Consider the following 144,179-nt stretch of genomic DNA (forward strand, 5'->3'; position numbering starts at 1 on the left):
TTCTGAAATTATTTTGAATTATTAAAGGTACAAGCAATTAGACACACCATGTAATTGGCTAAGAAGATTTAGCACCCAAAAGCAAACAGTGTAAAAACTGGTTTTATCACAGTAGAGACTTGAGTCTAGTGGGAGCTATCACAGCTGGTTGTGAAGTAGTCAGCTTGAGGAGAAAGAGAAAGGGCTGAGAGGAGTATGTTTTTTTCCATTTATACAGACTCATAGGTGCTACATTGACTGAAATAATACTCCTTTTACTCAGCCTATTGCCTCTTTCTTCCAGTGCAGTGTGAGCAAAAAAGGACGATATTTCAGAAAACCATTCCCAATAAAGAATGAGAAATTTTTTTAGCATTGTTTTGTACAGGTGCTATCAAAGCTCAAATAGTCATTCCAGAAGTATAAATACTTCCTTATGCCAAAATCAGGAAATAAGTATGTTTCTTCTTTATAATGTTGGTCTGTACAAAATATGCTTTCCTCAGAGGAAAACATAGGCTTTTAAATCTCAATCCATTGACACATAAGTGTCGAGAGAAGACAAAAAAAGACCTCCTGTTTAGAGGAGTTTTGAAGTTTTTGTTTGTTTGTTTGTTTGTTTCATACACACAAATTAGAACAATATTTTTCCCACAAAATCTGGATTTGGAAAATGCAAATTAGTCGAAAACCTAGCCAGTTCAATATCTGTAGATATTCACACAGCCTTTTCCTTCATTACACACTGAAGTATTACATTTGTGCCTTTTCAAAAACTGCAAAAAGTCTGTGTTTAATATCACAACAGGACTACAAACAAAGATTCAAAAGATACTGAAAATCAGAATCTTACTTTCACCACTAGAGTCTTTTCAAAAAAATCTCCAGGGTAGCAATGATTTATCTTTATTCTTGTTTAATTGAAATTATCATGTTCTACACTGCCATTAATTTGTAAGTCAGAAGCTGAAGAAATTAGTACCCTTGTGATTTACATGTCCCTATTTTCTCATCACATGCATCAAGACTAAATAAATCTCTACAGAATTTCTCTGTAGTTTTCGTCACTATTAGCCAAATATCTTCTCATATTCATGAAAGGAATAGAATTCACTTAATTTGCTCATATGGGTATTTGCAGAAAAATATGACATTTTTGGAGGAAAAAGTACTTTTTACATCCATACAAAAGAAAAATTGGCACTCTTTCTGCAGAATGTATTTGATGGGGAGTGATCACCAAGCTAATGCTGTTTAGAAAAAAAAAAAAAAAAAAAAAAAAAAAAAAAAAAAAAGTAGAAACAAGATGAATTCCTGATAATAAATACCTACATATTATATATATTGTTTACATGTTCTAAATACCAAAATAATAGATGCCTTTAAATTACATCCATAAGCTATTGAGATATTAAGGCTTGGTTTGTACATCAGGAAGAGTCCAGATCTTTCAGCATGGAAGTATGCTGCGCCTATTTGTCTGCATTGACAATGTTAATGGATTTATATCAGTTCTAACATTCTCCTCTTAAATCCATAACTGACAAATAAAAACACTGTATCTGTTCCCAAGGGCTAATGTGATTTCTAGCCAGCTTATTTTGGTGTTAATGAAATAGTTTTTTGCACCAACGGCACATGACCTATTGGTGAACATGTGCTTTATAATGTTAGAAACAGAGCAATAGATAAATAAAGTCTTGAATTATCTTTAACCCTAGAGAAGATTGGGAATGTTTGACAGGAGCATAACAAAGGTTAAAATATACATAGTAGTGCAATCTATTTTGTTTCATTTTTTTTAAAGAAATAAAGCAGTTTGAAATTCATAATCAAATAATAGACAAATGACAGAGCCAAATTGTTTGATACGTTTGTTTAAAGAAGATGGGATACTGGTATGGGTTTGTATAATAATATATATTTTAGCCTACAGAAACTTTTGGTATTCATCCACATGAAATATACTTAGAGTGAGATATCGTGGTCTTTTGGATGTTTATCACAAAAGTATCTATCAGAAATAGAATCTAGTGTTCCCTTTAAAATCAGTGGAAAGAAATAAAAAGAACAAATATGTATCTCAGGGTGAGATGAATCATGTCTTACAACTAATGCTAGTCACTGCAATTTGATGAGATAAATCACAATCCGGATTAGTTCTCAGTGTAAATGACACAAAATAAATTCTTTAGAACACTGTATGGGCCTATTGTTCATACAAGTCTGGAACTCCACAGCTACAGTGATGAAATTTATGTGAGGTTATTCAAGCACTGGCAAACTTAGACATCTAGTACCTACTTTCTTAAAGCATTTGAAAAAAAATTTGATTGGTATTTTCTCCACAGAAAATAGAACATATAAATTTACTCACTCCAATCCTAGAGCAGAACATGAAAGAACATAATAATCCATTTCAGATTAATATCATTACACTCATTCATTATAGCTACATGTTTATAAGGGCAAATGAACTTGCAGCAAGAACCAAGTTTATAAAATAAAGCTTAATTAAGCTTAAAATTAAGCTATTAACTTATGATTTAAATATAGATATTACTACAGGCAGTGTTATTGAGGATAATTACATCATAGCAAATTTGACCTCTGTTTGCACTTCATGGTAATAATTGAGACATAGCTTTGGATAATGTTGGTTGGACACCAGAAGATCCATAGTACCCAACAACATTTGAGTTTTACCTTGGGTAAAAAGCAGCCTGGAAATGTAAATCCAGAATGTTAGTGGGATAGCAGGCTGACATGTCTGTACTGCTTTTTCACCTAAACTTGTTGTTTCAGATGTAGCTCCACATTTTGCTGTATCTCCTAAAGAAGCTTGTGAATAACTGGGTTGATTTGTTTTTTTGTTGAAAGCAAGAGGAATATTGTCATAAACTCTTGCAGAAAGATGTGTGGAATTGTCCATAAGTATACAATGCACATTCAAGTTAGCAAAATATATAGCTTTGCATAGCATCTTAGCCAAAACAAATACATCATACCATGATTAATAATGAAAGTATATAGAAAGAAGATATATATGTGTAGAAGACAGTCACTAGAGATAGCGTAGTTTCCTTTGAAATTTAGAACCAGCAGTTCCTGTCAAAAATACACATTTATCTAATTATTTAAAAGGTCTGCATTCTACATTGTTGTAGACATTGCCAAAACAAGATAAGCTTATGACAGGCATATTGCAGCCATTATGTAGGGTATTGTTGAAAATATGACAGGCCATAAGTCTTGTGAAACTCCCCCTGCATATTAATACTGAATTCAGGAGAGGGTTTTGATGAAGTTAAATGCTTTGACAGAATAAATTTGGCCTTTGAGACAAACCAAAACAAGGTTTTCAAAGCTTCCTGCTCTCTCTGGTAGAAAAAAAACATTAAATTATAGCACACCAATATTTGTTTCCTCTGACAGAAGATGCAGCTTATGTAATGCATTGCAAATGCCTAGCTAGATATCTCTCTTTATTAAAAAATATTGAAGTTTTTTTGTTTGGTAATTTCACATAGAAAATCTTAAGCAGCTATTTGTAAATGTTTAGAATAGCCATGCAAAATTTTGGTCGACTAGTCAGGTAACACACTCACTTTACTCAACCTCAGTATATATGATTACAATCAAATTACATTTCTTAATGTTTAAATCAGTGTCAGTCACACAAAGTGTCTGTATACTCCAGTAGATATAAGTTGGTATTCTACCTGTGTGTAAATCTTATGCCATTTGCAGAGAAACTGAATTTGTATAGAATCAATCATGAAAGTGAAGGAATATTTTCTATTTTGATAGTGTTGTGTAATAGAAAACCTGAAAAATTACTCTGAATTTAGGATTTGAGTAATCTTAGAGCATAGAAGTAGTATGTCATCTAGATCCAAATAAAAGAACGTGATCAATTTCACATGTTAGAATTGCACATTGAAGCCTCTTTGTTTACATGGAAAGTTGTTGAATATGTAACTCCTCAGATTTGGTAAATTTCATTACAAAAGAAATCTAAAATGATTTAGCATAATTAGGACCTTCTAATTCATTTTTTTTTTATGCAAAACCAACACTGTGTAAAAATGGTACTTAAACAGAAAAAGAAACAGTGAAGCAATAGATTGATTGCAATTTTGCTGATGACACCAAGCTGTGGGGTGTAGTCAACATGTCTGAGGGACAGGATGCTGTCCAAGTGGACCCAGACAAGCTTGAGCAATGGGCCCAGGTGAACCTCATGAGTTTCAACAAAGCCAAGTACAAGGTCTTGCAGTTAGGCTGAGACAACCTCCACTACCAACACAAGCTGGAGAATGAAAGGACTGAGCACAGCCCTGCTGAAAAAGACCTGGGTGTACTGGTAGGTGGGAAGCTAGACAGGAGCCAGAAATATGCCCTTGCAGCCCTGAAAGCCAACTCTACCCTAGGTTGCATCAAAAGAAGCGTGGCCTGCAGGCTGAGGGAGGTGATCTCGCACTGGTGAGGCCTCGCCTGGAGTACTGTGTCAAGATGTAGAATTCTCCACATCTTGGAGGACAGAAATAGACCTGTTGGACTGCATCCAGAGGAGGACCACAAAAAATGATCCAAGGGAGATAGAGCACTTCTCTCGTGAGGACAGACTGAACAAGTCTATTCAGTCTGGAGAAGAAAAGCTTGCGAGGTGACCTGGTAGCAGCCTTCCAGTGTCTAAAGGAGAGCTACGGGAAATAAGGGGACAGACTTTTTAGCAGGATCTACTGTAATAGAACAAAGGAAAATGATTTCAAGTTTGAAGAGAGTAGATTTAGGTTGGATATGAGGAAAAAGTCTTTTACAATGAGTGTGGTGAAGCAGTGGAACAGGTTGCCCAGAGATGTGGTTGATGCCCCATCCCTGGAGACTTTCAAGGAAAAGCTGGATCAGACCCTGGGGAACCTGACCTGGCTGTGCATGTCCCTGTTCGTTGCAGGGGAGCTGGAGTAGGTAACCTTCAAAGGACCCTTCCAAATCTAAGGATCCTGTGATTCTATTCTATGAAGTTAGCACCATCGGGGTGGGGGAAAAAAAAAAAAAGTCTGAAAGAAGGGTTTATTGAGTACACAGGTAGGTTAATCTCCAGATACTGGTTTGACATTACTAAACAATTTCACCAGCACCAGTATCAAGGGGCTTATAGATATAACATCTTTCAACTGCTTCTCAGGCCAACTGTCATGAACAGTCTCATTTGTTATTAATTCTTGAATTATTTCAAGCAGAGTATTTTATTTAAAAAATCTATTTTAACTGAGTATCATTTAGAAAAAAAATACTTACTCTTGACATTTCTCTATTACATGTGGTTTGATGAATAGGACTAAAGATCTATATTTTATTGTGCCAGGCATCAAACACAAATTTTAGCTGGCAGCCTTACACACAGAGTATTGCTTTAGTAAGCAATTGTGAATGTTGTGGTTTTATTTATACCTAAGCCTCTATCTCTAGAAACGATTAGTAGTAATGTGAAGAAAAGCTCTCTCTTCAATCAACACAACATTATGTGACTAAACAGAAACAGAGCAGAAGTTGAGATCAAAGATAATAGCGTAGGGGAACCACAGGAACCAAACCCATTAAGTATCATAACAACACCTTTCAATATGTTTTTGGTGGTTTTCTTTTTGTTATTATTGTTTTGTTGTTGAAGATGGTGGTGGTAGTGGAGATTTTGTTGGATTTGGGGTTTTTCTTGTTTGTTTTATTTGCAAGAACATGAGAAATGATTTCTAATATCTCTGTCACAGCATTGCATTATTGAGTTGATTCCCCTAATATTTCTGTCTAATGGAAGTTGTATTCCTTTACATACCTTAGAATATTTCTCCACTTTGTGAGGTGGTATGCATTATGAAAGCCACTGAAGCATAAGGAGCAATGTTTTGTGATGTTTAGCTTACACTGTACACTGCTTTTGTGTTCCCAGAGACTGGAAAATGTACATGACTTTATGGGAAATGTAAGGTCATGGTCTGAACCAGTGATTGAGCACCTGGTGAAGAGACATTTCTAGCCCTGGGAGTACAGATGCAAGCAATTAAGGGCTGGTAGCTGAAAGGGGAACATTTTTATTTGGAGATTGCTTCCTTCTGGGAGTTCTCAGTGAGCCTTTGCCTTTGGAATAGGATAAGCTATTCTTTTCTTATTACTGGCTTATGACTAATATCTTTCATGTATCATCCTAAAACTATTCAGAAACAATTTTATACCTCTCTTCATAGAATCATAGAATGGCTTGGGTTGGAAGGGACCTTTAAAATCATCTATTTCCATCCCCCCTGCTATAGGCAGGGGCACCTCCCATTAGACCAGGTTCTTCTGTTGGGGGCTCCTCACTCAACACAATAACCAATGACTTTTGTTCTTTGGAAGAATGGTTTGCTATGGTTTGCTTTTTGCTGTTGTTGGTTTTTTTTTTTGCTGTTGTTTTTGTTTTGTTTTTGTTTGTTTTGGTTTTTTTTTTCATAGCTTAGGAAACAAACTTCTGTAGTGAAGACTGTTGATGTGTAGTTAGGCTGCAGCTGGAGGATTGGTCCAATTGACTTCTGGAGGCCTGTTCCAACCTCAACCATCCTGTGATTCAGTAATTATTTCCATTAAACATTTTTAAATATTTTGTGTTGTTTTGAATTGAATTTAGAACAGGCAAATTTCCAGGTCTTACTTTGTTAAAATTAATTACTGACCGTGTAATAACTACATTTCTACAAAGAAAAGAACTGGAGAGGGAAAAAAATAAAAAAGGCAAGAACAAACACCTACTCTAGTACACAGAGATGGAGCTCATCTTTTGGCACTTCAGCTCTTCCTTTCAAATCTAGTTCACAGTTATCTGAGTTCTCTTTTGTTGATGGCTCTAAAAATGCTATGTCATATATCTCAATTGTCTTTCCTTTATTAATTTTCTACATGTATTCTTTTTTTGGTAAAAAGTGTTTACAGCTGAAAAATAGCCTTCTCATCAAATACAGCTCAAGCAACTTGGCTTTCTTTTTCCAGATTTTTGGAATCTTTTGTCTCTTTTCAGTTCTCTTTCCCCTTACTCTTGTCTAACCCAACTGAATTCTCTTTCCGACTTAATTAATAATCTGTTATAGTTTACAATATTTCTTGAAATAAAATGTGGGGACCATGACTACTCATTTTCAATAACATTTCTTGGCAATTCTCACTTCATGTTTTTAAAATCCATGTATGGCTCACATTTAGCATTTCATAGAGGTCACTCAAATTGTATTATTAACACAGCTGACTGATGTAGACAACACTTCCAATTTTTCTAACTTTATTTCCACAACTTTGCTTTGGCATTCTGTCAACACAATTAATGTAAAATCTTTAGAATAAAATTATATTGCACATTAGAAATGAAAGACTATTTCCAGATTTCAATGTTCAAGATAAAAATAATGTTTTACTACAGCAAAGAAATTATTGCAAAATACTACATGCACTGAGAATATGTACCATCACTTCTCTCCAACATAAACTGGAATTTTATGTTGAGCTGAGAAAAAATATAATTTTATTTTTATTAAATTACTTATATTTAAATATTGTCATCACTTTGCATAAAGAAATCTTCACTAGTTGGCTCCTTAACTGCGTTTTGGTTTGTTGGTTTCTTTCAATGATTATTTTTTTCTTCTTCCTAATGATTGCAAAGGCAAACTGTTGAAGAAATAAAGAGCTATCTTCTAAAGAACCAATCATCTAAAAGATATCCAGTGATAAGCACAGGTGCAATAAGCACAGATTTTGCTTGTGAAAACATTCTTATTTCATAATTTGCAATGTCTTGATAAAGGTATGAAGATTCAATTGCACATGTATTTGGAGCTGTGGCGTAACACTTGAAAGTATCAAATTTTCTGACAATAAAATTGAAATTACCACTTTTTGTCATTAACAAATACAAGTAACTTTTGGCTGTAAGTCAGTTTTACAAGGGAGTTCTGCACACATCCCAATTGCTAATAAAGTTACCCTAACACAAGCACAGAAAGAATAGTGTTTTACTTTATATTTGATAACAGATCTTCTATAACAGATTGGTAAATCTGGCATTGGTAACTGTTTTGGATAGAGAAAATAACGTTTTCCTGATGCTACAACATGCATCATATTTGAAATGTCTTGGCTGTCAGGTGAGATCCTGGGTGACTGAAAAAAAGGTCACATCGCTTCCATTTATAAGAAATGGAGCAAGGAGGACCCAGGAAACTACAGGCTGGTGAGTCTCACCTCTGTACCTGGGAAGAGCATGGAGCAGATGCTTCCGGATGATCTGCTAGATCACATGAGGAATGAGCATGTGATGTGAGACAGACAGCACAGCTTCACCAGGGGACAGTCATGCCTAATCAATCTGTTGGCCATCTATGATGGGGTGACAGCACTGGTGGACAAAGGGAAGGTGACCAATATCATCAACGTGGACTTCTGCAAGCTCTTCAACATGATCACCCACTACATCCTTGTCTACAAATTGGAGAGATGTGGATTTGATGGATGGACTACCTGGTGGATAAGGAATTAACTGAAAGGCTGCAGACAAAGGGTGGTGATCAATGGTTCTATGTCCAGGTGAAGATCGGTAATGAGCAGTGTCACCCAGGGGACTATCTGGGTACCAGTGCTCTTTAACGTCTTTATCAATGTCATTGATGATGGAATTGGGTGCACCCTCAGCAAGTTTGCTGATGACACCAAGCTGAGTGGTGCAGTTGACACAGTGGAAGGAAGGGATGCTATTCAGAGGGACCTCTACAGACTTGAAAGGTGGACTTGGGTGAATCTAATGAGGTTCAACACAGTAAAGTGCAAGGCTTTGCACTTGGGCCTGAGGAATCCTAGGCATATATACAGAGTGTGAGGAGCAATCCTTGAAAGTAGCCCTGCAGAGAGGACCTGGGGGTCCAGGTGGTTGAAAAATTTAACATAAGCTAGAAGTGTGCTCTTGCAGCTTGGAAAGAAAATAGTATCCTGGGTTCCATCAGAAGAAGGGTGACCAGCATGGAGAAGGAGGTGATTGTCCCTCTCTATTTGCTCTTGTGAGGCCCCATCTGGAGTACTGTGTCCAGGTCTGGGGCCCCCAATACATGAAAGTCAGTGAGCTGTTGGGAAGGTTCAGAGGAGAGCCATAAAGATGATCAGAGGGCTGGAGCAGTTCCCGTAAGAAGACAGCCTGAGGGAGATGGGCTTGTTCAGCCTGGAGAAGTGAAGGCTGTAGAGTGACCTCATTGCAGCCTTCCAGTACCTAAAAGCAGCCTACAAACAGGAGAGAAGTCAACTCTTTACAAGGGTGGATAATGGCCATACAAGGGAAAATGATTTTAAGTTGAAGGAGAGAAGTTGAATGTTGGGGAAGTTCTGTACAGAGAGTGGTGAGGTTCTGGAACAGGCTGCCCAGAGAGGTTGTGGAAAAAAGAAATGCTGGATGGCATGAATGGTATTGTTTATAAGAGTATTGCTGTGTGGCTTATGAAAAAATACTATCTCTGCTTCGCTTCCTTTTATGCTGCTGCTCGTAACATACTATCGAAGTTTGAAAGCAAGTCACTGTAGTAAAACAAAACTTAACTTTCTTTCCAAGCAGTTCTATGATTCTGTGATCTGGCCTGATCATGGGTAAAAATAAGTAGTAGCCTATTCATTTATCAAGATAAGAAAAGCTGATGAATGGACTTTCCACATTACGGTGAATTGTATTTCAACAGAAAGTTACTCCAAGTGTAACACCAATGGACTTCTCATGGAGCCTAAGAGGTTTTGAACCTCTTGAAAACGAAGAGATTTTCCGGACGTCTGTCTTTACATTACTTCTGTTGGACATTATTCTAAATCACTGGTAAGGAAGAAAGGCTTCCCCTTGGATAAAGCCACCTGAGCCACTGTGTGAATTCAAAGTAACTGTAGAAAAGAACTTGTAAGCGAAACACAGCTTTGTTGTCTTGGTGTTCTGTCACTAAGCTTGTGACAAGAGCTGCTTTGGGACAGAATACAATAGATCTGGTTATTCTCCTAGAATGAGCTGCAGCTTCATAACTATAGCAAGAAGCAAGGCTGATACAAGACTCATGCTGAGTCTCAAAAGTTAGAAAATGTAACTTGCTTTCTTTTTTTTCCTTTCATATTTATAATTAGATATAATGAAGTATAGAATCTGTATGCTATTTTTGCCTCACAAGTGTAAGTGACTTTATATAATAAATGCTTGCATTATCATTATTACTCTGATCTGATATATTTAGACATCTGATCTCTGTGTAGGTGCTGATCTTCGCATCAGAAGTCAGATTTTTCTTTTTAAATTAGATAATGAAGGAGTATCTGATGGGAGATACTCTTTACTAGTACAGCTTTCATGTCAGTATCTGATTTCAATCATTCATGTTATCAAACACATTCCTGAAGGTATTCAACAATGAAGTAAGAATGAGCGGCATCAGAAACTACGAAGAACATAACCATAATATTGTGAGATGATACTTTTGCATATTTTTTGGTTAAAAGACAATATTTTTAATCATTGAGTACTGGTGTTATTATGTCCTGCTCGTTATCCCTGCTTTGTATGGTGAACAAAAACAGAATCTTTGAATGAAGCTTCTAAAGTCTTGCTGAAGCCTCATCACTTCAGCTCTAAATAATAATAATAATAGTAATAATAATAATAATAATAACAAATGAGCATACATAAATATCAAATGTAATGTAAGAGCCCCTTAATTTCTGTAGATGCAATTGTGACACTGCAGAGTAACTGCATTAGAATCATAGAATGGCATGGGTTGAAAAGGAGCATAATGATCATCTAGTTTCAATCCCCCTGCTATGCGCAGAGTCATCAGCAACTAGACCAGGCTGCCTGGAAATTTCTCCCATATTTCTACATTAATTCCATAAAGAGAATATCTTCACACCTAGAAATCTTCTTTTGCTTACTCCGTGACCTGCTGTCATAGTTAGATATCTAAAAGGTTTTATACACTGTTTTCTTTATCCTCTAACATTTACAGGTTTTCAGATTTGTATTTTGCTGTGTCTCCTGACTGTAAAAATCAGTGGTTAAAAGTGCTCCTATTATGCTATACAAGACTGAATCATTTCCCAACCAGTTTATTTCTAAATATCCTTCTAGTACTCCTGTATATGTATGTACTTTATCCTGAACTGCATAGTATATTTGTTGCAAAATACATCTGTGTCCTTAATTGAAAATTAGCAAGAACAGCCCAGGTGTACTAAAGCATATTACCCTACTAATAATAAGTTTGTTTATGTGTAATTTCAAAACATACATTAGCCATTGTTTTTTTACCTTGTTGATTCATGAATAGAAAAAGATCTGAAGAGTTGCATGCTTAATACAATCTAGTCTTTCACACAATGTATCTATAGATATCTCCACAGTGAAGGCAATGATATCCTTTGGTGATGAATCTGTCCCCCTCTGATTAAAATAATAACACTGCCTTACTTAACTTTTTTGAATCATGTAGATGGTAATCACTTCAATAACAGAGTTTTAGAATTTCCTACCTCTGTGAAGTAATTGTTGTTATCTTTGAGAAAAATGAACAGTAAAATCTACAGCCTGTATTCCTCAAGCATGTATGACTTTTGCAACAGTAAGACTCCATTCTATGTGGCTGTCACGGATTTGACCAGATCAATCTATGTCCGTGACAGGGGCGACAGGCCTCTGCCCTCCCCCCCCACCCCAATCCCACAAAAATGGGAAGGAAGGAAGGGAGGAAAAGAACAGCGGCAACAATCTATGGAGGAAAACTTATTTTACTATAATATTGGAATACAAGGTAACACAATAGATACAATTTAATTGCAATTGAGATTAATAAATCAGATTAATAAATCAGACAAGATGAGAGAGAGAGAGTTCCCGGGACCGATTCAAACCTGAAAAGCTTGGAACGGCTAGGAAAGCACCTCCAGCACCCACAGCAAGGCAGCAAGAGAGCGCCCCCCCCACCCGGAAGGGCCAGATCCCGTGACTGCTGTAATGTACAGGGATAGGTACTTGGAATTGGGGCAGTGACACTTTAATGCCCCGTACACTACATGATGTTTTGATGTGGAATACTGAAATCCAAAAACAAAAACAAAAAAACATAAAACCATGACAGTGGCACATTGCAAAGATATGTTCTGTATTATGAAAGCTATTCATTCATTTTGACTGATTGATAGGAAAGAAAATATGATATTCTTTTGCTGAAAAGATGAACATCTGCTCCACTGGAATCAAAAGGAGTTTGAAATTTGATTGAATTTTACTCACGTGGAATAGATGTTTGATTTAGATTGAGGCTGATGTAAGTAATTCTATAAGTCATTTTTGCATACGTTCACGCAGAAAGAGATAGGAAAAAGTTAGGTGGAAAAATATTCATAAAGGAGACTGAATAGGACAGTTGGTACATAAAATTTATCTTTTATTGCTGTGAGGAGAGAGCAAAATATAGCAGAGCCAAGGAATATACATTTATACAGGGTATCAGTGTATGCTTCAAAGCAGCAAATATGCAAGGGTATCTCCATGCACAGTTATGCCTTTTACCTCTTTGTAAAACCCAAACAGAATAAACAAAACCCAAACAGAATAAAAAATTTTGACATGAAGTCATGCAAGCATCTAAAAATAACTCCTTTTTCTTGCATTGTAATTTTAAGGTTGTCTACACACAGTCTTAAACGTGCAGGATTATCTTTCAGTAAATGTCCATACTGTAGCATTTTCTTCCTTTCTCCTTGATGGTGCAGACCAGGTTTACTGCCTGTTCACATACCACAGTTCCTCTCTGAATTGGAAGCAAGATTCCTCTTAGTTCTCTTTCATTTCTGAGCTTCTTTTCCACACTGTGGAACTGCAGAAATTGTCTTCCTTCTTAAGAATGTTCATGCGGTAAGACACAAATCAAATGCATTTGTTCAGAATATGTATAGGCTGTTGTCAAAACATTCATGCACTAATTGTGTGCATATATGTATATATGCATAAAATACTTTGTAGACAAAGCAAATCCACCAGATGTGTCTTGGCCCAACATTTAAACAATTTATTCGACTGAAGTTAAAAAGCATTAATGACATCTATCTTCCCAGAAGAACTAAATGCACCCTGTTCTCTAGAAGAAACAATAGTAGTATTTGCATTTTCACAATATTTTTGTACTTTCTATAGTATATCAATACCAACAAAGTTTTGGGTGTTGTTTTTTTTTGTTTTGTTTTGTTTTGTTGGTTTTTTTTTTAATGTAAGATGTGTGTATGGATACATTTTTACAGAGCTTTATACAGAAGTATGGCCTCTTGCCAAAAGACTGAGTATAGCTATCAGCCTTACAGTTTTTTGAGTTACAGTAACTTACCAATTTTAATGTTTAGAATTCTTGACCATGATATGTTAACGTGGACTGTAGTACAAACTGTACTCAGCTCTCCTCTTTTCTCATTATGCCTCTCCAAAAAAACATATCCAAATGTCTCAGATCTGTGCAACCGTACTTCACAACCAAATATATTACAATACATGACGGATGCTCCAGAAACAATGCCTCCTATTTTATGACATTGGCCCATGACATCAGAGGTGGATGGTGGTAAAGTTTGAAACTCCCCACCAATATTCTGTTACATTTTTTTTCCATGTGACAGATGGCAGCAGAGGAGCAGTTTGACAAAATGTCTGACATAGAAGCGCACATGAAGCAAAAGTGTGGAACTGAATTACTCCATATGGAAAAAATGCCACCCACTGACATTCACTGACACTTGAAAATGTTTATGGAGAGCAAACAGTAGATGTGAGCATGGTGAAGCAGTGAATGGTATGTTTCAGCAATGGTGACAGCAACAGAAGATCTCTGGTGCAGATTTTTACAAGACCAGCATGCCAGTTCTTGTACATTGCTGGTGAAAATGCATAGCTAATGGTGGTGACTATGTTGAAAGAGTGTTTTGTGGCAGATAAAAGCTATGACGTCTATAAGGGTTAGGATCAGCAAGCTACCAAGCTGTGTATAGAGACATGATCCCCAAGATACTGAGGATCTTTCCTGGCCAGACATTTGCAGATGGGGAGTGAAAGAGCCAGCCTCCTGTGCTCCATAACACAGGCAGATCCCGAATGATCCCCACTTACAATATGCTGAATCTTCTCTGTTTTTCATTAAGGTTCTATACGTTTTCATGTCAGACAAGTTAAACTTTTATCACTAAAAAATCCAGACATACTGTCCATTCCACTGTTTTGGATGTATTTAGTTTAAAAGTCAAAAACACACATGAACACACGGAAAGCAGGAATTTGCCAGCTGCAGCAACTAAATGAAAGTTTTTCTTTCTGTGTTTCTTCAGGAAAACGTGAATATTAGATACTATAACAAAAAAAAATACTATCTCGCTACTGTTGTCTTTATCAATTCAGTAAATAAAACAGACATTTCTGTTTCTTAACATTTATGAACATTTTCATGTAGATTATTTTTGTTATTTGTCCTTCAAATCTACTGATGATTCATGTACTCATTATATTTACAAAACAAGCTGGAAATGTGCAACAGAAATACATGATTAGCTGAAGATGAGATGTGTGCCTCAAATAATTGACAAGAAATTTACGTTTTCCATTCTAGATCCAATTTAGATGCTTTGATATAAGGGATCAGATAAGAAACTAAATTCTGAATTTATTTACATAAGTCATTATAGATTGTAGGGACCAGGAAAAACTGAAAAACTATGTTGTAGATTTATGGCTGCAGTCCTAGAAAACAGAGATCAGAAACCTTTAGAATTATACATCTGATTTCTACCTATATTACTCACAGGTCAAAACTCCTGATTTGAGTATATTTAAACCTGGGATCATTTGAAATGAGAGTGATTATGAGTCTTATGATGTAAGTGTGTGTTAATGGCGAATTAATCAGAAAAAAAACGTCTGGACAACGAGAACAGAGTTTCTAATAATTCAGAACTACTGCTTCCCATTTCAGTAGGATTCAGAACATGTGAAGAAGTATAGAAAATTAGCCTGACCTATGGTCTTCAAGAAAGTACATGAAAGAAAAGGGCAATGCTTCTGTTAGGTCTTACTTCTCCTTGAATTATAATAAATACCTTAACATTAATCTATAATTAGAGCCAAGCAATATAAAGAACAGGATGTACTTGGAAGATTAAGAGAGATTCCATACATGTCTCTTGTAGTTCTGCTCAAATAAAGCATAGGGTTCTATTCTGTTAAGCATTACGAAAAATTAAAGCTAAACAAGTGACTTGTGTCATGAAGGTCCTGCAGTCTATAAAAGAATTTTTTAAGAGAACTGCCAGTAGAATAAAACATAACTTAAGTATCCTCATTAAATTCTGTTCATTTATCTCTACATTAAAGAGAAAGGCATGAATCCTTTATCTTTTAGGAAACTATTTCATCATCAACAATAAATGCCACTAAGTATTGTAAAAATCATTATTTGGAAAGGAAGAGTTTAAACTGTATGTTTGAAATATCACACCTCTTTGTAGCTCCTTCTTTATGATTGTACAGATCTAACAACTTCTTAAAAATAAAAAATAAAAAAATAAAAAAACACAAAAACAAACAGTGAATATCCAAGCATATGTGAGTGTGCTATAGCCACCACTTCAATTCACTGGACACAAAGAAAATAAAATGTATTATTATATATTCTTATTAGAATTAATTAGGATTAGAAATTTAACCTCACTTTACTTTTGCTACTATGCAAATATGCATTTAATTTTCCCTTTGAAAGGAGTTATTCACCAGTGAATGCTAAACTCTTTTTTATGTGTCTCACTAACCACCTTGAAAAAACATTACTAAAAAAACCCAAACTTTTTTCCACTACCTTTGGTGATTAACTCAATATTTTGCAGAGGAGAATGCCCTATCTGTGTTTCCAGGTTACATTCACAACTTGAAAAAGGGAGAAGGTTTATAAAAGCTGCACTGTAGTTTGTATTCCTACAGCTAACAATGCAAATATTTGCAAGAAATCAGACTCCTACTGTTCCAATTTTCTCAATATTCAGGCTCCTTCAATTTCTCTTTTGTTTTATCCAGATGAATCTGCAAATTTATCTCCATCCAAATAATACTCAATGCCACATTCCTGATCTTCTCATTCATTCTAACCTTTGATTTCCTTGGGATTTACAGATTTGTAAGGACTGCATAGGATCTACAATGGGCACACTACTAAAATTGGATGTGCATATTGTACTCATCAAAGCATATACAGTGTGTTTTCTCCTTCCCATTGTCATATAGTCCCACAAACAAAATGGTTACAAACCTATTTAAACTGTTTATCTGCTGTTCCCTTCACTCACATAGCTCTTCAGTGCTGGTTATATCCCTGACTTTCACTTATAAGAAATAAACCCATGTATGACTAGCAGTAAGCAGGTCCTGATAATAACAATGTGGAGACAAGATCAACCTGGAAATAAAATTTGAGATATTATTAATCTAAGAGATAGGAAATAATCTTTCTTCTTTTTGTATTAATGAATGATATGAAACTCAGTAGCTGAATCCTGTCTGGATGGGCTGTGAAAGAGACAACAGTTCAGTTTGGGTGGGTTTTTTTTTGCTTGCTTGTTTGTTTTTCATACTGAAGTGATTGCTGGCAGCAAAGAGAAAAAACTGAACAACCCTGAGGCCATTTACTGTTGTCATGGTTTTATGATATTTGATTATCAGTATTCCACATCATAACATCATATAGTGTACTGAGAGTTAAAGAGTTAATGCCCCAGTTCTGGGTACCTGTCGCAGAAGAGAAAAACCTCCCAGAAATCAGTGTTTTCAGTGACAGTCAAAAAAGAGCCTTTTCACATGATCTCACAGAAGAAGTCAGAATGTAAGTCAGAACACCAGGCACCGACTTCTTTAGGGCTGTGATGGAGCTAAAGCACAACTTATTTTTCCGCCAGACTTCATTTCTGACCATACCTGCAGCTATTTTCTGAGCTAGAAACAAAACATACCTGCTCAAGCCAAAAAATTAGGTCTTTAGATTTCAGGAAAATAAAATGCATACAGAAAATATGAAAAGTCACTGGGTTTAGTGAAGCAGTAAGAACATTTCTGTGTGCACTAAAGATCAAGAGAAAGCAAAATCTCTGCCTTATTCCTGCCCTGTACGTATTTTTGGCACTGGTAGGTTCTCTGTACTGCTGAACTCTTTATATTCAGGTTATGGACAAAGAGAGTAACAGAGAATCAGGGAAACAGGAGCACTGCAACCACTCAAATGTTAATAAAAAGAAATCTGTAGGAAAGAAGAGAAAAAAAAAAGTAATGGCAAAGAAAAAAAAAAAAGGACCTTTTTTTTTTTTTTAAAAAAAAAAAAATAGTGAAACTATATGTTAAAAATTGAAGGAATAAGTTAGATCACCAGAAATATTTCATTTGAAGAGGTGTGGAAGATGAAATAATAATTGTTTTCCTTAATAGAGTTAGTGAATAACATGTAATTGATTTAATTTACTGAAGTCATAATGGATGTCTCAGTGCAGAACTGTCCCTACAGTTTTCTGAAGAATGCTGCTGCTGAAATTCAAGACTTTTGATCATTCTTCACCACTGTTTTCTCTAGGTAAACACTCCATGTGCTGCTAATGTTGTTCTTCAATGATAGAAATAGAGACAACTGCATTTAAAATGAAGATTTTAAGCATTTCTTTTAAAATAAAAATATAGCAGTGTCTGGTAATTATTTTGTGGGTTTTTTGCTCCTTTCCTCTGCTCTGGTTTCTGTTTCTTTCTTTCTTGATTAGGTTTGTTTATTGTTATGCTTATTTTTGCTGCTTTTGTTGGATTCTGTGTCCTCTAATTTTAATTTCTTGTCATCTCCCTTCCCATCTTCAGGAGTTTTCAACCTCTACTTTTGGACCACTGGTCATAATTGCTGTACATTTTAAGCCTATTTTTACCTTATAATACCCATAACTCATAGGAAATCTTAGAATTTACGTATATGTAGCATCAAATTTTATATGCGCGCTTTTTTATGTTAACCTAATAGTGCTGTCTGCAATTCTGGCTTAAAGATTCAGTTGTATAATTCCTTATCTGCACACCTTTCAGTTAAGATTGTATCATGAAAATACTTGTAACTGAATAAACTCAGATGAGTAACTTCTTCAAGTTCATTAATATTCTTCCTAAAAATCATATGATCACAAGCTACTTATTCTTCACAAAATATCAGTACAATTCTCATACACCAGACATTTCTTAGTTTCACATAATAGAGCAGAAGTTGCAGATCCTTTGTGAGGAATTCTCTTTCTACTTGAGCTGATAATACGAAATTAAAATACGAAGGCTGCTCTGAAAGTAGCGCCTCCTATTTTATTACGTTGACCCAGAACCTCAGAGGCAGATGTTGGTAGTATGGCAGTTGAGATTTAACCTTTCCACCAGTATTCCATTGCATTTTGTTGCTGAATGACAAAAGACAATATAGGGGCAGTCTGACAAAATGGTGTCTGATCAAGCTGAGCAATGCAGTTGATACAGCAGAAGGAAAGGATATCATCCAGAGGGACCTTGATAAACACGAAAGGTGGACCCTTGTGAGCATAATGAGGTTCAACGAAGCAAAGTGCAAGGTAATTGGGTTGAGTTAATCCCAGTTATGTATACAAGCTGTGAGAAAAACTCCTTGAAAGTTGCTCTTCTGGGACGGTCTTAAGCGTTGTGGCTGATGAAAAACTTGAGCCAGCAGTGTGCACTTGCAGACTGGAAGGCCAGTGAATAACATGGTGTCTCGCTCCAATTTATAGGAGGGAGAGGAGGTTCTTTTATTATCTATATACCCGGCGTGAGATTAAGAAGCAACGGTTCAAATGTTGGTCCGACCAGTTTATTACAAATCTTAATTAGGGAAATGGGGAAGGGGAGGACGGACACTATTATGAATTAGGGTAATGGGGGAAGGGAAGGAGGGCGATAGAAAAGATAGAAAAGAAGAAGCAAGGAGTCTTTATAGGCAGCAAGAGGGAGATAGTCACCACCATGGATCCAGCGAAGTTCGTAGTTCCGTCTTTGATCCTCAGTAGCGGTGGGTCGTCAGGCAGAGTTGTCCTGTTGCCAATGACGACGACGACCATGGTGATGATGGCCCTTTTTCAATGCTTCAAAGTGGTTGAGTCAGCTCTTTTTGGAGTGACAGCTCAAATCCAAGGTGGTTGAGTCAGTTCTCCTTGCGGTGGCAGCTTCTGGCTCTGGGATCTCAGCAGGAACCTCCTTTGTTCTTATCTTTCTGGCCTTGCCAGCAGATAAGAGGAAGCAGGGAGGCACCAACTTGCATCTTGCCTTCGCAAGATACAATGGTATCATCCCCCAGCCTTCCATACTTAGCTGGAACGGTTTGGCCACAAGCCAGATCTTCCGCTCTTCTACAGAACAAGCAGCTCTGGGGGAAGGGGCTTGCAAATGTTCCCAAAGCGATATCGATTGTCACACAGTTAGCACCCATCAGCTGCCTCCTTGACAAGTCACTCAGAGTCTTATCACAAGAAAAACCTCAGGAAGCAAGCTTTGAGCCAAAAAAAAACTAAGAAGGATTCTCACACATGGGTTCCATAAGAAGAAGAAGAGTGGCTGGCAGAGCAAGAAAGTTGATTGTCCCCCTCTATTACACCATTGTGAGGCCACAGCTGGAGTGCTGCATCCAAGTCTGGGGCCCCAAAAAAGAATGGTGTGGAGCTTTAGGAGAAGGTCCTAGGGGAGGGCCACAAGGATGTTCCAAGGGCTGGAGAACCTCTTCTGTGAAGGCAGGCTGAAGAAACTGGTTTTGTTCAGCCTGGAAAAGTGAAGGTGGCAAGGACATCTCATTATGTTCTTCCAATATTTAAAGACAGTTTATAAATATGCAGGAAATCAACTTTTTACACAGGTAGACAGTGATGGGATGGGGGGAAATGGATTTAAAATAAAAGAGGGAAGATTTAGATTAGATGTCGGGGGAAGTTCTTTACTGAGAGTGAGGTGACAGAACAGGTTGCACTGAAAGGCTATGGATACCCTATTGCTGGAGGTGTTCAAGGCCAGGTTGGACAGGGCTCTGAGTAATAAGATATAGTACTTGATCTAGCAGCTGTCAGCCCTGCCTGTGGCAGGGGAGTTGGAACTTTATGCTTCTTGAGGTCCCTTCTAACCCAAGCCTTTCTATGGTTTCTATGATTTTATGACATGGGCATGTCTAAGAAGAAAAGGTGTGGAATTGAGTTCCTCCATGAAGAAAAAATGACATTCACTGACAATAATTTATGATTGCTGAACATTCATGGAGACTAAGCAGTGGATGTGAGCACAGTGAGTTGGTGGGTGGTGAATTTCCACAGAAGTGACAGAGACAGAAAACCATCTCTGCTGGTGCACTGTTATAAATAAGCACAGTCTTCAGGTTCTTCTTTATTGCTAGCAGACTAAATGTCTTATAGCTGCCCAAGTCATCCTTTCAGCCCTTCCACCATTCAACCAAAACTAATGTCTTTGTCTTGTGCAACATTCAGTATCCTAATGTCTATGCTCTCACAATTTAAATCTCTTAGCCCTTTTCTCCCCACAGATCATGGCAGAAATTTTAACACAGGACACAATGGAACAATGATATTACAAATTTAGACTAAGTTGCTTAGCTCTAATGAGACAAAAAATTCATCATCTCACTTTTATTTCCTGGAATCATAAATAAATATTTATTGTGTTTGTACTTTATTATTCATTTAAAACTCCAAATGCAAATTGGGTATGGTTTTCTATTAATATACACAGTTACTTCACAGTGAAAAGTCTGTGTGAATGAATGAAACTCTTCATAAAACAATACTGGATATTTGATTTCAAAATCTTTATGTTAGATTTTAATTTGATTCCAGGGAAATCTCTCAGCCACATTATCAAATAGTCTTGATATTTTTTATTCTTTAACTGAACCTCCAAATAAACTATACTATGCTATTTGGAATCTTCATTAGTACTTCCTACAGGCAGTCACATATCTAGCAGCTACTATATGATAAGGTAGTAGATATTTCCATTTATTCTTAGCCTAATATTCCTTCGGCTTTTCTGTAATAGAAATGGCTTCCTTTCTCACCAGTACCAAGAGTCATTTTACACTTTAAGAATCAATTTTTATTTATTTCAGTTCAATATAATTAAAACTATTTAGCTGTCTTTCAGATTCAGCGTCTGTCTGAGAAATCATTAAAAATAAAATATAAAATGACTAAAATAGTTAATTATTGCTAGACATACAGTAGCAAAAGTGTAAATTTATCTTCCAATACAAAGTTCCAGCAAGCTTATTTTTGACAACATTTGGTGCCTCGATTTTTTCAAGGCAGGAACTAGATTTGAACATGAGTTCCTTTTTGTCAGTGACTTCTTACAGCTCCAGTGTGTTTCACCAAACTGCACTGGGCTTCCACAAGCACAAGTATAGCAGTAACTTATAAATTGAAAGGTGGGATAAAGTACTTCATTTGGATTGTTCATTAGCAATTGTCCACATGGAGTATTAATAAAAGATTATGTGCTTTACAATTCATGCCAGAAATCCCTGAAGAACGGCTTCGTCCTGCAGTTATGTTCCGAGTAAAGCAACAGGAGGCTGTTTGGGAGAGGGTCTGTACAGAATGTCCTGAAGATTAATTAAATGATTGCTTGTTATTTTCCATGGAGGTCTAGTTTAGATCACCTCATAATTAAAAAGGGATATTATGCATTATGCTGTAAAAAGAAACAAATAAAAACAAAAAGGTTTGTCAGAATGTTAGCTTGTATATTTTCAGAGTCTAATAGCCAAGCAGTGAATATAACAAAATTTGCCCTATCCAATAGGGCTATCTTGCTCTTTGGTTCTGTTGTTGTGTCCATAGAAATAAATAGGACTACTACTGGAACAAAGAAAGTACATTTAGGAGACCATTCACTTAAACAGTCAGGGGCTGCCTTTTCCAAGACAACAACTTTGCCTTTGTGTAGCCATCACAGAGATAGCTGTCCCCAACGGATATCATACTATTCTAAGACGCATGCCTAATGTATATGTTCATCTCTCTATTTACTCTGCAGAAACCATAAGTGATTAAATATTTAGGCAGTTTATCTTCAGATTATTAAATTGATGGTGGGAGAACTTGTACGGAGTTTATTTCTGTTCTCAACATTCAATGCCTTTCCAGATATAATAGTGAAATACCACATTTTATGCTATTGCATATTAGCTATACTTCCGTTTTTTACTGGAGCATTGGAAGTATCTCTTTAAAAGTCACCAAAAAAAAAAAAAAAAAAAGAGAGAAAAAAGAAAAAGAGAGAGAGACAGATAGCATTTTAAATATCACAGCATTGAAAATTAATAGTCTGGAGATGGAGTCTGTATTGATGTCATACTGATATTGTTCATTATCATATTATAAACAAGTGCAATTTGAATCTCTTCCTTTTAACACTTTATATATCAAAAATAAATCATGTCTTACTAACAAGTAAACTGATTAAAAAGGAACAAAAAATGAAAAATAGCTTAGTATAAATTACTTTTGAGATAGAAAGATTTTCCTCCCTGGTGTGGTTTAACCTGGCAAGCAGTTACACACACCTGTTTGTTCACTTCTACCCTCCTCATTTCTTCGCAGTGGATGAGGGTGAGAACTCAAAAAAAATTTGAACCTGTATGTTGAGATAATGCTATTTACTAAGGCAGAAAAGAAGAAAAGAGAAACAGTCTCTATCTCTATCTCTATCTCTATCTCTATCCCTATCTCTATCTACCTCTATCTCTATCTCTATCTATCTATACACATCCACAACATAACTGCTTGCCGCCTGCTGACCAATGCCCAGCTAAATATACAGTGCTCAGTGACCAACTCCCAGCCAATCCCTGAGCAGTGGCCAGTCCCTTGTCAACCATCCACAGCATTATAGATTTCCACATGATGTCACATTTATGGAATAGCATCTTGACTAATTCAGGGCAACTATCTTTAATCCAGCACACCCCCTGTTGCAGCACCATGTTGGTAGCAGCTCTTCTCCACTCCTGGCCTGCCATGAGTGTGCACTCCCATCACTCAACAACAACAAAAATCAGAGTTCTGTCAACATTGTCTCAGCTGAAACGAGACTAACACTCTGTCTTATTTCTTCTCCCTAGTTTTGAAAATCCTATCTGAAAACATCAGGAATACTGCAGGCAAAGTTATTTGCTATGAAGTAACTCAAATCCACATTCAGGAGTGTGTTTATTCTAAACACTAGAAAAGACAGAGAAATTAAAATAGGGAGTACCAACAGTGTTCTTTCACTGTTGTTATATGCAAAATCTTATGCAGCATTTGTCAGCACTACATTCAGTCTTGTACTAATTGGGGGAAACACAAACTACAGCACAGATTTTGGAAAGACGGAGATAAACTAATTGCACAAACTCCTACAACAGGTCTGTAGGATAGCCATACATCCCAATCAAATTTGCCATTGTTAATGGCAAACCACTAAACGTCTCCGTCACAGTGATTCAAATGCCCAAGTCATAACAGACAAAAAGCATGGCAGCACCAAAAATAGAAGAGTTCTTTTAGGTTTATTTTCATCTCTATCTTCAGTGTTTGTAATCTGTTCTGGATTCATAATGGTAGATGTGGTAGCGTATCCTAAGAGAGAAGATTTCAGTAAGCAGCGCATGTCAGGCTGTGCTTTTTTTGTCACTGTTCAAGTACTCTTGATTTAGGGTTCATACAGGCAAATCTCTACAAAGCACATATCAGAAATATTATCTATGACTTGGAAGAGATTATGATTCCACATATATCTATATATTTTTTTTAATATAGGAATTCTTTATACTCAAGCCAAGCTCCAGAAAGAAAATCCTTCCTAGCAGTTAGAAATTTAAACACACGATATGACATCAGTCTGAATTGTGCCCACAGAGCTGCAAGGTAATATTATTTGGTATGTGCTGCTTTACAAGATCTTTTATTTAATATAAATAATGCTAATTTTCTTTACTTGTATAATCGAGGAAGAAATGCAAATACTCTCCACCATTATTCTCTCTCCCCCTCTTAAAAATAATATAACATGATGGCTGTTTGGTAGCCCAAAGCAGAAACTCTTTATTAATTATGGTTTAGGATAGAAATTATCATCAGTTTGTAGCCCGTACTGCTATATCTGTTATTAGCAAAAATAATAGTAGAGTAGATAACCTGCATAAAATGTAATGATAACCTGGCTAAAAGTAAGTTTTTTGCTGTGGATGATATGATGGTAGTTTAAGTTTGCTTTTAGTTCTCACTGCCCTAGTCTGCTAGTAATAGGCAATATGTTATACTAATGTTCCTACGTTGAGTTTATTTCGCCCGTAATGGTAATTGATGAGTAAACTCGTTGCACTTTCTCAAACCATGAGCCCCTTTCCACCGTATTGACTCCTCTTTTCAGGAGGGAGAGAAAAGTGGGTGCAGTTTAGCTTCCCACTGGCATGAAAAAAGTGTATGGGGATGGTAGGATCCATCTTAGAGCAGGCAGAAAAAGAACTTCTGCAAAAAATTTCAACTGTGTATGCATTTATAAGCAGATCTATCTAATTTTGTACGTGTCCTGAACAGAAATAGATGCAATGTAAAAAATGTTTTAAGTCCACCTTAAATTCATTAAATATTAACAATTTTAGTTGTCCTTATGGCCTTGTACAGGCTTTGGACATCTGTGATACAGCAATGAGATACAAAGAACAAAATGAACATTGTAAAGTGTACGGTACATTGCTAAGTGAATCTTAACTCTTGCAGAGATGGAGATATGCTAAAATCTTGTAGAATAAATACCTTAATTATTTTCTTAGTTTTACTGCAGAGTAGTTTTAACAAGAATAAATCCATTGGATCTACTCTTAGTCAAACTATAGTTGAAATCAGATACCTAAGAGAGATTTAGGAATATCACCATACATCTCTGATTTTGTTGATCTCAGACTGATTTAAAACCTGGAATATACAGTATTCTAGTGACTTCTTTTTTCCCTTATGAGTAACTTTTTAAAACAACATGTTTTTATCTGCAGGGGTTTCTGACTCCTTATTTAAATAACACTAAACACTTTGTCAGCACTGAGTCTCAAATCTAGCCACATATCAAATTAAAAAAAAAAAAATCTCTTTGCCATTGTGAGAAAATCCACTTGGCGAAACTAGGACAATGAAGAGTCATTTTGTCTCAATGAGAATTACATTTTTCTCTCTCCTCTCTCTTCAAATGCCTGGCACTACTAAAATGGTTTTCTTGTTTACGATATTCTACACAGACTCAAATTTGCTGACTACAGATATCTTTTCAGGACCATCTGTCATATTTAAAAAAGCAACCTTTCAGAAAATGATATTTTTTTTCTTTTTCTTGCTGATACATTTTGTTATTGAGAGTGCTTAAAGGTTAATGGAATTATTCGTGTAAGTATTGTAGAATTTTTTCAGTCTGAAATTAGTTATCTATTTAATGAATATTTTGGAATATCACAATCACTAATCAAAGGTTTTCAAATATCAGAATGGATTTTTTTTGTTCCCATAAGAAAAGGAAAAGGAGAGGAGAAGTAATACCTAGAATGACTGATAGGATAGTATTTTCTTTTTTCATTATGGGGGAACAAAAGTGTTGAAATAATTTTTATTTTATTTCAATTAGAAGACTTTAAAATACATTTATATTTCATTGCAAGATATTTCCTTCTTTTCACACAATCAATGCAGCATCATTATACTTTGGACAGAGGAAGAAACAACCTTATCATGAAAACAATATGGAATTCCTGTTGCAGAAGTCAAGAACATCTGGAAAAAAATAAACATGGATCTAATTTGGAAAAATCAGTTGACAGCACATTTTTTGAACATGTTATCATAGATCAGGAGTATGTTTAATGTTCAGAATTTCTTACAGGAGAAAAGTTCCTACCAAAAACCTGAAATACAAGATTATAGATCAAAATGAAAATTTACAGGCAAATAAGAGTGGAAGAAAGAAAAATACATATATTTGGTACAAAAAGAAAGATTGGGATCTAATTAGTGGAATTAAAAATCATTTTTAGTGGGGCTAAAGGATCTATTTAGTAGTTTAAATGACTTTTCACTTAATGTAAAAAAAGATCAAAGTGTATTTTTCATCTCTGAAGTGCATAAAATTTGCATACCAACTCCAGAGTTCATTTTCTTTTATTACTAATCTTTTTTTTCCCCACATCTGGCTGGAGTTCATCTGCTTTCAAAGCATATATAAGCTGTCATGTGTTTTCTATAGCTGCAGCTCTATCTTTCATTTTCCTATTCATTTCATCCAGTAGGTAGACTGATTATGTTAACGTTTCTCATATTGCTTGCATGCACTGCCTATGTTTGGTAGATAAAGGTCTTGACTCATGGTCATGCCATTGTAGTGTACAATATAAATCAGCTCAATATAAACATGGTAAAACTAATCAATGCATTTTACATACATATCCAAAAGAAAAAACAAAATCTTGTTTGTCTTAACTTTCTTAACTTTCTCTTCACAGTGTATCTGATCATTTGCACCTATAAATAGTTCAAGGGCATCTTAATAATACAGGAAAAGACCAGTGGAAAAAATAAATAATTCTAATTGGATACAATAAGTACAGACTTATAAAAATTCCACCAGCAGTTCAGAACAATGCAATAATATTTGAGGTATTCACCTCTGGGATTGGAATTTAAAACATTGCTCTCCCACAGATTTCGTTATTACTTGACAAAGCAAACTGCCTCAGAAATGAGTACTCATAGAAAATTTGTTTGTGTTATTCCCAGAATGACCAAGTAACCTTGCCATGGGGTAATTCAGTGTAGTTTCACAAGGGTTGGAGTTAGTAGTCATCTACATGCTGCAAACAAAGAACAATTATACTCTGCAAGCTAAAAAAAAAAGTATACTCCAGCTACCTAAAACATGTTTCCGTTATTGTGATCTATTTGAGTGCTAGTGCTGTTAATGGCAGAAAAAGAATAAAACCTTACAGTTTGACAGTGTGAGTCAACAACCAAATGATCTAATTCCAGAAATTCATGTAGTTGATTTAAATTTTTCTTTTTGTCATTTTTGGTGTTTGTCTTGCTTATAGAAGGGAGAGGACATCCTTTTATAGATATATATATATATATATTCCCGATGTGAGATTAAGAAACAACAGTTCAAATGTTGGTTCGACCAGTTTATTACAAATCTTAATCAGGGAGATTGGGATGGGAAGGAGGGCTATAGAAAAGATAGGAAATAGAAGCAAGGAGTCTTTATAGGAAGCAAGAGGGACATAGTCACTACCATGGATCCAGCATAGTTCAGTCACTGATCTTCAGTAGTGGTGGGTCATCAGCATTGTTCTGTTGATAACGACAATGACCATGACAATGATGGCAATTGATTTCCAATGGCAGTACAAACTTATTTATAAGTTCAGAGTGGTCTAGTCACCTCTCTTTGGAGTGACAGCTCAAATCCAAAGTGGTTGAGTCAGATCTCCTTGGAGTGGCAGCTTCTGGCTCTGGGATCTCAGCAGAAACTCCTTTGTTCCCATCTTCCAGGCCTTGCCAGCAGATGAGAGGGTTTATCACAGTACATGATCGTACAATTCCACAGTTTTCCCACACCAAGCTGGAGCTATTTAGTCACAGGCCAGCTCTTCCACCACTAAACACTCCTGAGCACTCTCTTCCCGAGGCTAGCAGCTCTGGAAGAAGGTGCTTTCAAATGTCCATAAAGTGGTGTTGATTGTCACACAGTAGCACCCTTCACTTGCTTTTACAATAAATCAGTTAGAGTCTTATCATAATAAATACCTCAGGAAGCAAGCTTTGAGCCAGAAAACAAACAAGTGTTCTCACAGTGTTGCAAAAGAAGAAAGCCAAATTCATGCAGAAGTTTGGAGTTAGGAGAAGTCCATGAGTTTTAAGCACTCCTATCCAGAAATGAAATAGCTATGATTGTTTATTGAGCATTGTTTGTTTATTTTCTTCACAAGGTGAAAAATTCAACCCGGTTACTTAAGTAATAAAAGTTTCTTGATATCAGTAATGTCTTTAATTAGAGAAGCTAATATATGTGGAAAAAATGGAATTACAAAAAAACAGCTAAGTGCTGTGGGTTTCAATTGTCAGGCACTGGGATGGCTGCCCAGAGAGGTGGTGGAGTCATCTGGCAATGTTCAAGAGGTGTCTGGATGACATGCTGTTTGATATGGTTTAGTAGCTTATGGTGGCAATGGTGATGAGGAAATGGTTGGACTAGACTTATAGGTCGTTTCCAACCTTGTGATTCTATGATTCTATGATTCTATGAATTGTCCTCATAGTCTTCCAAATGAGAGCTGGGAATTATTTTGTTTCCTTTCCCAACATTTTTCTTGAACAAATAAACTCTAAGCTACATGAACCATATGAACGGATAGAAAATTAGGCCAAACCTGATCAAAATGACTTTTCATGAGTACAGAATTGGTCTCTGTGTGCTAACAAACCTAGCACTATGGGTGTTTTAAGCATAAACTGAATTTATGGTATTCCTGAGCAAGTCAAGAGCATCAAGTAATGAAGGCTGAAGACTCCCAGTAAACCATTTTTTTTCTTTTCTTTTTTTTTTTTTTTTACAATTGCTAAATGTCACTAAGACATTTCCAAGAGGTCTTATAAAAATATTGCTCCATTTTATACCATTCATGGTTCCTTCCTTCATCTGGTAAATGTTATAACAAACTAAAACAGTTTAACACTAATAATTGTCTAAGCTGTAACTAACAGGCTTTTTCATTTCTACTATGTAAGACAAAATTATAGAAACATAGGATCGTTAGAGTTGGAAGGGATTGTTAAAGGTCATCAAGTCCAGCTCCCCTTCAATGAATAGGGACATGCACAGCTAGATAAGATTATTCAGTACGTGATCCAGATTTAGCTTGAAAGTCTTCAGGAATGGGGCATCAACCACAACTCAGGGTGCCTCACCATCCTCACTGTAAAAGACTTTTTCCTTACATCCAACCTAAATCTAATCTCTTTAAGCTTGAAACCATTTCCCCTTGTCCTATCACTCCAGATCCTACTAAAGAGTCTGTGCCTTGCTTTCCTGTATGTCTCCTTTAGATATTGAAAGGCCACAGTCAGATCACCTCAGAGACTTCGCTTCTCTGGGCTGAAAAGCCCCAGGTCTTTCAACCTGTCTTCATAAGAGAAGTGTTCTATCTCTCTTGGATCATGTTTGCAGTCCTCCTCTGGACTCACCCCAACAGGTCTATGTCTCTCTTTTACTGAGAACTCCACATCTGGATGCAGCACTCCAGGCGAAACCTCACCAGCACAGAATAGAGGATCACCTCACTCAACATGCTGAAAACACTTCTTTTGATGCAGCCCAGGATAGAGTTGGCTTTCAGGGCTACAAGAGCACACCGCTGGCTCCTGTCCAGTTTTCCAGCTTCCCACCTACCAGTACCCCACAGGTCCTTGTTGGCAGGATTGTACTCAGTCTTTTCATCCCCCAGCTTGTATTAGTAGTAGAGGTTGCTTCAATCCAGGTGCACTTGGATTTACTGAACTTTGTGAGCTTCTCCTGGGCCCATGCTCAAGCCTGTCTGTGTTCCTCTGGATGGCATTCCATCCCTTGTGTGTGTTGACTGCATCCACAGCTTGGTGTCATCAGCAAACTTGCTGAGGATGCATTTGACCCCACTGTTGATGTCACTGATGAAGACAGTAAAGACTATCAATCCCAGCACTGACCCGTGGGGGACAAAAACTCTTCACTGATCTCCATGCAGACATGGAGATATTGACTACCACTTCCGAATTCAATCCTGTAGCCATTTCTTAATCCATTGAACAGGCCACTCCTCAAATCCGTATCTTTCCAATTTGGAGAAAATGATGGGGTGTACTGTGTAAAAGGCTTTACTGAAGTCCAGATAGATGACATCAGTGGCTCCTCCCTTATCCATCCATCATAGAAGTATACTAGGTCTAGCAGGCTGCTCTACTTGGTCAAGCAAAATTGGCCCTAGGTGAAGCCATGCACTGCACTCTCTTCTAAAATTATGAAGTGCATGAATTTCTCAGAATGAGTTCTGCTGATCAAAGAATAAAATAATGATAATAAATTTCTGTAGGAATAACGAAGTAAAGAAAGGAAATAAAATGGGGGACATGTATAAAAGATCATGAAAACTTTAAAAAAATTTAAAAAAGAATGACAGAATAGTCTTCTCAACATCAAAATGACCGAACACAACTTTTGGCAAAGCATTGCTCAGTTAGAATACTAGAAGCAGAAATTTAAAGCATGAGGTTTTTGGTTTTTTAACTTGTGGAGATCTTTGGCTGTTTAACAGTAAAAGAAAGTAAGTTGTAAGAAAGACTGAGTATGCCTTTTATTATGTCACGTTGGAGCTGCCTCCCTTTAACTTTAAATCCATACACTATATTTGTATGACATACTTTTTTAAAAAATATATACAAAACTGTAGTTTAAAATGAATCTTTAAAGGATGAGTCAGTTTTTAAAGGCACGCTTAGGGATGTGCAAAAACTCCTTGTTTAGATGTCCATTGATTGATTGGCATAACTGGTAGCAATAGTATTTATTGCAATGGTAGCCATTATTGGTTTACTGGTAGGTTTGTTCCTGTTGTTTTTTTGATTGTTGATTGGTTTGATTGTTTTTGGTGGTTTTGTTTTTTAAAGATTGCAAGCAAATCTACAACTTCAGATCTTCAGCATAATAATTAAGCAAATGGTATCCTGGGCTCCATCAGAAGAGACAGAACAGGGAGGTGATTGACCTCTCTTCTCTTGTGATGCCCCATCTGGAGTACTGTGTCCAGGTATGGAGCCCCCAGTACAAGAAAGACAGAGACCTGTTGGAGAGGGTCCAGAGGAGGGCCACGAAGATGATCAGGGGGCTGGAGCATCTTCCCTACGAAGACAGGCTGAGGAAGCTGGCTTGTTTAGCCTGGAGAAAAAAAGAAGGCTGTGGGGTGACCTCATTGCAGCCTTTCAGTACCTGAAGCTTACAAACAGGAGGGGAATCAACTCTTTGAAAGGGTAGATAAAGGCAGTACAAGGGGAAATGGGAAATTGTTGAGGGAGGGAAGATTTACGTTGGATGTCAGAGGGAAGTTCCGTACACAGAGAGTGGTGAGGTGCTGGAACACACTGCTTAGAGAAGTCGTGGATCCCCGTCCCTAGAGGTGTTCAAGGCCAGACTGGATGGGGCCTTGGGCAGCCTGATCTAGTATTAAATGGGGAGACTGATGGCCCTGCCTGTGGCAGGGCGGTGACTCATGATTCTTGGGCATGGAGACTCATGATCCTTAAAGTCCTTTCTAACCTTGGCCATTCTGTGATTCTGTAGTTAAGATGCATTTTACTCCTAAATAAATGTCACAGATAAAATTAATAACTTCTGATGTTATAGTCAGTATTGGACTAAGTTTTAAGATTCTGTCCAAAGTTTACCTAAAGAGAGGTACTTTCTCTGGTCTAACAAATGTTTAAATATTTTACTGAAAGTGTCAGTTCCTTAAGGAAGAAATGAGGGCAGCTAAACCACACAATTTCCTGTTGTTTTCCTGGACAGTAGTTGCAAATCTGAATCCATGCAGCCATGAATCTTGGCTGTACCCTTGGTGGATATTAAGACTCAAAGAGCCACAGGCTAAGAGCATGAATCTCCTGCTATTGTCATGAAATAAAATGATTTGGAAGCATTCAAGAAAGGGTTATGATTGAAAATATAAATCCCAGTAATGTTAAATAAGTCAATAAACAGTGTTTTCCTTAAACAACCATCTGGTCATAGCAACAGTTTTATTTCTACAGCTGTATGCATAGAATTTTTAACTTTTCTCAACCAGTGAAAATCAAGTACTTTTCTTCAGGATCTTGTCTCCTAAATAGTTTGGTGATGGTCCTGAAAGTACACATGAACTTTCCACCAAAACGGCATAAAGAGGAGCAGAACCTTTCCTTTAAATCTCTTAGCTTACCTGTCTAGTTTACTGAAATGAAACGTTTACGACTTTAGAATAGAGTCTGAGAAAAGAACAATTAACAGCTGTTTAATTATCCTTGAACAATGAACAAAATTCTTTTCAAAAGTAAACAAAATTTCAATTCATAGAAGTTCACTAGGTATCATTATGAGCCTTTTAAGCTTTAAAGGCATAGACACTATGAGAAATAAGCTTTTATGATCTGTGATGCAACTGGTAGAAAATACTTTTCATCTCTTTCACATCTTCCCTTCTTCTTCTCCTTCCCTTATGCTGTTTAATTAGGTCTTACATGTATGCATCTCTCTTTCATTATATTCCCAAAAAACAGTGATAATGGAAGAACGTAAAAAAATCAGCAAATAAAAGAAGTGTGCCATGATAAAATTATATGCCACATATAGAAAAAAGTACATTAGTGATTTGAGAAAATGTCAGTGCTGAACACATAACATTGGGTTTAGACACAGAAGATGAACAATTAACATTTTTTTTTTTCTGTTCTGTAGCACATCTATAAGAAGAGAACCCAAATGAGAATTGTAGTTTCACTGAGAATGTATTCTATCAAAAATACATACTTATAAAATTCATTGCATTAGAATCTCATTGACCCAACTTCATTATTTAGATGTCAAATCAAGAATTTTTCTTCTTCATCTGCTGCTCATGCAGTACTAATTGTTGGACGAACTCATTCTTCTTGCTCATTTCCATGCACCTGAGCCAGTGTGACTGATAAGGTGCTATAAAGGTGTGAATATGCTCTTCATTGGAACCTACACCATGAACTCTCAAAAAATTTCAGTATACTTCTATCACCATGCCCTGAACTTTCCCTTAACTTAGCACATAGTAAATTTAGAGCATTTACTTCCCTGACTTCTGCATTAGAAAATAGATGTAAGAATTACCTCAGTCCTGCAGAGACTTCTCTGCAAGCCACTACATGAATCTCCTCGCTGTCTCTCTGCAGACATCATGACTTTGTGAGCCAGCACGAAGTGTTTCCAGGATCCCATCCACTAATGACCTAGAAAAGCAGTTTGCCAGTCTTTGTTTAAACTTGTGACAAGATGTTTTCAAATACACTTGTCCTTGCTTCAGCTAAAAAAAGAACAAAGTTGCTCATCACAGTAGGTGGAGGTCCATTAGGTAGCTGAGCCACAGCTCTGTACTGCCAGCAGCTTCATTCAAGGGTGAGCAAGAACTCCTCAGGACTGTGCCAGAGACCCATGCAGATAAATCACCTTTGCTGCTCATCTGGAATAACACTGACACACTTCAAATAGGACAGGAAAACAGCTTATTAGAAATAAAGAGGTAAAAAAAAAATCAGGTCCTTTCTACCTGACACTGCACCACAGTGAGCCTGAGAGGAAGAGGCCCAGAACATCATACAAGACTATTGACGTCTGTTGCATCATAGCTCTTCTTAAGACCAAGCATTAAACTACAGATCACTCCCCAGCTGTACCAATGCTGAAGTTCTAACTTGGGTTGAAGAGTCAGATTAGTGAATAAATAGATGCTGTTGTCAGGATTAGCCCCTCACCAGAGCTGGTATGTAGCATTATTCATCAGCCTAGCACACCATAATAAGATCACCTGCATTTTGTGAAACATTTTCTTAAAACATCAATTTGCTATAGCTTACAAAAGTTTTCACTGCACCTTCCTTGTTTATACTTAAGCAGCCTGGACTAAGCATGTGTATGTTTCTTGTCAAATCTTAGGGAATCTTTAATTTGTAGTAAATGCTTTGAGAAAGAGATTTTTTTTTTTTTTTTCCTCTTTATAATGCATATTCAGACAAAGTGGGAAAGATGGGGACATTTTTTCCTCATCTACATAAAAAGAAAAATAATAACCTGTTAAATTATTGTGTAGATAAGACTAGACTATATTTAGGAAATTAAATAATACCTTCACATCTTTTAACTTTTTCTGAATGCTTTTATTGGTACTCTCTTTCCTAATAAATATTTTGATGGTGATTTTGTTTTCTGAGTTAATATTTGGAAGCCAAATAAAGCGGCACCTTCCTTCTTCTTGTAACAGAGATACCACCAAACAACAACAGAAAAGAAAAAATAATAGACACTGAAGTAGAGCACAAATTTTTATCCACAGAAGTTTGCTGTTCTGAAGACACGTTCATTTTTTATTTGTAAGATAGTTAGATTGAACACAAGTGAGCACTCATGCAATCTTATGAGAGTACATACATGTATGAAGACTTAGAGGAATTTGTATATGAATGAAATAATCTGAACTATTACCATAACAATTCTGAAATTTGCTTCATTCACTTCTTGCAGTCATTTACTTTACTGAAATCCCAGCAATTTACAAGAAGCTGGAAATTATAGGGAAATCATGCATGTTTTCAGAAAATGTATACAGTCATTTCATTCTAAATTAATTTGAAGAGAAACGATTTCTGTATTAAAGATATAATTAAGGACAGATTACTTTGAAGGGTTTGCTTACAATAAAGCTAACCTACTGTTATGAGGAATACAGTAAGCTGACTTTTATGCAGCATCTATCTTTCATCAAAACGTTAGAACCAGAATAGAGGTAAAACAGCTTGGGTATGAAGACAAAGAGAACAAAGTCTGCCTTTGGAGGAGTTTGCTTTGAAGAAGTGAAAAGCAGTAACCCAGTGATAACCAGAATTGTGTCAGTGCACTGAAGAACCTGGAGTAGCAAAAATTTGTCACATTCATCAATGAAAAAAATTAAATCACTTTTTGACCCTCTAAATAAGGATGACACAGAGATGAACAGTTAGATTATTTTCCAAATGCACTTAGTATTGAAAAGAAAAAAAAAAACAAAAGGAGAAGGAACAAAAGAAAGAGACTCCATTTCTGCATTTGTATCTGACTTTCTTAAAAAGAAAGGCTAAAAATAAAATCTAATGCTATTACAAAATCTTCCTAAATAAAACAGAAACTGTTGTAAAACTAATTTGAATACTGCTTCTTGAAGTCTGAAGGAACTTTTGCATTTACTGCAATGGCTTATATTTAAAATTGAGGGATGTGATGTTAGATATTGTTCTTGTTAGATATTATTATATGTGAGGAAAAATGGCAACTAATAGGAGATCAAAAGTTCTTTGTCCTATAAAGCTCCATGAAGAAGTCTTTCCAAAACCACCAGTTGGCTGTTGATAATCTGAGCAAAGCTATATTTTATGCAAAGTCTCTCTGTTGAATAGTCAGCAAGACAGTCCTCCTCAAATTCAGAAATGATTCATGTAACCATTCTGCTCACATGAAAAATAAATAAATCTGCTTACAAGAAAATGCCAGCTCACATTAAAAACTGTATTGTGTAAATCCGTGTTTATACAGAAAAGAAATACACCATTTAATAATTCTGTTTAATCTAAACCCCTAGGAAGCTACCATCATTTTCTGTAAAATTACATAGAAACTGGAAAAAAGCACTCTTAAGTAACAGGTGAGCTTTAACAACTGAAGAAGTATTCTAAAAGCACTCTACTTTTATCTCTCATCCTAGTAAGATTTAATATAAGTTGATTTGCAAATTAATGGGCACATTAGCAAGTGTCCACATTAATCTCTGAAAGGTGTCACTTGATTTCCTCTTTCCTGAGGCTTTATGTTTAACATATATTGATTTGTGGAGTTGATGGCCAGAGTATGGTTTTTGTTTCTTGTTTTATATATCCTTATTTACCAATAGCAAAAATAAAGCTATGAAGTGTTCTGTTGAGATCAGTCAGGAAAACATGTTTAATATTCTTGACCAATTCTTTTACCTTATTTAATTAAAACTCCTTTTTTCTTTAAAAAAAAAAGTTAATCAGTAGTTGATGACTCAACTATTGAAATATGGAACTCTGAGAAATGTCTATAACATCTGCAATGTCATATTTATTTTAAATAGGTGTTTCACTGAAGTAAGAATCAGTAAATTGAGAAGTAAATATTTAAAAGCCAGTCCTAGGCATATTAGAAGACACAGAGTTATCCCTCAGGAAATTGGCTTTAAAATAACCTTCCAAGAAAGAAAAATCCCTACCAATCACTTCTTTTTTTCTCCTTTAAGACAGTAAGCAAAGTAATACCCTGAAAATGAGTTGATCATATGATTCTTTTTGTAGGCAGATTTCAAATGAGGAAGGCAAACTTACACCTCTTTCCTTGAAAAGTAAATATATATATCAGTTAATTTAAATGGTTTGATCTTATATTCTGATTTTATTCTACCACCAGTAGAAAAGGAGTAGCAACATCTCTAGAAGGAAGTACACTCAAATACACGTGTTCCATTGAGGTATGAGTTTCTGTATTCCAGGATAGCTGTTGCACAAATGATTGATAGCTTTGCACTGTGCAGTGACTCTGTGGTTACAAGTGCATAAGATCATCATAAGTCACTGTACCAAATACTCCCTATAATGTCAAACAGGATTCTGGTTCTCCTGTGAATACATTGTAAATAAGCCAAGGGAGCTTTGATAGTTCTAAGCACCCATCAGGGGAAAAAACATTTCTTAAGTTTCAATACTAAAATGTACATTGTTCACTAGTTCCTCATAAATATTTTGGTAATGTAAATGTTCACAATTAATGTACATATATTTCTACATGCAAATAGGTGTAAAAAGAAATGCACAATCATGTTATATGTTTGATTTACTATTTCACATGTATTTAATTTTAGATATAAAAATGATCTCTAGACAGTAAGTCATTTTTACTCGTTCTTATGGGAAAATAGAAATATTGCTTTCTTCTCTATTTGACTCTAGTTACAGTTTGCTAAACGCTATTAGATAGAACTCAAAATTACACAAGATAGCTTTTACTTTACAACTCCAATGATCTCCGACTTCTAAATGAAGGAATAGCTCCTTTTTAATTTTTTCTTTCCAGAACGAGAATCACTGTGAGTTTAATACAATCTTAGTAAAAACTAAACCCTGTGGATTTCTGATCTCTTTCCCCTTTAGCTCCATTGTGTAAAATTACTGTATACTGTGATTGTTCTAAGACATCCCAAGTTTTCTTGTATCTTATCAATCTAATGTCACTAGAGGCAATGTCTCCTACAAAATGGGAAACGCTATCACTCAGTTGTAGTATATTTCTTAGAATTTACTGGGCAATTGTAAATACATTTAATAAGAGTTTGACAAATAAGCAAATCTTACTTGACATTTTTACTATCTATTTAAACTCATGAATCCATTCAATAGGGTACATTATATTGCATTGATTTTAGCAAAAATTTACTGTTTCAAGTCAGATAGCTTACTGGAATTAATAAACCAACAAACGTGGTTTTTAATAGTGGACTTTAACAAAATAGATTCTTTTTCAGGTCCAAGTCATAAATCCCTTTATTTTCAATATATTAGTTTCTTATACTGAGTCCTCAGTGTGTAGTATTTACCACACACATCTGAAATAGTAATATGGCAGTGTTGGTCTCTGGAATGAATGATCTGGATAGCACTGTTGGTGCAGAAAGTAACACCCAGCTCCCAACAAATCTAAGATGAAGGTAAATTGGACTGAAAACCTGGAACATTAAGCCTCTAAGAACACTAGCACTCCAATAGGATATGACTAAATTGTATTTTCTCATTTGTTTATTAAAAGAGTTGTTTCTGTCATGTCTGTTTTCTTAGACTGATTTGACAACTCCTTTTTACATTGTTCTTTAAAGCTTCATGTGGCCCTCATCCCCGACACACTTGTAGAAAAGTAAATGTTTCCATAAAGCAGCAGAAATTCTGTCAGAATTCTAGAAAGCTTCATCAAAGTTTCTCATTTCCACCAACTGAGAGAAGAAATGTAAATAAGAATAAGCCATTAATCTAAACACTCTTCATGATTCCATTAAAAAAATAGATTAGTCAGGCGGTCATTAAGAAAACACGATTTTTCACCGAAGGTATGTAAAAAAGTAAACAGCTTCTAGTTGAAAAAAAATAAAGGTCCATTTTCACTAGCATGAGCTTAATCTACTTTATCTTAAAATAAATCTACAATGTTGATATCGTAAGGATATACTTCATGAAGTGATTTCTGCGGTTTTCTCTTCAGGATCAAAGTCTATACAAAGAAAGAGAGGTAAAAAATGATAAGAAACTAATGCTATGTTTTACCTGCTGATCTTGAGGCAGGAAAAAGGAAACAAAAATATGTTTTTTAGGATGATCCAGATGTTGGTCTCAGATGAGAAAAAGGGAGAGAAGTGGAGGAGAGGAATTTGTTTTAGAAGTGTAGGCCAACAAAAATTAGTAATGTGTCTTAGTAGTATGGCTTTGTCTGACAGTACTGAGAATGCTATTACTATAAACAGGTCCTTGTATAGGTGGATCAAGTCAGAACCCATCATGAAATCCAGCTCGTACTGCAGCTCATCTTTTCACATTTAGAGAAAGAATAGAAAAATCCAAGATAATCCTGATAATCCTGATAATTACTGATCATTAGTAACCAGCCTATGGAAACAGGAGATCCTTCTTCATTTCTTGCGTACAGCTTTCATATTTGTGAAAATGGGGTTGCTCTTCCTGCAGCCTGAGAAATATCAAATGATGATACTGTAATTTAACTTGTCATGGTTTAAATCCTGAGAGATCATACAGTTTCATGACAATAGCTCTGGTAATAAGTAAAGCAGGAAGCATTTTTAGAGTTTTCTGACCTAATTTTAGAGTCAAATGTTTTCTGCTAGAATTTTCAGAAGAGAACAATATCTTTTCCAAAGTGATGAACATCTTTAATTCTTCAAACAGAACTCAGCTATCTTCAGAGTAAAAACAACCACTTGCAAATGCTTTAATATTTTTTTGTAACATAGTCATCATCTTTTGTCAAAATTCCTAACAGAGACTTACTGGTATCTGTATCTTTCTTAATATCTTGAACATCTTATGTTCTGTTTTTATCTTGCCTTTAAGTATTTTAGTTTTCATTTTCACCCTATTTATGCAGAGGACAATGGTCATGACCTCTAATTTTACCTGCAAGATATTAATCTCTTAAATCAGAATTACATGACACAAATAGATACGAAAAAAAAAAAAAAAATAAAGATGTCACACTTATGGGAATCTAGTTCTGTATTTGGAACTGAGAAGTTTGTATATATCATCAGACAACAGGCTCTGTAAATCATATAACTTGCTTAAAGCTGAGTCCATCATTACATTTTCTCAAAGCAATATATTTTCTCTGCTGCATCTCAGAAATGAATGCATTCAAGTATAACAATAATAAAGAATAAAGACACATGGGGGAGAAAATCCTTCTAAAGTCTTATAGCACAAGACTTGTTTTTAGTTACCTATGTAATAAATTTGTATAGTAATCTAATTACAATATCTGATAGGATGACCTCATTTTATAATAAGTTTCACAGAGGTGACTAGTTGTTGCCATAGGATTTTATGTAACTGTATTTTTTTCCAATAATACTAAACCTGAGTGTCTAGCAGTCTTTTCTAATAATAGACTATGAGAAATGCACAGAATCAATAATTTCTAGTTAGGGAAAGATCTTCATGAAGCAGCAAATGTATTAATTATTGCAATAATGGGTGCATACCCCCTTATGGCAAGGAAGAAAGATGACACTAAGCTGGGAGATACTGTCAATCTGACTGAGGATAGGAAAGCCTTTCAGAGGGATCTAGATAAACTGGATCACTGGGCTGAGGTGAATGGGATGAGGTTCAACAAGGCCAAGTGCCAGGTCCTTCACTTTAGCCACAATAACCCCATGCAGTACTATGGGCTTGGGGATGAGTGGTGGGATGACTGTGAAGAGGAAAGGGACCTGAGGGTACTAATTGATGCTTGGCTGAACATGAGCCGACAGTGTGCCCAGGTGGCCAAGAGGTCCAACGGCATCCTGGCCTGCATTAGAAATAGTGTGTCCAGCAGGAGCAGGGAGGTGATCATCCCCCTGTACTCAGCACAGGTGAGACTGCACCTTGAGTGCTCTGTTCAGTTTTGAGCCCGTCACTACAAGAAAGACACTGAGGCCCTGGAATGTATCCAGAGAAGGGCAACGAAACTGGTGAGGGGCCTGGAGCACAAGTCTTATGAAAAGCGACTGAAGGAGCTGAGATTGTTTAGTCTGGAGAAGAAGAGGCACAGGGGAGACCTCATTGCACTCTGCAACTTTCTGAAGGGAGGTTGTGATGAGGAGGGGTTTGGCCTCTTCTCCAAGCAACAAACAGGACCTGAGGAAATGGCCACAAGTTGTGTCAGAAGAGATTTAGATTAGACATAAGGAAAAATTTTTTCTCTCAGAGTGGTCAGGCATTGGCACAGCCTGCCCAGTGGCAGTGTTCAGGAGGTGTCTGGATGAGAAGCTACAAGATATGGTTCAGTAGCTTGTGATAGCAATGGTAATGGAAGGACGATTGAACTAGATGATCTTGTAAGTCCTTTCCAACCCTGTGATTGCGATCGTGAAATTATGCAACTTTTCAATGAAATCCACTCCATTAAATATCCTCACTCCAATGCAGGTGATACCTCTATTATCATTCACTGGTTGAGTGCATCAAGATCATTATCCTCTCAACATGTTTGCTAAAATATTTTTTCATATCAGTTTATACCCTACTTGTTTTTATTTCTTTCAATGGGGAATAAGTGAAAAATGCATACAGGCCCCTTTGTTTTTCAAGGGGGACAGGACTAAAATGCACACTGGATCCACCTGCAGTTCCCCATTCATCAAGGGGACAGGAGGGTGATACATGCTGGACTCTCTCCCACTGTTGCTTTGACCTGGTCTAGGTATTCTGACAACCAAGCTACTTGGAAAACTTACTCTACCCTGTACTAAGCTATGCCTCAATGATTCATTTTGAACAACAATCCTTGCAGCTATTTTGTAAGAAACTTTAGCAGAAGTCTACACCTTAGTGTTAAAATTGTTCTACTGCAAAAGCACAATCTACTTCTCACATTACTATAATGTGATGGACTGCCAGCCAGATGAGTTTATACCATGGAAATGTTATCTGTTGAGTTTAATTTGCTCCTGCCATAACTATGTCTTTCTTTGCTGTTTTCTGTCTTAAAATCTGCTAGACTTCAGTCTGAACTAACCTCATTAGTTTTGATTTCCTGTACAGAAATAAAACTAGAAGTGTTATTTCTGATGCTAGAAAAGCTAGAAAAAGGAAAAGGAAAAGGAAAAGGAAAAGAAAAATGAGAAGGAATAGAAAAAGGAAAAGGAAAACGAAAAAAAAAAAAAAAAGACAAACAAGAGCTCCCTCCCGAATGTCTTCTTTCTGTAATCTGTTTCTTCAGTAACTGTACAATAAGGTTTTGTGAAAACTGTCCCATGTTTTCTCTGACTAGGAAAGCCTGTAAAGATTTGCTTTCTTTTCACACTGACATTGTTATTATTGTCTGCAAGAGTTAATAAATTGTGTTCAGGTCACATACTCTTATTCAATACTTGTGAAAATATTTCAAGTACCTTAGAAGGACATGATTTGTTAACAAGGACATTTTTTCCTTACCCAGATTGCTGCAGTGCAGGTAAGGAAGAAACTTCAGTGAGCAGAGAAATATTCATGTTCACTAATTTGGTGAACACACCAATGTAGAAGAGACACTGAGAGTCACAGTCAACCCACCAAACTGGTGTGAAGTTTTCTGAAGCCTGGGATGCAAATATGTAGCAGGAAAGGGAAGGAACTGTTTTTAAGCTACCTTGTTTCTATTCTTTCTCATCTCCAGTTCATTTTATTTGAAATAGATTTTTGTTTCAATTCCTATTCTAATAGCAAGATGGCTTTATGCTGTCAAAGACCTCTGATGTGAAAATTTAAGAGTATAGTGGAAGCAGAGCTATCTAAGGGTTAAGGGATCATGTTACCATCCCTGAAGAGGAAGATGAGCTCTTGTCTTTCCTTTACTACATTCTTCCCTGCCTGACTCACAGAAAAATAACTAAATAATTCTACTTTTCATGTTGGGAGGGTTGGTCTGTTTGGTTTTTTTTTTGTTTTTTGTTGTTGTTGTTCTTGTTGTTGTTGTTGTTGTTTTGGAGCCCATCCCCTAAATTCCAGCTCGCTTTGTCCTTCTACCTCTCTACCTGACAACCTTCTAGTCAAGAACTTTTTTTCTGCTTCTTAAGCTCAGAAAGAAAGGTTCCTTTCTGTGGTAGTTTGACCTCTGCGTTCAACTACTTCCAGGAAAGCAGGGACAAACAAATGTAACAGTTACTTGGGAAGACAAATGCCATAACTCAAGCTGTCACACCTTCCTCAGATTCTATTGCTGAATATGTTGTTTACTTTGGGATATGACTTTGGTCAGTTCAGGTCAGCAATTCTGGCTGTGCCCCATCCCAGCTTCTTGTGCACCTGCTGACTATCAATTGGCAGAGCAGCATGAGAAACAAAGATGATGCTGATGCTGTGGAAACACTTCTCAGAAGCAACTACAACCATGTGCTATCAGCCTAAAGCATAGCACTGTACAGATTGATATGAAGAAAATTAACTTCTCTTCAGGCAGACCCTGTACATCACCTAAAACAAAATAAAAGAAAAAAATCACACCTCTTATCTTCTTAGTGAAAAAAAAAATCCCATTATTGTATTTTATCTATTCATATGTATCTTATTTTCAGGTATTTAGAAAAAGTCCACAGGAAGACTGCTTGATATTATGTTATAAAAGTGCTAAAAATAAATTTACATGTATAGATGAGTCTCTCTGAACATAACGCCTACAGTTTATTACAAAGAAAACTACAACAGATGCAAGTTGCACAAGAACACTTTTTGATAGAGCAAATTCTCAGCTACAAAACACTCTTTTTTTCAACATAATCACCACCATTAGCACTGCATTTTTGCCAGTGATGGATAGGAGCCTCCATGTGATGCTTGTAAAAATCTGCACTTATGGAGGTGATCCACTGTCACTGTTGCCACTGCTGATATGCACTGCCAGCTACCTCAAACAAATGCTCAGCAAGTATCTCTGAAAGTCTGTGAGTGCGTTTGTTTTTTTTTTTCCACAGGAAGGAATTCAATTACACACCTTTACTTCATATACAAAGAAGAAAAAAAGAAGAAAGAGAGAGAAAAGTTGGTAGCATCAAGATTTGGAAAAAAAAAAAGAAGAAATTAACATGTGCATGCATTCTTTTTTGTTGTTGTTGGGTTTTTGTTTTTGTATTTTGTTTATTTTCATCCTCTACTAGAAGGGTATGCCACATGATCTATGCCCAAATACTCAAATGCATCTGATTTGAAACCTGGAATATCTTGTCAGTCTTGGTCTGAAACCAATGAATCTGTTTTCCTGTTCTATTTTTTTTTTTCCTAAAAACAGCAATAATATATTTTTTGTTTGTTCCTTTTTTACTCACAAGGTAAAGGATTTTTTTTCACTTCCAACATGAAAACACTTTATACTTTTCATATGTTCTTAACTAGTTTCAGGATCACATTATTTAATATCATGATTCTTGACAGCTCTTCACTGAGGTACATCTTGTTACCTCCAGCAGTGCTTTCAACTAGATCCAGTTGTAAAAGTGGTTGATTTTTATTATTAATGTTTGAGCTTCTGAAATAGCAGTGCCTCTTCCTGTTGAGATCCCTGATATTGCTTTCGATGATTTCTACAGCTTCTCTTCATTAGGGACATCTTTCTTGTCACACTAATCCACTTAGTCAGCATTAAATCCACAACACAAATTCCTCTTCCACTTGTCAGTTGAACACATGTGAGGAGAGGATCATTTCCACAATTTTCTTTCTATAAAGTTTGGAGCATTCAGCTGGCAAATTGCTTGCTATTCAGCCACCTAAGCAAGCTGCTCACACCCTCGATTTCCACTGCCCTTTTATTATGTTTCTTTATATATTCCTTGAATATACTCCTTTGTTTGTTTATCTGTTTTAATCTTGCAGAATGTTAGGAGTGATGTTGAGTTGTGATGTGCTTGTGTAGAAGACTGGAAAATAGAAGATTTTTCTGTGGGAACTTGAGTGTCAATATAACTTCTTAATTGTCAGTAGATTTCTGCTTGCAGATCATTTATCATGGTGTTCTCTTGCTGCATGAACCTAGTGACAGAAGCCCTACCTGCACAGCACATCACTGAAGAATAACACCGCTTCTGAAGGAGTATCACCATTTTGTAACCATATAGGCTTACAGAGAAGACATTTCTCATTTAGCACCCCACTCCAATTGGTCCACACAAATGATGTGTGACAATAAATACAATCCAAAGATTTACAAGTATATTTTGGTAACTATTGCAAGATCCACAGTGAAAGAAATAAGACTGCATAGACATATGATATTTTCTGTCATTTCTGATATTAGGCTGTCCAGCTTTGCTGAACTTTTTTGTTAGTGGTTTTCATTTTTTTCTTGTTTCTGTTCTTTCCCCTTCTTGTATTATGTAGACATGAAGTGATATATACAACTAGCTGCTTCCCTGAGTATCAGTCCTATTGATATGAGATAACTGGGCGACAGAGAATAAATTCATGGGCAGTATAGTTTGTTGTCAGTTGCTCAGGAAATAAGATCATTTTTTCCTGAATTTTTGCTCTCACTCTGAATTTTGCCAGTTGCATTGGTTAGTACTCACTTCTGATTTACTTAAAATGAAAAGAACCTTGACCTGGAGAAAAATAAATGTTTCCCCTTAAAAAATCAATCTGTACAAGTTCTGTTATGAGAATTTCTTACCCAAATCTAATGATGGTCTGTTAGACTAACTTGAAAATGCATTAGAAAAGCATATCTGCAAGGTGGAGGTTAGTAGAGAATCTAACTTAGTCATTAGTTTTGTGGTACAGAAAAAAAATACGGCAGAGTTTATATATCTTATATCTGTTTACTTCAATTTCATTTGTGAAGAACAGCAGAAACAATCAGGATTTAATCTTTATTTTTGTTCCCTTGTGATATTTTTCTCTTTTTCCTGTTGCCATTTATCTCCGTAAGAGTAAATCATCAAATACAGACATGGGTTGGAAAATTGGTCTTTAATAATGTAAACTCTTACATATATGTTAGATTTAAATACAAGTTATTTTAAGAGTGACATCTAATAACTTTTACATGTTAACATAAAGCTATGTTACTACCACTTTACCCATCTACTTTGTAGTATTATATCTAAATTAGGGAATAATTAAAAACAAAAAACAACAACAAAAAAAGTTCTCATTAGGACGGTGTCATGGAGTTAACTAGATCAATCTATGCTTGTGACAGGATGGCAATAGGCCCCTGGGCTCCCTCTAGCCCCACAAAAAGGAAGGGAAAGGGAAAAGGGATGAGGAAATGGGAGCTGGGCTCAAGGAAGGAAAAAAAAAAAAAAAAGCGGTAATGATCTATGGAGGAAAACTTATTTTACTAACTACGATATCAGAATGCAAGATAATATGATACCATCTCATTGAAATTGAGACTAATAAATCAAATATGATCAGAGAGAGAGAGTTCCTGAGACTGAGTCAAACCTGGAGAGCTGGGAATGGCTAGGAAAACACCCTCCAGCACCCACTGCAAGGCAGTAAGAGACCGCTCCACTTGGAAGGGCCAGATCCCATCACTTTTGTGACGTATAGGAATAGGCACCTGGAATTTGAGCATTAACACTTTAACTCCCAGTGTACTAAATGATATTATGATGTGGAATACTGAAAACTAAAAAAATACAAAACCATGACAAGTGGCTAGGGACAGAGTAGGCAAAAACACTGAAGTTTTGTACAGCATTTCTGAAAGCAAATCTTCTTGCTGGTATTCCACGGACACAGGCAGATAACATCATCTAAAGTTTGAAATTTTAATTGATTTAGAAAAAGGCACACAAATTCTCTTTTCTCATTGATTTCTCTACTTATATCCAATAGCACAAAGAGAGAATGGTTACATAAACAACAGCTTTAAGTTCTCAGTTAGAATGCTTTTTGAAATACCTAAGTATTTGGGCAGAGCAAAAATGACAGATAGGTCATTAAAGCTTCACTATGCTAAATCATTCTGTACAAGCTAGATGAGAAAGTAAATTATTTTTATAGAATTTTTCAGGATTTTTCAGAGAAACTGTTTTTACTTTGCAGTTGAAAAACATTTTAGAATCATTTTATACTGTCTTGTTGGCAGACTTGAGAGTCTTTTTGATTTATTTATAAAAGAAATTTATTTTGTGCTTCAGAGAGATGAGAGCCTATTCTGAAATGCAACATCCTCTAATGTGGTAAATAAAAATGAGATGAGATATTGTTCCAATCAGCACATAAACTTGTTGTGGGGTTGTACACAGTGTGGTTATTGTCAGCTTGACCTGGAATTGGTACTCTAGAAAATTTAAAAAAAGTGCAATTCTTAAACCCATATGTTGTATCAGGCATTGGTTGCAGCCAGACTCAAGGAGGGTCCTTTCAAACAGCCCTATATGGTGAGAACAAACCTGCCTTTGCTCTCTTATGTATCAGTGAGTATCTGAACCATCACAGCTGGAATCATGGAGGTTATAATGGGGTGAATTCAGACATAAAGACTAGGTTATATAACAAGGGAGACAATTTTTGTAGCTACCATTTTTCTTCTGATTAGCAGTTTTACATTTTGATCCTGTAAAGCAGTGATTTCACAAAAATCACTTTCTGCTTCTCACCTCTGCATGACTGCCAGGTATATCTTCTCAGAAAAAAATATGTCTGTATCAAGATCACTTATCCTTCTCACTGTTCACTTTCTGGTATGAAGGTGGTAGTGCAGAAAGATCACCAAATATTATGTATAAAGTTTGTAATATTTAATGTTTTTCTAAAGCCACAGGAATTTAGGTATAGTATTAGAATCTCTTGTAAAGAAATCTGTTGAAGACTGTGTTTGCTGAGCAGCAGAGATTGAGAGAAAGGCTCCCATACTTTCATATTGAAAAAAAGTTTTTTAATGATAGCTGTCAGATGACTCAAGACATCTGGGAAAAGCACAGTGCTGTCAGTCTGCCTAGGGGTTTGAAGACCACTTATATGAGAGATGGGGTTATTTGCTCTCTAAGCTGAAGACTACAGGGAGAAGGAGATTTGGGGTGGAACGAAAGGAAGAGAAAAATCAAGGTGCAAACAGTTAAATAACTGAACAGAATTTCCTCTGAGTTGGTGGAGAAATGAGGGAGAGGGCACCTTAGTTTAACAGCAGGGATGTCTGCATCTTTCCTTGCTGAAGTTACTGACAGATTTGAGCCTAGACCCTTGAATGTGCCTTTCTTAGGGGCTTAGAACTGCAAATACTACCAACTAAAATAAAAACAAACACCACGCAAGGCAAAAAGAGCAAAGAGCCTAAAGAAAACAGATTAAAATGCAAAAAAACACAACATGTCTGTAATGCAAGATGCTGAAGGCACCCATGTGCTTTCTCAGAGTCCGTCTCTTAGATCACAGTCTGGTGATTCAAGGCACCCAAACAGAAACAAATCATGGCCATGGCACAGCTGGCTTGTGACAAACCAAAATGTTAGCCAGTCATAGTCAACTCTTCTAATTCATTGTCTATATGCTGTCACTAGAGATATGCATAGCAGAATAATAAAAAAAAAAAAAACCTGAAGAAAATTGTCAATTCAGCCAACAGAGAATTTCTTTTGTGATGTTTGTTTTTTTTTTTTTTGGTGTTACGGTATGACATACGTGCAATCAAAAATGCCTATGAAATTAGTTAATCCCACAGATAATGTCACCTGGACATACCTCACAAAAATACTAAGCTAACTAAAAACACGAGAATTCCTTTTTGCCCTCTGACAAATCCATGTCTTATGACTTTCTATTGACAGTGTCTTACATTCCAGTCAGAGAAGTACAGTTTTGTCAACTTGTTTGTCCAAGGACAGAGATTTTAGAAAATTTGATTATTCACTTTTGTTCAGTCATGAAAGGGCAAAAAAAAGATATTTAGCAATAACTTTCTTTCTTCATAAAGTTGGTAGTGCTGTTCTTATGTGAGCACCACAGTGGTTCTCAGTCTTCTGGTTTGTGTGACAGCTGTTTTCACTAACAAGTTTACCATCTGTATAGCTGGTTTAATGAGAGAAGTATATACCCAGTTACATTCACAAAGTTTCTCTCAAAATTCCACACTCAATGGAAAATAAAAAAAAATAACAAAAGGAAGCTCCTAATATGAATTTGGAATTCAAAAACTATTATAAAATAAGAAATTCTGCCAGGAATTTTTGTGGCTATGAGGTTTTTTGTTGAGTCTCGGACTCTATGGAGAGAATAAGATCATAGAGTCAAAGTGTAATAGAAATTACTTGCAAATTTGAATTACTCAGCTGATTCAATGTATATGTCAAGAAAAACAAAGTAGTACCAAAGGATCTCCTTCATATCTATCTGATAAGATTTCCAAAATACTACTTGAAAAGAAAAAGCACATGTTTTTTGGTTACACAGGAAAGTAGATCCATTTATTGTACCAACTATATCAGTTGTCTAAATAAATGTTTTACCTATCTTTATAATTTTCGTTCCACGTGTTCTTAAAAACAAGATGTCTACACAGTGAGAAACAAAAATACTGCTTTTATTCTCCAGAAGAAATAAAAAAAAAGAAAATAAAACACTTTTTTACATTATCTTTCAAAAAGAGACATTATGTAGGGTACATTATATATACAAATATACAAGGGTACATTATATATACAAATATACAAATATATACAAATATAAAGTATATTGAAAGTGAGGTGAATTGTAATATGGTTGGGTTGAATAAAATAGTACTTAGAATTGCAAGTCAGTGCTATCTGCAATGTATCTGTGATAGTGTTAAAATACTTGAAAACAGTACAACTAAATAAAATGCACTGATTTTGAATTAATTGATTTATAAACAGATTTGAATATATTTGAAATAGCTATTTTGAAAACTGTATTACCAATGACATGTATCAATCTGGCATTTTACTTTAAAATGGTTAAGCGTTGCTTTTCAGGCTTTGAATGAATTGGTCTTTGTGGATCGATTAGTTAGAAACTAATCTTTTTGATAACAAAGTGAAATCAGAAAATAGGCAATCACTTTAGTGTTCAAGTAAATTAAAAAAAAGTTCTCTAACTACAGACACTTGCAAAATTGCACCTATCCAGCAGAATAATATTTAATTTAACACAGTTACTAAAGATAAATGATTTTTCCTGATCAAATTATATCAGGATGAATGGTTTTATACTATACAATTGGTGAGCTGGATAATTCAATAAGCCCATTTGCTATGGTTGACTTCCTTTCACAAGTAGAAATCCTGTAATGAGGAAGGCAGTTTTGTCAAAACAGCTGCCAAATGGCAGTAGTGTAATAAAAAAAGCCCATTAATCAGAAAATTAATTAAACATTCTGTGTATGTAAAACCTGCTGCATACTGAGAAAATGTGAATGGCCTGACAACAGCATTTGTAACAATTTATTCACTGGAGAATTATAGGAAATACCAAAGCAATACAACAATTTACAAATACAGCTATTTTACAGGTAGAAAAGTGTTCTGTTTCTAAGGTTATTCAGCTAGGGAAATAACGGCCAAAGATCACACATTTCCATTCCTTTCCTTTCTAATTTCTATGTGAATACTATAGGATACTATTCCTCTTTTTTAAAGTAAAGAGTGCACCTATGAAGAAAGACAGAATGCAATTATAGCATGGATGGTGATAATCAGACCATTAACATCTCTCAAAATTGATCAGTACTGCTGGATGAACTAGGACATTCTTTATCACTTGATATTGAATGATCTGGAGTAGCACCCAAGACTTCTGGATATTTCTGAAAATAGTTTCCAAAGATTCCTCATAATTACTGAAACAGTTAATCTTACAGAAGGCAGAAAAATACAATATTCATAGAATCATAGAATCAAAAATGAGTCAGGAAAGACCACTAAGGTCATTAAGTCCAACCACCAATGCATCCCAACCATCAACTCATTGTCTTAACCTGAAAGTTACTGAATTTGCAATCACTTTTCACTGTCACCAAGATATTCTCCTGATCATTCTCATGATGGAGAGCAGTCCAAAGTCCCAGGGGTACAGTTTCTTCTTCTTCTAAGATGTCTCATAGTGCTTTCTAGTATTTCTTAGCAGTCAGATTTATTATGAAAGCATGTAGCACGACGGTCTGCTACATTATTAAGTATATGGATAAAGTGACTTCTGAATGCGATGGTAGGTACCAAAATATGGGTCTTCGTAGACTAATCTGGAAAATTTTATTGTAATTGTTTAAAATCTAATATAGATCTGAAGCTGAAATGAGCACGCAACCAGTGCCTAATGGATTTATTTCAAATAACTTACTGTTGAATAGTAGAATTTTATCCCCAAAACTTCATATTATTTTGAAAATTAAAGGCAATTTTGAGATATTTGTTAATCTTCAGTGGATGTAATCTGCACCCATTTTTCATCGTAAAAAATGTGTCCTATTTTTCTGGGCTGTATAACCACAGAAGATTACAAACTGGAGTTCCAAAAGCTTCTAATGAATTCAGATCCCTCTCTCCTTTGAAAATCAATGTGAGTAAAACAGGCAATGGCCTTAAGCACTTTCTTTATATTTGAATAATTAAGTTTGAAATAAGTGAAGAAGCAACATTCGTGGCCTCCTGTGCAATGCCTGATACTTTTCAGTAACACCTAGAATAATTACTTTGTTTTATATTACATTCCTTGATTCCTTTTTGAGAAAGCACTGAAAAAGTAAAAATTCAGATGGTTGAGAAGAACCCCAGGCCCTGAGCTCCATACCAGATGGAAATGTACTTTGTCTTTAAGAAAGCATGGAATTGTATCTGAGAGAGTATATTTGAAATGTCCTTTCCTTTCAACATCAGATATTCTTTTCCATCCCACGTTTTCTGCATAGTGAAGTAAAGTGATCCAATGATTTCTGCAGTACCATCTACAGAAAATATTAATTCAGTGTTATATGGAGTAGGTTAAATTTTATATCATAATGATTTTTTTTCTCCACATTTTGCTAAGGGAAATGGTTTATTCATAGGTAGTTAGTGCTTGAAGAGCCCATGTTGAAGAGCCCCTCCTCTCCATGGAGGTCCAGATGGAAGTCACCTCCTAGTTTCTATAGAACATTTTATTATTACAATAGAAACTCAATAATGGGAAATTGAAAATGGATAGAGTATTTATTTATTTGTTTCTTTGTTCATTCATTTATTTATTTATTTACTAAAGCTACTGTGGAGAAAACATAGCAAACAAATAGTATTAATGAGCAATAGCACTTGTGAATACGTTCCACTTGCAATATTTCAAAACGGTGTCTCCAGCTGCAGAAATAGAGTGTTGAACTGAAGCCATGAAAGCCACTGAATCATTCATTATCTTGCCGGAGATAGAAGGTGGTTAGATGGCACAGTGGGTTAATGCACATTCTTTTCATTCTGGCAGTGAATTATGTCTAGATTTAGGTCACATGTGAGACACATTCTATGGTATCAGCTTCCTCTCTGTGGATAATTTGTCGCCTGCACAGAGATATTTTATGAATGGAAATCAGTTCCAACGTTTAAAAAAAAAAGAAGGCAGACATAGGAAGAGTATTGCTGCCAAGATTAAGAGGCTGTGTATTTTTAGTTCCATTTAGACTATCAAAAAATGACAATAAAATACTGTCCTTCTCACAAAATAAATACAGAAACTCTTAAATGTTTGTTTTTAAAATGATGTGAAGTTCAAAGAAAAATCACATAAACCATTTCATAGAAATACAGATTCACTTGGAGCAAGTAAATGAACCCAAATCTTATATTATGGAGGGTAGTCAAAATAGGAGGGATTTAGTCTCAGAAGTACTAATGACCCTTAACTGAATACATGAGTACACTGAATAATAAATGACCTATATAGATTAAGTTATGAGTAAGAAACTTCTGCTGTCATCATCTAGAAAATGAAGGCACTGGATAAATGGAGACTTGTTACTACACAGTTATCCTTTGCTTCAAGGCTAAAATAAAAATTTGGGCTGCTGACAAACCAGTGAAGTGAAACGCTACTTTCAGTTCCTATAAGGTAGAAGGTGAATGGGTTGCAACTATGTGCACTAAAGGTGCTCATGGTGTAGTACAAATGCACAGGAAAAGGAAGAGAGCAGATGGAGATGAGACAGAAAATTAATGGCAACCAAGAATGTACTATGCCTCTATAAGCATTTTATCTTTACCATATCCTCATTCCTCATGGATGCCAAGATGCAGCAGTGAGAATAATAGCTTTGATGTGTCATCTGTAGACTAGAGCATAAGTTATGATTTCATAACATTCAGCTTTAGAGAAAGAGTCTCAAGTTGCAGTTTTAGGTTAGGTGAATCATTTGCTTCTAGGACACTAAACAAATACATAAGTGTGATACCTTGCTCTAGCAAGCCTACACTGCGAAAGCAGAAGAAGCAGAATCAACATGAAACAGTCTGCAAGCTGCATCAGAATGTATTGGAAAAATTTTGTTATGATGGTTCTTTTATATAAGCTTTCATTTTTGTTGGCTTTCTCAGGATAACACTTGAACATGCTAAGTTGTCATATTCTACTGTACCTTTTATTCACACCATTTCAATATACATATGTATATTTATTAATTCTATATTCAGATGCAAAACGTATCCTGTTTTGCACCCTGCTACTCAGCTCTCATCATTTAACAGTCTTCTTGGAAGCTTTGAATGGCATCTAAATTAACATCAACTTTTACATGTTAGAAGTAAAAAAACAATTAAATCCATAACTACAAGTTTATGAGCCCAGAGCAAGTGCTTGATTAATTTATTTGGGAAACTTGCAATTGAATTAAAGTATTGGTAGCAAGTTAGTGAAAGAAACATCCTTCTAGGTGGTACGTTTTACTTTTGGATTTCTGGCACAAAGTAGATATACAGAGGAAATATGTTGGTTTCCTATTCTTTTCTTCTTTTTTCTTAGGAAGAATTTTATTTTTTTAGTTCACTTGCAAACTGTGACAGCAATGTAATATCTTTCTAAGAAAAAATCAATACAGACACCAAAAGTAAAGAATCCATGGGATAGCTCTTTTATGCCTCTCTCTGTCATGTTTGAAGCACCAATTTGGAGAATAAAATGAGCTCTCAGGGTTCTTAGCAAATTCAAAGAGAAGGATAAATACATTTCCCTTTTTAAATACACCACTATGAACATTATTTATTTATTTCCATGTCTATTCCATGTCCATCTATTTATTTGCATAGTTATTCATAACCAGAAGTAAGTGTCGGCTTTGGTTTAGGACATCCCAGTGATCACTAACAAGAAGTATATGCTTTATCCACAAATTCTGAATTGCTTTCTGAACAACTGTTTGACAGTGTTGGAAATTCAAAATTTTATTTATTAAATGAATCAGGCGCTTTAAATAACATAGATGAACATCATAACAGAGAATATATGGATGCTAACAGATAAGCCATATGTGCACTTCCACCTATAAGTTGCAATGCTATCTGACAAATAATTGAAAGGAGAGAGAAAATACAACTCTGTTTTCAATTTCAAGACATCACTTTCTAGATAGAGGGCTTATCAAAGGTGCCACAATGATTTAACAAAACTTAAATACCATTTACATTTTTCTTACATACCAGTATTTATATTCCTTTATGGTCCTATGAGTACTGAGCTGTTAATTAGATGCATAGCTAAAATACTCTTTTGGAGTTTAATAAATGTTATCTGCCAAACTGTCATGTGTAGTGTGCAATAGCACTGTTCTATTGAAATTACTACAGGGTTTTGAAACACCTGGAGGAAATAAATGCTCCTGAAAGGAATCAGCTTTTCCTGTTATTAAAGAGTTAGCAAGACACAATGAAATATCATGTAAATAAAAAGTAACCCAATGAGTATGGAAATATAATGAATTAAACTTGCCTTGACAATCTTAATTTTGGAACTCCTTAACTTCTGATCATTTATCTTGGCAACCTTAATGTTTCTGTAGCAAACAGATGATGCATAGATTTCTTCAGTGCAGTCTAAAATGATTGTTAATTAAGTAGAAAAGCTTGATATGGATTTTTTACATTAATTTCTACTTATGATACTATTATGAAAAAGATTCTCAGTATATCATGCTTGTCTTCATGACACTTTCCACTTTGTCCCTGATTGCATCTATGACTGTATTTCAAAATGCAATACACTTTGTGCTAATCTAGAATGAGCATTAACTGAAAAAAAATGAGCTCTCTCTCTGAGATGCTTGGTGAGATGCCACTGGGGCAGAACATCCTCACTGTGGAGTAAGCTGAATACGATGTATCAACTATTGTTCTGCTTTTGGCCCAATTTGACATCAAGGCTGCCTGTAGTCAGCTCTGGGAAGGCATGAGGAACTCCCCTTCTGATGCACCAAGGAACACTGTCCTTTTTATTTGCTGCAACTCAGTCTGCCCAAATTATATATGCTCCTACACGCACAGTGGACTACCTCTGCTCCTTCTCCTCAGACTCCAAACTGGGTAGCATCCAGAAAAAGCAAATTCCTGCACTTTGCAGCTCTTCCACCTCAGGTTTCCAATGGCAACAATCAAAATTTATGCCACTGGGGAAGGGTGACAATGCAAGGTTGTTGATGGCAAAGTCACTGTTCACACAGCAACCTAGTTAGCCAGTATTTATGATAGAACATTAGAACAGGTAGCCCAGGGAGGTTACGGATTCTCCTGCCCATTCAAGACCCATCTGGATGCTTATTTGTGCAGCTTGCTGCAGGGGGGCCAGACTCAATGATCTCTAGAGGTCCCATCTGCCAAACCGACACATGGTAAGTTTGTTGCTTGTCTAGAGCCAAGCCGGCATGTCATGGAGGGACTGCCAAGATTCCTTAAGCCCAGAGGAACCTACCCTTCCTCACACCTCCTGAGTGCCAAACATATTACAAAGAGTGAGCCACAAAAGAGCAGTTAGAACTACTGAGTTCCAAGGGCTTAAAGCGAAGGGGGCAGGAGCTCAAGCTGTTTTCTATTAGTTCTTCTAGTGCACAACCAGGGTGAAGGCAGAAGGAGTATCAAACAATCAGTACTTGGCTACGTGGATGATACTGCAGGACAGTTTTCAGCCCCTGTGATCATGAGATGCTCTTTGAAGACAATTCAGAGATTCCTATCAAGACATTTTTCCTTATGGACTCGGTAACTTAGCAAGTTAGGTATAGAACTTGGTTTCATAAGGAGTGCTCTCAGAAGATAGGATGCCAGAGAGTACAGGTGAAAGCATATTTGAATCAGAACCCTGGGGAGGGGATTCCATGCTTCACTTAACGTCCAGCCAGGTAACACATCATCTCAAATGTATACAGCAATACTCATGCTCAGAACAGAATAGATGAAATGCAATATCATGCAATCCACAGTTGCAGTGCGTTTGAAACTGCAGAAATTCATTGGATTAACATACATGAGATTCCCACTATGAACATGTACAGGCCACATCAGAAAGACAGAGAAAACAGGAGTATGGGCTCTCTGTAAAGGAGTTTGAGTGTGTTAGGTGTGCTCTGTAGAGTGTTTTTGCATCCAAATGAAAGCAACTGCCATCTTATAAGACTTTGTGGTAGGTGTCTTCTACAGGCTACTTGATCAGGAAGAGGTGAATGAAGCCTTCTTCAAGCACTTCCAAATAGGCCTCAGAACTGCTGTCTAGGGCAGGGACTTCAACAACCTAGATCAACCGTGTAAAAATAAGGAAGACTTGTTTAGAGACTGGAGCATAAATGCTGACTTTAATGATATGGTAAAGTGTAAGATTCTAAGGATGAGGAAGACAAGGAAAAAAGACCTTGAGAGGAACAGACCTCAGCTTGCTCCGAGAATAGTGAGGAGGGTTCTCCTCAGCAAGGGGTCAAGGGATCAAATCTATATTCGTAACTCTTCAAATCAAAGTAACTAAATATCTTTTGTGATTTAATATAGGCACAGAACTGAATAGAATTCTGAGCATGTTTCAAATTGTCTGAGCAGCACTTTAGACATGAATGTGGAGTCTTAGGAGAAAGATAACTTTATGTGAAATGAAGCTGTACAGAAATCTTAATCGAAGATTAATCCTTACAGTTGTTTGTTTTTGTTTTTGTTTTTGTTTTTGTTTTTTTGGTTGTTGTTGTTGTTTTTTAATCCCATTTCCTTCACTTGTCTTTGGAACTCTCTGTTTGGATAGAGAAGAAAAAAAACGTATTTTACTACTTAAATGATATCATCTGGTTCCCTTGACAAGCAGGAGCCATGACTTCAATATTTGTGTAATGTTACTTTCACCCATTTAGTTTCTTTTCTGAGCCACCACTTAGACCCTGTCACACCACCCAAGGCAGATGAAAAAGCCAGAGGAACTTTGGTAGCCTGAGAGACCGTAAACTTCTGACTATGTGGAGGTGGAAGTCTTTCGTTTGTGTTGTTGTGCAGTCTGCTTTCTGGAGATGTCCTCTCCAATTCACTACTGCTCAGTCACACTCCCATCAGCGACTCATGCATAAGTCCCAAGTCCCTAAGGCAGATGTACATCAACTGTTTTTCACCAGTGGAAATGACATCAATTCCCTGTTGGAAACTGATGAGAGATGCAAAGGGACAGAGAGACCAAGTTGTGATCTGAAAGGAGATGGTATGTGTATCCTTGTCAAGAATGTGCTTTTGGATTTTTTTTAGACCTCTGCTGTCACAGTGAATGGAGTGACTAGTCACACTGAATCACAGACTAATGTTGAAGATGTCCTTATTGTAGGGAAAGGATGAGTGAAAAGATTAAGAGAGAATATGATGAAAAGTATGTAGAAATAACTGGACAATGAAGGAAATAATATCAATTTATTGTTTATATGCAGTCTTACACTGATGGTTTTTAACCAGTCTCTTCCATTGCTGTGCCTAATTATTGACACCAGAAGGAAACTGAGAACAAATATTTGATGGCTATTTGAGAGAATGGAATGTAGTCACACTGTTGTTGTCTTGTTTTTTTTTTAATAATAAATCACTTAAAGATTTAAAAAAATAAAACTAATTCCCTGAAGAAGCAGAAATTAAAGTTAGGTTTTAAGCCTTGGGAAAGTTATAAGCTAAAATATATCAGCATTTAAAAAGCTCTTGTATTCCCAAAGATTTTAATCTTATTCTAAGCTTCCTAGGAGAAAAAAAAAAAAAAAAAGGAGGAAAACAATGAGCCAGTCAAGTCATCTTTATATAGAAAAATATCTTTTTATATAGAAAATGTTCAATTTCAATTGATTCTCCTTCTAATATCTCTGGAATGCTGAACAATCAAGCTCTCTAATGGGAAAGGAAAAGGGTTAAAACATTTTAAAACATCTAGGTGGAAAAGTAGAAAACAAGAATTTTGAGAAATTATTTTCAACTAGCAAACAAAAAAGATGAGGGTGGAAAGAATAAAGCTCACAAAATCTTGTACACTGGAAGCATATGCAGTTGCATATTAATGATGGCATCTGCTATGTACTGCCTCAAGTTCCCTTAACCACAGAATGCTACATAACCACTGTCAGGAGATTTAAAAGTTTTCCATTAATTTGTGATGGCAGCAATTAGCAAGGAGGGTGTTAATACTTACTGGTGCTCAAGCTGTCAATTTCTGGCTATTTTTCATTTGAATCCTTTGAAAACTCTTACTGTTGTTTACACAAGGAGATCACTGCATGTAGCTAGAAAACTTTGTCTTACTGAGTGTGAGATACTCATTAGCAGAATTTTGAATTATGGGCAGCTAAAGATGCTCACTATCTTCAGTACTGCATATAAATCACTTCATACAGAAAAACTGGAAGACTATTTTTGATGAAGTGCATTTCTGTATGAACTGACCACACTTTTTGTAAGTGCTATCCTGACATATGTGCTCTCTCTAATTTAGCAATGTGAATAATATGAACTCTTTCTGCTTAGTGAAAATATATTTGCTCAAATGTCATTTCCAGAATTGTAATTGTTATTTTTGACAAATATAAATTTTTTGAAGTTTTCTGATTTCCTGATCAAGGAAATGCAGCAGCTTGAGACTATGGGACTTGAAGCATCAGAACTAGAATCTTTTTTTTTTTTTTTTTTTTTTCATGTGAGAAAAGCTGTAGCTGATTTGACAACATTTGTGTCCTGCTTTACAGTTAGGTGTTCTTCACATTCTAAAGTATATGGTACAGATGAGAAACAGAAGTACAGAAGGATATTGTTTCATTGCTACCTCGTATAATGGCACTCTTTTTAATTTCTATTAAGGTGATCCTGGAGAGAACATACCATAGGCCTCAGTCTCCTTTCTCCCTTGAAGATACTCTCAAAGACTAGGCAGTCCATCTAATTTACAGAATTTAGTCATTCTGTTATGAAATGTTAGATTACACTACAGTTCTTTAACAATTACGCATTTGACAGAATTATAGTATGGTTCAGAATTCTGAATCACTACTGATGTTTATATCAGGTAGATATTCTATTCAGATCATAATCATATCTGATTATTATAAATATTTTCAGATATTTATAACCTTTTTGTGTCACATCTCTTATGTACTGTAAACATATGGCACTGAAACAGTATATCCCCTTCTGGAATTAGAGAACAGCAGCTGAGCTGTGTGAAGTGTGTTGCATAATACTAAAATGAGAAAATTTAGCCAAGGAAAACTGAGTCAATTCAGTTAGCTACAAAGAACAGCTGTGGGATCTTTTTTATGGTCACATAAAATAAGAAATAGTTGAGGTCTTATTTGATAGACCCATAACACAGTAAGCTGCATGCTCTTAAATGTAAAATGTATTTCAAGCTTAGCATAAAAAATGAAGTGATCAATCCCAGTTATATCTGCAGGCTGTACAACTTGTAACATTAGTTAAACAATACATGCTGAATTAAAGAGTCTACATGACATGCAATGGTTTCCTCAATCTGTATTTTTACTGTTCTGTGCCAATGATATTCTAATATAAGCAGATAGAATACTTCTTTGCTTTTGCTGTTTCCCTCTTCCAACCACCAGCCCCCAGTAAAATGCAGTATTCTCCAACATTCAGTTTTAACTACTACTAAAAATGCCTTTTACTTTTCTTCTGTGATCATCAGTTGTATAGCTAATGTCAGCAGGAATTTCCGAGAAACTGTAGAGTGGGAGTACACCTGGGGCCGGGCAGTTAAATCAAACAAAACTGTGAAGCTCTTTGTCAATGGCTGCTGTGGAAAACAGATTTTTTTAAATTATTTAAGCTTAGAACTTAATTGTTTTAAGATTGTTTAAAAGACATTAAACAAATGGAGGATGGTACATCAGTGAGTATTAGACATGATGATCTAGATTTATTTTACACTGCATTAAATTCCTGAAGTGTTATTTGCTGCCCTGCAATAATAGAGGAAGATTTTTATACACTATTCTCTTTCTTATGTTGGGGTATTCTATCCTGTTCATATGATCATATTAATGAAGACATGTCTTCAGTCTTAAACTGATGCCAGGCAGTCATTCAAAATTATTCTGTAACTTAAAATACAGCACACAGACTTTTTTTTTTTACCTTACTTTTCTGGGTGTGGGTGCACTGAGAGTCAGTGTGGTAAGAATATGTCCTTTATACAGCTGGAGTACATTTTGCAGTACCAAGGCGGCTTTTTAGGTGAATTAATATTAATTTGAGCATATGTATCTGCAAGGATATGATACCTTAGATTGCAATAGAGATCTACCCACAAACAGCTGGAGGACCACGGAAGGCAAAAGCTGTATGTTAGTGTTTGCAAAAGCAGTTTGATTGTAACATGTCTAAAACCCCTGTATAGATCCTGTCTACTTGTTTTAGGTGTTTACCTTACTTGACCCTTTTATCCTATTATCTCATTTATACCACAATATCTGAGATAACACTTTCAAGACACACATAGAATCACAGAATGGCCTGGGTTGAAAAGGACCACAATGATAACAAGATATCATGGGAGTGCTGTAGCATTTGTCCTGTAAGATGTGGTCAAGTTCAGGCTGAAAAAGGAATGTCTTCAAGAACATTACAGGAACTTCTCAGCAGGGAAGATCTTCAGGAGATAGAACTGGGCTCTTGATGCTGGTTCATGACAAAAGGACAGGAAATCACTGCCGTGAAATGAAGCAAGAGGTAAGATAGATATATATTACCTATAACAAAAACTTTTTTTCACCCTAAAGAAAGAATGACAATAGGACAGGCTGCCCAAAGAAGCTTTGTAGTCTCCGTCTGAGTTGGGGATCTACAGGTTCCTGGCTGAGGAATGATCCTGGGGATGGAACAAACTATTCTGACAGTTTTAAGAGAACTGGTGTCTTGTTTTGTAGAGAGAGCTGACCTTGGTAGTTTACCTTGGTTTGCAAAGACTTGTTTTGCTAGCAGTTATACCAGTTGAGCTCTGTATCACATGTTGTCCACACGTGTGAAAAAAAAACCCTATAGACTCTGGGGAGAATAATAGCAGGAAAGAGGCTGTGGTGGGTGAGAGAGGAAAAGCGAACTTCAAAGCAGGGGATGCCCTGCTGTCACTACCTATCAAATTCACCACTGGCATGTTCCTTCTTTCTCCTTTTCAGTGGTTTGCCATCTCTCCAGAGTTGGCAAGTAAGAGTATGTTTGCTTAGAGAGCTTCTGCTTGCTGCTTACTGAAATTATCTAAAATGGATGCTTGTGAGCGTATGTTGAATAAAATTAATAATCCTTTGTGCTTTTCTAAGTGTGCAGTTTGCTTGCCTCTGCTCCTGAGACTACCTGTCTCTAAGATGCAAGTGTACTCTGAAACACATCTTCGGAGGTTTTCAAGGCACAGATGGGCAAGGCCCTGAGCAAAGCTAGACATCAGAGCTAGTCCTGCTGTGAGTAGAAGGAGGGACCTGAAGACTCCTGAGTTCCTATCATGTTAGAATTAATCCAGGATCTTATGATTCTATAGTTTTAGCCATTTCAGACTTGGAAAAAATTAACATTCATATTCATAGCTAAATTCATTCAAACTTAGTTCTTACTGAGATTGGTGACACTGTAATCTTAACTGACTTGTTCAGCCTTGTCTTCCTGCAAAGAAAGAAAAAAATGCACTGAATTTAGTGTTTACAAGAGAACACTAAGTGCTGTTTCTACAATTCCACACCCCTCAAAAGAAATCTTTGCCTTTAGCAGCTCTTGCAAAAATAGTGGTTTGCCAAAGGTTAGCTCTGGAATGACTATTGTAGAGAGCATAAAAGTGTCTGAGAAAAATGAAGAAAAAGTAGCGGATTTCTTTACTTATTTCAGTTAACACTCAAGATACCTACTCAGATATGCACCTAGGACTGGTTAGACTAAATGTATTTAAATTTTGCAAGATTCAGGCTTAAATTCTCAGGAGCACATCAATCTTTCTTCAAGCAGATCCCTGAGAATTTCAAAGTACTTGGCAATAAATTGCACATCTGGCTACAAACTTTCATGAAAACAAATAAACATCAGAATTTCTCCTGAATACAGTATATCTCACAGAACCTGCAGAGTTGCTTCTGCCATCATAGATGTTAAACTTTGAGTGTCGAAAGAAGAGTATTTTCAGATAAAAATACTGATCACATTGACAAAAAGTATAATCAGATTTTTCACTCTATTTTGAATAATTTTATATCCACTTTGAAAATATGCACTTTAACGTCCTTTCGTTCATTTCATATTCATATTCATGCTCATGGATGTAAATGATGCCACCTTTTTGGAAATTAGATAAGATGAATTCACTGATTATAATTTCTTGTAATTTGTTTTACTTGTTTTACACACGCAGACACCCCTGATGACCCATTGCCCTAGTATGCATAAATATCTCCTGTTTGCTTATGAAAGTTTGGATTTCTTTTTCACTTTCAAAGCAAATTTGTTATATATTTTTCACTGCTTTCTAAATGGAAAATATCCAGCAGAAAAGCAAATATTCTTATCCACAGAACAGAAATTTGATGTACAGAGACTAAGAAACTCAAGCCTATCAACATATAAAAAAAGATTACGTACTATTGATGTATATAAGAAAGAGTCTGCAGCCCAGTTTCAAAGTGAATATCTTTTATTTGAAATGATAGGCTTTCCTAAAATGCTAATTGCAGTATATCTATCCTTTACAAAGAAAACCATTATTTTCCAAAAGCAAAACATTTAGCTGACATTCAAACAAGAATAGGTAATAAGGGAAATATCTGAAAAGGGGAATGCTCATAACTTTCACAATAAAACTCCTACAAGATAACAAGTGTAGCATTTCTATTGTTGTAATGTGTTTTCGCATGCTATTAATATTCTATCCTGGAAACAATGGTTGCAACATTATTGGATGACTGGCAATACAATAGATATTATTTAATTTTTTGTGTCTATTCTGTGAATTGAAAATATACTTAACTTACATTATTTATGCTACTACAATTAATATAATATTTAAAGGAGACCACAATATTTGTTAGACATCTCATTCCTCTGTGTAATGCTTACTTTTCCTATAATGATCCAATGAAATATTATGATGGAAAAAACTTAGTATAAATTCTCTTACATAATGATACAATATGCTAAGATCATATATTGATGCATTAAAATTTCTGTTAATCTGAATATATGTGTTAAACATTAAAAAAACTGAAAGATACTCATATGAATTATAGACTGGTTTCCATATCACACTGTACATTTCTGAAAATTTTAATTTCAAAAGAATTTTCTTAAGTGAATTTTAATTCCAGCTTCACTCACCTGACTGTTGATATTGTTAAAAGAACAGTATCAGTCAAGAATTCTATCTACTGCCACAACCAAGTTAATCAAACATAGCTGTCCTTTTTAGCAAAATGTATTTTAGAATCTTTGTTGTTGACTTTTCTCTTAAATCTGCTACCGTGTACATTAATTAGCTTAAAAATCTCACCTACTTGGGCTTCTGTAGACACTCACTTGAAATAAATATGTAAATAAATGTGATGTATTTATATAATTGAAACACCAATTAGAATTCACTGACTTTTTTCACAATTTAAGGAAATGCATGAAGAGTTACTTTGTCTAAAATTAAAGGGAATTTTTGAAAAACTAGACTTCTCTCCATCATATACATCATCGTATACAGCAGATCAAAATATTTTGAATATTTTGAATAGACATAATACCAAGGGCAGTGAGAGTTTACATCATCTTCAGTTCATGCCAGGCTGGATGTGGCTCTGGGCAGCCTGGTCTAGTGGCTGGCAATCTTGCAAGGGGTTTGAAACTAGATGATATGGTCCTTTTCAACCCAGGCCATTCTATGATTCTAAACCCTATTTTTATTATGGACAGACTACAAGAATAATGTGAAGGCAGAAGGCTCTTATGATCAGCACAGGTCCAGAAAAAACAATCTTTCTACAATAAAGTTATCATAACATCGAAAAACTACCTAACAACATCTGCCTGCTACAGCTGTATGTTAAAATTCCATTCTACCAAAGGTATTGCCTTTGTGTATGAGTACATGCACTCTTCATGAGGTTGTCAACAAAACAGACACATAATTGACTAAAAAGTAGCCGTACAGGGCTCAGCCCATCAAGGAACACTTTTATCGCTGCTATTTTATTTAGTCTAAATAACTTATTCCTGACCTGTCATCTTCTTGATCCTCTGTCATGCTGTGTAGAGGAAGAAGAATAAAAATCTATAGCAGCAGAACAAATAGAATAGCACTGAGAAGTGTTGCAGCCATTGCCATTATTTATGGAGTGGTGTGTAACACCAGTGGGATATTTATTAGTATAGGGAGACAAAGTATGTGGACGGAAATTTCAAAGCAGAAAAAAGGAGGATGAGATTCTAGGTACTCAGAGGAAAGCAGAAAGGAGGTAAAATATAAGCAAAGACCCAAGTAACTAGATAAAGCAAAGTATGAATTTAATTTTATAAACTGAGTTTGAAAGTCATACTTCTGTATATAAGAATATTACAGAGTTGACTGTAAATGGCTGTTTGATTAATAACATGATTTAAACTAATTCATTTCTGTCTTATAATTTTACACAATACTTTTATCTTTCAACACTTTTTGTCTTTGTTCACATTGGTATCTTGTATTATATTACATTACATGACATTACTATGAACATTTGAAGTATCAAACAGTACTTGTTCAACCATTAACGTCCTTGTGTCATGGTTTTACAATTTTTGGTTATTGGTATTCCACATCATAACATCATGTAGTGCACTGGGAGTTTAACTGTTCATGCTCAAATTCTGGGTACCTGTTCAGCAGAGAAGAACTACATTCCCCAGGGAGCTCTGTGGTCAGAGAGCAGATATAACTCCTGCCAAGATCACCTGATACTCTCTTCTTCGTCTGCACTTCTTTGTCTGCTCTTCTTCTTCATCATCTCTCCTCCTGTGTCCCTGCTGCTCAACTGGACTGCACATCTCACCTCAGCATTGTGGTGAGGCCTATCCACCTTTTGGAAATTCTCTCTCTCATTATATTTGATTTATTATCTTCAATTCTAATTATTTTTTATTATGTTATTATATATTATATTATTATTATATACTATATTATATTATTAGAATGCAAGTTATCTTGCATTCTGATACTATATTTAGTAAACTAATTTGTTTCTCCTCAGATCGTTGCCTTTGTTTCTAATTATTTTGGGGTCCCCTGTTTCCCTTCGCTGGTGTGGATCCCTTTGCCCCACTAGTCACAGAACTGGGCTGAACCAGCCTGTAAACCGTTGACACCTTGTTAATGGCCGAAACATCTAACATATTTTTAAGGGAAAGTGAAGATGTTAAGTACTTTTACATTTGTTGGAACTATCCTCCACCTTATTTAGTCAGTCTGCAATTTACATTGAGCTAAAATAATTATTTTATGAATAAGCTTTAAAATAAGGCATTTTAGAGTGAAGAAAATGAATTTAGACCTTTGCATAGAAAATAAAAAATATTGGTGTCAGCTACATTACACGTAAGAACATTATGCCTAAGAACAGAACAGGAAGAGACTACCTGGTTAAAATTTCTTCTTAGAAACTGATCGTAAACATGATTAGGAAACTGGTCATAAAATAGATCAAAAAGTCATAAAACCTCTATGCCACTAATAGCCAACCACTTCTGATACCCTTTGTTGTACAAAATACTGAAAGAGAAAAAATTACATTGTCTTACAAAAGGGACTGGGAAAATCACAAGTGTTATTAAGATTTTAGTTCCCTGTGTCAGAATAAAACTTATCAGATGGTATTAGACAGTAAATTGTACCACTGCAACTGTACCCTCAACTGTATTGCTTAAGTGAGGAAACATTTTGCACTTTGCATCCTTCTAACAAGCACTAAGTTAGCTTCCCACTTCTGAGGCTTCCATTGCTGATAGCTGTGGGGCTTTTTTTACACAAAGAAAAAAGTAGATATGTATATATTTATATATTTCCGCCCATATGTAATATTATATGTACTCGAGTGTCTGAGACCTTTTGTCCGAAACTGAGGAAAAATCTACCTCTTTAGTGATCTTTGATCTTTTACTCTTCCATGGGACAGTGCTTCTGAGATTCCTATGGCAGCTGCCTGCCTTGGGAATGACATTGCTTTTCCAACTGATTCAGAAGTATCTTGCTCAAAAGCTGGCCTGTTTCCCATTGACAGGAATTCAGGGAAGCATCTGAGGTTTTTCCGGCCATACACTGAGATATACACTGAAATCATCAAAACCTCCCTTTATATTTAGGTAATTATTATATATGGCAACTAACACTTCAGTTAGATCTATTGGGACATCTTCCATAATCAGTACCCCGGAAAGCCCAGGATTTAAGAGCTCTGGTTCCAGGTTTAGCATCAAGTCCCTGCATTATATGCCTAGAAATATGTGGTGTACATCCTTTTCCCACTGTATTTTCTCTTCTCATGTGTCACAGCTGCAACTAGCTGTTGTAAAACTTTTAGTCAGATTTTTTTTTAATGCCTTCATTAGTACAGTATGACCTTTCCACATACTCAGATTATGACCTTGGCACTGTGGAGGAGAGCAGAGGTGTAGTCTGCTGGTGTTCAGTTTATATAAGAAGACAGAAAGTCTTCTTATAGCCATACTCTGCACCACTCAGTAGATAAAAGATAGTGGATAATACATAAAGCTGAGAAGTGCGGTAGGATATAGTAATTGTCCTTTCTCTTTAGGCAAGTAGGATAAGAACTGAAAAAACAGGATATTATATGCCCTCTGGGGTGAGAAAACTGTAGGCAGGTTTTCAGTTCTTTTTTACACATTGTTACTGTTTCTGATCTTTCCTTACAATTCTTATTGCAAGTGAAAAATTGACTACTTCTACAATTACTACTCTTTTTATTCTCAGCACTTTTTTTAGATTTACTTAGATTTCTCAATGCTGATGTTGGAAATGCAAAATTGAAGACTTTGGAGAACATTTACTCACAGTTTAGGGTTTTGAAAGCATCCTGTATTTCATGCCTAAGATAGTTAACCTTTAATTACAGGATCACAGCAGCAAAAATTAAGGGACATCATTCAGCAATTTAATTGTAGACAAGATCCAAAGAGACTACTGTCACTAAAAACATTCACAAGAACAGTAAAAATTAAACACAATTTGAAATTTGGCATCCATCCGAAGCACAGGATCAAAATCAGTTAACATGGATTAATTTTATCTGCATTTATTATGCACTACTTTGGTAGCTTTTTGCTAAATTCATGCTTAAAGGTGTTAAAGCCTATTCGTATTTGTATACTAGCAATGGGACTGACAGTTTTAAATATTAAACAAGCCTTAAACATATTAAGGTTTTAAAAGTAAAAAAATTACTATGATCACAATGAAATTTGGGCTAATGTTTAGTGTATTTCTAATGTATCAATTCATTCCTACTTGAATCCTAAAAATAGCATGGCATTTAGAAAACAATAGTGTATCTTTCACTTTGTTGGTTACTCTGACATTTGCATTCTCTGTTCTCCCAGCATGAATGCGATCTCTTGCTTTGAAAGCAAAGTCGAATTTACAATCTTTGAAACTGAGGTATATATTTTTAACATCAATTAATTTAAATAGTTAGATGTAATGTGAAGAAAAATAAGTTCATTTCCAGTTTTACTGAGATTCCTAAATGGAGAGTATGAATTTCATGTACAAAATTTAATATTTACAACAGGTTTTAACTTGTTGATTCAAAGATGGAATTTGACAATGGTTGTGTTCTCATACAGAAGTACATTGCTTGTGGAAGACAGATCTGAAACTGAGAAGAAAAAGAAAAGAACTTCAGAAAAGTCTTGAAATATTTAAAAATCAAATGCAGGATGTATCATAGACTGATATGTAGATTTTGGATAATTTTACTAGAAATGAAAACACACAAATTAAGATACTTGCCAATCTAAGCAATCTTCCTTGAATAGAATTGCCATATAGGCAGAAATCAGCACATAAAGCTCTTAGGTTCACATGAAGGTTTTTGGTGCCCATTAAGAAACAAATTATAAGTAGTTGCAGAAGTGAAATACAACACTAGTAAAAAAAAGTTACAATAATGTAGTGAATCAAAGTCATTTCTTCTTGAATTCAAAGATAAAATCTGCGTGCAACAGAGAAATATCACTGCTTAGCTGCCTTTTGCACATACTAGATTGAGCTCACTTGCACTATTACTGCACCTCCACTAGAAGGGTGTTTCCAAACTTCCATCACCTGCCAATATTCACACAAAGTTAGTGGCTGTGAAGAACTGTAGCTCAGTGTACTACCACTCAGAAATCTCCCTGTCAGCTTCTGCAATCTGCATGCTAACCGTGGAATAAGATACATGGCATTTAAAGCATTTTTTAAAGTGCAAATTATACACATAATACACATAATTATACACATTATAATACTAAAAATGCTGATATTCATACCTGGTACGAGTAATGTGTTTTGCTCTACTTTCCTTAAAAACTGTAATCTTGTCATGTGGGCTGTTAGGTTTTTATTAAGATATCATCAGTAGTGTGTAAATGTGAAGTCAGAATTGCTTCCCAAGACCCAACTATAAAAGTCTCAACTCCTTTGATTAAAAACCACATGAATAGGTGACTATGTGGTATCTGTTAAGACCTTACCTCTCAAACACTGACAGCTGTATCACATAAATCACTATTTTAACCTATTATGGCCCATTTTTTCAAAGTTAGGAAAATACTAGACTACTCAATAAAGGTAAGTTATTAATTTCTAATTAACAAATGTTTCCGTATATCTATTATCTCAAAAATATGTTATTAGTGATTGCAGAATTGCAGATTCTACAAGTTGACAAAAGTAGGAATTGCCCTCTTCTAAAAAAACAACTTTAAAAACTTTATTTTCATGCTTTCTGAAATATAAAAATATCTTGAAAAAATGTTTTGCAACACAAAAACAAACAATCAAACAAAATTCTACTCAGGTTTAATTGAATTTAAATTTAAATTCCTCTTTGGTTGTATTGGAAAGCCTTCCAGCATATAAGTATTATTGTATACTTTATGTAATATAATGCATTTCAAAATGTAAAGTGTTATATGAGAAAAATATGTCACAATGATTGAATGTTAATCATTAATCTTTTCTTACTGAAGGAGTATGACAGTATCTTGATACCGATTTCACTGATATTATAACATCTGAACAGATGAATGACCCTTTCCTAAGTTTTGATTACATCTTGACTCCTATTAAAATAAAAGATTTCTTTAGCTCTTTATCTGCTTTCTCTCTTTCTCTCTTTCTCTCTTTCTTTCTTTCTTTCTTTCTCTCTTTCTCTCTTTCTCTCTTTCTCTCTCTCTTTCTCTCTTTCTCTCTTTCTCTCTTTCTCTCTTTCTCTCTTTCTCTCTTTCTTTCTCTCTTTCTTTCTTTCTTTCTTTCTTTCTTTCTTTCTTTCTTTCTTTCTTTCTTTCTTTCTCTCTTTCTCTCTTTCTCTCTTTCTCTCTTTCTCTCTTTCTCTCTTTCTCTCTTTCTTTCTTTCTTTCTCTCTCTCTCTCTCTCTCTTTCTTTCTTTCTTTCTTTCTTTCTTTCTTTCTTTCTTTCTTTCTTTCTTTCTTTCTTTCTTTCTTTCTTTCTTTCTTTCTTTTATGAGTACTGGAAGAGTTCCTTTATTATTGATGTCATGGAGTTTGACCTCCTTTTGTCTTCTTGCTCCCTTTCCCCTTTCTCTTTTCAATCTCAAAATGTGTTCTTCCCTTGGCTTTTTCAACTATAGTCAGAGTGATTTGCAAACTTTCCAATAAGAAAGCAATATAGGATCAGGTATAGAAAAATTTTGACACAGATGGAAAACATAGCTCTATAGTCTGTGTGTGTATATATGCATATAAGCAACTAAGTTAAAATATGTCACTTAAAGGCCAGCCTCCTTTAGTGTCCTTTTCTGTAGGTGAAATATTCCTGAGAAAATCTGTGTCTTATGTGATGATTTAATATTAGAAGTTTCCTCTCTTGTTTATGCAGTACTTACTGTATTTTGCATTCCATTCAAGCCTCAAGACAGTAAGCTGCGTCACTGATATTAAGTCAGATCATATATACTAACAGTTTTTGCAATATTTATTTTGTTTCACAACAGGTTATATTGATAGAATTTCAACTACGAAATGAACAATATCTCTATCTTTTGCATGTATATCAACAAAACTAACCAAACAAAAAAGGATACTAATACTTCCTTCTTTAATTATATTAATTTCTCAGAAGCCTTAAATTAGTTTTCACAAGTATTCTGTGTATGAATTTCATTACATATTGTATAATTTATTGACAGAAATCTTTTAAGTATATAAGATTTTGATTCATTTTTCTTCTTCATTTAACAGCCCTTTGCAGTTATAAATAGAAAAGTATTAAGTCTTACTTTTCTTCGTATTTTATAAGCAATCCATAAAGTTATCAATTACCAAACTGTAATTGCTTTCCAACACAAAAGTCTATATGAAGTCATCATACAGATCCTCGTTTTTCCTTCTGACAGTTACTTTACATCAGTGAAATATCCTATCCAATCAAGACCTTTTTTATAGTTTCCCATACCACTAGAGAAAATATGGTTTTGTTATCTGATTCTTCAAAGATTTATGAAAAAATCCTAACATTAATCACAGGAAGAAGCTGAAGACTGCAATAAACGTTTGCAAAACATTCCACTGAAAAAATACTCATATTAAAAAAAGTTGAAGACTTTACATAATGATACCTCATTTCTTTACCCCAATAAAAAGCAATGGCAGTCTGAGGAGTATGGTGTCAGATCAGTACTATTTTACCTCAAGGTTTCTGCAATACTGCCAATGCCCTATTTACACAATATAGATTAAAAAAAAAAAAAAAGTATAAAAAATACTCCATAGGGACCATTGCGTTAGCAGTTGTTGGATAACCCTGAATATTTACCCCTATGTGACGACTTTACTGTTCTTAGAAATATTAAACCTGCAGCAGTTAATTTTACTACACACCTTGCCTACTATAGTCTCTAGAAGATCCAAAGTGTCATCCGTAGATCTTCCCAGTGCACCCATATGTTTTTGAATATTATGCATTGAATTTCATTTATTGTGCAACACAAAAAAATCTCTGTGAATATCAAGCAACTAATATATTTTTATGTCTTCAGACAGAATCAGTACAAATGAAGCTTTAAAGTTATTCATAAACATGTTTTCTGATTGCAAAACTTTTCTCCTCTTCTCAATATCTCACTTTAGTGTAAATATTTTCCTTCATCTAATATAATAATCATCAATTTATTTTGCAGGTGTTACATTTTTTGGTTCAATTAAATTCTTGGGTTTTTTTTTTTTCTAATTGCAGAATCAATTGCTCACGCTTATTTTTTTTTCTGTAGGTCATATTCTGTATCACTGATATTTTTCCTTTATTGTTTCTTTCTGTTGCTCTACTGTTCTTCTTTCCTATATTATCCCACTGAATAGGATAAAAATGGAATATTTTATTAGCTATTTCATAATAACTTTCGTTTGCAGACATAGTATTTGATGCAGTGTAATCACAGTGTTCATATTTTAATCCAGTAAGAGTTATGTCTAATTATCCTGCTTGTAGAATATGAAATGTGGAATATGAACTTGAATTGCAGATGATATTTGTATCGATACTGCATATGACTGCACTGAAATTCAATGGTTAATGTCTGATTTAATAATAGATTAAAAAATAATTTTTTTTTAAAAAAAAGATAGTTTTGTATATTTCTCGTCTCACTCTATTTCCTCTTCGAAAAGCCAACTTGATTTCTCCAGCCAATCTTATACTGGCTCATCCTTTATAATAATATTTCCAATGTTTTTCTATTAGCTAAGAGGGTAAAAAATTGACACTATTTTTTATTTTGTGATATTTTGGCTGAATTAACAGTGAAAATACACCTATAAACATCTGTGTGATTTTTTTAAAACTTAGAGTTCTGAAGTGCAAATTGCTCAGGGCTTTATATTATTACATATGGAATGATACATAGATTGTCTTCCTCTGAATAAGAGAAATTTCATTTTATTCTGTTGAAATATGTAGTTCCAAAGAAACTAGTTTAAAAACAGCAAGATTTTTGTTATTATAATTCAAGACAATGATTTCTGCAATCTGTAAGTTGTTCTACAAGGTAGATACAGTTTGCTAGTATTATTATTACTAATGTTTTTATTATTATTGGATTCCTAAGTCTTCTTTCAGATGATTAAATAAAATTGTTGGGTTTCAAAATGTTCTAAGCATCTACCATTTTTTGGTTGTGTTCTTTCTGAAAGTCTCTCCATTATGCTATCAATAAGAAAAAGATGATTTCTTCCTTAGTGAGTGCTGAAGGGTACCTACGAAGTTTTGAAATTAAATACTGTGGAAAACATCTAGATTATTTTTAGTAAAGTTTTAACTATCTAAAAGGATTTGTTTGTTTATTTTACTTAGCTTGACTCAGCTGTCTTACACCATAAACAGCCGCTTCCTGTTGAACTGTAAAGGGGGAAGCTGGCATGAATATAGAAAACAAAGCAGATTGGTCTTGTGTTCTTCTCAAGGTTTTCATGCAACACTAATGGTTAGCATTATAAATGAAATGCTTTTTCTTATATTTTCTTGACTGTAAGTGAATGCAAAACTGAAATAATGAAATGAATGTTCAAAAATTACACTTGCAAGGAAACATAAATATCACTCACGGAAGCTAACTTACAAGTCTGTTTGTAAACAGAAGCCTAAGAAGATGCTAAGACAGAAGATTTTATCCAGATTTCATTGCCATGAAATCCAGTGTCCAAATCTTCTAGAGTTAAGTTTTCAAAGATTTACAAGATTCCATGAAACTACCTAGGTCACATTTTATTCTACCTATTATCCCAGTAAGTATTTCATTTCTTTTACTTTTTATTATTGTTGTTCTTATTATCATTATTACTATTGGCTTACTTGCTTGCTTGTTTGCTTGCCTTCAGCAAATGAAAAATTCTGGAACTAACAGTAGATATCTCTTTATGTGTTCCACAACTTCAGATATTTCAGAGCCATTTCATTTCTGTCCGGTATGATTTGGAGAGTATACAGTCTAAGATCTCCTTGTTCCTTTTTTCCAGCACTCATTCAGTATACCAAATTTGAGTGGTTTGGTTTTTGTTTGTTTGTTTTTTCGGGTTGGTTAGTTGATTTTTTTTAATTCCTCCTGCTCTGTTTTCTCCACTCAGTGCTTTCTACAAGCCCTTGCATTTCCAGCTGGTATTGTAAACAACACCATCCTGCGTATGTTAAAAAATGAGCAGCCTGCTCTTTCCACTTTTAAAACTCAGAGTCGCAGCAGCAGATTGCTGTTGTTTTTTGACATGCACAGCGTTCATTACTGCAAGATGTCATATTTTCCCAAAGGGGTATTCAGAATGTCAAGAAACTTGGACCAGACACAACAAGATCATAAATATGCTACAGAGAACACACCAGGATATTTGTGTAGGATTATCATTAGGTATCAGATGAATACTGTTTAATCACATGCTCTCTGTGGAATAAGATTTCATTATTACATATTTGTGGTAGTACTAACTATATCTCTATTTTAATACCACCAATTTGCAAATAAGATTAAATAGTAATAAAGTAATGAGGTTTTTCTTAGCTTAGGTTTTAAAAAAAATTGGTGAGAAAATTTTGCAGTTTTCCACAAACACAAACCTATATATTTTTTTATTTATTTTATTAATAGTATAGATTGTTGCATTCTGATGGGAATTTTCATAACTCAGAGTTAACAAGAAAAGTTGAAAAATAAGACAATTGTTTTTAACAAGTTCTTAACAAGAAAATTGAAAATCTAAATTCATTTCACATGGGGGAAAAAATGGCAGTAATTATACAGGTATAATCATTTCCAAAATCAAAAGAGGGTATTACATAAGTCACTCTGACTATTGACAATCTTGCGGACAATTTCCATCCTAGAAAATATCCACCAAATTAAATTCAGAACAGAAAGCAGAACCTGCTGCAAGCCAAAGCTCACACAACTAATCTCCCACTACTTTGAGCCTGTAAATGCAACCCTGAAAATAAATAAATAAATAATAATTGAAAGGAAACAATATCACTCATTTAACTACTGATTTACCTTCTACAGGTGGAACTTTTATACCACTGTATGCTTACAGATATTAGCACTGATAAGCCTAACTTAATGAGCTCCCATTTCTACATGACATAACCAAGCTAAATACTGAACAAATTAAATCCTGATGATTTACTAGAGGATTCTTGGCAATATATGTTAGTAAAGAACATTGTCATGAACTGAGACCACTTTTCTGTGGTTACTCCTGAAAAACAGTCTCTTGGCTCTTGCAGATAATGCTAGAAGCAAACTTGTAATGTATTAACATTGTACAGCTTAGCTTGCCCATACTCTTGCTTTCTTGTTTTCTCTTCTTGTTTTCAGAGATTGGGAGTACGGCTGTTACTTCTTAACCTCCTTCTGCAGAGTTTTTACACTCCCCTGCCACACTGTTCCCTCTCCTTACAATAAACCCTATATGATGTCTACCTCAGGATCTGTTCTATCACAGATTCTAAGATCACATTCTGCAGGGTCTTACTGTAGGCCTAAAATATTCTTCAGATATTCACAGGATCACACAAGGTTGGAAGGGACCTCTTGCGGATCATCAAGTCCAACATCCTGCTAAGTTAGGTTCCCTAGAGTAAGTTACATGAAAGTGTCCAAGCAGATTTTGAATATCTCCAGCAAAGGAGACTCCCTAACATCTCTGGGCAATTTGTTCCAGTGCTCTTGTAACCTTCAAAGCAAAGAAATTTTTCCTAATGTTCGTATGGAATTTCCTATGATCCAGTTTATGCTCGTTGCCCCTTTTTCAGTTGCTGTGCACCATTAAAAAGAGCCTGGTCCCATCCCCTTGACTCCCGCCCCTCAGATACTTACAGGCATTGATACCATCTCCTCTCAGTCTTCTCCTCCCAGGCTGAACAGTCCCAGATCTCTGAGCTTTTCATTATAAGGGAAATGTTCCTTAAACATCCTCTTGGCCCTTCACTGGACTTTCTCTAGAAGCTCCCTATCTCTCTTAAACTGAGGAGCCCAGAACTGGACACGGTACTTCAGACGAGGCCTCATAAAGTCAGAGCAGAAGGGAAGGATAAGCTTCTACAACACGCTGGCCACACTCTTTTTAATGCACCTCAGGATACAGTTGGTCTTCTTGGCCACAAGGGCACATCTGTTGTCCATGAGGACATGCAGATCGTTCTTGACAGAGTTCCTTTCTAGCTGGCCGATCCTAAACCTGTATTGATTCATGCGGTTATTCCTCCCCAGCTGTAGGACTGCACTTGCTGTCGTTGAACTTCGTCAGGTTTCTCTCCACTCACTGTCAGCTAGATGTTCCAGGAACTGAGTGGTTTACATTAAGAAAAATCAGGAAAAAATCAGTTTGTAATAAGGTAACTGTGACAAACATTTTTTTCCTAATGACTAGCAGTAGAAGCTCTCTAACTTTTCATTTCCTCCAATTTCTCTCTCAGCCCTGGGTTCACTGATGGAATATTTCCTGTGGTTAGATTTTAAACAGATCTTGTGATCATTGTGTAACTATTTTGGACTTTTTTTTTTGCAGTTAAATCATAATAGAGGTCTTCACTCAGCGCTGCTTGCCCTCAGACGCAAAGTTCTGTTCTGAATATGGTTACAAATATCTGTATCACATTATGGGTCCTGGGCTATCTTGGAATGTTACTTGGACAATTAGCTTTGGGAACCAGAGACTCTCATCTCTTTATCAACAGTTTGGTAGTACTGTTACTCGGTAGTAGATGTTTCTTGTTCATAAAGCAGCATGCCATATTTCTTATTGTGACCATAGCTTTTCTGTCCTCCACCTCTCAAATGGAGGAGAGACCTGTTCTCACGGACCCAGCTATCCGCAGTATACAAATGCAGGAAATAACTCTGTGTTTCTGGAAAAAGTCCAGTCAGCCATATTATTTCCCTGTCAAAGCATTTTTTTAATTCTGAGGTGAGAAAACTCTCTGCCAGCTTTCATAGGCCACAGCCAGCTTCACATCACTCTCCAGGTCAGCTAAGCCCCTTCCTCATTCTTAACCATGTGCTTAATTCCCAGCAGAAATGTTGGAGATGTAGCTCAGCCAAGGTTAAAATCATCTTAGGCTTATTCTGTTTCCCTTATCACCTCTACAGGAAATACCTTTCTGTTGGGGAAGAAAATATTGTCTTTGATGTCTGACCTCAGCTCTACTGCTAGCAGACAATCCTCTCCTCTCCACCATGCCTTCCTCCGTGGTTATTATGAGATAATTTCAGCAATAATTCTCTGTAATGCTTGCTTTTTCTTATATAGGTTTTAGAGACATAAACCTCACAGAAGCCACAGCACAGTGATCTGCAAACCTTTAGGGGATGTTTAAGGATGGGTACATCCTGTCCTCTCACTCTGCATGAGGATCAAAGACTTTCCTTGTTCTCACTCATACCTGCCCAGTCACAGACATTCTAAGCTCCTGTCTCACTGTCTTCAGAGGACGGAACCTTTAAAGAAGATACTTTGTCATAGTTCTGACAAAGACCTTTGAGACTTTGATGGAATGAGAGCTGTACTCAGAATACTAGGGAATTGAAAACTTAAAAAATAATCATATATCTTATTTGAAACAATTGTGTATATCAAAGAAAGGAAACTATATCCCTCTTGCAATAAAGCAGAGAATAAACACAGGATAGACTACTGCCACCTCTTGGCTTTATTTAATCTATAATTTAAATGATTTATTTTTTTTTTAAATAAGAATTCTTAGTACTAAGAACATCTATAACCAGGAAAGTAGTTTTTTTAGCAAAAATATAGTATGATATCAAAATATGAAATGAGTTGTGGCTCAGAAAAAAAAAAAAAAAAAAAAAAAAAAAAAAAGAGAGGACTAAAACATAGAATGTCACTCAAATTTTCAGCCAACAACATCTGGATCATTTTTTACACAAAACCAGAATTTTGAAAAATGAGGAAATTTCACAAGTTTCAGTTCTTCTTTTTCAGATTTAATTGTTGGTGCAGTTTTCAAAAATTATGTCTGTTAGTGATCATGAGAAGAAATGGAAATTAAGATTTCCAGCTACATTTTTATCCAGAGAACATTCAGCTGTTTGCAGAATGAACATTGAACTTCTCAGTATTTATTCTTCTTTGATTAAGTCACAATTAAACCCAGAACTATTCAATTATGCAATAAAATGCCTAACAAATGTAAGGTATATGCTAGCTATTAAAATGCAAACTGAGGATTCTCAATTTTTCATGTACTCAATAGGTCACCAGTGAATAGAAGTCTGCAGTGTTTTCTATAAATTACAGCTTTACAGAGCAAGAAGAATTGCAGTTAAGTCACAAAATGTGGTATTAATGTATTCATTGCACCTACAGAGGTACTAGAAGTCTGTACCAGAAATAGATTTTAAATCATTTTACGAGACTGACAAACTATTTGGTACTAGCACTGTTTAGGATATAGTCTTTCGTCCCTCATCAAAACTTTTCAGGAAAAAAGAGCATTTCATCAAATTATTTCTAAAATTGTGTCACTTCAGCAAAGAAAAGATCTGAAAAAAAAATCTGAAAAACATCAGCTTTTGACAATGAAAAAGAAAAGAACTTCATACGTGCAACAAGATATGCTTAAGAAAAATCTAATTGTTTTCCCCATACCTGATGAAAATTCATTAAAAAAAAAAAAAGGTCACAATTTATAAAGAGTTACCATTCCAGAATTACAATAGACCTAAGTAGTTAACTTAAATTAAAACATTGCTTATGAAAATATTGTTTATCATATCTTTTTTGAGTAAAATTTGAATGAACTACATTTAATAGGGAACTGGATTTCCATTACCTTTCTCTTGTGAGCAGGAAATAAGTATTATAAAACTAAATTATTGCCATCTTTTTATAGGGATACATATAAAGGCATTATCACTTAAAATATTTTACATGACTTTTGTGGAAAATTATATATCCTATCAGAGGGTGGTAGAATTTAATAGCATATCAGGGCTTGTGTGTATTTCTGCAGGTGCATCTCTAAAGTTAACATAAGGATTTTAAACCTATAGGGATCTCTGGTAACTCATATTGATACAGTACTGTTAACCTCTCTAACTTTCAACTTCCATGCATAACATGTCCACAGTGATGTCAAGCATGCAAATTGTTGTAGGTTTATCCTTCATTATGCCTTATATTGCATACCAAAGTTATAAGATGCTAGCATATATACCCTTCAAAATTACAGGGGAAAAATAGGGAGAAAGACAGAAAGTAGAAGAGAGAAACAGCAAAATCTCTTCTAAGTGGGAAGGAGAAGTACCAGCAGTTTCCAGGTGAGAATTCTCTCTCAGACATCTTTCCCAGTCCAGGAGGCAATTTACACTTTCTGTTTAGAACAGTACATTTTTCACCAAAACCCATGTAAATTTCTCACTGGCTTTTCCTGTTTATGGTATTACTTCTGGAGCATGCTTGACCAGACACAATTTTTACATATTCGTTGATTGCTGAGCTTTGGATATGTCTGTTTTGACATTACTACTAAAGTTTAGAATTGTAAACTAGAAGCTGTGGTGGCAAGGGTGAAGAAGTCAATCATGGTGTAACAGGATGAAAGCTACATGGCAAATTGTAAGAAGTCAGAGGAAGAACAGAATACTGTGAACAGCAAAGACAGTCCACTTCCTCAGAGAGCCCAAAACACATGTGATTCAAACCCTTCAAGTAGAAGATCTCAGTAAGATGAACATTTAGGAAAGCAGGCTAAAGGCACTGCCACAGCAGCTTCATGGTGAGCAGGCAAAAGATTGCAGAGTTGCTTGAGAAAGGCAAACTATAGAACTGCAAAAACACATGGGTGTTACAGAGCTGAGGCATTAAGAGGACTCCACTGTCTCTCTTCATCCTTCCATTGCTCTTTCATATATGTGACTTTATCATCAAACATAGCAACACTGTGATAGCGAAACTAGAGATGGTGTCTTGACTGGTCTACACTGTGAGGTCTAGACATATGGTGTCTTGACTGGTGTATGCTGAGGTCTAGACAAAACCACAGGGAATACTTGCTTTCTGTATACTCACTTTGTTTGTTCTGCTTCTGATTTAATGATTTGTCTAAAAGTTGTCTGAAAGATGCAAAATTAATTTTGGTCTCCGTGCCCATTTAATAATAGGAAAAAAAAAAAAAAAAAGTGAGAGAAAACATGAAAAAGGAAAATAGAACATTTCCAGAACTTTTTTCAAATGTGCTATTGGATGAAGGAAATTCTGTAACAATTGCACAGTCCCTAAAGTCCTGTTAGACAGACTCTAGAAAAAGTAGGCAAGGTTCTTAATGTTAAATGTAAAAAAAAAGGTAATCCTTGAAACATCGTTGGGTGAATGTAGCTACAGCCTCTGGGTACTGAACTGCTAATACTATGTAATTCTACTACATGTTTTATGCTTTTCAGCAAGATCATCTTAATCACCTATTTCCTCCCTTTCATTTTTTTTTTTTTTTTTTGACCTTCCAGAACCTAACATAAAAAGCCTTTCTGCATCACTGCTTTTCAAAGAAAATTCCAACAAAAAGAATATCTCTAATACTACATTGTATATATAGTGCTGTTGTCTATTAATGGACAATAACAAGCAAATAAAATTAAATCTATTCATAGTTCGATTTACGGTTGTAGTTTTGAATATATAGATAATTCTCCTACACAATGATGGTCTTGTTTGCACTGCATTTATTTGATGTACCTCTTATTTTCATCTCTGTACTCTGTCACCTGAAATCTACAATCATCACCACTTGCTTCTCACTTTAGTCAAATACCATTTCCCTGCCACTGTCAGCCTCAGGTATTTTCTTTTAATTTTCTTGTATGTAATGGTGTTAATGTAGAGCGGAGATATGGAGACTTTTGGGTTGACCTAACACGTCTCACTCTCAGATGATGATAATGCATTGCCTTCTGTGCTTTCTGGCTGCACTAAATTCCTTCCATTTTTTTTCTATTTCTGTTTCTTGTTTCCTAATGAACAACAGTGTGATGAACTTAGAGACAGATGATAAATGAAGCGCAGCAAAAGAGATCCCCAAAGAAAGAATTCTCAGAGAGAAAGACAAGCTCTAATTTCAAAATTGGAGGCCAATTAAATAGATAAAATCTAAAGATAAGAATGTTGTTAGAAAAAGAAAGAAAGAAGAAGGCTTTAAATATTCAAGCATTCAAATAAGGTTAACATTAGGCATACATTTAAATAATACTACATAAAATGATTCTGGGTTTCCTTCCATACAGATAGGCACACCATGAACTTATTATAATTGTTTTCAAATATATTTATCATAGAAACATAGAATATCCTGAGTTGGAAGGCAGTCACAAGGATTACTGAATCCTTGTAAGACTACCCAAAATCAAATTGCATGTCTGAGAGCATTGTCCAAACAGTTCTTGAACTCCAGCAGGTTTGGTGCTGTGTCCATTGCCCTGGGAAGCCTATTCCAGTGCCTGACCACCCTTCCAGTGAAGGATTTTTTGCTAATATCCAACCTGAACTTCTGATGCAGCTTCACACCATTCCTTGGATTCTTCTACATATATGTATATTTTATTACTGTAAAACATAAACAGTTTTATGGAAAATATTTAAAAATTAAATGCCAGTATTCATACTTTCTGGCAGACATATCTTAATATTTATTTATACTGATAAAATTCAAAGTATCTTGTGTTTTTTTTAAGGTAAGACTGTTCAGCTAAGAATAAGCTAAAATAAATTGTTATTCTGCTTTTAAGATTAGTTTTATTAAAAAATAAAAGGAAATCCCCCAAGCTAGACATCAATAAGAGTTTTCTTATGACACAAATGACAAAACATGCTCATTATTTTCATTTATTTATAACTGTAATAAACAAAATTTAAGCATCATTAATATAATAAATTAAAACAAATCTGGTATTTAACAGAAAATTTAAAAAAAAACCACAATAAAATATTGATTCAAATATAGTCAGTAGCAGACTTTTTTTTTAATTTATTTTTAGAAAGAAAACACATTCAGAGCATTCTCTCTCAAGTAAGAGACATTTCATGGTAAAAAAGACTACAATCTGTTGCTGTATCTCATTTCTCCTTTTTTCTTCTCTAACTTTAAATAAATCTCTTTAAGTTCTTCGGAGCAGCTGGCTTAATGCATGCAAGTACTGTAAGTCCCTTCTGCCCATCCTTCCCTTTGGGTAGAACAAATAATATGACTGCATAAAAATGATGTCAAAATAAATGACAGTGGATTTTGAGTAGGACAGGGAAAATATTTTCGCATAGAACGTGTGAAATAAGCAGCTTTCTAGAATTCTTGCTTTGAATTTTAATCAGGTATTATTTGTGAATTATTTTGAAATCTTTCTAAGTATTGAATATGGTTTCTCATAAAATGAGAAAGTAGTGCTAGGCCAATATTACCCTTAGATATGAACAGAAAATGATTGTAGGAAAGCAATGAAATGTAAACAGTCAGATTCTGGCTGTTTCATTCATGTGGGTCATCTCTATGATATATACTGTAAATTAGAATTCTGACTTATTGATGAAATAGTAGTGAGTTAATGTGAGTAGTGTATTAATGTATTTTCAAGTAATCTTCTCAATAAAGCTCTGACAAAATGAAACCATAAGAGAATAAAATCTAGGAACACTCTAATTAGAATGACACCGTTTTAGAAGGTCTAATTTGACCACTACTAATTGCAGTTATGAAAATTATATTCTAAATCACAATACTATTTCTTCCCTACTACTCACAGATATTAATAAATTTAAACTCTTACGTTTTAAGGAATAATTATTTTAAAATACTCATAAAAATACATTAAAAACTCTATTATTATTCTTTCCTTTTCAATTGTATATACTACTCTTAACCCATGTGTTTTTTTATCTGTTGTCCTTTCCGCCAGGTAGATTTTGTATAGGTAAAATCCAAACATTTTTGAATGTAATTTAAAAAATAGATATTACCTTGTCATTTTGAACCAAAAATGTTCTTTTCTTGCACTAGAGACATTTTTCTTCTTTTGTACTGCTTAGGCTTATTTACCCTGAGAAGCAGATTTATTTCACCAATGAATTAAATATTTTCAGTTTATGCTACAGAAGTGGCACAAGCTGCTTTGGGGAAAGCAGTTTGAAATGAAAATGACAGCTACACACAAGATAGATAGACAGATGATTAGATCATAAGAGAAGTGTTTTCATGCTGAATATGAAGTGTAAAGATCAACACTCAAAACACTGAGCTAAATAAAGAGTACAATTTGGCTGCTGAGCAAAGATGTGTTTGTATAATTGTCAGAATTCTGCTCTTTCATACATTTTAAATATGTACATTCACAGCTTTGTCTCTTATCCAACACATACTGCTTGGCAATGGAAATGTGTTCATACAGAATGAGAAGACAATTGCTCTTCAATTTTTTCACAGCACAGATTTTTCTCAGGACTCATCAAGGTCTGATCAAGAAATTGCAGGTTTAAGGTTTTTAGGATTTTCATTATTTACTATGATTCGTATTATTTATTTGCTTTTGGCTCATGATTTTTATGATCTACTTGAAGCCCTCCCATTTGTAGGAGTTTTGTGCTTCCTTAACTTTCTCCCAAACTTCTTTATCTTTTCTCCCAAGACACCTTCGAATGCAGCTTCACAGTTTTTCTTTTCTGGATTTGTGAAAAACCTTCATGTTATGAGCTGTGCCAATTTTAAAACAATTGCTTTTCAAAGGAGATCCAAAGCTGTATAGTTAAAGAGAACCAGAGCAGGTGCAGAAACTATAATTTTCTGCTTTTCACACATTTGTACATCCAGCCATGCATAGTGCAGTACTTGGTTATGAGACATGACCGTAACAGCAAGTGTACTTGTGTTAGTTAGGTATGTGCTCTAGTGATCTTGTGAAACCTCAGTGCTATCAGAAAACTTGATCAAAGAAATTCAGTTCCTGTTCATTTCTGCCACCTACCTACTGAAAATGAAGGACTGTACCATCACAGGCCACCCATTTCTTTAAAAATATGACACTGGTAGCAGTACATGCAGATAAGTAATTTTAACTGATATTAAAATTGGTTATTTGGCATTTTTGCTGTGCTTTGTGAAGTACTATATAAATACACCTTTTTGAAGAAAAAAAAAAAAAAGAAATTTATTTCCAATAGGTGTGATAACAGCTGTTTGAACAATAACTTCTAGTTGTTTTTAATATCAGGTGTTGTTTTCCTGTTATTTTGAGATACTGCCTATAGATAGGAAAAAGCTGGAGTCTATTATGAAGACATGGATTTTCATTAATTGCTTCCTCTGCTTTCTGTATATGTGTGTAAAAAATCCCACGACTGTGCCCTTACTTTAGCCTTCTGTAGCATTTTGTGCTCTCTCTGCACAAGTGTAAATGGCTGTTTTAAAGTGTATGTCAGAACAGAAAACTCTGCATTAAACATGGCCATTTAAAAATATAAATGAGTCTGTTGAAGTCATGGATACTATTTATATACAGGGTGCTGAATCAAGTTCTTAATTTGCCTATGGATTTTATTAGCTACAAGAAATATTTCTCTTAGCTATAACTTAAGAAAAAATAAAGTGCTTCAAACATAAAAGCCTTTGCTTGCATTCTTTTAATGTATTCATTTGTTTAAATCAGTTGAAGCATCATATAATTACAAACCAGCAGACAAACCTTGTAAATTGCTAGTAAATAATCATCTTTCTGACAGCTTCTTCTGCCAGAACTCATGGTCATGAACTAGCCAAGCTATGAGTCACCTGTTCCCTAAGAGCATTTCTATTAAATGGAAAACTGCATGCACAACAGTTTCTATAGTAGCATTCAGAAACTACATTAAATTGCTAAAATTGCTAACATTCCAGTCACTGGAATGCTGTGGTTCAGTTGTGTCTCCTCTAGACCACAGCTCAAGCAAGGGAAAATGCAGACGTTGTGAGGGACAGCTGGTAGCATGGTCAACCCAGAAACCCTTAAATATAGGCTCATCTTCTCAGAATGCCTATCATGTCTGTGCAGAGGCCTACTGACAAGAGTTAGAGATTAAAACAAAACAAACAGGTAAATTCGTCTGTTCTATATCAAGCGACTAAGAAGTGAATAAAATCTCTACAGCTTAAATTAGAAGCCTCCCTGCTACATCTACATCCATTTGCCTTCAGGTACACTCTAGTGGCTGCTCTCTGCCTTCCCAACAGGCATGTGTGGTGCCAAGGAGCCAGATCTGTCTTCTACCCTTTACTTATACAAGCAAAAAGAGTATTCATGGTAATAGCCAACATTTGAATATAAAAACAAATAAACAAACAACAACAACAATGAAATTACAATATTTTTTTTCTGTTGAATTTACAATTTCTCTCCAAAGATAGAAAGAAAAAAGTATCATTTTAAATAAATCAGCCATGTGTATTCAATTCTTTTGCAGCTTTGACTAAGCTTAATAGTCATCTTTGATTACAGTCTCAGGGGTCAATAGTTAAAAACTGAAGACATCAGTCCTACCCATAACAGAAGCAATAAAATAGATTGTTCTGAACAGAAATTGCAGCACCCAAAAAGTAGGCCCCAACTTCATATTGTTTTTGCCATTAACATGTTTAATGGGGAGAAGTCAAGAATTTTATTATTTAAGTAGATCTAAATGAATAGCATAGAGATAGTTCTAACAATGTAAGAATTTTTCAGATACATTTACTGACAGCCTAATATCCCTCTAGGCACAAATTATTGGGACCACATCTTTTAATGTGCACTGAGATTCAAAGAACACATGCAGATGCCTATTGCTTAAAACTAAATTTAATCATCTCCTGCTTGTGACCATTTGGCAGCTTCAGGAAAGTTTTCTCCAGAACCAGCTCTCTGAAGCCAAACTAATAAAGTGCTAATTAAAGAAACTACATGGAAGACATGAACACTAGGAGCTTGGAGTAATTGGCTACAAAAAAGACAGAGGTGAAACACATCACTTTCTCTGCTGCTCCTGATTAGGCTCTAATTCAAATACCAATATTTCACTGCACGTCAAGGTGCTTTGGGAAAGATCTCAGGCTTTCTCCATAGAGTAGACGGTCTGCTATAAACAGTGATACCAATACTTAAGAAAAAAATCTATATTTAATCCCATGCTACCATCAAGATAACATTTGTGGCAGTCAGGGCTGTGCACAGAAAGATTTTCTTTTCATTCTGCAGTGGTGAGTCAGAGATCAGAAAGAAATGAAGAAAAACCAACCATTAAAGAAAAAAAGCAGGGAAGGAAAAAAAAGCAAGAAAAATGTAAGCTCTGGAATTGAAACTGTCTCCCAGGCCTGTCACTAGTGAAGAGCAATTAATCTGAGGAGCCTTTGATCTGCCTTGCAGGCAAGCTGGGTAGAACACCTACTGGTGCTTTCCTGAAGAAATGGGCAAAACAAAAGTGAAAGTCTCTTCCTTCATTTTATTTGAAATGGGTTTTATTGTTGATTTCCTCTTGAGTATCATAAACTTAACTTTGATTGCATGAGCTGAAGTACAATTTCATTCTTGTACTTGCTGCTATATCTCAATATCATTTCCCATTTTGTTGGGGTTTTTTTCTGAGAACAAATCCATTGTCTTATCTAACTATTCCATGTACGAAACAGGAAATTACACAACTAACTGGACAACAACTTACTTTATAATTCATTGGAGCTCAAAATACTTTTTAAACAATTATATTATACTTATAATTAACACACTATCAACCTGCTTCCTCATGTATATTTCCATCTACTTAGGCATATGTATTTAACAAGCTACAGACTCTTGTTCAACAAAGCACTTAAACACGTAATTAACCCCACATCTGCTCAACAAACCTAGGTAAATATAAGAACAATTTGAAGAATGTTCCCATTCTCTTCAAGAGATCATGAAAATAAGATAATCTTATGAGTCAAGAACAAATGCTTTTTTCTCTGAATAATTTAAAGTAGAATAGTAATGTACGTTAAGAGGATATCACAGGAAAAAAAACTACAGATTTCTAAAATGATGCAAATCATCTTTTATTATGCTTGGTATACTTAGTTCTTTTCTAGTATAATAGCAAATACTTTTAGATTGAATAACAATCTATAAAAATAATAAAAATAATTAAAAAATGAAAACCTTAAATGCAAAGTGCATCTCAGAAAATATGCAGAGCCTGCTCAGATAATCATTAATCACAGCTACTAAAAAATGTTAACAAGAGTAGAGAGCTTTGTAATACTTCTAGAAATCATATTGTTTATGTTTGTTTTAATATTTTCTGTGATTAGCTTACAGTGGCTCCAGTTGGATTTCAACACCAAGTATTTCTCAATTATGAAGGTTTTAATTATACTCCTTTCTTCTAATGTTAAGAGTTAAAACTACTAATACATATGGAAAGGCTCCTCAAAAATATATACTGACAATATGTGAGTGAGCATTGCAAACCCCCAATATTTTCTTAAATTTTATGACCTGGGAATGTCACTCAGTTTTATGTTTTTGTTTAAATAAACACAGGAGTCTTAGAAGACAATCTCCATACCAAAAGATAAAAGGAATACAAAGTGTAAATTGTGAGCTTTATGGTATATCAACTTTGAGTGAACTCTAATAGTTGCTGACTCATCCATTCCGTAGGTTTGAACCTAGTGTTGACTAATAAATAATTCAATTTTAGCATTAACAGGAACATTTTCATGAATTTCACTCCTTACAAAATTGTTCATAAATTTGTAACTTCCACTAACTTGTTTTGGATGAACTGGAGAGACACAATGTATCATAATAGCATCTTCTGTATCCATTTGCACTGCTAATAATAACTTTCTGAGCTCTTCCAGTCAGCCAACTCTCAGTCCCTCACCATCCACTAATCTATCCCACACTTTTTAAGTTCCATAACAAGGATGTTGTGAGAGTGATAGCTTATTTCTGTAAGACATGAAAAAGATTTTGATTTGGGAAGTTTGTTGGATGTCTCCTTGCCACAAGCCAGATAGTCCTAATGCCCATGCATTTGCTTGATTGTAGTGTGCAATGAGAAAAATTGGAGGAAATGAGGCTTTGTATTTCACCACTGTGCTGTCTTAAATTTCTTAATGCAGATGGTATAGCCCCTGTGAATTAATCAGAGCAGAGGATTCTAAAGTGAAAGTTACATTGGATTTAACAAGAGTTTGACAGATTCCACCCAAAATGACTTAATAGTGAGATAGTGAGGCCACTCTTCTGGGAAGTGGGAACCATGAGTGTAAATTTCTTCAGGAAGAGGAGGAAATTGAATTTTGGTCGTAGACTGAGAACTTCTGGCAAAATATCTATCTTCCACAATTGTTATTCCTTCATATTTCCACTGATATATAACAAATAGTTTGATCTTCAGTAAAATGCAGCCTGAAGTCTAGAAAAAAAGCTTTCAAAAGGAAGGAACTCCCAGAATGTTAGCAGGGTTTCAATAAAGGTGATTAATTCTCAGTATTTCACTTTGGCAAGTGAATCAAAATATTTTTTACTTTTCTCAACTTGACTTGTAAGAATTAACATTTTTATACCATCTATTTTAGCCACATCTCTAATATTTTCTTCAGAAAGTTTAGGTATAAGAAGTGAGGTAAGCATAGAAGGGGAGCATTTAAGAAACAGCAGAGTGGGATACATTTCAACACTTTGGAGCTGGTGAGGTGAATCTTGATGAATCTTGATTTTTCATCCATGCTGTACATAAACCGAAAGTTTTAGGACAGCATATGCTTCCATTTACAACAAACATTTCATACATATTTGTTATGCTTTATGATTACCAGAATACTTCAGCACTAAGAAGGAAGATGGAAGCAACTCTCAAACACTATCCCTGTTCATATTACAAACTTTTTAGGCATTAGCCTCAAAATACATTACTGTTGCAAAAGTGTGAATGTTAAGTGTGAATTGATAACTACGACACTACACTTTTTATCCAACACAAGCTGCCACTTACATTCACTTCTCTATCAGTAATAATAAATGTGGATTTTAAAACCAGCAGCCTATAAAATTTTGCTTTGTTATTGTTTAGCCCTTCTGGCCCTTTGTATAGCTACTACTGAATCACAGGCATTGAGCTGCATTACAGTCATCTTAGAGATTAGGCCAAGCTTGTAATTCTCTTGACATAAGTGACTTTGTAATGGCTAATCTTTATTAATTACCATAAGAAGGAGAAAATAAAGCCAGGATGAGAATAAGAAAGCTAGAATAATCTTGATAATTAGGTGAAGAGTATAATGAGGTTATATTTACTTGGTTACAGCAAAGAGCCTGTAAAGAGGAGGCAGGAAACCTTTCTTAAATTTTTTTTGTTTTCCAAAACAAGAATAAAAATAACCCTACATATAGTATTGAAATATCCAAAGAAAGAGTACTCTGCTTTTCTCTGTTTTTGTGTTATGTTTTTTTTTTCCCTAAATTTACATATGAAAAGTCAGGAAAAAATGTACAAAATATAGCAGTCACATCATTGTTCTCATCACAGTTAATATTATAAGTCCCATTGACTTCAGTGGGAGAAGAAACACATCCATTAAAATTAAATTGTATCTGCAAAATTGCTTTTTATTTCAAACAGGCATATTTATTAAAGCATGATCATGCATACTTATAAAAAATACAAAAGCAGAAATACAAAATAACGTTAACAGAAAAAATGCTGTACAATCTCCTTTAAACATACCCTATTTTCAAACCCTGCTATTATACACAAGTCTATTTCTGGCATCATAGTCAAGACTGGATACAGAATACATTTGTTAATTTATCTCATATTAATTATATAATAAATATGTGCATCAGATACAGACTAGATCAAGAAATTATTCAGGTTTAAGTGGTACATGTTCTTATTGTGTCTGAAACAGAAGAAAAACAGTTATTGGAAACATACACGGATTAGTCAATTATGTGAAGTTTCTTGTCATTTTTCAACTTTTAAATTGCCATTTGATGTATGAGTAATGCAATTTAAACCACTTATGAAATGATCTTGACCTTCCATACAAGATAGTTGCATGACTTGTTTTCTTCTCTTGGTAATAATCTTTTAGTAATAATCCTAATGTTTGAATCTTTCTTTTTATACATCATTCTATTTGTTCTGCCATAAAATTCATCTGAAATCAGCAGAATTTCTCTTCAGATTACCTAACTCAATGATCTTCAATCTATTCGCCATTCAGAGGGACCTAGACAGGCTTGAGCAGTAGGCCCAGGTAAACTTCATGAGGTTTAACAAATCCAAGTGCAAGGTCTTACAACTGGGTCAAGGCAAATTCCACAAACAATACAAGCTGGGGATTAGAATGATTGAGCACAGCTCTGCTGAGAAAGACCTGAGGGTACTGGTAGATGGGAAGCTGGACATGAGCCAGCAACGTGTCCTCCCTTGCAGCCCAGAAAGCCAACTCTATCCTGAGCTGCATTAAAAGAAGTGTTTTCAGCAGGAGTCAAGGGAGGTGATTCTCTACTGTGCACTGGTGAGATGCTAGGAAAGGTTATAGGGCAGATCATCTTGATGGAAATCACATGGCATGTGCAGGACAGCTTGAGGATCAGGCCTAACCAGCATGGATTCATGAGAGGCAGGTCCTGCTTAATCAACCTGATCTCCTTCTATGATCAAGTGACTCTCTTAGTAGATGAGAGAAAGGCTGTAGTCATAGTCTACTTTGAATTCAGCAAAGCTTTTGACACTGTCTACCACAGTATTCTCCTAGAGAAGTTGGCAGCCTGTGTCTCTGCTGGATAAAGAACTGGATGATGGTCGGACCCAGAGAGTGGTGGTAAATGGAGTCACATCTAGCTTGTGACAAGTCATGAGTAGTGTCCCCCAGGGGTTGCTGTTGATGCCTGTCCTGCTGCAGGGGAGTTGACTTGATGACCTTTTACAGTCCCTTCCAACTCTAAGGATCCTATGATTTATGATTCTGTTTTGCAAAACACACCCCTCATCACAACTTATTTTTGTTTTACAAATTAGAGTATGAATTATGATCAGGAACTCCAAATTTTATATATACCAAGACCTTTTTTGATCTATTTTCTGCAGTACAGTTTTGGAAAAATCTTCTTTTCATATCTGTAAGAGGCATAGACATAGAACAAGGTAGTCATTTCAGTCAAAATATTTAATGCCAAAATTTTGTATGATGTTTCTGTAATGGTATCATTTATACACATCTAGAGCTTCTGTGCTAAGCATTGCATGTGAAAGTCTGCTGATGAATAGCCTAAATGTAGTGTTTGTTTACAGTGGCAGTGCTAGTTTGTATTACAGATGTTAATGCTATAGTCAGTAACTGGAAGATTCTAAGTGACTGTTGAGAGAGCATACAGAGAAGCATGTATAGTTTCCATTAGGTTTAGTACTAATTCCAGTTGTCAGATAATGGAAAAATGTATCACTTTAAGTTGAATTAGAACATTATGAATCAGTACTTCTGCATTTTCAAATATAGTTCTTATATGATATTGATAATAAGGCATAATTCAATTACTATTAAAGTGATTATTTGTAACCTCTTGGGCTTTGAGAAGAGATTATTTCTCTATGAAAATTGCCTGCAGTGCAGTTAAACTGAAGTATAAATGAAAAATATTATGCCACCTTTAATAATCAATTATCAGTCTCAAAGTAGAAAGAGAAATGTTCCTTTTCAGAAGCTGGAAGGCAGGTGTTCACTTAGCTAATCCTTACAGTGTTTAATTTCCTTGTTTTACCTCCTTTTATTTCTTTTATCTGCTGTATTTCCAATTCTCTTTTTCCATTCCTTATATTTCCAGTGTAGCACTTATGACTGTGCCTTTTAATTTATCCCCAAGTAGAGTTTTGCTGAGAGAGTGTAGATCATTTTCTCTTGTGTAATTTTTTATAGAGCACTGTCATCTGGTGCACAGTGATGTGTTGTTTCTGTTCTTTCTAGAACTATCCAGATTGAAAGATCTTCAGAGTGCAGATCTTCCTGTATTTCTATCAGTCTCAACTTTTTTTGATTTCAAGCAGCATCGAAGTTCAATCTTGGAACAGTTTCAATAAGAAGAATCATCAAATATTCCAATTTTTAAAAAGTTGTATGCTGCTGAATATCATTCATATGACATTGCTCTGACAGCCCTTAAATGAACCAATTAAATTAGTTACAATGACTGCAAATATCTGTAAAGTATTATTGATACATCTACAGCAATTAAATATCTTAACAAAGAAAAATACAAAGACTTAATGAAGGACTTAATTCATACGGAAATGACTGTGCCATGTCTAAACAACAGAAGCTATTGAAAAATATTCTGACATGAGTTAGACTGAGAAGATAATGCAGAAGAAATCAGTGTTGGAGGCAGCAATGTGCCTGCTGGTGGCTGTGTTAATTTTTTTTTTTTGTCTACTGAGTTATTGTGAAGAAATGCAAGACAGCTGGAATTTAAAAAGACAGAATTGTCTCTAGGATAGAAGGAAAGATGGGAAAAAGAGAAGGTCGGTAGGCACAATTATAAATACGTTACATTATCCAATTACCCTTCTAGACTTAGTGGAGTGAAAAACAAGTTTGTAATGGAGGAATAAAGGAGAGCTATATAAAGGCTCAGGTACACCACTGCTACCAGAATGGGCTCTCTCTCACTGCAGCAATTTCCTCCAGTCCAGAAACCTCCTTAATCCCATCATCCAGCACTGAGCTCCTTCAGCCCTTCCAGAAACATCTGTCCAGGCTTATATCTTCATATTTGCTACCCCTGTTGACATTTTATTGCATCCTCTTTAGACCCAGATAGATGTGCATGTACTGAGAGCAGCACAAACTCCTCCAGAGCAGTGAGATCGGCATCACCTTGCCAATCAGTGGCAAGGCTGACAATCAAATATCTTCTGAAGATTCTCATTTATTTAATGCATTTTCGTTGCACTCATAATGGTGAGATGCACAACTGCAAAAGTCTATCTGCGTTGAAAGACAGTGTTTTCTTATTATTTTAACTTTAAAAAAAAAAATAAATAAAAAGAGGATACTGTTTTCACTTCATAAAACCTCTTCATGAGAATTAGATGTGAAGAAAAGCAGGGAATGTGGTCCTCAGCTATTGCAAGTTACCCCTACATGCATTTCTCTTAATAAGAAGTCATCTAAAGCCATCTCAAAAGTGGATTTCTTTCTTGTCCTAGCTATGCTGTTTGGTAAATAATCCATGAATTTCACTGACTGAATATTTAGGAACCATCCTGCTAATGTGTTCAGTTAAGGGTAATTTATCTTTATTCTGTAGTCTTTTATTTTATAACTTTCTCTGATGTTTGCTTCTTTAAGGTTTTTATAAGGAACATTCAGGTGGGTGAATTCAGTCAAATATATTTAATCTCATCCAACCAGATTTATTCTTTATCATCACAGTCAATCTTGGAGCATTTTTCTACATCCGTTCCTATATGAATTTATCTTTCTAGAATGCAAGATGTACACTGTTGTTTGGTGTAATACATTAAATACTTCCCTACTTCCATTGCAAAAAAAAATATTCATTTGGCATATCCTAGGATTGCATTAGGTTAGAAATACCCAACTGGTGCTTTAGGGAAATATAGAAGAACTACTGGCATTAATAATTCATGTATTCATTATAAATGTACTGACCATAATGGAATATTTTAGTATTAATGCTAATATTCAGAGGATTGCTCTCTAGTGAATCAGGTACATCTATTAAAGTATCTGTGAAATGAAAAATCATTCAGTTTGAAATTCAAGCATTCAGCCTCTCAAACGTGTCTCCAGTCCCTAACTTTAACCTTCATCCTCAATTCTGGTCCCTACTTACTTGGGATTGAGAATATGATTTAGCTGCTCAACCTCCTTGATTTCCATAGAAGTGATTTCCTAATGAAACAAAAGACAGCACTTTTACCAAATTCTGCATGACTGAATAATTTTTCTCTCTGCAATATTTTGGTAATGGAAGAGCTGGAAAAATTAACAAATGAAAACGGCAAGTAATTGTGCAACAAAGCATGAGCACTTGAAGAAATAGCAGTTTCCAAGGAAGCATGGAGAACTATCCAGTTCCCAAAATCAGGGCAGATACTTGGGCAGGGTTAACTATCATTGCAATTTAAAGTCCAGCCTTTGCCAGTAATCTCTGGCAAATCCCTAAGAGTACAATGGCATGTAGCACATTCCAGTGATGTCCACTCTGGTAAGGAAAGCTACCTAGAGCTGACTGCGACCTTCGAGAAACTGTTAAAGAGAAATCTCTTGTCACGCTGGAGCAGCTCTTTCTTCACCCTTAAGTAACCGAAGATCAGAAGGAAAAGTCATTGAAAAACAAAAAAGAAAGAGGAGTTAATTACCTTGGAGACATACACAAAAAAGAACTAATGGCCTTTCTTTACAGATGAATAAAAGGAAGAATAAAGAATAATTGGCACTGTGGCAAGTAGTCTTCCTTTAGGTCATTTGTTGCATGGAGAATTACAACAAAGAAAAACACTAGACAACAGCTATAAAAACTGAGAAGAGCCAGAAAAAGCCTTGAAAACAGTCATCCACAGGTAGGGAGTGAAAAAATCAGGTCTGGACTGATTTTTGTCTAGTTACTGGCAGTAGTTGCCATGGTAGCACATAGACACATGTTTTAGTTTCAGCTGGGATGTATTTTTCTTCAGAGTATCTGGTGTGAAGTTATGTTTTGATTCCACGAGAAAAACAATGTCAATAACACACCAACAGTCGCTGCTCAGCAGTGCTGTACAGAGGCAAGGCATTCACAGTGCAGGGCCCAAAGAACTGGGAGGGAACAGAATTAGGACTGCTGACTTTAAACTACCAAAAAAGAGATATACAATACTGTACGACATCATGCAGAAGGAAAATTTTGAAGGGAGTGAAGTTATCTCTCTTTGTATTATGCTGCTCAGAGGGCTAGCTGGGCATTCATAAAGGGCTGGTGAATAACTGCTTGAGCATCACTTGTTATATACATTTATCTATATTTATCGTAACTGTTTTCTGTGTCTTAGTAAATATTTTTATCTCATCTCATTTTTTTTTTTTCGATTCTCTGTCCCATCCCACTGTGAAGGGGGAGAGTGAGTGAATGACTTTGTGGTGCTCAGACACCTGCTGGGTTAAACCACAACAGCACAGCACTCCTTCACGGCCCAGCTTCTCTAACACAAAAAGGAAAGAGGAACGGCATGAGATCAAATAGAAGACAATATAGGAAATGCACTCAAGCAAACAGTGAAAGTAAGTTCTGTCTACAAGGTATTATGTAAAACAGACACTACAGTTTTTTTTTTTTTCACTTACTATTCCCTAAGGTAAAACTGTAAGTGCAGTGTTTTTCAATTAAGAGATAATATATATTCCAGGATAACCATGTCTTCCACTTTGTCTAGATTATCTGTAACGCTAAGGAAATGAGAGTGTTGGCATCATTCTGGAGGAAAAAAAAAAAAAAAAAAAAAAAAAAGAGAGAGAGGAAAAGAAAGTATTGCTTAATTTTCTTGAAGTTGTTCAAATTAGTTTACTTACCTCAAAATTTTATATATGATGTTAAGTACTGTTATATTTTCAATACAAGTGGAATTTCTAAGTTAAAATTTATTTACAAAGTGTAGTCTCTTTCTATTTCCTTGTTTTTTAGCATGGAATATACTCTTTATTCTTAGGTGAGATCTCTGTTTTTCTGTTCAGAAAAAAAAGAAGAAAAAGTGAAGAAATCTATAGCGGTGCTGAAACTTATATAAGTTTTATTTTGCCTCTTTGGAAAGAAACTTTCCAAACATGAATCTAAAATACAATTCGAGAATCCTAGTTCAAGATTTTCTCTTTTAATATGACAACTCATGGTGAATATCCTAAAATAAAGATATATTTCAGTTCCATAGCATTGTAACTTTCCTAATCTTTTTATTTACATATTCACGTTTACAAGTAGAAAGTCCCTACCCAGAAGCTCAACTGTATCCTGGGGTGCATCAAGAGAAGCATCAGGTCATCAGGTCAAGGGAGATGATTGTGCCCCTCTATTCTGCTCTCAAGAGACCCCATCTGGAGTACTGTGTCTACTTCTGGGGTCCCCAACACAAGAAGGACAAAGAGCTGCTCAAGCAGGTCCAGAGGAGGGACACAGAGATGATCAGAGGGCTAGAGCATATCCCCTGTGGGGAACAAGATAAGAGAGTTTGGGCTCTTCAACCTGGAGAAGAGAAGGCCAGGAAGGTCCAGGAAGACCCTATAATGGCTTTCCAGTATCCAAAAGGAGACTACAGAAAAGCCAGGAAGGGACTTTTTATAAGGGCTTGTAGAGACAGGATGAAGGGAAATGGTTTTATATTTGAAGAGGATAGATTAAGACTAGATATTAAAAAGATTTTTTTTTACTCTGAAGGTAGTGAGACATTGGAACAGGTTGCCCAACAAGGTTGGGGATACCCTGCTCTGGAGGCATTCAAGGCCAGGCTGGATGAGGCTTTGAGCAGTCTGGTCTAGAGGGAGGCGACCTTGCCTATCGCAGGAGAGTTGGAACTAGGTGATCTTAAAGGTCCCTTCCAACTCAAACCATTCTATGGTTCTGTGGATTTTTTAAATCTTCAATCCATAGGTTTATTATTATTTTATATGTATATACACATTTTGTGTCAAAGATCATATATTGTTCAAATTAATTTAATTCTAAATTGTGACTAAATAAAAAGTTTAGTAAGGATACTTTTTAAAAAAATATTCAGTAATATCTTGCACACTGTATTAACATCATACCCTTACGATATTCTGTGGAAGTAAATACCACTGTGCCATCAGAAAATGTATAGCTAATGTCTTTACTATTAGCTTGGAAAGAAATGCTGTGATTATGAGTACACCCACTCACTGGGTTGATTTAAATACCTTTGGTGATTTAGGTAAAGCTCCCTATTTCAAGCCAGGAAATAATGATGGTTAAACAAAATTAGCTTGAAACTCTTTACTTGTTTACCTCGACTAGATGTCTGAATAGATTTTCCTCATTCCCCAAATTTCTAATCTCATGTAGTTGTAAGACGAATTGTATAGAAGAGGAGATGTACAACGCATTCTGGCATTGGATGATTTTTCCCAGCTCCTGCCCTGCTTCTGCTGCTGCTGGGGCACTTTTTCACAGCACTTGCCAAAGGGATGCTTCATAGCTGACTCTGAGTAAAGAATTTGTCCCCAATTTGTAATGGGAAACCCCACCTCTTTTCTCTTTGGGGAATAAAGTCAACTTAAAAGGAAACTAAAAGTAAACATCACACATGTAATTTTTATAAGGTTTGCCATCTGCCAGTGCAAATCTCTGAAGAACCATCCTGTGTAACTATGTAGCAACTAAACAATTTTCAATGACAGATGGCCCTAATGTCTGTACAATGCCTGGCTTTCCCCAAAATCTTGTTCCTGTACAAATATAAGGCTCTTTTCAATTTGTCTAAGAGTAGAGGGAATGCCAACCAACTCTCTCTGGATGATAGGAGACTATATGCAATTCTAACTTTGTAACTGAGAAACACCCATGTAAAATTTTAAAGTAGGCATTACATGAAAATAAAATAACAAATTAAAATAAAGTATTAAAAAAATAAAGGAAAATATTTAAATAGCAATGTAGCAACTACGTTTCTTAAAATAAGGTTTGTTGTCTCAGCTAGTGAAATTTTAGAAATTAGCCTAAGAACTTCCATAACATATGCATCTAAAACATAGCGTTAAAACCCTATATTTTATTTTGAACAACTGCTATGTTTAATTAGTTGTAAAGGCATATACAGTCCAAAATAAAATAGTGGCAAAGCTATAAACAAAGGTATGCTCATTATATGATATTTTTAAACTAAGGAAAGTAAAACCATGTTAATATGGATCTATATCTTTTAAAATATATTTTAAATTATTCATTAATTTATATACTATCACATAAAAAGTATGCATGTAGGAATTTTTTTTAACAATTCAGAAAGATGTAATTAAAAATTTATTAGTTATTAAGGAGCAGTTGGCCTGTAAAATATCCAATTCTCCTTTTAATCTGCCTATTAGATGCAAATGTTTTATTAATATCTTTCTAAATGCATTAAATAAAGCTGAAGTATAGATGTAATATAAATCATTATTGCTATTTTTAAGTGAACAAGGGGTAAAAGCATCTCCTTAAATGTGTCTGATTTTCTTTGAAGTTTTTACTAGCTTTTCTCCATCTTTGGATATTTCAGTTGTTAGTTAGCAGCAATGAAATAACTGTTCATGTAAATTTCAATATGTGTTTGTTTTGTTTTGAGTGGTTTTCACCTCCCCTTTTTTTACTATTTCTTGTTCCATGTTGAAACTTACAAACTTGACAAAATACCTTATGCATCCTATAGATAAGATTCTGTATCAATACTACTTCTGCAAATTACAGCCCACTTTATTTTCCTTCCTTAGAACCGCTTTTATTAAGTAGTGTAGAAGTGGCCTACTTAATCTGGAGATTTCATATTCTCAACAAAGTTAGAAAATTTTAACCAGGATTAATATGGACAATTTTTATTCTAGGCTAGAAAAGCTCATGTGAATGTATATTCATTTGCATGGAATACAAAGTGGTTATAAAATACAAAATATTTTACAGTGCCTCTCATTTTACCCACAAAGTATTACTGTTCTTAATTCATTGATGAAAAGCTCAGAGTACAGAGAGCTTAAGCTACACCTTACAAAAGCCATTCAAAGATGACAATGTAGCAGTGCTGCCCACCTCCTGGTGATTCAGCAACCGGTGCCACTCCCACGCTGTTTATACCTTCTGCTTCCAGGACACTTCTAGCAAAATGATCCTAGTTAGCCTGACCACTTTGCAATATCTTTCTAACTTTGCCACTTCCTGCTGCAGTCTGCTACCTGTGTGAACTCTCTGTGGCAAGTGTGGGGCTATTACTACTACCAGAACTTCCCAAGTAGTCCAGTGTAGTGACTGAAGAGGAAGAGGGTAAAAATGTATATACAATTTCTCAACTTACTATTGACAACTGTTAATAATTCATTGTTTTCTTAATGAGTATTTTCATTTGTTCTCTTCATGGTAATTGAATAACAGAAAGAAAAGTAAAATCCACTTTCAATATTCTTTTTTTTTTTTTTTTCCCCTAAGTGCTTAATATTTCTACTCAGATACATTTGGTAGTAAATTCTGTATTTTACTTTTTTTACAGTTGGGATATTTAATACTATTATTTACAAAACCATTTTAGTAATCTAGATCAATGAACAACTCAGTAAAATACTTCTCCACCAAGTAATTTTTGAGTATGTTTTAAAAAGCAAATTCATTTTGACAGCTATGAAAACTGCAGTCATGTAAGTCTGCATAATTCAGGGCCCACACATTTGCACAAATTCCCAGTGAAAGCCAATAACACAAAGAACTATATTTCTAGCTAAATGAAACCTTTATAAGACACAGGGAATATACTTTAATTTGCTTCATGTTGGAAAGATGAATGAAATATTACACAATTTGGAAAAAAAGATGTGCAAGAATAGTGTAATTTCTTGTAGTATGATCCTATTAGCTGATTTATTTTTTTTTTAATTTGAAGAGATTAATGATAAGATTGATCAGAAATAACTGTTTTAATTATATCTATCTTTCCACTAGACTTGGTCAATTCCAAGCTCTCCCTACCAATCCTTTATTTCTAAAATTTTTTTATGCTGTTTCATTGATTGCCACTGATTCATGGAAGGCAGCTTTGTAAAAAAGGATCACCATCTTTGTGGAAACAAATTGAACATGAGCCAGCAGTGCTTCTTTGCAGCAAAGGGAATCAAAAGCTTCCAGGACTGCATTAGGCAAAGTATAGCCGGAAGGTATAGGGAGATGATCCTTACCTTCAACCTCAGCATTGATGAAGCCACACCTGGAGTGCTCTATCCAGTTCTGTGCTCCCCAGAATGAGAAAGACAAGAACATATTGGAGAGAGTCCAGTAAAGAGATGGTTGAGTGGGAGTACACAAGGTCATGCTACCGGAATGGGGATTGTTTGGGCTGAGAATGCCCAGGAGGGGTATGATGTTTGTCTTCAACCCCTTTATGAGTGTCTGGAAAAAAAAAAGAGTAATGCAGACTTCTCTCAAAAAGGCTGAGGCTGAGAATCAGCGAGTGCAATTTGCAGCTAGGAAAATTCAAAACACACATATGAAAAGCATTACCATACCAATGCTGGCCAGATCATCAGAAAACCTGTACATTTTCTGTCCTCTGAGACAATCAAAATACTGTTGTAAGAGGCCCTGACAAGATTGTTCTTACTTCAGATTCAGCCCTGCTTTGAATAGGAACTTCCAGATCACCTTCCAAAATCTTTTTCCAGGTAATTATTCTACAAGTCTGTAAATACTCACTTTATGATGTTGTTCGCTGTAAGCCTAGGCAGAAATTAAGGTTTCTAAATAAATACATATATATATAAAAGTATATATATGCTTTTCTTCTCACCTATTTCCCTTTTGCAATGTTTAGAACAGCAATCAAATCCAGATCAAACCAAGATGGATATATTGACTACTCATGACAGAAAATTTCCTCTACCAGCTAAGCAGTCTTCACTGAGTAATTTAGCCAATCTGTAAAGATTATTTCTAAACTTGTTCTGTCACATATCAGTTTGTTCAATGTTTTTATACCACCTATGACAGATTTCTTTTTCTGATATTTCAGGATCCTCAGTATCTTAAGGATGCTTTAGAAGTTGTGTTTTTATCTAACAAAGCTCCATATAATAGAATGCAAAGTATTTTTCATGAATTAATGAGCAATAAATTTAATAATGCAATTAACGATAGCTTAGTCTTGAAAATATTCATTTGAACACCAAACAATGAAACAACTGTCTTGTTGCTGTCAAGAGCCATTTTCTTGTGTACAAAGCTGTCAGACTACCTGATTTTATGTCGTTAGAATTCTTACTTGTTACATCCACTCTGATACCCAAAACATAATCCACAGTGAAATAAAAATCTGAGCTGTCCATCAAGAAATCTGATAGCATTAACTGTACTGTGCAACTGTGATTTCCCCCCAGAAAATTCACAATAGGTATTACATAGAGTTTTTGAGTATTTAGTAGAGATGATTTTTTTTCCCTTTCCTGTCCTCCAAAAAATAAGTAAAACAACAAGAAAGCAAACAAAACAAAGTGTTATGCTAAATTCTAAACTCTGAAGTAATCAAAATATCTTCAGTTAAGATCTTCAAGAATGCAATGCATTTATACAGCATATTCTTCCCTTCCCCTGGAGAAAAGTCTAGAAATAAAGTAATCACTGAAAAAAAAAAACTAATAGTAGTAATATTACACAGACCACCGTATGATGATAAAATTAACTTAGAGGACAGAAAGTAAATAATTGAACAGGTGTTAGAAATTTCTGGTAATGTGCATATATAATTCAAAAGAAGGGCTGACACTATTATTTAACTTAGTATAAAACTTCAGAATCGATTTCACTTTGTAATAAATGAAGAATTTCTGATTACATTTTTAATTCTGGAAGTAAATGCTAACTCATTGGAAGAAAGATATTTGATGAAAATAATCACTTTTCCTGGAAAAGAAGGTCATTGAATATTCAATAAATAGATTTAGAAGATGAAAACTGGAATTTTGTATATCACCATTCTGAAAGCCAAGACACTGATCTCAGGTAACGTTTTATTTGTTCTTTAAGGTTTTTTGTCATCCGTATGAGATTTTGCTTTAATGTATGCTGAGAAATTAGTTAAAATTAATGAAAATGAGATTCAATTTCATGTTGATAGATATGTTTCATCATTTAGGAAAGTAATCTCATGTTTCAGTGAAGAAATCTTGGTCCCATGTTATTTCTTAAAGCAATCAATTTCTTTTATTTTCTCAAATGTAAATAAATAAGTTGTCTCTGTGATAGCAATCAGAATATAATCTAAACAGACCAAGTTAAAGAGACTCAATAGCTCATAAAAATATATTTCTACTTTATGAAGATTATGGCAGTTTTTAAATTAAAACAATACATCTTTCCAACATTTTGTCACTTTTCTTCATCCTCTAAAGATTCTCAGTCTTCTCAAGCATCAACTTTTAAAAATAACTTTTCATGATCTCACAAAATGTTGCTACTTCATAGTTTGTACTTCATAGTTCAACAGCAATGGCAGATCAGTGGTAACATTTGGGCAGTATGGACTAGGTAGTGGTCCAAAGCCCTGCCACTTCCTCAGGGCGAGCAATGCAGCATACAGGATAAAATCCTCTTCAAACCTGACATTACCTTGTGAAAATGAATCATTTCTCACCATCAGCAGGCTCCCCTGGTAGCTGAAGCACCTGTTTTGACATATTTTACCACAGATTTAATGGGCCAGAGAATCTTGCCCTACATCTGGTATATCCCTTTCCTTCCCTTGTTTCATAAGTCTGCTATGGCAAAAAGACTAATCAAGATTGTCTGGTGAGACTGAGCTGACCTAATGAACATATGTCTGAGTTAATGAACATTTCCTTGGACTCTGTCAGTATGCTTCCTAAGGCAATTGCAGGCACAGAGTGGCTGTCATTTTCTGAGCTGAGAACTTGTTCAGCTAGCTTGCCTCAGCAGTAAGTGACTTCAGTTAGTGTTGCTATTAATAACTACATATAAAGGAGCTCTAATTTTGCTGGGCCGTTCAAGATTTGTGGAAGGCAGAATGCTCCACTGATCAGTTATTTCTAACCATAAAGCGTGCTTCTAAGAGGTCTGATTTCTTTCATATGCCGTTTATTTCCTTAAATCTGCTGGAGTCGTGCAGCTGAAAGGAGAGAGATTGTAAGAATATATATGTTTTGAGGTGTTGTGTTAGGAACAGGTTTTCATATACTGATGTACTGTCTGTCTCCTTTCTTCCTTGTCTGGGTCACCCTTTATTTTAGTTCCAGCTTTGGCTGTGCAGCCTCATGAAATATCTACCCACTTGCTCCCTAGAATAACATCACAATGTTTTATTTTTGAGTGCAGGGGGTTGCATGTATGCACCAACTTGTCAGCAAGTATATATCCATCTTGGTGGTATCTGGAGTGTGTACGCAATATGAAATGCCAGTTTGCTCTTCTTTGAGTAAGCAAAAAGCTTCCCTCTCTAAGGTAGTCACAGTGGTATATGGTTATTTTAATTAAACTATAATTTATTTTAATTAAATTGTAAGTTATTTTAATTAAGCTCTATGACTTTCTCATGACAGCAGACTTCACTCATTCTCTGGGATTGTATGAACACAGCCTAAAACCTCACACAAAGTCTACAAAAACCTCTAGAGAATAAAGACTTAGTCCCACTATCTTCTTCCTTCCTTGTTCAGCTTATAGAATACTCTTTCAAAAGTGTTCTGTTGTTGTCATTGTTGTTTGGTTTGGGAGGGTGTTGTCTGGTTTTGCCACATATTTAAACTATAAAACGTGAGCTACAATTTTTCCAACAGTAAAATAACAATAAAACATTTTACCAGCCAACTAATATAATGTGACTGACTGAGTGGTAAAATGGCAATTCATCTTAGTGCATATAGATACAAAATGATGTACACATTTCATGTAAAATGTGAGTGGCTATAAGCTGTTCCTTCTTAATGATGAGGTTTTAACTGGCAGTTGTGTGAAAATGTCATCTCAGTACTCTGTAGCAATGGAAGAAGCAAGCGGTGATAGGAAGTTTTAGGAAAGTTAGAGAGAACAAATCTGAAATCAACTTTGTATCTTTGTGTAAATTGACAATGCAAGTAGTCCTTCAGTAACATGTGCAGTTCTGGTCACAACAGAAGTTACTACCCAGACTTGTTGTGTCTTCCTCAAAAAGTATATAGTGCAGCTTTGAACAGTACAGGGAAAAAAAAAAAAAAAAAGAGTTTCCATAGAAGAAAAAACTGAAGTGAGAATTGTTCTTTACAGAAAACCTGGGAGATGCTGAGAGATATGACAGAGGACTATAAAACGGTAGACATATAAACATTGTTCACTGTCTCTCATATAACATGAGTTAGAGATTTCTTTTTAAATCAGTAGCTTTCATAGTTTACTTTGGTTCAAAAAGCAACAGGACATATATCTGAAAGAAAAATTCATCTAAGCCTAAAGAAATACAAAAACTCTATATCCAGCACTGGAAGTCCTGGAGCTGTATATTTGCTGTTGGTGCCTGAATATATCCCCCTCTCAGGGCATATATTCCTGCCTGCTCTCAGAAACAGATTACTGAACTACGTGTACATTTGATCTGACCTGATGTATTAATGATTCATATACAATTTAATTTAACCACTTTTACTTATATTTTTCACATTCTTCTGTTAAGAATTGTAATGAATATTATGGATAACATTATATATATATATATATATATATATATATACATATACATATACATATATATATATACATATATGACAACCCCTCAGATAACTATGCAGGCAACCACATTTTTCTTGTATTTTAGGCTGCATTCCGTTTGTCCCATATAGTTCTACCTTGAGAGAAAGTTCATCCTTGAGAGTAAGTTCCGCAGTAGCCCTGAACTTGCATTACTCAGCCCTTCAGTCACAGTGAGAAATGAGTAGTGTTGTTAGTCTGCAGTCCTGTAGTTACGATTCTGGTGGAGAAGTGTTGCTAACTCCTATACTCTCTCCTGGGTAGGATTGCCTCATAAACAGCAGCGCTACCACTTAGAGCTGTTACAGTGTAAAGTTATCTGTTGCCACATGGCATTTTTTGCAATCTCCACTTCCTCTTCACAGCCCCTCGTTAGATGCTCAATACGTAGTTCTCTTCATGTATTTGCAATAAATTTTTAACCCACTTTATCTCACAAAAATAGACAGAATACTCTTTAAATTTGTTGGCTTGCTCCCGGTAACATATCAGCAAAGAGGAATCAAAGTGAGAAGTGGCTTGTTGCTGGCCAAAGACGCCAGATGAGCATAGCTGAGTGCTGCCTCAGGATAGCCCATGGCCATGCACCTGTATCAGGCATTTCTCTTTTTAAATAGAGGAAGAAATAGATGTCCTAGTGCCTGTGTCATATCAAGCTCATTGGATGATTTAGAAAAGATAATCACGATGTTTTCAGATAAGCTGAATGTAAGAACTGTGGTTAGCTTTTTATAAAAAAAGACACCAAGAAAGCAAGCTTCTTTTTTCTTTCTTTTCTGTGCTATAAAGATGATTTCTGAACATCAATTCATAAAAATGAAATTTCTCGGAGGATTTTAGATTAAGCACAGAAAAAGGGTACAGGTAAAGTCTTGCATAATTTTATTGCAATGTGCATTTTGCTCAGTTCATTGTCTTTGCACAAACAACCAGCAAGCTTGTAAACTTTTAGGTAGGTACAAGAAGGAAATTTATTGCTATGTTTATGCTGACTGTAGTCCTTGTTGTTGCTCTGACTGTTTGGAGGTCTAGAAACATGATTTATTTTCTGTCTGGTGTCAATACTGATTGGAGCAGGCAGACATCTCCTTCACAAAAGCCACCCCTTAGCCGGCACTAATCGCTCTCCTCATTGGCAAAGTCAGCACAGAGGCCAAAGATTGAATGGAAATGAAACCTCAACCTCTGGTCACTCCTGGTCAGGGCTGAGGTGTATGAAAGGATTATTGCCTCAGCTGCATGGTAGTTTTCTGCGGATAAATTGAGAATTTCAGTCTTCAGGGCTGTCAATCCAAAAACTTTTATGGGCATTATAGCCTTTAATAAATAAAATGAAGAAAAAAAAAAAAAAGGAAAAGAAAGAAAAAGAAGAAAAACATTTATTTACTGTGCTTCTGTGATAGCAAAACCCTTCCAGCTGTATATCTCTGACATGGTCTATTTGCTTTTAACCATAAAAAGAATAATGAAAATAAATGCAATGAAACTATAAGCTTCTGCAATTTCAGCTTTGCATCTTTGGTCAATAATTGTTTCGCAACTTCAGCTCTGCAGCTTGGATCCCTTTCTAATTATCTCTCAGTGAATCTGCCATTGAAACTCCATCTTCTTAAAGAAACTCATTTTTGACATCCTAAACAACTAAAAAAATAAGCACAAATGCAAATACAGTATGTACGCACATTTGAGAAAAATATATTATTTCTCTCTTGCAGTATTTGAGTTTGATCACTGCATGCAATGAGTATACTACTCAGTCCTATTACATAGTTTCTTCTATGCAAATATGAGCTCAAAGTAAAATTACCAGAAGAGGCAAAGATAAGAAATGTAATACTAGCATATTCTTCTATATATGTTGTGAGGATTCAAAGTAAAATACCTTGTAGTTCCTAAGAAGTGCACATTTAACTAGTGTAAAGTTGCAAATCTTGTTTCAAAATAAAATTAAATCACAACTGTCAAATATTGAGAGAAATATCATGCGAAGAGGAGACAACCTTGTTTTCTGTGAATATTTGAAATTTAAACAATTTTTCTGTAACATTCAAAAAATGGAAAAAAAAATCAGGTAAGAAAGCAGTATGCCTACCCAGTTAAAATACTGTAAATCTTTAATTCCCAGTCTAAATAATTAAAAATTGATACTCACTTGGAATCCTGTGAGTGCTGCTAACAAAGAACCTAGTTAAACTCACATCAGTGGAAGAACTTTGACTTAGGAGCCCAGTGATTTATGCTGAAATAGACTTATGAGAAGTAAAATTAGTAAGAGAAACAAAAGGCTTTGATTAAACATATGAGCTACTTCAGGAAAAATGAAGTATAATTGTTTAATACCAAACACATATTTTTATTCTTTTAACAAACTCTTTGATCAATATTCCTTACAGGAAAGTCTTTCTGTTACCTTACAGAGGGACCATTTTAGCATGTGTATATATAAAAATATCACAAGGAATTCAGATCAAACAAAACTTTGCAATATATGTATATTCTATTTGACACTGTCTTTCATAGACATTATAGAAAATATTTCTACCATCGTTTGATGAACTTCAGCAATGATAAAAAATAAGTTTATATTTCAAATTCTCCCCTATGTCTTACTTCTTGACCCTATTTGATAGTTCTGATTTTTCAGACAGATGGCATGGCAATTTATACTGATTCTCAATTTATGTCTGTGTTACCAGTCATCACCTAGATGTTTTAATTTGATAGAGAATGTGAAATTACTCTTTTCATTTGCCTATTTCCAATTTCATGAAGAATGAATAAAAAACATTTTCAACAGTAATAAATTCATCAATATCATTACTATTCACTCACAATCAAATAGTGCTTTCTTGTGTTCAAATGGAATTTCCTGTGTTTGAGATTTGTCCCATTTCCTCTTAATAAGTCCTACCACTGGGCAATATAAAGATGAGTTTGGTTCTCTTTTTCATACTCTCCTACCAGATATTTATATAAATTGATAACGTTGCCCACCTGCCCCTCTAAGCCTCCTCTGCTCAAAACTTCACTTTTCTCAGGTCCAGTTCCTAAATTTTTAGGCTCTCTGTAGGACTTCTTCCAGTAAATTTGTGTCTTCCTTAGCATTTCAGACGTGACCTCATCAGTGCTGAACAGAAAGAAGTATCTTTTCTCTTGACCTACCGACACTCCTCCTAATGCAGTCCATGATACTGTTGGCCTTTTTTTACCATAACAGTGAGTTGCTGGGTCGTGGTTATTCAGTCAGCCACCTAGAATCTTTCTCTGAAAAGCTATTTTTGAGCTAATCCACATCCAGTATGTCCTGTTGCATTTCTCACCATGGGAAAGACTGTTTTTTTTTTCTTGATGAGCTGCATTTTTTATTTTATTTGTTAGACCTGGTTGAGCATCCAGTTTTTATTCCACTTCATCATTCACTTATCTAATCCAAACACTGTCGGATTATCTAAAAAGATATGGGAGACAATGTCAAAGCTAGCTACTGCTTTTCCTTGAACCACAAAGCTAGATATGTCATAGTAGAAGGTTACCAGGTTGGTTAGATATTATTTCCCTTTCATAAATCCATGCTTACTGTCACCAGTCAGTTGTCTTTCATATATTTGGAAATGCTTTCCATGATAATTTTCTCCACCACTTTTAAAGGGACTGAGATGATACTGACTGGTCTGTAGTTCTCTTGGTGTTCCTTCTCGCCCTTTTTGAAGGTAGATGGTTTTTTTTTATTCTCTTCCACAGTTCACAAACATCTCCCGGTCATTATTGAAAGATAATGTAGAGCAGCCTTGCAATGACATTAGCCAACTCCCTTGGCTCTGATATGTGCAATCCTACAAGAATCATCAATTTATGTACAGCTAGGTTGATTAAGTATTCTCTAAACAGTTGAACCTACCAGAGTGTCTTCCTTGTTGCATACTCTTCTTCTAGTCTCAGAGGCCTGGCACTCCTGAAGACCATGTTTCCTAATGAAGACTGAGGCAAAGAGGCACAAAGTACTTCTGAGTTTCCATGGTGTTTATCACAGCCATTTTGCACTGTTCATCAGTACCCCATGTTTCTCCTAGTCATCTGCTTCTTCTGTACTTATAGAACTCTTCGCTTTTGCCCTGCACATCTCTTGACAGATTTTACTCCATATTAGCCTTGGCTTTTCTAACCCTATACTTACAAGATTGGAAAGTAATACTAGACTTATCCTGGGCGAACTTTATCCTTCCATGGAAATCAAATAACTAATTGGGTTTCCCAACTATGGCAAATAAATAACACTAGAGCAGTATATCAGAAAATCCAAGGAGTGTGTTTTATGAATTTACATCGTAACAATTGCCAAACACTGGAGAATAATGAACAATCTCTATTCCCAGACAAAGAAGAAATGTTTTATAAGGAGAACAGTGGGTGCATATTGTTATGGTTAGATCAAACAATTGTTTGCTCATACGTGAGCAGCCCAGTTCTCTATGTGATTTTTGCTGAATATTTTTTTCCTACACTTTGTTTATCCAGCAGTGATAGAGTATTTGCTCAAAACCTTCAACTGATGTAAATCAAAATAGCTAAGCTTATATTAATCAGTCAATTACTTTAATAGAATTACATCATTTAACTAGAGGATCTAAAAAAAATAAACATTAAGTTATTTTTCTCATACCAATTTTGATATAATACCAAAAGATTTTTTTCAACTCTGTTTGAGTAATTATCCTAATGAATATATCTAACCACAAATTAAGATAAATTTTTGCATTTATAAGAGCTATTAAGAACACGTGCACAGTATAACATGCTATAATTTGCATTTGCAAACAGCATCTAAAAGCAACTGTACAGTTTTATTTCATTTATACATGTAATTCTATTTGAAAGCAGCTTGATTCTGAATGCAGGTATACACCTATTTAATTAGAGGAACTACTTGATTCTAAAGCTAGGCAGGCAGTAAGTGAATAAGCATAAAATATATAAAAATATAACCTGTTGTACTAGGCTAAAATCATATTTTTCCACGGAGTTCACTAAACAGGGAAAAGGACACATGCAGAGAGACTGTTAATAGTATACATTTAACTCCTTCAGAATATGGCCTGGATATTGTATAACACTGCTGAGAGTTTAAAATTACTAGAAATTGTGTTAAAATTTAAAAATCCTTCCTACACACATAAACTTGACTTTACGAATGTATTTAATGTTCAACTACTTGTACATTTTTTTCTAAATTGTAACATAACAGAAGTTTAAATGCTTCTCTTTACTTTTACGAACAAATAACAACAACAGAAAAACAACAAAATACAGTTATCTAGAACAACATTCTCTTTAATTTATGCTTTCTACTGTGTTATCTGAGTTCTTCAACAGGCTGCACAACAAAATACACAGTAACAGCAGGGCACAGTTAGATAATTTACTAATAAATTTTTGACTCATGTCTGAATTATTTTGCTTTTATGAATTTAATTCTGCCTTCTGTAGACTTTGCAAATACTTTTGGGATGTCTGATCTTCCTTTATTTGTCAGATTCTGATTTCAATTATGGTTCTATAATTGTATAATTTCCCAGATGCTACAGGAGTTATTTCTGATTTACATTAACATTACTTCAGTAAGATTTAGAGACACGGATATTCTGGAAGTGTCTTCTAAAATGCCTCATGCCTGTCACCTAATTGTGTCTTTAAAGGCTTGTATTTTTTATGTAACACACATTAACATACTGCAACATGCAGTTGCAAATTATTGACAGCTACTATTCATCTTTTCTTTACTTCTCACAAAATTATAGAATGCACTAAACAATAAATGGTTATCATGATGGACTCAACGATCTTTAAGGTCTTTTCCAACTTGAGCAATTCTGTGATTCTATGATAAATAATAAACTTACTACAGGCTTTTCATTAAATTTTTTTGCCACAAGAGAGAAAGCAGAAGAAAATAATGTGCTTAAGATCCTTTTTTGAGTGATGCTCTTCACATACAGAAGACATAGGTGTTCCCTTAAGATAGCAATCCATGCACAAGAATGAGAAAAATATAAATTCTATAGATGAATGTTTTATCATTTTACTGTAAGAAAATTGCTTTGGGAAAGCTGCATGATACTTCAGTTTTGTGAGAAAAAACTGTCTGGAAATTAGAAATGTATAAGAAAAACATGGTAAAAGTTCATTAAGATACCTCAACTTACAAGAGAGGTTCATCAAGACATTTGTCTTCAAAAGTATTTATGACTAAAATCATTGGGAAATGGCTTTTGTTTGTCCCTCAAAGGTCAGTAGTGAAACTGATACTATTTAATATCTTCATCAATGACACAGACAGTGATATTGGTTGCACCTATAGCAAGTTTGCTGATGACACCAAGCTGTGGGGTGCAGTTGGCATGCTTAAGGGATAGAATGCCATCCAGAGAGATGTAGACAAGCTTCAGCAGTGGGCTAAGGTGAACCTCATGAGGTTCAAGAAATCAAGTACAAAGTCTTGTATCTGGGTTGTGGCAACTCCCACTATCCCAGTACAAGCTGGGTGATGAAAGGATTGGGCACAGCCCTTGCTGAAAAGGATCTGGAGGTACTGGTGGATGGGAAGCTAGACATGAGCCACCAATGTGCCCTCCCTTGCAGCCTAGAAAGCCAACTGTATTCTGGGTTGCATCAAAAGACATGTTTTCAGTTGAGGGAGGTGATCCTGCCCCTCTACTCTGCGCTGGTGAGGCCTCACTGGGAGTTCTGCCTTCAAATGTGGAGTCCTCAGTACAGGAGAGACGTGGATCTGTTGAAGCGTGTACGGAGAAGGGCAACAAAAATAATCTAAGGGTTGAAACACCTCTCCTATGAGGACAAGCTATTCTGCCTAGGGAAGAGACATCCAAGGTGACCTGATAGCAGCCTTTAAGTATTTATAGAGGGGCTATAAGAAGGAGGGGAAAAGACTCTAGCAGGATCTGTTGTGATATGTGACCTGACTCTGCAACTGGAATCCAAGTTTTGACATATGAACTCACTACCCTAAATGGTGCTTCCAACAGACATCTTTTTCTCATGTCCTTTTTCTACAGTTCATTTCCCTCTGCACAACAAACCATAAGCTACAACTTCTCTAGGTTCAGAACTTGATACAGCTTTCAAAATTGCTTTCAGGCAGTTGTCTTCTGTATTGGCATGTATTGTAAATACTCTGTAAAGGAATAGTTCAATTTCTGCTTTATAATTCAAAAATATTGGTAAGAAAAAACTTGGCAGGAATGGTTTTCATTTTCTCTGCCTTCAATCACACTGAAATGTAATGGCCAAGTATTCAAAAATGTAATCTTTAAGGGATATTTAAATGAGCCCATGGGAGTAAGAAAGCTTCTGCAATTATTACAGATTCATGTAGACTCAGCTGCAATTAAGGTCCTAAAAAGATAATTGATTTATAAGAAACAAAAAATCTGACATGGAGAATTTTTATTTTTCTAAACAGTGGTAGTCCAAAAAATATCCAGAAGATTTACTTTTCTGGAGAAAATAATCTTTTTAAAAATATTGCCATTTTAGAAAAAGCTATATAAACTCACAGACATTCATTTTGTCCTGCTTGATTTCATCTACAAGCAAGATAAGCATATTCTTGAGAAGAGTTGCAGACGATGACTGTCTTATCAAATTTCTCATCTGTGCCAAAAAAAAAAAGGAAAAAAAAGAGCTTTGCATCATCATGAAAAATAAAAATAAGTAAATGCAGAATAATAAACACAGACAGGTTTATAAAAATATTTCTCATCTAAACTGAAAGAATTTTTCCCCCAAAATACGCTTAAATTTCTTTAAAGCCCTACTTCTCACTATCTATTTTGTTATTTGTCAAATAATTAGAGCAGAATTTCATTTTTTAACACACGTCAAATAATGTAACTTCTTATTTTCTTTCAGTTCATAGTTCAGCTTTTTCTGGTTAGAATATCTGATACTTGAGAGTTTTTGTCATGAACAGATGGACTTTATAAATCTCTCTCCATCAAATTAACCCAGACAATGAAATTATACAGATTAAATTATAATATGGATGCATCTGAACTATTTCATGTGTATGTAAAAACATGCTGATTTCAGCTAGCCAAGGAGTCTACTTAATGTTTAAGGGCCACCTGCAATTACTCCTGAGCACAGTCATATTAAATACATAAAACACAAAATAGAATTACAGTTGGAAGGGACCTCAAGGATCATGAATCTCCAACCCCCCTGCCACAGGCAGGGCCACCAACCTCTTCATTTAATACTAGGCCTGGCTGCCCAGGGCCCCATCCAATCTGGCCTTGAACACCTTCAGGGACAGGGCATCCACAACCTCTCTGGGCAGCCTGTTCCAGAACCTCACCATTCTCTGTACAGAACTTCCTTAACATTCAACTTCTCTCCTTCAACTTAAAATCATTTTCCCTTGTATTGCCATTATCTACCCTTGTAAAGAGTTGACTCCTCTCCTGTTTGTAGGCTGCTTTTAGGTACTGGAAGGCTGCAATGAGGTCACTCCACAGTCTTCACTTCTCCAGGCTGAACAAGCCCCATCTCCCTCAGGCTGTCTTTGTAGGGGATGTGCTCCAGCCCTCTGATCATCTTTGTAAATACACACCTAATAAAAAATTTGTGTATAGTAGTGCTCTTTTTTGTTTGTTTGTTTTTTGTGCTGTGAAAATGTGAATAATCAACTAAAGAATCTTGAAGATAGCTACCTATAGATTTTTGAATTTTCATCTTTGGATAAGAATCTTCTAAGCTGTTTGGGATTTAATATGGATGTTCAGAATAACCACTTTATAGAGTATGCATACAGAGGGAGAACACTTAAATCACTAAAGTGTTTTTAAAAATCTCAGAAAAATCACTAAGGGATCTGTAGCAACTGGTGCTGCTTTCTTTAATGGTTTTAAATTCAGCCTTAGGGCTTTTCTTCTTCCATCTCTGCCAGCCTGCCCTTTGGGACTAGGGTGACTTACGGGATTGTTTTCTAAGCATGATAACAAGGCTTCTGACTCAGTTGAATGCTTTGGTTTCTTCATCCTCAGATGTGCTCAATCACAACACAAAATCACAAGGCATGGTTACTTGTCACAGCTGTTACTGTGTATTGGAAACACCATACCTTAGCCTTTCTACTACCCTCCATCACTACAAGCAGTAATGTCACTCTGCACATTTATGGCATGGTGGCATTGGTGCTCTCTGCCTTCTAAGCCCCATAATGAGCCCTGGTTTGTCAGCACCAGTCTCAGAGTTTGTGTTCATCCTCTAGAGCATGGTGCCCTCACATTTGACTCCCTTGACTATCATAGTCATCCAGATCCAACTGCAGAGACACAGGTAAACTGTATTACAGCTTTTTAATATGTGATTGCTTTCAATATATGTGTAGGAGTTTCATCTGATGTGTCTGACTAGAGATCAGTGGAAAGTTTCATAAATTCTCTGTTTCAAAAAAACTCTCTTTCAACCCTCCATGGAAATGCTTTTGTATCCCTTAAAATAGTTTTTGTATTCTTTTGAGGTTTCCTCTGTAATTATTTTCCATAATTGTCTCTGTTATTAAATTTAAAGCCAGTGTAGCCATTTATTTTTGAGATAGTGAGATATTCTGAGTTTTCCCAGAAGAAATGTCAACTGGTGAAACATATCTTTCACATTTGTCAATAAGTCTTTTGGAAAATATCTTTTACAATATCTTTTAAAATTTTTTGTGTATTAGAAAATAGTAATAACTCAAGAGCTTCATATACATTCCTGATAATTCCCTGAAGATTCTTTATCTTGATTAATATATCAGTCAATCAGAAGTTGATCATTTCTTCTTTATATTCCAATGCAATAACAGAAAACAGATTATTGTTCTGATCTGAATTTAGTAACATAAATAGTTTGCATCTCTGATATGGCTTGGTGACACACTGACAATTAGCAATTTGCAGTTCCTTATCAGTGCAGTGGATTACAAGGATTTGACATTAGTTTTTGCTTCAAATACAGAGATCATAATTTTTAACTTTGCACCAAGTTCTGGTATTCCATCTAATGTTTTCTTAATTATCTTATTAATATATTTAGTTCAGGCTCAATGCATAGGGAGAATCATGTCCAAGCTTTCCTTTATATCTTTTAACCAGAAATAAATATTAGGAGTGTTTACCATCTAGATTTTCTGTCATACTAAACACACACTTCTGTGTTCAAAATCTATGGAAGTAATCTCTTGACTTTTTGAAGAATCTCACATTTTTCTTGAGTATTATTAAATAATTTGGTATTCTGATAACTTCTGTCTAATTAATATAGTAAAAAAAAAATAACCAACATTTTTGTAGATTTTGTTTGTTTGTTTTGTCTGTTTGTTTTAAATAAAAATGTTTTGGTTTATATCCCAAATATCTTTTTTGGCTAACCATTTTCCAGTCTCTTGTGTTATATTGGTTTTGTTGGGGATAGCTTTAGATTTTATTTCTCTAACAATAACTTCTATCTTGAAAATTGTTTTCAAAAACACTCATCATCTAATAACAATTGGAGTTTCTATTTGTATTTTTTCCATCACTGAAGTAAGGAAATTATTTTTTAAAACCACCATTTAAAAGAGTAGGTCTACATGCAGATAGATACTCTTTGGAATTACGTAGTGAGAAACGATGTTTTGCCTGTAAGACTGACAGCTAAGTTCATACTATCCTGATTAGATTGCAACTGATTTTCTCCAAAAACAATCTATTTCAGAAATCTTTGAATAGCAGACATGATCAATTGCTGTTTCATACTTCGATAAAATCAAAATTGATCTTTAGCTGTGTTTGAAATTTGTGATTTCTTGAGCTTATTAGGATTCTAATTGAAAACTTTGAGTTTCAATCATCGAAAAACCCAGCTGTTGGCAGGTTATAAAAGTACTAGGAAGGCATATTTCCAGGATTTCCTGTATTTGAATGACTAAAGAATTTCTAAAACAGAAAATAAATTGCAATCAATTGCTACATTAACATATTATTCTTTCCTATAACTTAATGGATTATTTAAGAAAATATAATGATGAATGAGTTGTTTAAGAAGATTTGAAAGAAATCAAGATGTAACTTTATTTGATCTGTATGTAAAAAGAATCTGTTTACTGGAATAGTCTTTTTTCACCAGTAAAAAGAAAAATACATATGCACATGATCCAAATAATTTATTCCTATGGAAAACAACATGAGTTCTTCATTTTAAATAAACTAGTTTTGGAGCTCCAAGGTTGGAGCTGGAAGCATGGAAAATCCACAGTTTATTGGAATTATACAGCTTTTTGGAGTTTTTTGCTTTTGCTTTTACACCGTCTGCTGGCGTAAGTCTAGATCCTTCATCCTAGCCAATGTTATTGATCAAGTCTGTGAACGTAGAAGTTAAAATTAGAACATACTTCCAGAGGCAGGAGTCACAGATGGTATTTAAAATCCATGAAATAAGAGAGAGAATATAAAATTAAATAAACATTGTTTCATAAATGTATACAGTTAGTGATATGTTATCTAGAAATAAGATCCTTATATCTGGAAAATGAATACAATTGTACAAGATTGTGCAAGTGAGTTCCACAGGAACTTTGTAGCTGAAAGTATTTCAGCAATTTGTTGTGAATTTTATCTAATGAGGAAAAGACTATTATTTATGTAGTCTATCTGGATTTCATCAGAGCTTTTGACACTGTCTACCACAGTATTCTCCTGGAGAAGCTGACAGCCCATGGCTAGGACATGTGCACTCTTTGCTGGGTAAAGAACTGTCCGGAGAGCTGAGCCCAGAATGGCGGTGCATGGAGTTAAATCCAGCTGGAGTCTGGTCACAAGTGGTATTCCCAGGGATTGGTATTGGGTCTTGTCCTGTTCAATATCTTTAATGATGACCTGGACAAGGGAGTTGAGCGCACCTCAGTAAGTTTGCGGTTGACTTCAAGCTGGGAGGAAGTATTAGTCTGTCTAAGGATAGGAAGACCCTACAGAGGAATCTGGACAGGCTGGATCACAGGACTGAAGCCAGTGGAATGAAGTTCATCAGGACCAAGTGCCAGGTCCTGCATTTTGGCCACAACAATCCGAGGCAATGCTACAGGCTTGGGGCAGAGTGGCTGGAAGACTGGAAGAAATGGACCTGGGAGTGTTGGTCGATGCTCGACTGAACAAAAGCCATTGTGCACCCAGGTGGTCAAGAAGACCAATGGCATCCTGGCTTGAATCAGAAATAGTGCAGCCAGCAGAAGCAGGAAAGTGATTAATGCTCTGTACTCAGCCCTGATGAGTACTGTATTCAGTTTTGGGTCCATCACTACAAGAAAGACATCAAGGACCTAGAGTATGTGCAGGGAAGGGCAACAAAACTGGTGAGAGTTATGGAGAACAAGTCTTCTGAGGAGTGGCTGAGGGAGCTGGGATTGTGGAGTCTGGAAGAGGCTCAGGGGAGACCTGATTGCTCTCTACAACTATGTGAAAGGAGGTTTTGTGACAATCTCTTCTTCCATGTAACTGGCAATAGGACTAGAGGGAATGGCCTTAAGTTGTATCAGGGAAAATTCAGCTTGGATATTGAGAAGAGTTTAATCTCTGAAAGAGTAGTCAGGTAGTGGAACAGGCAGCCCAGGGAGGTGATTGAGTCACTGTCCATGGAGGCATTCAAGAATTGTTTAGATGTTGTACTGGGGATCATGGTGGACAATTAGTATTTTCCAACCTCTGTGATTCTATGATTTTCAGGTGGAACCTTTAGGGGGTTTCAGATATGGGAGAAAAAGTAAAATGTATAGGAAATAGAGAGGAAGTCAGAACCTAAGAATGCAGAAACTATAGGGCTGTTGAGCACTGCTAATCGTTTTTCAGTTTTTCAGCTTCTCATACAGTCCTGCCAGTGAGGGGGCTGGGAAGGTACAAGCAGCTGATCGGAATCTGGCTGGGAATTTTTCAGCGGGTGGTGAGTAATTGCTTTTGCATTACTCGTTTAGTAAATAAGTATATTATTATTATAACTGTTAGTTCTCTTTCCCCTTTCTTCCTTAGTATATGTTTTTTATTTCCACCTATGAGTTCTAACTTTTTTTTTCTGATTCTCTCTCTCATCCCAATGGGAGAGGTTGAAGTGAACAAAAGGCTGTGTGGTGATTAACTGCTTTCCAAGTTAAACCACAACAGAAACGAAGACAGTTTAGTCATGATTAAACTATTTTTGAATTCTAAGCAGTCAGCAGTATCCATAAATCAATATCAGTCCCTGAATATCCAGTGTTATTGTCAGACTTCTTATCGTTGAATAGGTGAAATTATGAACACCTACTATGAACAAACTTCTAAATGAACAAAAAAGAAAGAAAAAAGGAAAAAGAAATATCTTTAACTCAGGTACTTCAAAATTAAAGATATTTTAGAACGTTAGATTAAAACATTAATTGTGGGCACCTGATACATCTCAGCTTTTTTATTATTATATTTCTTTATATTATTCCTATCTAAGCTGAAATATACCTAAAAAATGTACCTTTTTAACAAACACTTTTTTGAAGTACCTGCTGCTCTGCACAGCAGAATGGGAAAGAGAAACTCCAGAAGTAGTGGAAAGATATTCAGCTTCAGAATCTGATCTTTACAGTTCTTGGTTTCCTTTTTTGTGTTTTTTGATTCTGTTTTCCATAAGTTCACAGTTTACCAGAAGTAAAGTTTGTTTATTTGTTTTTATAATTTTGCCTTCATTCAAAGAAGGGAAACATCACTCATTTTACAATTGTATTAAAGAAAAATAAAAAGAAATAATCAAGAGAAATTTCACCAGCCCTACAAAAATTGTGTCTATATATAGGCATACGCTATTAAAATCCATCAAAATATTTTTTCCTGCAAATAATGATGAACAAACATGTATACATCAGCCAGTACTGTTCACTGCTCAGTGAATTTTCTTAAAGGCAGAAATTTGAAAACTACAGTGGCAAGAACAAGGCATAGTCAAATTAGTATTTACATATTTGTAGAAAAATTTATTGGAAAACCAACTCATTCATGAAAAAAGGTTTCTTTCTCATTCCTTTCTAAGCAGTTGCATTTATTCCAAAAATGAATAGAAAACACGTTAAGAAAGAAGGGAAATCTTAACAGTTGCTGCTCTTTGCCCGTGTACATTTCTTAAAGTATGTCAAAAAAAGATCATGCAAAATTTCAGGACTTTTGTAGAGGAACTTAATAGGTGCTCAGTGAGTTATATGGCTTGTTCTCTAAACTGAGCACTATCAAGAACTCAAAATCATCACAAATCAGTCTCTGCCTCAATTCTTCTAAAGCAGTTTTTGGGAATCAACTATCTGTAAACATTTTCAGAATGGTAGATGCTTGAAACTGTCAAAGTATTTAATTTTCATAGCATAAGTTTGTGATTTTTGAAGTAGCTCCAATCTTTTTTATTTGTATCCTCATAATTACTTCACCATTTCTTATTCTGTATACGTCATAATATAATTTACTTTAATGCAAATGAAAGAACTCCCATACTGCATTAAAGTTCCACCCAACTTAGCATCTCATGCCTGGTAGTATCAATTAGTGTATGCATAGGGAAAAATACAAGAAATGAGGGAAGTGTAACTTGATTTTCCCCTGGCAAACCTTCACAATAGGATTAGCTTTACTATCAAATGATCGGTAATAATATTGTAACGCTCATTCTTCTTTCTGCTGCTTCTAGCAGCTAAATAGTTTTCTCATTGAGCTTCTCATTCAGAAAACCAGAAAGAGACTTAAAAATGAAGCTAGTACCTCATTAAAAACTTGATAAAATGACTTAGAAAAAAGTTGCCTGTCATAACTAGTATTTAATTCTCTTCTTCTGTGTTTCACTATTCAATTCACTAATCAAGAACAGATTATTTATTAATAAATAATACAGACACAAGGCAGATACCTCTGAAAGAAATGAAAGGTAATACAATTTAACTAGAGGAAAAACATTTAGTAAGACAAATTTAATTTAACTACTTGAATCCTGATTCTATATTCAGAATTCACACGTAGCTATTCCAGTGGTGGTTATCTGAATGAAATAGAAGTGTTTATTCATTTTAAATATATGCAACACCTATTTCTCATTGCTTAATCTGATCTACCTGGTATTTACTCAGACATAAATGAACCCTAATAAAAAACAGATTTAAATTCAAATGCAGCACTCCCCATTTTGAGTGATCCTTTAATGTCTATTCAGCTGTGAATACTGCTGGGTGAAACAGTATAAACCTTTGATTTCATGAGAGGTCAGAATTGTTTTGTTTCATTACGCAATGAAAAATCAAAATATTGAAGTTACCAGAAATAAATGTTGAAAAGAAGATACGTTTCATATTGATTAAATACTGTCTAAAAACAGACTTTTTTTCTGGGGTTTTAGAGGGTTGTTTTTTTTTACATAGTAGGAAATCAAAGTAACAAGTTGGTGTGTTTCAGTTTGTACATGGCCTGTCTGGGATGGAATTTTCTTCATAGGAGCTTATTTAGATTTTTTAACAAAACAATGATAAAAATATTAACTTTTTAATAATTGCTGACCAGTGTTTGCACAGCATCAAGACATTTGTGATTCTCACTCTAATCCAGCAGTGAGTAGACTGGGGACACAACCAGGCAGATGAACCAAACCCAAAAAAGGGATATTGCATGTCACACAACATCATGACTAGAACAAAATTTGAGAGGAGAACGCTTAGGGAAGTTAGTTATCCTTTGCTTGGGAAGTAGATGAGTGCTTGCATGGGGGGTTGTTAAGCAATTGCCTTCGCATTACTTGTTTTGGTTTACTTTCTTTGTCTCTTTTTCCACATCTCTTTCTCTTATTGATCAATTTTTATTTTGACACATAAGCTTCCTTGCTTTTCACAAAACCACAGAATTGTAGGCATTGGAAGGGAAGTCTAGGGATCATCCAGTCTAACCTCCCTGTGAAAGCAGATTCCCTAGAGTATGTTACAGAGGAAATCATCCATCTGAATCTTGAATATCTTCAGAGGAGACTCCAAGACCTCTCCAGGCAGCGTGTTACAGTGCTCTGTCACCTCATGTGTTCTTCCTCACGTTTGTACAGAACTTCCTTTGTTCCAGCTTTTTCCTGTTACTCCTTGTCCTGTTCCATGTTATACAACAGAAAACTATATGCTTATATTCCTGATGATCTGTCTTCTGTTCTTATTTGTTTTGTTGGGGGTTTTGTCCTCTTTCTCCCTCTCTTTCTCATTCCTATCTAAATACTACAAAATTGGAGTTCATTGTCTTTTCCTACCTATTTGGAGGGAAAATTTTACTTCAGTCTGTGTCAAAATTAGTCCTTCACCCTCTGGATTAAATTCCAGCATTCATAGGAAAACACAAATGGACTGGTCTTGGTCAGAACATGGATGCAGGGGTAAACAACATGGCTATTTGAGCAAAGATAGTAAGGGGTAATAATGAGTTATGAAATTAGGCTTCAGGCTAAATGAACAAGCAGCAAAGATAAGAATCAAGGCACAGATAAGGGTTTAAGCTCATTCTGCAAGTTGTCCTTTTTACAAATACTTGGTGACTGTTAGACAGTAGACTGTTTCAGTCTTCTTTCTCTTACAACACGCAATGATCCGTTCTGCAGGAAATGATTTCCAGAGTACTTTGGAAAAGATCATCAGTCATTGCAATGGGTTTATTCAGCCTAGGCTAAAAAAAAAAAAAAAAAAAAAAAAAAGCACCTTATGCAAGGTTTAGTAAACATTTTGAAGGAAATAAGAAAATACTAAAATTAAGGAGATTAATGCAGACATGGCAAAAATCAGCATGAGTTGACAAAATGCAGCTCATACAGATGTGTAAGTGAATATCTTTCCTTGTAATAAAAATGAATCTTCCAAACAAAGGAAAAAGACTATTGGTTTCATTGACTATAAAACTATTGGCTAGGAAGGTTTCAAATCTGGCTAAAGAATTAAAGATCTAATTAAGATTCTCCATCAGTGCTATCTTAATTGACTAATACATCATTCTGTTAACACTAATGGTAAACTAAATATGTTCAATCAATATTCAAACAATGAATTGTAGTTAATTGACATTTATCTTAATGGGCTTTATCTTAAAATATTAGCTGATGTACACTCACAGCTGTAGGGATTACACGCTACAGCATTAAAATTCAGGATATCATCTACAAGGAAATATTGGTAGAAGTTATATAAGGAAAATTCACTTACAAGAGAAACTGCAAATGTACATTCCAGAAATGAAAATTATATTGCGACTTTAAACATACATTTTTAATTAGATTATTTTATCCTTTTGTACTGAAGATACAACTGTAAACAATTAGATATTTCTAAATCATAATTTACCAGCTTTATTGAATTATGTTAACAGGCAAAATGAAGTAAATTAATTAACAAAAAAATGCAACAAAGAAAAATAAAACTATAAACCGAGGAATTGGGATCAGACATTCACTGATAGTATACAAAAGAACCTTAATATACATGAAACAGTGGAAATTAGAGTCATTCAGACTAGGATCTCCAAAAGGGATTAGCAACAATAGGTACGTCTGTTTTTCAGGTGCCTGAGAAGAGGCAGCTTTAAGAGAAGTCATATTTGAAAAGTGATTCCCTAGCAATTTCTGAAGTCCACATCACTTGTTATTTTGTACTTTGAAGTGGAAGAACACACACACACACACACACACACACACACAAATAATCACCCTTTTCTCTTAATTGGCCTTTATTCACTGCAGATGTTTATTAGAATTATAGCCTCAGACTGACCTGGCATTTGTTTTTAAATCTATGATTTAGATTAGTGTATAAGGTAGTTTAGGCTTCAAGTGTGCTAATGTGATTGTGACAAAAACATTAATGTTTTTTTTCTGTCTACATGCTCATACATTCTTATGGTGCTGAGAATTCAACAGGCATTAGAGTTCACTGGCTTTAATTCTGCCTTTAAACACTGAGATTTCAATCCACAGTCCACTGAAGTTAATAAAAATTTGCAGAAATCCTACAGAGCTGCTCCTTCTTACATATCAAATAACATGTTATAATGGTTTTTATTAATTCTCTTTAAATTGCCTACTGGCACAACAACTATAGTGCAGCAGTAGGTTACTAATCAATACCTTTCTACTTTGTCACAGATTTTTGTCACCTCAGGCAAGCTACTTTGGCTGATTTTAACTCAAATTCATACTCACCTATGCATCAAGTTTTCAGTTGCCTTCAATGAAAAACAAGATCCTAAATACATCTGTAGATCTGTCTTTAGCATTGTAGTTATATTTTTGCTCAGCTCAAGTTTGAGCTCAAAGTCTCATATTCATACCATACTTATTTTAGCTCTCAACTATAGACTCTGTCTGCTGACCTTACAAGCAAATAAATCCTTAGCTCCAAGGAATGTATAGAGAGATGCGACATTCAAATCTTATCTCTGCAGTTATTAGAAAGAGAGGTGAGCTATCTGCATCTGAAGTGGATTCATCTACATTTCTTCAAATGTCAAATGGGTCAGATATAGATGTTACATAACTTCTTTATTTTGTTCTCATAGATTTTTATGTCCTGCTTTAACACTATAAGCATAAGCTAAATGTATTTTGAGGTGTCTTAAAAAAGTAGTGTTGACAATACATAGACCCTATCTCACTGAAATCAAAGTATAGACTAGTGGGCTTGTATTCTAGCCAAAACTGATATTGTCAGTGACAGGAAAAGACAGTCTAGGAATACTATGCTGTTTCATTGGGATAACCTTAAACTGGTAGCCAAATGACAATCTAAAGAACTTGTTTCATGGCTTCATAAATGCCTTTTTTATTTTACCATAGATCATCAAAAGTGACCATATAGAATGCTCTTAACCCACTGTTATTTAGAAAAGAGTAAGGACATACCTTCTTTCAAGTGACAGTATGGGTAGGGTTACCACCTATTTTAGAAGGACAACTGAGACTTTCATGGATATAAATGTTGCAAGAGAAGGAGTATTTAAGGTCTATAGAAGGAACACAATTCTTTTGATATGTTTGGCTCAGAAACTTCAACTCTAAACTCAAGCAAAACTATTAAAAGAGGTACAGAATTCTAGGGGTATTTAGGAATGCAAGGAAACAGCCACAGACAAGCACAGATCCACACATGTGCAGGCATACATTCTATCTTATTGATTTTGAGAGGAGAAAAGATTACTGAAATAATGAGACTTGCAAGCACATAAGACGTGGTATCTCAGGACAGCAAAAACTAAAATAAATGTAAGAGAACATCTGGTCTAAATACTCTGCAAAATACTGAATGTAGTTGTAGGTCTCTAGTTAATTCAAAAGGATTAAATACTGGCTATATATATTTCTATACTTCACTATTTGCTAACTACAGACAAAGTGAGGGGTTGAAATCAGATGATCTTAGAGATCCTCTTCAACCGAGGCCATTCTATGATTCTGTGATTATAGTGAAACTGCACTAACAAAACAAACAAAAAAGGAAAGAAAACCATGCATGCACCAAATTTAAAAAAATAGAGGTAAAAAAATAAAGGTAGAGGAAACCATTCTAAAATGACTCTTTTCTGTAATTATTTTGGAGAACGAGAGGAGTTAAATAGTTATTGAGTCTTGAAGAATGAAAAGATAATTTACAGTGAAGAGAACTATTCTTTCGATCTTCGATTTGATCTGATCTAATCACAACTGTGTTAAAATTAAAAGGTTAAAACCGTAAATTATCTTATTTCAATTATAAAACCGCAAAATTTTAGAAAAATAAGTTATACTGAATTATTATGCTCAATGTTGCTCTTCCACATATTCATAACAAATTATTGTAGAAGATATAACTGGCAATTTCACACTGGCATAAGACAGTACTATATCACTACTAAGATCTTGACAGCACATATTGAAATGACCACACAGGGCAAATATGTGTAAGATGTGTCAACAGTGATCAGATATAGGTGTTATACCGTAGCACATCATTTCCATTATTTTAATGCAGTATTTAAAAGAAAATTAAAAATAGTTGCATTCACTGTCATTCACTTCATTTAGAGTGCTTCCAGCTGTAAAACCAAAGAAAATAAGAAAAAAGAAATATCTTTGCTTCTGTGCTAATCAACTACAGCAAATCTGTAAAATTATAGTATAGAAAGAGACTAATAAATGTTTTCTGACAATACAGACAGCAGAGTGATTATCACTATAGAAAATGTTTTACTCAGAAATGTTGAATGAGAAGCAAACACAAACTGTTACATGACAGCTGTCAAGGCCAAACAGATCTGTCTTGCTATTACAATAAGCATTATATATATATATTTTTTTCTACTTACCAGTATACTGTTGCCCTCCACAGTTAGAATATTTTATTTCTGTTAGATGATAAAAATATGTCTTTTACTATGTTCAGGTTGCTGTTCAGAGTTGTAAATATTGTTTGGAGTTATTTTTTCTTTTTTTTCCCATAATTGTAGGAAAAAATAAATAGTAAAAAGGGAATGTGGATAGCAATGCTATGCATAGGTACAAATTTTCTTCAGTTTGCTGTTGAAGAAAGGCTGTGAATTCTGCAAAGAAAAGAAATCTTAAATTAGGTTATTTTAACTTTTCCTACCTTTCATTGCTACAGTGCGTAAGTGATGTGTCAGCAGGGAAAGAGAAACAGGAAAGAAAGAATGGCCTCTACAGTGGGAAAAGTGGGACAAGAATAGAAAGAATAGGAAGACAGGAAGATTTCTGGTATGCAATGAAACTTTATTAAAGGAATCTTAAGGCTTCAGATGTTAGTGCTCCAGTTTCAGGAAAAGTAAAAGAGAAGAAAATCAACACTCTTAAATCTATTTCATTTTCTTCATTCTTTCTATTATAGAGTCATTCTTAATGCTGTACTATTTTTCAGAAACTAGGATTGTTCCCTTCAAATATAAATACAAAAACATTCCATATTTCATACTTTTTATGTGTTTATTGGCACTGGAGTATTTACACAAGTTTCATTATCTGATAAATTTGTGTCTGAGATATAGACCATTCGGTCTAGTTATTATTGTCTCAATTCCATAAAGCTGTATCTACTACAAGAACAATACAATGAACAGGCTTAAACACACATACTTATTTCCTAGAGTATTTTACAAACACAATATTGATTCAGTTAAAAAGAAAGTCACTATCCTAACACAGTTTATTATTATTAATCAAAATAACATCATGACTCTTTTTCAGTTCAAATAGTTTGAAGACACAATGAATATCTGCTACTGATCTGTTTAAATTTTGGAGGGAACTCATCTAGAATTCAGTCAGCTCAGTCGGGATAAATATCTAGGTATAGCTGTGTCACATGGAGAAAAAATAATGGTGTCTCCATTGAATATGATGAGCTGTATCTTGGACAGATGTAGCCTTTTCTATTAGGGATAAAACAAGTTGAAAATTTATGCAGGTAGAATATCTAGATAAAGTTAGGAGAAGTGGATTTTGTGTTTGTCTACTACTTTATTGCACAACTGACTACATTTTTCCAGTCACTGTTTAGGACGCTACAGTCAAAGTTTTTATATCATACTTGCACTGGACAGTAGCATTTAGATCTAGCCAAAAAAATCTTTGGGGAAGATTTTTCATAACCTTTGCTTAGTCAAGAGAGTATACAGAGTTTAATTTAATTATTTATCAAACAAAGTTTTTAAAGCAAAAATAATCAAACTGCACTCAACTTTTTTCTTGAATTACTGACTTATTTTTCCTGCAGTTAATGTATTTTATCTTCCATGGAGTAAAATCCATTTTCAGTAAGAAGTATGAAAAAAAAGTGAACTTATTTTTTAAAACATGACTCTTTTTCATAATATAATTTTGATGATCAATGTTTTTATGATTGAAAAATGAGAATATCCACCTGTTGAGTACCTTGAAGTCCTAATAACTTAGAGTAAATGGAGGACATGCTCCACATGAAGTTACTCTATCAGGAGCTGGATAGTGTCTTCCGCTAAAATAATACCTGTACATTATTTTGCAAATAAGAAGCATCAGTCCCTAAAAATCAAAAGGGCAAAAAGTACCAGTAATAATATATATATGTATGTATTTTACATATACATATATATATATATATATATAATATGTATATATTACAAGAAAACTCAGAACATTTCACTTAATACCCTTTTTCAGTTCAGATAGAATTAAATGAAAAAAGTCATTTAGAAGGCTCAAAAATATTTTTATCTTTAAAGGCAATAATATTTTTGCTGTTGTCAACAGTGATGGATTTATTGAGAGAGGGAGAAAGAACAGATGTCTTGGAATTCAAAATTACTGAAAATTGAATACATACAGGAAGAGGTTCCACTCCCAAATAATGTGAGATATCCTATGAGCTCAGGATTCACTTACTAAAGAGCATGGAAAATATACGCTTTGTTTAGTTTACTGCTTTCTTGATAATAGCTTTAGTTAATCTAATTGAGAACCACACTAAATCCAGACCTTCAAACACTTTTGAACTTCACAGACACTTGAAGTTCAGCTGTTGTCTGGCCTTACTGCAGATAATTTCTATTATCCATCAAATTTATTATGGGATTAACCCTCAGAACTTGTGCACAAACACTGAGGAACACAGAATCCCTCTCGAAAAAATTTCTGAGAGAGACTCAGTCTGAAAATGCAGGTATAAAAAGAAGCAAGAGGAAGCAATGAGCGTGTGTTGGGATTTTTGTGCATTTGCTGCTGATTTTTATTTGTAGTTTTTGTTTGTTTGCTTTTAACAGAACACTATAAAGTAGATGCAGAGCTAAGGCTGCCTTGATCCTTTTTTTTCATTATTTTTTCCACAGATAAACTTCTTTTCATTTTTAGTTAGGAAGCTACAGTGACTTGAAAAAAAGTAAACATGAACACAAAATAGGCAATTCATACTGAGTGCTGCTTCCAAATGTACAAAGCAATTTCTGCTGACTTCAGGAAGAAATCCACCAAAAACAGATAAGGGCAGAGTCCAGGGTCCTATGATTTCACCACAGTGATCATTATTACTAGAGATTCTGACAAAAAAAAGTATGGGGATACTTAGCCACAAAATATCATTCACTAATTCTAACATCTTAGGCATCAGGGAGAGTATACAATGTAGAGTCAAGCATCTCATAAAGACATGTTTTACATCCATTTATTTACAGTAAGTGAAAAAGTGAAAATTAAATAGCATGAATATATTGTTCACTTACAGCCTCAAGGAAATATTATACCCAAATGGATGTTCCTGGTCCCTTCGACAAGCCTGAGGAAGTGATGCTGCCTGTTCATTCTAGCACAAGTCCATTTCAGAAAGTCTGACAACGAAGTCTGAGAATGGTCATACAGAATTTCTTCTTTCTGCTTTTTTGTCCTATTATTTCATTATTCTCACCCCAACTGCAAGCCATTGTTCTTTCAGTAGTGTCTCTCCTTTCATTTTCCCTTCCAGATACCCTTCTTAATGCTTACCTTTTTTCCTACCAAACGCCTTCCTGTGATCTGGCTATAATTAAATGAAATGTGTAAGCTTCATCTCTCCTAGAGAAAACAAAACAAAACCCACTTCATTCTGTCCGAGATTTAGCTCATGATTTCCGTAATTTCACTGAGTAATTTTGGGTGTCTATAGAAGTTGCTTGTTTCTTCTTTTTTATTTTCAATCTAAAAATTGTCACTTAAATACCTATTTCTCTGTAATCAAATCCATCCATTCAGAATGCTGTTTACAAAAAATATTCCTAAAGTAATGGTTTGCACTCCAGACTGAGAACTTGGCAAATTTCTATATCTACAGGTTAGTGATTACTAATTTTAATTAAATATGGAGTTGTGTCATAAAATCACTCTGTTTACAGTGAGACAACTTGATATTGTCCATGGCTGCTGGATGAGTGATCATGCAACTAGTATAGGTATCGTCTTCATTATCATTCTCAATTGAATTCCCGATACTGAAAAGAGACATTCAAGTTTTCCAGTGGGTTTACTACAACAGAATTAATATGAATTGAATAAATTAACTAGAACTGACTTCACCGATGCCCAATAATTTTTCTCTTTGATAATTTGTTGGAAAGTAAACAGAGAGAGAAACAGGCTAGTTATATACAAAGTAATCAAAAGGCAATAATTATGTATGAAATAAACAAAACTTGTAGTTGAGGTATGCTTACCTAATGTGATAAAACCTGAGGGCCTAAATGCATATAGAGTTGTGTTAGGTAATTCTGAAGTAACCCCACTTAATTTAAATGCATGTTGATAGAAGATTTATGTGATATCCTAGTATATTAGCACACTCCATTTTGTATTTCTCAAAGATTGTCAAAAAAAGACCTGCTGGAGAACCTCTCTAATGATACTTCGTTTACACGTAATTTTATTCTAATATACAAAATCTGCTTTCCTTACTTCGCCTACTTTGTCCACGCTCCCTGAAGCCTACTTAAAAACTGGGACATTCATGCCCATCATTCCTCACAGAATGGCTGAAATATTCTTTTCATGAGTTACTTTTCATGGTTGATTTTCTTCATAATATGTCATGCAAATTATAATCTATTTTGTCCTATGAAAATGAGCCAAAAAATTATTAAGGTGTTTTTAGAGAAGTATCAGATTTTTCTTAGAGCAGTTCCCTGTACTCCAACTGCTACATATGGATAATTTCCTCACCTGAAACTCTTTTATCATTTTTCCTACTTGCTGTCTAATCCAGTTTGAAGTTTTCTAGTGAATTACTCACACCCCTAGGCACACAAGGCTTGGGAATATGCAAACACTTCACTCTCCATGCATCGAGCATCAGACACAGAGGCTGTGATCCACATTCCTACTCCACCTGCTATTGCTGAGCCTCTCACTTATGAAAGTTACCCTAGTTGCTCCACTGGTTACACCTGGGAGATCCATTTTTCTCATCCCACTGGTTGGAGCTGAGTCCCTTCTGACCATAGGCACCTGCACTATTCATCTGGCTCTAGAGGTTAGTAAAAAATTCATCCACATCAGTCTTACCAGGAACTGTCACCTAGTCCTTACTATACTCAAACACAAGATAGGAAGTGAGAATGAACAAAACAAAGGATTAAAAAATGATTTAGTAAGAAGATAAGACAGACTGTAGCAATCATATGCAGGATTTGGCTAGATAAGTGTACTGACCTGCTTCAGTTTACCAGCCCTTTTCTCCTCTCCATCTTCTTCTCCAAAATACTCCTTCAGAAGTTCTGCAAAATCCCATAGATCTCTCTTAAATACCCAGTATTTTTCTCCTCTTCTTTTTTCGTCCTTCTTACCAGTTACAAGATTCAGGTGGGTCCTGTCTGGCCCTCTACTTGTAGTTTCTTGATAGCTTATGAATTAGTAACTGGTGGCTTCTGAGCCTTAATATTGACTCTGCTATCTTTGTGTTTGCACCTCTGTGTGCTCTTGTTTATTGCTTCCTTCTTTAGTTATGATTCCCTACTGGATTTATTGGATAACCTTAATTAAGAAGATGTTCTTGCTTTCCACATACCTTGACGAAGTGGGGTCAGCCTGGCCAAGCAGCTAGATTCCAGGACCTCCCCATCCAATTTTGGTTCTCAAGACACCGAGAAAGCAAGATATTGAGAACACAAAGTCTTCCATTCCTTTGTCCCAGTTGTCCCTATTATTAATAAAAGAAAAATAGTTTTTAAAATCTGAATGTTTGCGATATCAAAGAAGATACAAGCTTCTTTAAGATCTAAGAAATTTTTGGACAATCCTCTGGGTACAGTTTTCTTATTAAACAGGAACACACCATTAAAGTATAAGGATGACATGCATAGTGCTGAAATATGATCATTATTCTGGCATCTTTGATACAGCTCTAGGTTTTTGTGGTGATGTTCTTGTTTTTGAAACAGATAAATGCTCCATTATATGTAATAACAAGAAGTTGACAAGCATATGTAAGCAATCATAGCAGAAACAAGTGGACTCTCCATTCCAGAGCAGTTATTTTCCCATATCCTGAAGTACAGACATATTAAATTTGTCTCCATGAATCACTTTTTTAAAAATAGTTTCGTACTTAGAAGAACAACTGAAGCAGTACAAACTTTAACTTAAGGGCCATATCAAACATAATTTTCATCAGACAGAGCAAAATTCTTTAAGAAAAACCATCTTATTTGGATATTTTTGGTACTACTTGTTTTGCTTATAGAGATTAAGGAGCAGCACATAAAATAATAAATAAATAATACCATGGAAAAGATGCTTACAGACCAAAAAAAAAAGAATAAAACCATTTATCAAATAGTAGAAAAGCTTCAATTTAAGTCTGAGTCAAAACAGTTGCTGCTAATGTAAATGAAAATGAGATATAAATATGATTAGCATTTCCTAATATTCATCAATTTTTATTTCATTACACACCAATCACTATTTTTAAGAAGTACTATAAAACTTTTGAGAAGTGTTCATGCTTGGCCTAAAACAATCTCATAATGTGTCTTAATTTAAATGTACACTAGACTCTATTTATCTGATGTACATACATGTCTGAGGCCTGGATTTGTACTGAATAACATGTTTTCAGGGAAAAGAGATATCTGTTACAGGTAGAACTCCTCAGAAATAGCCACAAGACATGACAACAAGTGCAACAGAAACTGTTGGTCTGAGCCGCATCATCTTGGGCTTTTACTGACAGTCTTGGAAGTTTCAGCAGTTTTTACAGCCTGTGCCTACCTTCTTGCACAGTAAAAAACTGTAAAGGGAACAAGTTCAGATTGTTACATCAACACAAAGTGAACTTCAGGAAGTGTGTATCTTAAATGTAGCTCTAATGCATTTTGTCTCTCTCTGTTTTTGCTTGGAGTAAGAGATATTTGTTGTTTAATAAATGTTATTAGTGTGTGTGCTATGATTAATCTGCCTGCTGCAATTTGTTTCTTTTATGATCCCTAGATTTCTGTAACTTCTCCAGGCTTGCTTATGTTGAGGTCAGCCCTTTGAAGCAGGCTGCAAGCATGTACATACGCTGTCAGTCCAGAGGTGGCCTGGGAGACACGGAAGTTGCTGGAAACTGAAGAGGATCCTGTATTCAGGAGAGACAGGATACAGAGCAGCCTGAGCACACTGCACCCCTGGAACAGCAGGGTACACACAGCATATGCAGAACAGAGAAGTTGATACCATGATGCTTTGGGCCTGCAGGCAGGTAGTATTACTGTGAATGAGGAAAGAGATGCAGCTTGACATGTGGAAAAGTTAATTGAATGCTTTAAAATGGAAAATAAGAGAGAAAATTTTTGTAGAAATCTATACCACGTTCCCTGTAATGTTAATTATAATAAATAAATAAAAATAATAAGAAGTTAAAATACGGAGACAAGAAAGCAACTAGAGGCAAACAATCTAAAGTATCATTTATCTGAAATCTAAACAAAATATTTCACAATTATCATACTATAATTATTTTTTGTACTACTATACTTAGTGTGAGGTGGAAGTGAGTAGCCAGGCTGTCCAGGTATTAATTTTAGATTATTCAGCACTAGTGGGAAAAGCAACACTGACAATTTCACAGAGGTTTTCACTTGCTTTACAGCCAGTTACTTTTAAATGTGAACACAGTCTTTAATGGGTTTGCATTTTGAGGGATGTTTTTTCTGATGCTACCAACACTGAACAAAACCAGTAGCCAGCACAGATAGTCTGGAGAAGTAACAAGTATCATCCTGCAAAGAGTTCAGTGTCATTTGTCCACTGCTCCAGTGCTGGAGTAACTTTTCCAGCTACTGTTGCTATGCTGTATAGGTCAGGTACATAAACTGGCTCACCAGGGGAAGGGGAGGTTGTAATATTTCCGTAGATTGCTGCTGCTGTTCAGTAGTTTTCCTCATATTCTCTAATCCTGGAATTCATGGAAATGTCAGCTTTCGCTTCTTGATACAGCAGTTATTGAACATTTTGTTTTCTCAAGTGGATCATACAGAGGCAGATAGGAAGATAAAATCACATCAATTTCCTATGTTAGTGGATAGCTGTTTTGTTTGTTTTCTTGTCATTTTCTTCTTTTTTTGTTTGTTTTCTTGTTTTGTTTGTTTTTTTAATGTTGCTAAAATGGGCTTAGTTTACACAAATTCTGAAATTGTATTGTTTATACAGTTAAATCTACAGCAAAAACTTAAGAGCCGCTATTGACAAAGCTTATAATGAACTTAATGGTACAGAAGGTCATTCTAGTCATTCTGATCATGAAATTCTGAATTATGCCCTAAGAAGACCCCTAGAGAATACAGGCAGATAAGGGAAAAAGTCACAAAGAATAAATCAAAGAGAAGCAAAAGAAAAAACTGAAGTTAAGGAAGCATGGAAAGGCTTAGCCTAGAGACAAATGAAAAAGGGCGGGAGGTGGAGGGGTGGGTGGGAAGTAAAGCAAGCCTACAGTGATAAAAGAAAAATAAAAGCAGAAAATGAAGATACAGAGAAATACGACATATATCTAGAAGAGAGAACAAAGTATAGAATGATTTTTTTCAGCAAACTCTTTTGTACTCCCTTGAAGCACTGGTGAGATCTTTTAGGATTCAGTTATGGAAGCACTATATAGATAAAGCTGAATCCCATTCAGCACTGCAGTCTTTGTTAAAGACAAAAAAATCATAATACCATCGCCAAACAAACAGCACAGACTTTGAGAAGAACAGAATTTTCTTCTTTACTAAGGAAAAGATGTGAAAACCAGGAACGAAAGAGAACTCAGAACTCTAACAGTAATTTACAAATTAAAGTGGGATAGGAAAGTGAGGGGGGTTGAACGTGTTTTTATGGAATTAAATTTTCCTTGATTGGAATGGAATAGAGTAGCTCATTACTCAAACCACAAAGATCATTGAATCTAACTGAAACTACAACTTCAGGTTATGGTACTTTATTGGGAGCATTATCCAAATGCCTCTTGAGCAGTGATAGGCATGGATCACCAACTACCTCTCTAGGAATACCATTCCAGTGTTTGACCACTCTCATGATTAAAAAAAAAAACAAACACCCAATATCCACTCTAGACTTCCCCTAGCTCAGTTCTGTGCCATTCCTATGCAGCCTGCCATTGGTGACTGGAATCAAGTTGCTGTAGAGACCAACAAGGTTATTTCTTCTCCGGGCTGGGTAGCCCAAGTTTTCTCAGCTTCTTCTTATAGGACAAGGATGTTAATCAACATTTTGCTTTGATCTTTTGTTTTCACTCTAAATGTAGCTATAAGTTTCCTCTAAATTTTAAATTCTCTGGATTTGTGATTATTCCCATTGGAATAATAATGCTAGTGGTAGCGATACTAACATTAGGAGAATTAGTAGAAACATCTATTTATGTTTACAATTGATAATTAAAAGAGCTTTAAAATCTGTCTTCAACTATTAGTAAAAACGTCCAAATGTAACAAAGAGTAAAACTACTTACGTATTCAAAAACTTTGATGTTATTCAATATATTGCTGTGTTTATTTTTTATTTTTTTTCAGTACTTAGGGATTATTTTCTATTTTGACATCATAAAGACTATTGTCAAACCTAAGCACTGAAAAGAAAGTAACAAATAAGTCAAGTCCTAATACTGGCTTATAGAGCACCTACATTTGTTTCTGCTTTTCTTTTATATTTTTAAGGTTTCCATTAAAGCACTATTACATTTAAGCCATAGATAGATTGTGTAGTCTTTTATTACTGAAGAGAGATGGAAAAATCATCACAGAGTTCTTCTAGGTGGGATGTTATATAAAAATATCAAACATGCTGAGAAAATCAATAATATGTTAAACCAGTGCATCTGCTGTGTTGCTAGAAACATTCAAGTTTTTTGTAGCTGTAATCTGAAGTTAAGTCTCTGTTGAAGGACCAAGAGGGAAGGAATTCAGAGAGTGTGGTACTCATACCTCTGCAATATTTGCCTTTCTTGCTTTCTCTGTAAGTGAGCAATATGATTACTGTATACTGCCTGCAAGAGCAAGTCTTGTGAACTATGCAGATAAGCACAACATAAACTGAAGCCTTTCCTCAACCTCCCTTGTGTTAAAGTCCACTGTCACTGGGACCAACTTCCAGATCCTTTCTCAATGATGATGCTCTTCTGCTGAACCACCAGAACTGGAGTTTCTGCCCTTTTTTGTTTCTCCCTTCTCCAAAGCCCATGCCTTTACCATAGGCCATGTCATACACACCTGTGTCAGGCTGCCGTACCTGATCTTTTCTCATTTCAACTCTGCCTTCGTTCTGTTATTTCTATCTCTAACTGATTTATAGGAAAGATGAGGTTTTTTTCCTAATCATGTTTTATTCATTCCATGTCAATACACTGAACAGTTGTAATGTTGGCAAACATATGTAGTACATGTGAGTCATAGCAGGTCTAAATGTGGTTGCTTGTAATATTCAGAAACAAATTATCTGAGTGGTTCTTGTGAAAAGTATGTGTTCTCTGTATCATTCTGCTGATATCTACAAGAAGATATAGTGTACCCTGTTATAGTGTCTCATATGTAATCTCTTGACAGTAGTAACCTGTAAACCTGAAAAGGCAAATTTCTCTCCTCACCAATAAAATCCACTAAGTCTTTTGGCTTTTGTTTTTGAATTTATTTTTTATAAACCAGTGATCAAGTATATTTATATCTTTTAGAGGTAGCTTAGTTTGAAAGCTGGCCTCATTGTCAGAACAGGATAACTAGTTAGCAAGCCCAGGGCTAGGAAGCCTGGAAGGCAGGTATGTGAAATCAGTGATGCATAGATCCTGAGATTGTGGGTATGTCATCTCAAAGCCTAGCTGACAAGAAGATTCAAAAGATGAACTTACAAGTGATGGACAGTCACATTGATGCACATTGATACATTTATATCTCATGGTAAGATAAAGGTAAACCCTAGGATGTCTCCCATAAAAGTAAACCTATGCTGAAATTATCAAATAAACAAGAATTATGATGCCTTCAATTGCAGATTAAGTCATTTGTTCTCAAAAATCTTTGTCACTGTAATGGTCGTTTTAAAAGAGAAAAATTGAAATTAAATAAATAAATAAATAAATAACGAATGTTGTATGATATTGTCTGAAAGAAATAAAGAAAAAGCAAATCCAACCCAACCAGAATATCTGTATATTTTGAGTGCTAAAAAGGCTTTAGGACTAACTAGTAAGGTATAGAACTAGTGAAAGGTTTTGAAACTGTAAATCACTTGTAATATCTGCTGTCATTTTACTCAATTCATGGATGGGATGGAAATAGGAGACTCAAGAGATTAGCAAGAAAGATGGATAAAATGTCATATTGATCCAGCAGTGCTTCTCATCAAGAACAGTTTAATGCATTGATATACCCATAAGAAAAGAGCATTGCATTTTTTAAGCTTATGTTACACCAATGGGATAACAATTTAAGAAACAGATAGCAGCAATGATGAACATCCTTCTAAGGCACATTTCACTTTCTGCTCCACATGAAATGGTGTGAGTGAAATATAATTTTATGAACTGTACAAAAATGTACAAAACTATACAACTAATCTAAGGACCATATGCTCAGTAGATGACATTTCCCATTGCAAGCACTCTCTTCTATTTCTGATTCTAATTATTTCTCAGTAATAGGGAGGATGCAGGGGAATCAGTGAAGGTGGGAATTTCAACTTATAGTCAACCATTTTTGTTTCTAAAATTGAGACTAGATTAACAGAGAATTGAAAGTCATATCTAAGTCAAGGGAGAGTAAAATATCTCCTTTTTCATTATTTCTTTTGAAGTGAATTTCTTCTGAAGTAATGATGGAGCTGTTAGTCTTAATATTTTTTTCTATTTCTGTAGAATTGCTATAACTTTCCCGGCAGCACTTATACCCTGCTTAATTTTACTGTTATTATTAAGTTGAGAAGTGTGCAGGTTTATTTGCAAATGATATAAGGTATTAATATAAAAGATGTTTTTCTAAGATGAAAGTCAAAGGTTGAATTGATTTCTGTGCAGTGGTGTCAAAGCAGGGAACTGTACACTTCAACCAAACTATGTACATAAGACAATTTTCCTACTCCATTTAGATAAGAACTCCTGGCCACCCATGAAGCATATTTACCTGTAACTAGAGGTGCTGAATACTCTTACTGAATATGCTGTTGCTTGCATTTACAGCAGCATGTAAGATCTCATACAGAATCCCAATTATCAGGCACTATTTCTCATTGTGTCATATATGCATTCATTCAACTGACCAAGCAAGACTGATCAAGGCTTGTCATCAGAACTATTACCACCCTGTATGTAAAGAGAAGATAGACAAAGCTCTGCATCACTCAGTAACTGGCTATGGAGAGACTTTATTAGGATTGGATGGCTGAAATGTCAATGCTCCTATACACAAAATGTGATGCCCTAACCTTCAGTAACTGTACATGCCCTTAATGAGGTGGCCAATAGAGATAATCTGGATAATTTTCTTGGTCCTTCTATTTGCTGCAGAAGATCAAAGCATAAATGCAACCCAGAGGTTAGTTATATAGGATAGTAGTGGTTTACTGCAAAAAAAAAAAAAAAAAAAAAAAAAAAGTCAAGAGGTGGGGTTCTGCTTTCCCAGTACACCCCAAAAGAAGAGTGTGCTGTATGAACCTGCTTATCCTGAGGTTTGAAGATTTTTGCATCAAGAGTTCATCATTTATTACTCTTTCTTTGAGGTGAAAATATACAATGTGTCCTACATGAATATACACGAATGCATATTTCATTTATGCAGAGCAGTGAGAAATAGTTTTGAGTTTTCAGTGATTGTTAAAGAGCTGTTTAAAAAAAATCTGTGACAAAAGAATAGATGTTATATGCTTAGAAAACTACCTTTAACTATTTCTCTCTTTAAGTTCTTTCTTGTAAACAAAAGCATAAACACAGAGGAGAAACTTTCCATGTCATTTTCATTTTATGTATGATACGGCCCATGAGAGCATCTTTAAAAACACACTCTATCAATCTCAGTCAATTTCTCTGAGCAGTCATTACTGAAATGTCACCTTCTAAGTTCCTCAAGCTGGGAGTTTATACAGGTTCAGGTTTTGAATATGATAGCTTAAGAAAACATAATTAGTACACTTAGTTAAATTCACTCAAATTTAAACTTATTATAGAAGAACGATGAGTATGTTACATTGTTGTAATTAAAAAAAAAATACATTAGGTAGTTTCTCTGAACACGTTCAATATTTGACTATTTCTCTTCTCCAATGGCCAAGTTCAGAATTCTGTTGAATTTTGAATAAATAGTCATATTGAGTTCTCCCTGTAAGCCATATTTATGAAATTAGGTAGATTTGAGGTCTCTCTTCCTGTAAGGCATATTTACGAAATTATCCAGGAGGCATACAGCTCCATTCTAAAATGCCTAAGAAAAAAAAAAAACAACTTTTATAGTGTTAAAGCTCTTATGAAAGTGAGACTTTCCAGTGAAAATAGAATGAGGACTTTTTAAGTGAGAAAGTCTAGTTTACATATGTCCAGGGAGAGGAACACCAACACAGTTTCTGGATCTTTAAGTAATGACTGATTAAAAATATCTAGAGAGTTCTGAGGCACAGAAGCTGGAGACAAGACTTCTCAAAGATTAAATTGATATTCTAACTAATTAGGTATGATTAACTGATATCTACACTTCTATACAGTTTCTTGAATTCTGTATGGTCACCCACATAAAAATGAAAAATATTCACAGCTCATCTTGCATATTGTCAAATGGCAAAGGAACACTTCCAGGAGTGAGTTTTCAAATTCTGTATTCCATCTGCAATATCTTGAATCAGCTTTCTAACTTATTTAGAATCACAGAATCTTAGAATGGCCTGGGTTGAAAAGGACCGCAATGATCATCTAGTTTCAACCCTCTTGCTATTTGCAGGGTTGCCAGTCACTAGACCAGGCTGCCCAGAGCCTCATCCAGCCTGGCTTTGAATGCGTGTCTGACATGTACTCTACCCCATGAAAATCAGAAATACCACCTCACGGTCGCTGTTCTCTGAAGAAAAAGAAAATCATTGCAAAGGTATTTCTGCATACAGCTGGGGAATCAAGTTCTGTTAGTATGTTAGGTGCTATGTACAGTTAGTAACTCAGTGTTTTCAAAGCACTTTGGAACAGCTTTACTATATCACTGAAAAGATAAAGAACATATCTCATTGGCAAATACTCGAGCAAGAACAACTATTTATATATAAATATTTATATCAGAGATGTTTGAAGCAAAGATAACATGCCTATCATGAGATATTACTTCCAAGAGTAGTAGTCCAACATGACCAGTCTTTCAGGTTGTTGCTTTATACTTATGGATATGGAGCTCAGGGTTATTATGTATCCGTGTCTTTCTATGAATATGATGGATGTTATATACAATAGGTGGTATCAGTAGAAGATTAAAAGAAAGTAACTCTGTATACAAGATGAAAATCTGAACTGAAGTTAATGAAACAGTCATTTCAAACTTCCAACTTTCTGACCATACAGAATTCTACACATTCCGCATAACTGAGATTTCAGGAGTTAATTTCTCCCATTTCATAATATCTTATATTGTTACCTACCTTTTTTTGTTCATAATCTGAAATTTTGGGAAAGCTGATTAAGTTGTCAATTGTATCTGCCAGACACTGGGAGTATCTATTGTAGTAAGAGTTAATAAAAGGTATGATGACACCTAGTGGTACTGGAAAATACGTATACTTGTTCTTAAAATAAAGACGTAGTGTAACACAGTTTGAGAGCAGCTAAAAAGACTGACTATCTGTGATTGTTCCTCTTTCATTTGAATACACAGATTGCAGTAGTGTGAAATCTCCTTTATGTGTTTATTATTTTATTACAGAGCAAGCATTAAAGAAAATATTGTTTTCATTACAGCAAATGAAACTTGTTTTGGAGATCCGTGTTTGCTATCAGGCCACATTGATTTCTCACTGCTCTATAAAAAAAGAGTTGTCATATGTAGCTTTCATTGATAAGATATCAAATGTCAAATATTTGTCTAACCTGCAAACATCAGTTCCACTGTGATAAACAGTGATTACAGAATTTCCTTCTTTTTTTGTATATGACACTACAGGAGACAAAAAAAGCTTAGTAAGTCAATTCAAATTTATTTTTATTTTAGCATCCTCTGTTTCTGAAATACTATTTTTGAATGTGATCAAACTACTTGTTGCTTACAGTGCCTACATGAACAGGTAACTAAAATTCAACTTCTTCAATTTGTCAAACAACTAATAGATTCTCAGGAACAATCTGATATCACTTATTAGACAGGGTTCTGAAATAGGGAATCTATTACCAGGTGGGATTTAAAGATATCTCTCCATCAGCTCTTAGAAGAGAACACATGTAGCTCCATCTAACAAGTAGCTGCTGAATCATGCAAGGAAACTTTAATTACCTTACCATTTTTACCTCTGTAGTGTACTCTGCCAACTTTATATTCTTGTTTCCTCTGAGAGTCTCTTGCGAATGAAAATGTGAAAAAAGGAAGACTTCCGTCCTCACTATAGCATTTATATAACTTTCTGGTATCACTTGTGCTGGGCATAGGATTTAGATACCTTTCTTTACTAAAGTAGTTTCTCTTCCCATGGGCCCAACTAGTGTTTTAGTCTCAAAAGTATCTGTCATTTGCCAGGTGTAATAACAACAAAAAAGTGATAATCAAGGTTACTAATTAAATAATGGAATAAATAACTTGATATGAAATAGGTAAAGGAGAGATGATTGATTCCTTCTTATGGATGCATTATGGATTTTACATAACCAGAAAGCAAGCATGTGTGTAGTAATAAGTAATAACAGACTCTTCACAAACTGTATTCCCCAGTAAACAGTGGGTAATGAATCTGAGTTCATCTCCATCCTAAAGCCTGTAGGAAAAAATTCTTTTAAAAAGTATAAAGAAAGATGCTACCTAATAATATCATATTATGAAAAAGATTTTGGAAAGTGACAAGAAATACATTGCACTATTCACAGGATTGTGCCACAAGCTCATACAGCCCAGGGAGGTGAAGCTGCTCTACAGTGCTATTATCTTGCCTTTTGTTGTTTACAGAGCACAGCTCATTAACAGCAATTTTATCCTGTAGATAGAATTACTTTTAGCCATGTCTTGAATTCTCCCATACATATTCATGACAAAAACACTAAAAAAAAGATAAAAATAATGCAAGACACAAAAAGAAACATGAATTACGTAGAAATTTACAGAGGCCAGAAGTGACACTACCAGGAAAATATTAGGGCTCCCTTTTCCTCCATTTTCCTCTAAATTACAATTACCTTTCCAACAAGAAGAAGTAAAGCTATCTTAGATGTTCAGAAAAACTCCTACTTTTTCTTTTTTTCTTTTTAAAGCCTTATATTTGATTTTTAAAAATCCCTATTTGAATTACGGATGTCCCCTAATATGGCCAGGTTGGATGGGCCATGAGCAGCCTGATCTAGTATTAAATGGGGAGGTTGGAGGCCTTGCCTGTGGCAGGGGGATTGGAGATTCATATCCTTGAGGATATCCTTGATCCTTGAGGTCCCTTCCAAGCTGGGCCATTCTGTGATTCTGTGATTCTATCAATGAATTGTTATGAATTGTTACAAAAGGAATTAATTTAAAAACCCTTTTCTCCAGATTAAGGCTCTTACCCAGTAGTAAATACAAAAGCAAACTCTCTTCCTCCATTCCTTGACTATGGAGAGACCATGTGGAGATAATTTATACATATTTCTGGACATATATCTTTTTTTTTTCATGAAAATTCCAAAGGAATAAGCGTTATCTGTTTAAAACACCAATAAAAAAGTTATCTGTCTAAAACACAGCAGCATGTTGGCTTCTTGTTGACAATCTCCATCCCAAACAGGTCCAGTATAGAGCTAGCAGTAGGGGTTACTTCAAGAACACTGCAATAAGCATCTAGAGCATGGTGATGGACTGGGAACACTCACAAACAGAATTAAAGAATAATTCCTTCCAGAAAGTATTTGCAAGCTAAGTTTGAATAAGACATTCCAAATTCTGAGGTGGTCAACAAGTCTCAGAAGTATAAGTGAAATGCAGGTAATCTTCATATTATGAGGGAACAATATATAAATAAATATATATATAAGTATATATATAAATAAATATACATATGACACTAAATTAAATTCATTACAGTGATTAATATTAAATGAAAATCAACCCACATAGTATTCCAGGGACTGCATTTTGAGAGTTCAGAGGTATCATACTCTCCAAGTGTCATGAGAACAGCAAAATCTAAATAAATGCAATGACTGTATTACTGTCTATTATGAACAGTTCAATGAATGACATTGTAAATAGAGGATATTCAGATAAATTGCTTCATTATTATAAGTAATTTCCCAAGGCATCAATTATGTAAGTTCTAGTTACAGATCGTTTCAAAGTTGTAGCTTGATAAATAATACGGACAAGACCCATGATTGATGCTGCAAGCAATGGGAAAAATAAAATAATTTCATACATCATGAGAGCAGATCTCATTTCAAAAGAATAAAAGCAGGAAGTAATATTGTTTTAAAAGACCTTCATAATCATGATCTATGAATTACATTTGCCTTTGGATTGTTAAGTCCATACTCCTAGTACATATATTTAATTGGAGGAAATACAGGTAATCTTTTCAAATACATTAAATTATGAATACAAAATGTTCAGTTGAAAACTCATTTGTTTTCAATCTTGGGTGCCAGTTTTTTTCCCATTAACAAGTTGAAATCTTTTCAAATTATTTTTATTGAATATTTCAATAGTTTGTACACATATATTATTTACAAGCGAGAAGAATTTGTGAATGTAAGCCTATGTCCATTCTGTGTTTTCCGTTTCTCCTTGCCCATTCCTATCCACCTGTAGTGCTTCCCATTCCTTTGTGCTTAGTCAGGCTACTGCCTTCTATGGACATGTACCTTACTCACAGAAAGCTCCCAGCAGATATTTTGACACCTTGATTCATACTGTTGAAGCTTTTATGTCTCATCTCTACAAAACAATATTACAGTATGATGGAAGTCTTTGAATTGGCCCAAGCAAAACAGAAATCCCAAAGATACAAAGATCAGCTAAGATGCTACCATTTGTCACTCATGTACATCTAAAATGAGCCGTGTGCTTCACAAAGGCAGTAACCAGTGTTTCTTCTAGCCTTCCATAGGCTAGATTGAAACTGGAAAGAGAAAGCGAAGAAGATTTCTCATAGGATTTCACTAGAGTAAAATCAAAGTCAGGCTCTTGGAAATAAATACATGAGGAAACATTTATTTTTCTTACAACAGAAGCTGTAAATTCAACTCAGTATGATGTAATTCTAAGAATAGATCTTCATCCATTGATACAAATAATGGCACTCTTCATTCTGTAACTGTCAGTAAGGATACATTATGGAAATTTAGAATTGCATATAATGTAGATTTGTTGTAATTATCATATCTGGTGATATTTGGAAAAAATATTTTTTATGTTCAATTGACATTTGCTAGAGAGACAGTAAAAATGAGCATATATTTCACAGCAGCTCATATCTTTTAATAGCTCAATCAGGTTCTTCTTTGTTGTTTTTTTCAATTACAACAGTGAGCCATAGGATGAACAGCACTTCTTTGAAAAAAACCCAGGGATGCTTTTTGTTTATTTGTTTATTTATTTTTCTTTTCTATACTATACATGCTGTTTGAATACGAGTTAGTCTACCCAAACATTTTTTATATTAAGTTGAAACAGGATGTGGACAAAGGTTTTGTGAAAAAAAAACCAATATGAGATTCACTCTTAGGTGATACAAAATCAATGTGTGTCATATTAGACAGCCTGATTGCCTTCTTCAAGCATTGATGTTAGCATTTGGGTCAGAAATAATTCTGACTCCAAATTTCTAAACCAATTTTTTATGTTTCTGGAGCAGACTGCACAGAACTGAAAGAGTTTGCAGTAGCTGAACACAAGTCCTTAATTTTCTTCAATAAGAGATGATAAATGCATAAATGAAGCCTATGGAAACTACTTAGCCTGCCATTGCTGAGGCTGTGTAGAAATAAGAGAAGAAAAGATTACATTATTTCCTTCTTCACAAATAAGTGATGCCCAGTATAGCACAGCACCAAGAATATCTGCATTACACATAGTTCTTTGAGTTTCTTTTGCATACAGAATTTCATTTATGGATTCCAATATCCTGTGCTGAGTTTTTGGGAACTTGGTGCACAGAGTGTTGATTCAGCATTTGGTAAAATTAATGGCATAAATATCTCAATCATGACAACAAACAAATAAAAGCACAATTAAAAAAATCTAGAATTTTGTTATTAAACTGAGGTTCTCAGGCCAGAATCATTCACAGCCTGTTCATAAGTGGTTTAAAAGGAACTGAGAAAAGCAAATCTATGATTAAATTTAATGCTCACACATCTGGACTTCTACTGGGAAATATTTCAATGTCCACAGATTAAAAAGAAAGATTGATAATGACAGATCTGCTCAGGTTAAAAGCACCAACAATTAATATCAAGAGTGCAAAACACAGACTGGGGTTGCAAAAAGGGATATGAAATGCTGTTCATATTACAAATGACAAATTTAAAGGTCTGATGCTTGATATTTACATGTACTTTTTGTATAGCACCAACTAGACTGCCTCATAATTAGAGACAACTCCCACGAGATAGAAAGTAATTGCTCATTTGTAGATGAGGTACTTCTAGATCAAGAAGTGATTAAAATATTTATATTGCACAGCTTGTTCAATTCACTCATATTATCAGATTCATTTACTTTAATTCATCATGCATCAACATTTACATGGTTTTCCTCCAAAAATGGTACTTGAAATAAAATAACATTTTATTACTTATTTTGCAACTTAATGATGTCACTGTGTGGGATGGATAGATGGTCACTGCCTCATTAACATTCTATATTTAAAGATCATACTTCTCTCTCTAAACATCATGTTCTGTACTGGACATGAAATATTTATTGGTACTTAGATAAAATAATTTTTAGGCTGAAATCTCCAGGGAATATGGCTTAAATTAATTAAGATTTACTATTGACAGCTATTCAGTGTTTTGTTAGTCTTGGGAAAAAAAGGTAAATTTTTCTTTACATAGAAGAATTTGTATCTGAAGCTCTCATAAAACCTGATATCTTAACCTGACCCTTATTTATAAACGAAAATCTCCATACTGTTCATTCTACATTCTCTCCCAGAGGACTTAAGGTAATAAATCAACTGGAGTAAAAACTAAAAAAAAAAAAAAAAAGACTGAAAGTAATCTAAGCATAGGCCTTGCCTTCCTGTACAGTTATAAGCACCTTGAACCCAACTCTACAACAACTACCATGCTTAAAAAAGGAGTTGAAATGGATCAAGTTAATGAAAATATTTCATCTTTTTAATCCTTCTTGATCAACACAATAAATTTCTTAGTTATGATTATTCTTAAAATATTATAGTTTTGTCAGCATAAAGTTATGAGAGAATTTTCTTCAAGATTAAGAAATAATCACCCCAATACAGTGACCATATTCAATAAGATATATGTTACAGAGATATATATATATTTTAATAGGTGATCATGCCTATGAAACTTGCCTTAAACCTGTGAATATACTGGCCTGTCATTTGTATATAAAATGGTATTTGAACTGACTAA

This window comes from Lagopus leucura, unplaced genomic scaffold, assembly GCF_019238085.1.
Source record: "Lagopus leucura isolate 7727_CA_CO unplaced genomic scaffold, USGS_WTPT01 Super-Scaffold_100002, whole genome shotgun sequence".
Taxonomy (NCBI): Eukaryota; Metazoa; Chordata; class Aves; order Galliformes; family Phasianidae; genus Lagopus; species Lagopus leucura.